This window comes from Varroa jacobsoni, unplaced genomic scaffold, assembly GCF_002532875.2.
Source record: "Varroa jacobsoni isolate VJ856 unplaced genomic scaffold, vjacob_1.0 scaffold_881, whole genome shotgun sequence".
Taxonomy (NCBI): Eukaryota; Metazoa; Arthropoda; class Arachnida; order Mesostigmata; family Varroidae; genus Varroa; species Varroa jacobsoni.
In genome coordinates, this window is record NW_019213783.1 from 411644 (window position 1) to 555822 (window position 144179).

Here is a 144179-nt window from a genome sequence, read left to right on the forward strand (position 1 = left end):
ACATATTGTTGTACTATAATGGTAAAAATTCTCTTCCTGTCGCATAAACACTTCGAAAACTACTTGGATAACGCTATTGTCTTTGTGTTACGATTGATGCATATCAAAGTAATAACCGTGTATACTGAGTATTTTTTTCTCTCATCTGCTCTCTATAGATAGGAATTAATGTGGCAAACTGTTACCAATCGATTGAAGCTCGATTGAAGGCTGACAATGCGCCTTCCGTGTCGTAATTAGATGTCGTAGAGGTCACTGATATCAGATACAAAAAGTAACACCACTTTCTTTGTCCGACACGCTCGATATAGTGATTATTTAGACCATTCCTTACTTAGACGCCACTTAACGCTATCCCTTCAGAGCTACTATGGAAGACCTTTACCAACACTATACAGCGTATCGTTTTTACCAGTGCTTTAAAGAGGCTGACCAACACAATGGTAAGCGCAAAAACAGGTTGAAAAAAAGAAAACAGCAATATATGTACATCGTCTAACCAAAAAGTAATAAATTCGTCCCCTTTCCGTCGTCATTGGCGCTATTCGCTCGTTTGCTTGTCTAGCTGTTCCACTTTTGCCGGGCGTCCGGTCAAGTGAGTGGCCCGCTTTAAAACTATCTCAGCATACTATGGCGGTCTGTTACTAGTCAGGCTTTTCACTCGTCGTATTATGTGCCACACCAAAAGCGCAAATCGTCGAAGCTTCCATCGAGGTATCGCAGTGTCATTGTTGCCTGATAAAGACAACAAAAAGTTGGGATTGAAGCTAGCGGACCCCCGATGTCCTGCTTTCTGTTGGCCTATATTAGGCGAGGGATCAATAGACTAAGCAATGCGCTGCCCTGTGTTAGGTTACATTGTTCACGTGTGCTCATATCATCGAGCCGTTTGTTCACGATTGTTTATGTAATAATGTTAATGAATACGCTTTACATAATGGACGTGAAGGATGATAACGTAGTCGAGACGATAATTTTGATTTGGTGTCCATAACGTCATTACTTATTTACGCAGCCAAGCGTCAATATTGGCTCGCTTTCATGCGCAGATAGCATAGAGCAGGTTCTGGGGAAGACATTTCCCATCGCTTTTTGCATGCATGAGAGACGAATTCTAAAACGTTGCCATCTGTTAACGAGTATAGGTAAAGTAAACAGAATCCGTACGAACTGCTACATCATCGGATAGATACAGCATTTACTGAAAAATGGAGAAAACCACGAAGAAGCCACTGGGTTTGGACATACGAAAGGAAATAGAGCAGGTTGTATCCCATTTTTTGTCAAAAAAATTGGTTAGACGTTTAATTACGTGTATTTATTGAGTTTCCCTGAAGACTGGGGGTTGAACGCATGCTTAATACACCCATGAATTTCGGTCTGGCAGAGTTGTGCTCATGAGGACGTTTTGACACACGTACCGTAGAAAACACAGGAAAAAAGCCACTAAAAAATATTTGAGTTCGAAAAAAATAACACTTGCTGAAAAATCGAGGACAAGTTAGAAAGAGAGATATTATGGAAACTGCCATGTGTTAGCACTTGGCTTAAACGCTGTCTCAAGTCGAAACAATGTCCCAGTGCTCGCATCAAAAGTCAGTATGCCTTCATTCAAACTGTAGCGTGTCAGCGAAGTGTTTTCGTGAGGCCCTCGAGGACTAACTCTGGGGACCCGTCTGGACGCTGGCTTCGGACGTCAATAGCGTCAGCAGTCCCAGACGGTAATATTATTTGGCGACATTAATTGATAAATAAAGGCACATTACTATAGCAAGAGGCCATTTGTGTTCAGTCATAGAAGTGGGTCGTTTCGTCCCTAAGCCGCCTTTGTGCACAACTCATTAGCCTTGAAGTTAAGCAAGGGGCGCCCCTTCGACGTCTGATCGAAAAGATCAACACTTGACCAAACACGAAATGTTGATTCTGATTATACATTTCCTGAACTCAAAAGGAAGATTGTTTTGTTCTATTACCCTAATCCAAGAAATGCACAAAAAAGTACTAACATGAATACTGCTTTTTTTACAGTTGAAGACATTGACTTGATGATTTGTCGCCGTAGTTATTTTCAGGCTATCTATCGAAGAAATTAAGCTCAGCTGATAGTCCTGACTTCTTACATATATGTATATGTATAGGCGTATATATTTAACAGCTAATTTTGACTGGAATTTAATACAAATGGGTGTCGTGTGTAAGAGCCAAGCAGAACATTGGGCCGAGGTTGACTTCTTCAACGAACTTCTTTGTCGATCTGAGTGGGACCCCGAGCTATTTTCCTTCACTCGATGTTATACTAAAAAGCTGGCTCCAGCAAAATATGAAAGCCAGCACAGGAAGGATAACCATAGATTTTTAATCGTTGATTATAAAAAGATTTTTTCCAATCAATTCGTTCCTTCTAGGAAATTATTTGCGCGCTCGTTAAGTAAGGCATTTGTTTCTTGGATTTTATGCTAACTAATTGATGACACTTTAGTTTGAATACCCTCAGCAGCTGTAAATGTCCTCGGAGGTCCTTCAAAACAAATAGCTGATGAAATAATTTGCTATAAACTTTTATTGCCGACACGATCATTAAAACGGGTGCTACAAGGAAATAACTGGCACCTGAACCGTACAATTATTGCCGCTATCGTGTTATTAATAAGCCATTTTTTGTTGCAGATGAAAACTCAGGTTGGTATGCACAGTTTGATTCCACTGCACAAACGTAAAATTAAATGACCAGTAGGAATCGCTAATGGCTGGTACACCGTAAGTTACATAACTTACTAAACCGAAATGAGGTGAAGAATAGAAGCTTGCAGTCGTAAAAGAAGTTGTAATGAGGATTTTTTTTATAATCCTAGACGTGATGAACTATTATTATTATATTAAGTACGTTGTCTGTTCTGCAACCATCGACAATGGTAGGACGACAGTAGTTTGCTATGTTAGTTTTGTACATGCTAAAAATCCCGAATAAAAAACGTGTTCATCTTAATAAGGTGTTTTTTTTTATTTCAGGCCCGGGTCTACTTAGTGTTCCTCTACAATAACATGAAACTTAAAAGAGTCAACGAATGTCAATATGCTGCCATAAGGTCCCAGGCTTGATTTTACAAATGCAACTAAACGATAGCTTCAGCAAACGGCAGTAAACAAAACTATATACAAAACTGAATGGCAGGATAATTTTTGGAAGAAATCGTTGCTCATACCAAATTCGGATAGATAAAATTTTTCTGTTTTTATCTATCCGAATTTTAAATCGACTGCAAAAAGATAAAATTGAATGGGGAGTGATATGCAGTTGCCTATGGGTGAACAAGTTAGGCTTTTCTGAATTTTAATGGTTAATGCGTTTTTCGAACAATAATAAAAAAAAACCATCGACTCTTCGAAGAAATGCGTCGGCGCGCGCCGGAAAGTTTATTAAAGAATTTTTTTCCTAGTCTGCTTGAGGAACTTCAGATACGGTGAACAGCCTTTCTAGCAGCCTTGGAATAATATCGAAAGGTGACTCAGAAGACTTTCCACATCGGATTGTGGCTGGGTGTCAATACGGAATCGGACAGAAAATAATTACCTTTCTTCCCTATATGTATATACACACAAGATGAATAATTATTTTTAACAATTATTATCAGTATTCTTGAAAATCTTGTTTTGAAAGAATACTGATAATGGTTACGGTGCAATTCCCAAGTGTCTTCTAATCTTGTTTTTAAGAACGAAAACGATATCAACGATAGATACAAATGTATACGTTGATTTTTAGTCATATAATAGATGTAGTTTGAAACGTACCCCGATAAAGCACGTCAGAGGAGCATAAAAATAGGTGAAGTGTTTCACTATGAGGGCTGGTCGCACGTATATATTGTCAATTGGGGGGTCTAAAGCCTACTTTTCTCTGCATATTATTATTGACTCCTAAACAACTTCAGCCATACATGGCATTGTTTACACATACGATGTCATCACGTCCGAAGATTTACTATTCCATTGACACCCTTCCTTTCGAACTCAGCCTTCAATTTGCTTTCTCATGATGTCTTTGACCTATGAGCAATTGCGGAAATGATATCGTATATATATATATGTGGGTCTCGAAGAAGCTTCTTCATAGACCTTCCTGCTTCTGCCGCTTTGCAAGCCTGCTATAGTACTTGTTGCCTCTTGTTACTTTCATTAAAGCTGCCGTCATCTTTATCACTGGCAAACCCGGAAATAAGTCTGATATTATTGTTGTTAGTGCTGTTGCTGTTCCCACAGCGTTTGGGCTTGCAGTCGTTATAGGTTCTAGGGAGGAGTAGAAGACAAGCAATAGACTTGACATCATCAGATAGCTGGGAAGGACCAACTGGGCCTCAGAGCAAGATAAATGTCGAGTTTTTTTCCACATATTTACAAGATAGGGCTCAAAGAAAGAGAGAGATAATTTGCGGGGTTGTGTTAGTTGAAATATTAGATTACATATAAATTTAGTGGAGATAGTAGTTGTTTTTGTGTTTTAGCCAATAGGATGTGAAGAGCTTGCATCAGATGTGGACTGCATTTCTAGCGAGTCCGATACTATGCTTTCCAATTCCTGGACTAGCCGCGGGGGTAGATTATTAGTATAATACGAGGCAATTTTTTTCTAATCAAATAGATAGAAAATGTGGCTGCTTATTACAAATTAGAAACTATGATATGGTAGATGAAATAATAGTAAACAGCAAAATTTCTTATAAGCTGGACCTTTTTTTGGTATTTGGATTTTTTTGAAAGTTACCAATGTTCAGCAGTTCCAAGTTAAACTCATTACACTGGTAACAGATGCAATGCAAGTTCGCAATAGCTAATAGTATTCTGCTGTCATTTAATTATGCATAAGTTATCATTCCATCATCAGACCAATTAGTAGTTTTAACTTTCCTATTATTTAACTTATTTAAGATACTTTTATTACTCAACAGTTTTCAGATTAATTGACCTAAATGAACGCCGTTAATTTTCGAACATTACCCATTACCCGCTAGCCTCCGAGTTGATGGCTTAGCACGACTAGTTAGTAACAGGCCAACCGTAAAATTGGACTGTATATAAGTATGGCCTTAATTGCAAAAAACAAGATGCACATACGCCTAGTTTGTGACCTAATATTGTCTTCTCAGCCGACCTAATTCGAGGCGATGAAATGATGTACGAAAACACAGTATGGCCTTTCGGATCACCAGCTGATATTAACAATTTCCTTACGCCAATCCCTGCGAAGGATGTTTATCGCTTTGTATAATTATTTGTCATTGACTGCCACAAACTGAAACATACATGTCTAAATGAGAGCTTGTCAGATCCGCTCGCCTACGTGTATCGTTACGTGCGCGCACTAAAAAATGAATGTAATTCATATAGAGTCAATTTAACAAAAAAAAAAAAACTTTGCATACGTACTGTTGCTATTAATACTGTAGATGTTTATATTATAAATAAAATTTACTCTACGATTTTAAGATTATAGTATATGGTTACCTATTGGTACCAAAAAAACCTATCGGACATAGCTATTCTAGGCTGTACTATCGATACACTTGCCGCATATTATCATTGTATTTCGCTAATTCGTCAACAGCGTGGCCTAGCGGTGTGGTAGGACACCGAGTCATTTCAGACAAATCACCCCCCGCTGATATGCTTCAATACATTCATGAGTATAATTCTCAAGATTATAAACATCCTAGCAATTGCACTGTATCACCATGAGTATGATATCATACCTGAGTGAGCAGGACATAAAAATAATTTGTTCCAAAAATTTGCGTCGCCTTAACGTAAATTACCGTTTCCTAGCACTAATTCATATGGTGTATGTGAAATGCACTGATTGTATACAGATTAATACAATTGACATACAACGGAAAGTTACAATAATCACATCAATTTACGTGAGAACAGTTGCATCAGTGGCGTATTGATCAACTAAAGGAGAAGCCGATTTCTTTCATTCCTAACACGGACGACTGATTCTGATCTCACAGTTCTGATCGATGCCTCATACATACATACATGTGTGACGTCCTTCACCATCAAATATACCCGTATCGGATTTTACTTCCGATATCTATCAGATCAGAACAGAGCCAGAAGCGTAATAACGTGGTCCAGCGCGTCACGGCGCCGATACCTGACATATTACACACTGTCCCCGCATGATCAACTTTACCAGCCATCGTATACACAAAAATGTAGAAAGAGACAGGGCGATAGAAAGATGCAGATAAACAGACAAAAAAAAACTGGAACCGCGTGAGACACGGGAACCAATATCGAGGATGTACTGACCCACCTTCGGGGCAACATATTGTGTGTAGAGCTTTGATACCACTTTTCGTTTATTCTACCTACTATATATATATATATATATATATATATATTTGACATTATCACGGTCACAATGATAGGAACAATAAAGCACCAAACCTTATAAGAAACATAGCTCGAACAAATAATACTAATAGTAGCAAGTAAATCGACGGTATCTACTATTTTACTAGCATTTGAGACCGAAACTCGCTGGGGAAACTTCTATTTCTACCGAATTTCTGCTGAAGTGAAACATTGCTTCGGTATAAAGGATTAGAGCCAACGGACAAACAAGACATAAACTGATGTCTCGATTGTGTTTCGGGTTGCAGAAGGCCACTGCCCTCCATCACTTTAAAACCTGACGGATGTTTTTAGCCATATTCTTTACCAATCCATCTCTCCACACAGACTCACATGCATGCACGCTTTCACTCAAGCGGGAGACGACTATGAGAAGTGTAAACACGTCATGAGTATAACCGTACGTACGAGAAATCCTCAGTCCCAAGGCGTATGGATACGTACCATAAACACACTGGTGTAATGGAGGACGGCTGTAACACAGCAGTGTTTTCTTATGGTTGAAACGTGCACCATTTGGGCATATGGCTAACTACAAGGCGTGTAAATATATGTGCTTATGAAAATACATAGAAAAAATAGTAAAGCTCAGTAAAATATTCTTTGTGAATTAGTTTAGTCTCGCGTTGGATATATGTGCATTATATAGGCATAGCCACAAATAAACCTAAAATTAGATGCTCCGATTCTTAGGTCGATAATTAGGCTAGCGTTACACTAGATGGCTAGTGAACTCCACGACCTCACCTAATCTTTTGGGTTACTGTAACCTTTTAGTTTACGCAAAGCAGAGCTGGGCAAATTACATTGTTCGTAAGTTCACCTTAAATTGCACTTACTTGCTCAATCAATTTCTACCTAATTTGAACTGGAATAGGTATCACTGTCTTGAAAATCGCAGGTTATCGCAAAGGCTTGTAACCGTTGACACGGTCTCGCAGAGGTTCGGGGCTTGTTTCGAAACCGCGGCCGGTGGGTTAAATTAAATTCAAATATAGGAAGGGAACTTGCTCCGACTCAATAGGAGGCCAAGTGTAAATCTCTTTTTATCACATAATGCTTCAGAATACAATAATGTCATCCGCCTTTGCGACAGATGACGGTTCATAGCAGCTTCTTATCGTTAGTTTGCTATCTTGACTGTCGTGTGCATATGTGCCCTGAGGCACCTCATGTTCCGACACCTCGGGCTTCGCTCGTTCCGAATATCGTGTATATCTTCGTTCGCAAAGGAAATACACTAAACAAACTACATAATTTCTTCGGCAACCTCAACCTTTGTAGCCTGAGGTGCATTCGGAGCTTCGACTTGACACGAGTTTCGCCCTTAGACCTATTTTTTCAATCAGCTTTAACAACATAATGAACGAATCAAATAAAGTCATATTCTGTAAAGGAATATCAAAATAAAAACTTAACGAACCGCATTTAATATCCTTACTTTCTATTGATCAAAGTTTTTTTCGAAACAGTCGTCATAGCTGTTCTTTTTGTTGTTGTCGTCGTTGCTGTGATGTGGTCACCGTGTCCGTAGGCTTCCTGATTGGCCTGATGAAGATGAATGGTGGGCCAAGCAGCAACTAGGACGGCGAGAGCGGCCACAGCAACAACGAGCGATAAAGGGTATGAGATCCGCGTGTTTACAGCGAGAAATCACCTCACCACAGGACGGCTGTGGCGCCTGTCTAACCGCGTCAACGTGGCACAAGCCATGAGACCGATAGTTGATGTTGCCACAGTTAATTCCCTTGTTCGTCCGCGCATCGTCGGTGGGGCCAAGGGCGGCGAAGGAGGGGGCTTCCGATACCAATGGCAGCGTTTATCCGTTAGATGGTTAGCCTATGTAATGTTAACGATGATGTACGCTGGTGGAGGCGGCGTGTCTTGTTCTCCTGTCAGTATCGTCACACAACGAGCCCAATGCGTAAATGACGACTTAATTGACGTGTCAGGATCGTTCCTGAACAGCTGCGAGCACTACTTAACGGGGTTGATCTAACAGATATATCATAATGAGCGAATATGTCACGGGACAATGGGACGGATAGACGCTTACAAGGAATGAACCTTAAATCTTACTTAGAGAGGGCCAGCCAGTTCAATTTCACACATGAGATTGGCTTCTATAGAATCTTTCACTTCAGTTTCTGTAAGTAACTATGAGTTGCTCGATTACTACTAGAACAGTATGAATCTATAGTACTGCCAAAGAGTGTCAATTAAAGCCCGATGAAAGATATAAATCACGAACGTGTAGAGGACGTTGCGACTGAATCGAACGATATTCAATATAAAAATTTAACCATGTTAATGCATCGAAAACTGTCTTCACTATATGCCTATGGCAGTAATGAAGACTCGTAGCCAGTCATATGTTTGGCTTGGAACCCTCCAGTTCAAATCAGCGTATATCATTGGTAGCCGAGGAGCTTTACCTAACAACATTGGTTAGATGTATTTTGAGTTTCGTTTTTATTTCTTCGTCGACATTTGCTTGATATATATATATATATATATATATATATATATATATATATATGTTCATTTCTAGATAACGGATACTCTTAAGAGTTTTCCTAAAGATACCCTAAAGTAGGAAGGCAGTCAGAATGAGAGTAAAAGAAAAAAGTAGAATGAAGATTCTTAACCTGTCAAGTAGCTACTTTCCAAACTGCCATCCACCTAAAACTTTTGTCCCATTGTGCGTATTTAATGAGTTGGCAAAGCCACTTTCCCCTTACGGTTATCGTCTTTGTATATGAGTCAATTTACGTATATATATAGAGAGAGAGAGCGCTAAACTCTACGTGTGAGTCAGGTATATGTATAATTGGAAACTTCCTGTTCTACCGTGACGAACCTATTTATTGTTTGCCTAGCTGCTCGTCAGCGCGTCAGTCGCGTATCGCGCAATTCGGTAAATCATAGAGGAGCTTCCGCCAGCGACAACCCTTCTTGGGATTCTACTCATAGATGAGTTATGCCACCCAGGTGATTCTCCCCGTAAAAACAGAAACGGAGTTCAAGAAGGACTTATTAACATGATAAAAAAACACTTGTTACATTTTTTAATTCGAGGTTGGAAACGGATTTAAAGATATCGAACCATATGTATAATAAAAGTACAAGATAGCCGAGGAGTGCTAGAATATTTCCAGGAAACTGCCAATCAGCACGAAGTGCTGTTAAAATAGTCGTTAATTTTTATCTTATAAGCGTATGTATATCGTAACGATAAAAACGTACATTCTTTGATTGTGAGTCGATGCACGGCGGTGTTTTAGAAAGCCTTACTAGTTGGCTTCGGACACGTAACGAAACCGAAATAAGACAAACGTTTTTTTTTGTTAAGATTACAGAAATTGTAAATAATCTATATTTTGTGGAGGCTAAACCGAACAGCGCGATTTGTTCTTCTGTGAAAGACCCACGGCACTTGTTTTACCTATTATCCATCTGAATGCAACTAGGGATGCAAGACTTGTGTGTTTATAATATAAAGTTAACCTTTATTTTACCTCAGTTAGTGGATGACAACGAGCCTAATAGTTATAACATAGCAGGGGCGTCTTTGATTAGGTAAGATGGTCAGCGAAAGCAGAGGAAATAATTTCAACACGTAGGAAAGCGATGTCAAAAAATATCATCACAAATAATTATAAGGCAACCAATTATACTTCTAATGAATACTATGCTATGCTAAGTAACGTTACGGCGCTGTCAACGGTACCCCGTAAGACAGCCAGAGTAGAACATACATGATACATATAGGCAGGTATAACAGCCATGAAATAATTATTACAACTACATAATTATTGCTACAGGAGTCAAAGTAATGCGTTTCGGTAGTAGCGTGCTTTGGTGCGCGTGCGGTAATCGGCCTCATTTTTAACGAACACTACGCAGTAAATATAGAACTCATTCGTCTGTGCATGTGTGTGCACGCACAAACGGTCATATAAATCCCACACTTAAAAAAACAATACCATAAAATGAAAATCAGCTAATGCTTTTTTGTCTTGCTTGTCCATCGTAAATCACAATGAAATCGCCTCGCTGGAAGTTGGCTTTGGCCTGCGCTGGCCGACAGAATTCAGCCCGGGGCGGGTAAAATGATGCTCTTCAAAGTGGCGCTCGTCTCATGCAAATTGGCTATATACTACGTACAAATACGACTACATCTCCTTGTCTCTTACTATTTGTAGCGATGGATGCGAGGCTTTATACTTTGTTTATGTCTAAGTGACGCACAGCGGGACGCGAACGCCTAAAATAACGTTAATGGCAAATCGTAAATTGGAATTAAGTTTGTCGAGGTGAACCAGTCTATCATTTAGGGCGACGAGAGCAACACATTTGAATAGAATTTATACAATAGACAGAACAAAATTAGCAACAGTACCGCAAAGTAACTTAGATCCGACAATCCTGCACGGTTAGTCTATGGGATATCAAGACGGCCATATATAGAGTTGATTCGCCCACCTCTGTGCGTATTCTTCTTGACAACTGATATTGAATTCTTTCAGACACGGCATCTGTATTCTGTTTACCCTGATACCCCAATAAGATTCAGAGCAAACGGTGATGGGCAGACATAAATGATAAACTGGGAACCTAGGACGGTCAAAGTATTCATTTTACCTCGTATGGTACTAAATCGAGCATCGATTGTTGGTTAAATCAGATGTTTGACGACGTTGTTTTGATCGAGTTAAGTTAATCGTATGTAATGATGTACTATACTGCTTTGAACCATTACAAATTCACACAAACTCTACGCTTACACAGTCATCGTTCGGACGCTTCCACTTTACGGTGCGTCACTCTTATTCATTCACCATTGATGTACAGTAGAAGAAATTCTCATATTAAATCTCATAATAGGTATCTTTAAATTAAATTTATAGACTCGACGCGTGCAGGCTCCGCTGAGTCAATCCAAGCCCACGGTATGATAAAATGAATCTAATCAGAAAAAGGTCATCGACAGTGAGCCATAAATAAACCTGTCGTGTTCATTTGAAAGCCATAGGGAACTCTTATAGCTCATCCACAGCACTCGTTTAAATCTATCCGATTTCCGGCAACAAACGTTTAACAAAGAAAAATTTATTTCGGCGCCAGATGGCACCTTAGAGAGATTGGGCACCAATTAGAGAATCATGAGCCCACTGTTGACGCAGGAAACAAGCTATCTATATATTACAAGGAAAAAAAAGTACGTAACATCTGCTTGAACACTAGTTTGCCATTGGATGCACGAGTTAAGTGAGAGAATTGGAAACTAGAATAATTTGGATCCTTTTGGAAAGGACATTGGTCCAATTCTTTAACTTTTTCATAATTCAGCATCACATGTTTTAAATTGTCTGTTTAATTAAGAGAGTTGGCACACGTTATCTATTTAATACATAAAATCCATACGTAATTTAATCAAAATAGCATATAATGTTGTGTTGGCACTTAGTAATTAGTTGATCGCTATGTTGAGCTATTCTGGGTAATCGCCGATTAGAGGCTGTTTCGTTAAAGTTGTTGGATACCGTTCTAAACAGCTGCCAGCTCTACGAAATCTTAGATCTAAAAAAATGCCGCAGTTATAAAGGGTTAAAAATACTAAAATAATTAACGGACGACTAGCGTTTACCTTGCGCGCTAACTTGGACGACCAAGCCTCTGCTTTAAAGGAACCATCGGCTAAACACACTATAAAACTCGTGTGATTGAAGACAATTATTTTTTCATTGTTAATTTTGGCCTTTGTTACACACTATAAATAGTTTGTAAATTGTCGAAGTTTGGGGTATTTTTCAATCAGTGAGATAGCCCGCGATGAACAGACTTTGGAGGCGATAAGCAAAGCTTTTTCTAGTATCTGGAAAAAAATATTTTTCGGTTGCACCTATCATAAATAATTGCGTATTTTTCTATGGTACATCGTCGATGAGAGTTCTTTTAAATTTGCTTTATGCCTAGATGTATCTGTCTGCTAGATGCTGACGTTTGTCTACAATACATAGAAGCCATTTCGAGAGCATTCCATGCTAGGCTGATGGTTCCATTGTACTCAACACCCACGAGGGTCTCCCACATAGTCCATTTACTCGACAGTTCTAATAGCTGGTCAGCACTCGTTTGTTTCGATTAAAATAACAATGGTTAACCGCTAAATGTTCAAGGGAATACATGCTATTTTCCATCGTGGTAGTTGTTGGCCGTGGTGAGCGTCCATGATAATTACTATTTATTATTACTTATGTAATGCACACATCATAAAAACATAGTAGTATGTTTTTTCTAAAAAAAAAAAAGACAGCCAAGTTCTGTAAAAAGTACGCGATAAAATTTGGCGCCCGTTGCTACGCTTCGGCGGTAAGTCGATGGGTTGATTTGATAATTTGACCCACAAAATTCTTAACCCATTGCTAGTTTCTATTTACTTTGTGTGTGTGGTGACAAGTCGGCTAATCACGAATAAGGCGAAATGAACAAAATATAGAGTTTTTTTTGTAAAGAAGCTATCCTACCACTGCGATATCTTAAGCTAGTTTAGAATATACCAGAGTAATGTCGCAACTATGTACGCCTTTAGCAATATAAGATGGTCTCGTACTTGCTTTAAAATATCTTTTAAGTTTCGTTCGTATAAAAGATATTTTATCTATTTAATTAAATACATGATAAAAGGCGAGGGTGATGAGAGCATAAAAAGAATATTGGAATGTCAAGGTTTTCGAAATTATTCTTTGATAGTGCTTGAAAAGTTTCGGCAAATGTCTTTAAGCCCGGGCCACTCACAGCCCAGGAAATTGAATTATCTAGATATTCATGAGAGTAAGCACTCGAACGATAGCTTGTGCAAGACCAGCAGTCATTACTAGAGTTACTGTTAGTCCTCAAAAACAATATTCCATATGATCAGAGAACAATTAAACGAAATTTTCTAATGGTTGCTATCTCTTACATCTGCAGATTTATCAGAGCATCTGTATCCGTATTGAATAATGTCAACCGCAGCTCAGAATAGCGACGAAAAAAATCTATATTACTTCCAGTTGGCCCTCAATCTCTCTAGCTTTTATAAGATTAAATAGTTGGTCGAACGGGATCGAATCATTTGGGGCTACTAGTTATACCGGTGATTTAACCGTCAGCGTACTGATGATATACAAGAGGGCAGGATGCCACAGCGAAGTTGAATTTGTGTCAGGGACTTAGATCAGCTTTCCTTACTTTATCCAGCTTGCCTTTGCTAGTCAGGTAATCGGTAGTGGTCAGATACGTGACGGATGGGTGGGAAAGACAACACTGTTCGTATTGGTTTCAGAAACGTATGGTTGCATTCAAACAAAGAATACCATTTTAAGGACAAATCGAATATCCATCACCGATAATAGTCCCGCGACGCTTCTACCGTAAAACCGTAAAATAGTTCACATGATCAATACGCCCGAATGGCTAAAGCTTTCCCATTTGTGCCCGTTTTGAACCAATGCTTTGCCCAGTAAGACGAATATGGCGATGTTACATTGTGTTATAGGAACCATCACACCAAAATATCTTTCTCTTAATAAACATCTCAGTTGATCAGTGTTGAAATCGTACAGGAACTTGTGATGAACCTGTGAACTGCGTAGCTAGAAGCAGTTTTTACGATGAAAACAGGAGCTGATGCGGGAAAACTTCAGCCAACCCTTACACTTTTTGCCCTCTATAATACCCTATACCTCTATAATAACAGTAATATATAATAAGATAATTTCCCCCCCCCCCCCCCCCCCCGCGCAATAATCCATCCTGTCTCTCACCTAAAGCAACCATTAGAGTTCATATGGTAATCTTTAATTTCCAGTACTTCTCGACATATAAACGCCAAATAAAAGTATGAAATTCTCAAAATCGGTTGAAACTTAGACAGCGTTTACCTGTAACGGCTCTACTAGTTTGTCAATGATTATTACTGGTCAGCGTTGCAGTCTTTCATAGCCTGCTCCTAGACATTGGAAGTTCAATATAGTCGCTCTATGTACACAAATGACGTTCGGTTTTTCCCACTTTTGTACTTCAAAGAGAATAGATGTTCCCTCTATTGCAAATGGTACAAAATCAACGACCACATGGGCTCCTTAGTTTCTCAGATCAAACTGAGTGTATTGTTGATTTGTCACGTCGCTGAATTTCCACTATTCTACCAGCTAGCGAAGTTGTGTGTCGAACAAGCTAACTAGCTCTACTGCAGTACCAACGCACGTCCGCAGTAGGATCCATGACTAAATTTGGCCATTTTTCATTGACACCGCCTGTCGCTGTCACCAGGAAGGCTGTCCAATCCGTCCTGGTCCGTCCTGAGCCGGTTTAAAGCAGCAGGTTTAAGCGTAACTCGACCACTAACTCAGACTGTAGCCACCGCTTAGAAGAGTCTTGCTGCTGCTAACTCGAACCAACCGTTTGCAGGTCTACCGTTATCTTGTATGTCGTTCGACGCTTGGAGGGGGCACCCTATTGAACATGTTACTGACACCCAACCAGCAGATCGCAGATAATATACGCCTCCAACTGAAGATAGGTCTGTGCCGTCACAGCATGGTTCTATATGAAAAGCCGTTGAGAGTCGTCATCTTTTACCGACGATAGCGTACAAAAAAAAAAAATAGGCTTCTGTTTCTTCTATGTTGATCACATGTTAGAGCTCGATTTTGGGTCTCCGATAAGGCGCACGACAACAGATAAAATGCAAATGCGTTAGCGAATGTAAAAGCGTAAGTGTAGCGTGTTCGAAGTTTAATTCGTATTAGCATCAGCTCACTGCACAGCCCCGTTTGAGCAGCGCGTTATGTCAAAATGGCCACTTCAAATCAATCGATTAACAAGTTTCCATCTCTCCCGCTAATTTAGCTGATACTTAAACATCGATAGAACATACATTACATACTAAGCAAACAAAGTGGTGGCTTTTTCAAATTCATACCGTATACATAAACTCTATAACAGTCTTTTACGGCTTGCTATAGAGTTTATGTGTAACAGCTTATGTATAATTATGTGTCTTCCTTTTCGTTATTAAACCAAGTGCGCAAACAACGCTTTTAAACGTTAACCTTTCATACGAGACTCTACAGAGCCCATCTTCAATATCAAAACCACCTGTTTACTATGACAAAAATTATAGTGAAATACAATGTGCTACCTCTTTCAGTAACGCATTCACATATACATACTATATTATTAATTATCGATTTAATGAACACGTAAATGAGAGACGCCTGTGATGAGTCGATTCCGAAGTATACCCGATCGGGCATAGGGGAGCTCTCAATTTCGTCGTATTTCATATACATCAATTCCCGATTTACTTGTTATTCTAACTATTTTTGTTCTCAGACCAAAAACAAAGGGCACCTAATACGCCAACTTGCTCGGAAATAGTAATGGCCTGCTGGCTGGCTGGCCGGCCGGCTATTCATTGCATGCTGTGCTCAATGTAATCCTGTTAGGTCATACTATTTTGCGCTATAGGCGCGGAACTTCCTGCTGTGGAACCAGTTCTGATAAGAAGGCTACGTGCAATCAGTTACGCCATAGGCGTACATAAGCAACTCTCGATTATATATCAATATCTCGCCATTATGCTATATTTAGATAATATTCTAAATAAATAATTAATGAAAGATGCTAACGTAAATACTAGAATCGACTTAATGAAAGTATGACACGGTAGTCAAAACCGTCAAAAGCTCGAGAATATAGCACGTGTAGTAGAAGGATCGTTCTATACGTGACTATATTTGACACGAATGCGCATGTTTCTTCCTAAGACAAACGACTTTTTTGCTTTACTTAGAGAAAGTCGTGGTTTGTGCTCTTCGTCGATTACGATGATGTCCATGGAATATATTTGCTTATCCTGTATCAGTTTCCAATTGTTTTATTCATTTGATCTCTAAAACACAGTCAAGGTTTTGGCTTCTGTAATCATAGGTTATTGTATCGTCACACAGCTGGTTGCGTAGGGCACGCAGCAAAACCGCACATATGACATACAACATGCGCCCATAATTTTGTTCGATTCATCTGTTTTTCGTATAAACACATGGCAAAGAAACAGATAACGGCAACGCTGTCTAGATGCCGTTGGAACCGTTGTTTAGATATGTTTTTCTTACAATGATGAGTCCTACCGTCCCGATGTTACCGGGTCGCCCGGGCGTCTGTGAACAGGCCTATAAACATGCCTTGATCCCCATTAGTCATCAACGACCTTTCGTACGCGCAGAACAGAGGCAATCGTGTACTATAGGTTGTCCCGCACGACATGTTGTTGTATCTATGTTATTTAAGTGTATACGTTCGTTAGTTGTGCCGGTTGTACTTACGTATAGAGAATTGTGGCTTTTTCTTATCTCATTTAAGTGTAAGTTTCACTTAGGCAGAGTGATTTGTTGACGTTGATTCAATGTAAACGGTGGTGAATTATAATCATGCGAAATAGCAAAGATTTTACTGTCTTCTCACTTATCTCTATTGAACTATAACTGCCGAATTTATATAGAATAACTACCTTTAAGTTGAAGGAAATACGTGTGATGTAAGCTTCTCTTTACTCAATGTCTTACAAGGAGATTCGCTCGACAAAAACCGTTACGTACAATATCGATAATGGGTATTTTATCTGCCATATCTACACTGATAATAAACCTCGTCTGTAAATGGAACAAACAGGCACTAATTGAATAGTAGCTGACCGCTAATCTAAGCATTTCGATATTACTATACGGAACAGAAATCAACTTCAAGTTGTGAATCGATGTAATAGACAACGGGAAAAACAGCAGTCATTCATTTTCCGTAGCAAATAATGAGTAACGATGCCGTTTTTATTGTGAGAATAAGCTAGGACGTTGGTGGCGTTGTGATGACTTTTTTCACAGACATCGCGTTATCAGTGTTTCTAGATATCGAGCGATCTATTGGAACACGCTGTGGAAAGTTCATGAAATTGGTTTATGTTTACAAATGATGCTAGTTTCCAAAAGGAAACGTAAATCGCCCGCAGTACCGCCCCTCGTAAGCATCTTTATCAGCCGCCCGATGAGCTTGCCCACTGTAAACGTGAGCTGGCAATAACTGTTAAGTCTCAAGGGGAGCGGAGCGAATTTTACTGCGCCCCAGGGATTTCGGAATCTCCGGCATCGGTCCGATCTACCTGTTTGCCGGATTACTAACATGTATAGGTCTGCTTCAACTTCATTCATTTAAAAAGAAGTAGATATAGATATTATGTTGTGTTCTGCAATACGCCCAACAAGGAGACCTATCATTATTCATTTCAGTGTAGCCTTCATTAAAAATAAAGGTGCTCAGTAAAAATTTCTGCCCTAAACACACGAAGCAGAACCAGCGTTTTGTAATCAGAAAAGCTACAGGATCATCATATCAGCGAAGAATATTCTTATTCTCTGTTTGCAATGAGAAGCATAGTATCCGCTATTTATTATTACTGTAAAAAGGCTAAACGCGGATTGCCGCGAAGTTCGAGCTGAACCGTTCCGTAACCAGTTTTGTATGCGAAACTGATGCCAATTGTTTTACGTTCGATCTTTGAAAGTGGTCTATTTGAAGTGAATATACAAACCTTTGATGTAAAGCCGGCGAACGCATGGGACATTTCAATGAGAGTTTGTATAACGAATTATGTTTGGGTTGTTCTAAGCACATAAACCAGCAATGCACAAATCTGTTATTTTGAAGATACACAAAATAAATTTAAACCGAAGTCGGAGGAAAAGTAATAATAACCACTTCCTTTGAATATGTACACCGGCCTGATCCACATTTAGCAATAAATAAAGGAACGTTGAGATAGGGTATGGCCATTATTTCGGTCGCTTGCTATGAGGAAATGTTTAGCATTTTACCAAAAACAAAAAAAAATAATAGAGTTCCATTATTAGCAAGCTTTTTTTTCAATAGGCTTAGTGTCAGTGCCACATCATTAGTCCAGTTAAAACACTTATCGTATTCGGCATTAGTCTTTTGCACTTTCTCAATGAAGCGATCAAGCGAGACGTCACTCGCCACAGCCCCTGTCCAAATAAACGATGAAGCCATAATCTTCAGCTCCATCGTCAGCTTTCGCTGGATTACCGCCAGGCGTCGTAGCTTCTTTGTAGTACCTGTCTCTGAAGTACACTCGCGCAGTCATCGGGACATCGTACGTGCACTGCCTTTACCACGGATTGTTCTCTGGTAATTGGAAGCGGTTTACAGAATACGACGCTCAGAATTTTCCACTCCCGTTCATTGCTACCCGCCTAACGGACGCCACAATGCCAAATTTGGACAATCGGCTGGAGTCGCCATTAAGTAATCTAATGCAAAAAATCTGTAACGGATGCCAATGCGGTGGCCGATCAACCGTTCAACGGCAATCGTCGGTGGTAACTGCCGCTGCTGCCTCCCGACTATCCGCTACATAATGATCACCAACTCTCGTAGGATTGTCATATTCGCACCGAACAGCAAAGAAAGAAAACTTATACTGCTTTGCCAGATAGGGGCATGTACGTAATTTATTGTTGTTTAGAAGAGGGGTACGTAGTCGGAACAGATGTGGGCCAGTTTCAAAATTCGATTAGTGGGCATCAAACTTTATTAAAACGATTAAATCTAATGGTGACAACGACTAATGACTGTGATAATCGCACTCGAAGCTATTCGCTACCATGGTATTATATAGCCGTACAAACAGTGAAATCATCAATTCCCCTATGCCCAGCAGGTAGTAATTTACCTGGCAGAAGTTATAGTCTCTCCTATTTCCCTTTCCCCTTTCCCTTTTTTTTTTCTATATGCAGCTTAACCCGTATCTCTCTAAATAGCAAACAGAATAATGAACTTTATTGAATTTATGAATATCATTGCAAACATTGACTTAAAGGTTAGCTTGGGCGTGACAAGAACTTCTCGATTTTTATATACATTAAGTGTCTTGACCAGCAATACAAGTAGATGCATTTGAGATATGATGGATGCACCTCATTGTAATGGGCAGATCAAATACAACCGTTCAGCTTCAAAACAGAAATATGGTCAGTCAGGTCGAACCGATCCGTTATTCTAGGGACACACTGTCCTCTATAGATAGTGATTTCGGAGGGATTTCTCGCACGGCTCCGGGCGGACGTAGTGTTAGTTTACGAAAAACTCGTAACTCTGTCTACCGACACAAAGTACCGTGGTATGGTGCAATTTTATCTTTGTTCTGTTTCTTATTCAGCAGCTTCTCTTCGCCGTCCGTACTTACCCTTTGCCCTGACGTTATGTTATTTCATACCTTGTCCTTTGAGATATCGTTCGAAACAGTCGTTTTCGCTGCTTGTCAGAAATTGTCTCCGTTTTCCCACACTCAGATCTATCTAGCAAGAGCGGACTATCCCCTGCTGGAACTATCATCTGTCAATCTGCATTCGTAAGTCAGTGCTTACTAGCCGGCAAAATTCGAATTGTTTCCGTCAACCATATACTTTTCGCGTTTCCTTCTCTCTCAAGTGCCTATTTCGGACGTTTCATGCTGATGGAACCACCCTGCAGTTACCAGTGTACAATAAAATAAACATTCAACGAATATCAACGTTGCCTTTACATATGCTTGGCCTTTCCATGACCAGTTTGACATGATAGTTTGACTTCTGCAAGCCGATAGGCGAGGGTTTGCGGTTATTGATTGCCTGCAACATGAAATACGAACCTAACTATATGAGTATCTAGTAAGAATAATTTCAAATGAAACACCGACACGAGCGCTATCATTAAAGGTTCAATAGGAAGATGGTGATGTTCTAGGTAGGCGACCTACTTCTTGATTTTCACATTTTAGAATTTGTTCAAAATCTGAAGACTAAGTTATCCTCCCTACTTGGTGCATTTTGAATACCAAATGAGGGTTAAGTAAGTTTCGAGCACTGTTTGAAAAAAAAAACAGAAGAATCACAACTGACATGTAGAAAATGACTGCCGTTTTCGTAGCATGTCGGTCGCTTTTATATATAAAATATTATTTCACAAATTAAAGTAGAGTTTCAGTAATTTTAGGAATCGCATTTATAACAAAGAATAGCGGAGTTCGGCATTTTCTGAAAATGTTGTGAATCACCAGTGAGTTTAACGGGGTGTAAATCCGTATTAGACGGTAAATTAACCCATCAACATCCGATATTCTATTTAGCCATGGTCCACGTATGGCTCTTGGCAATCAAGCGTGCTTTGCGAAGCCTTGTTGCGGTTCCACATGGGCAAAACTGAGCAACCTTATAGCGCGTAAGTTCAAGTTACCTCAAAACCATGGTCTCACGCTAGATGCGGCTGCAAGGGACAGCAACCGAACGGTTGGTCAGTGACAATGATAAATGACTTTAACTTTTAACCCCCCTCCTTCTCCCCATGGCTACATGTCTTCAGCACAGTCTAGCGCTCTCCTGTTGCCATTTCCTAGATCAGCCAATACAGATTCCTAACGCAAATTGGGCCAAAAAACATCCACTGGACCATACTACCACCATGAGTCCCGAAACAACGCCCGTTGTCCCATTTCCTTACAATTAATAGTCACATACTGCCATTCAGAGGAGCTGTACGAAAAACAATTATTGCTAAACGATAGCAGAATCAAAATATAGAATTATGTTTATTTATAGAAACTGTGAGCTACAGGTGATTTTTATAAAACGAAGTGTTTCAACTATTAAATAGATCGAAACTATCACAATGGCTTGGCTTTGGAAAAATATTAAATCCCTAATACTAACTAGTAGGCTAGGTTTTCGTTGAGATGTTCAGCGCGCATGAATATTATGAACTAACTGGTTAGACGCGCGAATTTCATCTGCATCGAGAACTGAGATACGCTTGCAATAACTTACATCAGCATACAGGCTTGTATGAGTATTAGAGTTTAATAGATTGTCCAGGAATGATCATAATCTTGCCCTATGCTACTTTTTGTGGTGCTGTTTATATTCATTTCGTTCAAAAACATCCTTCGGAATTGTCGTAGGTAGACTTATTAAAGGTTTAAACGGTCATGTTTGTCATGATTCAGGCGATCATTCAAAGATTTTGAAGCATGGTGGTTTAGCGGATTCAGGGGATGTTGTATCCTGGACACAATAATAATGGACGATTGTTCAGATTTGAGTGCTTTTATTAATTCGTAAAATTCTCTTCGAGTTTAGTTTAAAATTGAATAGGTTACTCAGTCGCTCATCTTCTGCGCTTATTGCACGCTCACGAATTCAGTTCAAAATATCTATGGCCACGATGATATCGACTTATATCTGAAGAGCAAAACAAGAAACCGAAAAAGTCTCTTGCAATGCATTTAATTAGCGGCAAACGAAAGAAGCATCACTGCTTGGGCACGGGCTGTATAATAAGGGCGAAAGGCATCTCCTCACTCGTCTAAAGGTGTCTAAAGAAGGCCGCAGACTGAAGTCTCCGGGGTAAGCAATGAGCGGTTGGGGCGTGTAATTCGTCTGTTCAAATCATATTCAACGATCAATGGCGGCCAATAGCTTGTTTCCAGCTTTGAACCAAGCAGGCCTCACTGAACGTTTCAGGTCGGCAGGTCTTTCAAGACCGGGACTTCCTATAAGGGAGCAGACATTATATAGCATCATGATGTCGCCACCCACCATGATGCTGTAACACTGAAATGAACCCCTCTATAAGGGCGAAACCAACATCGCCAAGCTCGCCACAATCAGCCTGTTCGTGGTATACCCCCGCTTCCTCTCTCCTAACCGATAGTTGGGCATTCAGGACAACGCTATTCTTGAGCTTGGCTGAGTGCGTAAGACACAGTATACCCGTGCAGCCAAGTGAATAGAACCGGAGAGGAACGGGGTATACACAGCGGTTGGGCCCCCATTCTCTCCTGCACCAAGGGCAAAGAACGAGCGGTGTGCTGTGGGAGAAAGGGCACATATATGCGTGTGAAATAAGTACACGGCATCATAGACAGGACTAGAGAGAGAGAAAACGGGGGGAGACAATGAGTCATCTAATCATAGAAGAGCGGAGTTGGTCGCGTCTTCGTCGCCATGTCGGCGCATTCTATCCATTCGCAGCCAATTCGTGTACAGGACACGAATTCTGTAGCGGCTTGCGGCACTCACTACATGACTGTACAGTCCGCCGCCCCTCGGTAGTCTTCTCTTCTGCCACTTGAGTGCTCTCTGAAGCGCGACGAGTGGAAACTAAAACTGAACATACCCTCCCCCCCTACCCTACCCTACCCTCCCCTCCCGGCGAGAGATGAAAAAGAGGCAAACAGAAAGAGAGAAAGAAAAGTCGAGATGGGGGTACGAAAAAGGGAAAGGAGATGGGAGAAAGTGGTATATTAGGAGCGATTTGGTGTGGGGCAACTCTAAATTTTTTCCTGTTCCTTCATGTGGTGCCTGACCCCTGGAGTGCAGGCTCATCGTTCGCTTTACCGTTTTGTTTAACAAGATGCCTCACAGCCATCCTTTGGGCTGTCATTGACCGAATTGCACTAGTGACGGAAGAATGAACAACCAAATTAAAGTGGTTAGCATCATGGTAGTCGAAACAAGAACCGTAGCAAAAAATAATAGTGAGAGACAGCTGTCGCTTCTTAGACAGCTATCGTTGGTCTCGTCAACCTTTACGTGGACTTAAAAGTTATCAATTACGTTATGCTTACACGTGTGCTCCTTAAGCATATAGGTAGTGTAGCAATTAGACAATATCATTGTTGTGTCTTCGAAAGACTGTCCTGGATCGAAATAGCGATCTAACACGCTGGCTGACATGTTAAATGCGATGGCGCATATTCCGCCTCCGATGTAGTTGTCTGATTCGTAGGAGTGAATAAGTAAGCAAACAACTCAAAGCGTTCTCACTTTCGCTGCAGCAGAAAGAACCAAAGCGACTGCTGAGCCTTGTCTATGGACTCCCTGTACAACGGATGCGGTATATGTACTGCAGTCAACTAGAACAGCGACAATCTAGGATTTACGCTAAGAATTGCAAGTCGATGTCGCAACAAATATAAAAAGCCTGTTTGTCGTCTCTGTCGAAGCAGCGAATACTCCTACCATGGATAACTTGCTTCTGACTTGCGGTGACTCACCGCGAGAATCAATTCAATTCTGCCCTGACAGACCTACGCTCATAGAGCGAGAAAGATTTAGGATAAGTGCCAAGGTAGGACACTTCGAGTCCCGAAGGCACCAAAGTCGAATGAGTATCTTGGGCTAACTCGAGGAGAGAAGTAAAAGCAAGAAACTAAAATTTCTCTGTAATTCCTCACGAGGCATCATGATGGTTAGATAGCCGACCCTATTCAATGAACTGGCTGCAAACTACGGGAAGAGGCGCTAAATGGACTATAACACAAGAGGCAATCTAAAGAATAAGTAGGACAAAACGCCGAAACCAACTGCTTGTGAGCTTCCTATATTCCACTTGAGACGTGAACCTTCTTGTCGTATCGCGGTACGTGAATAGGCGGCTTCTAACGCATTTAGCCTAAGATCGAGCTATCCAGTGCTCTAGCTAGATTGATACACCAGGTTTTCAAGATCTTCATAGTATGTATTTTATAGAGTTTGCTGGCCGCCTATGTCAGCATAAGGTAGCAGTGTCGCCGTCCAGTTTGACTGCCAAAAGCATGTCAGTACTGCGGAGGCTGTTTTCTCCAATGGCCTATAAACCCGCCTAACTCTCTATTGAAAGATTCGTCAACACTTTCTCATTTTAAATTAAAGGAATGCAAATAACTCTTTTACGTCCATAGATATTTTGTATCTGGTGCGCTTATACCATGATTTGACCTAATTGACCCTAGCCAATCAGCTTTTATAAAGAAGCGCGCTGTCTATAAAAAGTCCCGTTATCGTAATAAGACAGATCCACGCAATAAAGACGGTGCTTACGCCTGCTAGTCGTAGCACTAATATGGACTCGTGTGCACTTTTTCGTTCTTAATGACACTCGGAAAAAGCCGACCTAAGTAATTTTGAGCCATGGAACTAAGAACACCTCTGTCTAGATCGCTGCTGCGCTTGGGAAAAAGGTTTGAGGAAATAGCTAGGCTGGTGCGAATCAATCTCTGCTAGCAGCCTGCTGTCATGAGAGTTTCTTCCGAAAGAGTTATGATACGGATAGCTGATCGCAGGACGATCTCTTCAACGGAAACCTGGCCTGAGCGTCGGTGAAGACAAAATGATCGTGAATAGGAAGACAACTAATGTTAGTGCTACACTGTGGCAAAGCCACCCAAAAATTGAAAACAAAACAAAGCAAAGACTGGCAACAGCGGCCAGGCAACCGTCGTTCGTTCAAGCAAACTTAACAGATCATCATCTATGTATAAATGTTTTGAGGCGATACTAACGGGTTGTGTGCGCCATTCTGTCGTGGGCGACCCTCGTTCTCGCCATTAGAGATAAATGTCTAGACGGCGCACATAGGGCATTTTTATAAAAGCATAAGACTGACGAAAGAATGGTGCATTCAAATCACTAGACGTCTATTTAATCTACCTGGAACGTCTATTTCTGGACCGTCGAATTTCGCCTGCTACGACCACTATTGGCCACGCTCATTTTCTGTATTCTAAAAAAAAAAAAGCATAGCTCACGAGGGACTCCTTGGAAATATTCAACTTAACATAAGAAGCTTAATTACTAGTCAAAAGCAAAAATATCCGTTTTTTGTTTTTTTTTTTTTTTTATCTAAGATAACAAAAAAAATTGCAGGCTGAAATACCGTTAACAGAGATATGTGCCTATGACTTATTCGCTGCCACGTTATACATATTGGCGCTTTTAAAAGTGTCTAATTTTAGATTCGATTCATTCTGTAAATCGAAGAACTGTTCTCTTGATCAAGTGGACAAAAAAATTTACTAACGGACAGCATCGATTCTTCGAAAAATTTGAGGCCGAGACCTTATGGCCGCATGTTCTATTTCGGGGTCGCCAGCCAGCTGGGCACGATGAAACTAGTAGATTACGTTTTCGCCTTCTGTTAAAAATGCATTTAGGATTACTGGATTAACATTTGATCTCTAGAAGTCTTTTGTCAACAAACCAAATTATTAGTATCCTTCTCACAATTTGTGTCATTGTGGGTCACAAGCGTATTAGTATACGCTTGTGACCCACAATTTATAAGAAAGACACCAAGACCGCTCTAACATTCGTCGCACATTGTATCATTAATAACAAGGTCCTTTCGTCATCCTTCTGCTCACCGAATGGCAAGGTCTCATAAATTGAACAAATTAGTTCTATATTATTTTCTTTAGTTTAGTTATGATAGTTCCATAGCGCCGACATGTTAATTTATATTCCACCATTTCATTAATCTAATGAAGACTGAACGATCCCGTTCATGGAAGCTAAAAGGCAAATTCATGAAGAGTGCACATTCATCTTTACGCGTCTTACGTCAACGAAATAAGCAGAGCATCGGGTCAGCTATCATGACGTACTTCGTCTAGAATAAAAGAATAGCGTTGCCACGCCGTTTCATATGTCGGTTGGGAAGACCCAGATAGATCCGCCAAGAGCCACTCCGGCTAGACGCCCAGTGGGAACACGTGCTTGGTGCCATATCAAAAGTGCAGGACTCCAAGGACTTTTTTCACATGGGATAAATAACTCGAAATGCTAAAACAACAAAGATGACGAGGCAAGGAGGACAAGATAATTGTTTGCGTGCGTGCAAAGCTCCTTTGCGTCAATTGCTCGCTAAATTTTCGCACCGTCTATCCTGTACAGAAAACTGCTGATACTTACCCCATTAGAACTTGGTCTCAACAGAAGACCATACCACTATTAATGGTTATTCTCGTAAGTATAATCAGCTGCTATAAAAACGGATATTTTGATCCGATTATGTGTTATAACTGAAGACCGCGTGACGGCATGGTATGCTTGTCTGTTTTTTCTGTTAGACCGTTCGTGGCCCGAAATCATCTTTCTAGATTCAGATAACCACTTATTGCTGACGAAATACCCTAATATTTTTATACGGTCAACTTTGACGTCTCTTATAATGAAAGGTGTAGCATTTTTCATTGTGACATATAATTCTGTATTGTGTTGCTTGGAAACACTCAGTTAGTGAAGTTGTTATCTCGCAATAAACGACGCTAATAAATCGGTATGTTATAGAGACTATTGAGTGTTACTGTGTGAATATGAGGTGTTCAATCAAATCCTATAGTTATTCTAATACTAAATGGTCGATCATGTCTCCGATAAGCGTGTTTCTTGTTCTCTGCTTGACTAAATGTTATATCCCATTAGGAAGGACCTTATTCGCTGAAGAAGTCTATTGTCGTCCAAACAATAGATCTACTGAGTTTTTCAAAAACGAATAGAAGGGTTACGGGTAAAAAGCTATTAATACTAAAGTTACATATCGCATACAGATGAAACATAAAATTAGGAATCGTATTCCTTATAATTCAGTCGCTTCTTATATTTTATATATAGTTAAAAATTGGTTAGTGGCTGCTTTTTTTCTTTATTCAGTAATCCGCCCTTGCATATTCTATCTACTTTTTAATAATGTTTCTTTAATGTGTTTTTTATTTTGCGAAGGTCCCAAATTGTCGATGTTGAAGTTTAGTGGATGCACTTTGCAAAGGAGTCAAACTGTAGCTCGCTATACGGACGAAGCGATGACAACGGATCAAAAGGGTTCTTGGTCGATGTAAAACAATGCGGTAAACAATGAAGAATTACATATAAATGAACAATTAATTCATAAGTGATCAATTTCAACCATTATATACATAGTGTCAGTGAGACCTTATAGCCTAAAACGTTGAGTGACCGTTTTTGAGAACTGACCTGTCCTTTTGTACAACTTTTGTTGAACTGACCTGTACATTTTTTTTCTTGTACAGCTTCGAATGGATGAAATAGAACATTGATATCACCACACTTTAATGGAAGTGAGGATAAGTCTCTCTTTAATACTATTCACACATTGTAAAACACACATAAAACATATATGCTCGAAAGCTACGAATACGTATAGATGTAAAAATCGTATATTATCCATGTATTTATCGATTACAAGCGAGTCGTGAATTTTTACTGTATACTGAGAGAACGATTTACTCCGTCTGTGTAGAAAAGAAGACTCGTTGCGTAGCACCAACGAAAGAATAGACAAAGAAACAACAACACAGAACGGATGGGCGGAGATGAAATAGATTCTGGGAACCTTTGGCGAGTGTCATGAACTACAAAAATACGTTACACTCGCTATGAACAGCATTCAACATCCAGCTCTTGCCTGAAACTTTTCTTCAGGCGTGCGCCTTTTCTGCCTCTTTTTCCTTTTTTTTTTTTCTTCCCCTTTTAAGGTTCGCATTTATTTGGTATTGCCACCACGGTCGGTAACTGTTGCTGTCAATATTGAATGAGTAATGGCCACCAGAGCGACCACCATAGCTGCTGTTTCACTACGGACGATACTTGTTGCCCTTTGCCTTTCGCAGTGCTACTCCAGTTGACTAGACTCCCCATAAGCAGAGCAGGACGAGTCTGTGTGGATAGCGAAATCGTGCCAAAAATATATGAAAGGCATCCCAAAAATAGAAGTAACTTAAAAAAAAACAAAGAATTGCTCCTGATAACATACATCATTTGGTCATTGGGTAGAACGTATTTGAGGAAGGAGTTTGAAGGTAGGATAACATGAGTTTGTTACGTATGAGCATGACTGGCACGTTACTTGAAAAAACTACCAAATAGTTAGATAAAACATAGGTTCACGAAATTAGATCCATGCTGATTACTTATTCGATGTAATGGGGCGTAATCTTTAAGCCTCGATAAAAAAAAAAACATGCAAGTGCTCCTAGCTATAAGTTGATTTTTTACTATAATTTCTCCTTTTTTTTCCAATGCTAGAAGTCAATTTGTGTTATAGAATAGGATAAATTTATCGTACGAATTGCTAGACCAGCACAGACAGCCTGTCGGTTATCATACAGAAACATACTTGAAAACCGCAGAATGGAACCAATCGTAGGTGGCATTAATTAATTAATCTGCTTTGACAATTCTCAATACAGTCGGCCGTTTGTTTTTTTACTGTTTACTGTTGAGTGTTAGTTAATCGTTTCTTTAAAAGGGCCATTCAACTTTAAAAAGCTGTAACGTAGAAGAAATCCGAAACTTTGGGCCAGAACTATCATGGTCAGGAGGATACAGAGAATATACATCCCTAACTTACTTAAACCGTCTCTGCATTACATTATTACGACACTACTTTGTGACGAATGTATCAATCATAAGTATCGTTTTGTACTTTTTATTCATTCAATTGCCGATAACCGAGGTCGTGCGTAAGTTTGTGAGAACAGAGCAGCAACAACAACAACAACAACAACAACAACGTTCACGTTGAAGACAACATCGTGTCGGAACCGGGAACCAGAAGTCACTCCGACAAAACTAGCTAAGACTTTGTCTTGAGGAAGGAATAGAAAGACAGCGATAGATAAACGGACGGACTTGACGTCTGAGCTTCTTTGTCTGGTGGCAAGAGCGGCCGGAAAGGGACTAAACAGCACAAATATCCTGTGATTCGCGATCGACACTCCGAATAACGTTGCATCTGGCGCACAACAGGACGTCTGGTCCCGCCATCGCTGCCGTTACTTGCACAATTGGCATGACTGCAATAATTTATGTGAGACTTGTATTGACGTCTCAAATAACTGCCGCCACAGAATGCGTCAGTCACATCGCTAGAAGAAGAAGAAGAAGAACTTCATTTATTTCTAGCATGTACATACATTGAAACGTTACATTATAGCGATAGAGTGATGGAACAGAATCTAATGTTAACTGCCATAGCATAAAACAACAACTGGATTACAGCTGTTATCTGAGGCTGTGCTTGATAGCCTGAACCAAAAGCACCGACATTGTATTTCTATATGCTTGTAGACGTCTATTTCGCTAAATTCAGTGACGTAACTGATTCACCAGCCACTCTAATTTGCCTCAAATAAAAACCTCATTCAAGGTTTTATAAAAGTAAAATAAATTTGATTGAAATGAAGGTACTCCAATGATCTATTTTCAAGTAGAATATATTTGTATCTTTTTAATAATTAGTATTTGTATCAAATACATTTGATGTATAACAAAATTACTTTAAAATCGAGAAAAGGATTTCGCTGTCTAATAAAAACACAATATATGTATTCTTCTAAGGTTAGTGCTGTTTTTCTGTCATAGCTTGTTGTTTTCCTGAGATGTTTTTCACCCGCATACAGTCGATCTTGTCATTTACGATGGCTCAGATCAACTGCCTGCACTTGGGCTGCGGAGTCGGCGATCTTGATAGCTATTGATTAGTACCCCTAACGAGAATAAAAACATTCCGAAAATTCTGAATTTCATATATTTTATTGGTTTATCTTTGTTCATTATGTACATCTAGATATAATTCACATTTTTACATATACTTAGTAACTGTACACGGCTTGCTATATTATACACATGTTCAAGCTAAATCTTACTTCGGGTAGTAACTAGTTTGTGCTGTTGTATTGTAAATGGAAATACTTAACCAAAACAGGGCTTCGATACTATCCAGAACAGACAGGGTTACGATCTTAATATTCAGGAGCGAATATAAACACAGGTTGTTTTACTGTACATATTGCAGCTCTCAGTTCAATCTGAGAACGTGATAGCACCTACTCGTAAGAGCACCTCAACGAGTCACTTCACCAAAAAGTCTCAATCATTGTGTGGTTTAGACGTTCGGACGAAACGATACTTCCCCTAGTGTTTTTTTTTTTTAACTCGCACTCTTTTAGTCCTCAATGTTATTTGTGAGCTATTTGATCTCACTAATTGAAATAGCCGGCCGGCACTTTCGACTTATTGCTACAAGTCCAAAATCCTCTGTATATATAACAATGTCACACAGCGGAAAGAATTTTGCCAATGGAAGGTATGAACAGAAGTGCTAATTAGATAGATGCATATATCAGACATTCATTTTATGATAATATCATTTGAAGATTTTGCTTAAAGACGGCTTCGTTTGCTTGGCGCATATAGATAGACAGATAGCTGATACATATTATAACATCAGTAATGATATCAGCATTTCTCCTCAGTAACAAACTTAGATCGAAAGACCATGGCATTGTCTCGGTTTAAGGCTCATTTGGCCAATAAGTTTAGGTATTGTTTACTGTTACGATGTTTTCTTTTTTTTTTTTTCGGGATAAAATAGAAAGTTAAATAAAAACAATGGCATTCACCTGTTCAAGCATTTCTCATTCTACTATGTCTTGATAATTTTCCCTTATTACTAGAAGTCATCAGGCGCATATTTAAAAAGCTATCTCGGGAAGAACTGAAATTTATACCCAAGCACCAAATAGTTTCTCCAATGTCCCTGCAACATCAGGTCTTCCAATGTTTTTAAGGACTGCTAGAAGCCCCGTTGGAGCCCCAGCTTCACGGTGCCGTGCCTCCCATAGATCCAGTAGACAGGCAGTTGGACTGACCTTCAACGTGAAGTAACTAAGATTCCTGCAATTGATTCAACATCGTATTATGATAATGTTTTGTCTCATGGCCGTCTGTCGTTTTTTAAACAAATAGGAGGTCTTACCTGGGCAATGAAACCGTTTGTGAGAAATACATAGTTTCAATTACCCATTAAATTAACCTATGTTCAGTCTAAGCAGCTACGCTGTACACAATCAGCTTTCAAGGTGACGCGTGTTGAGCAGCAGTCACTCACATTAACCTATTCTAAAATCAGTTTCAGTATTTTAAATACTCTCTTACTTCGTTGACAACGGTAAGATCAACGATCTTCACACGTGTACCTCTTTATTTAGAGCTACGCAGACGGTAGACAATACATAGCAATATAATGCCTCATGTCTAACTTACCCGTCTAGCGCGAGATGCTGAGCCAACCGCCGCCAATCGTTGCCCTCGGGATGTGAGGGATCTAATAGAGCACAGATCCTCTGCCGAACCTCCGGGCTGAGGCGAAAGCCTTCAGCAGGAACGACTGTATTTCCGCAAGTGCGGCTTATCAAGGTATTGCTGATATGAGCAGGCATAGGCGTAGGAATTTCGGCTGTGTTACGATATATAGCTGCGGAATTCAAAGTTAGAACCTGTCGGTGCGATTGATTACCTCGCTGGAAAACCGTAATTCGACCAAGGAGCTTCGCCGAGTCGTTGGGTGAAATCGACGTTAGCACAAACGAACAATGCAGCAGAGGAAGACGCGAAGTCCACACATGACTAAATGGTATTTCCTGTTGATTAGCGCCAGGCTTGAATTCCCAGTCGCCGGGTAATGAATTTTCCTCCAACGTCAGGCAAAGATTTGCTCCGCCATCATGGAGAACCATGCTTTTCGGCTCATCTAATGGTATGCTGCGACCATTTTCGTCGTTGTAGACGTTCTGGAGGGCCGCCTTAGTGTCCTCAACACAGTAGACCCTGACCGAGTAGTCTTTTTGTGATAGGCTTGAGATCTTCGACAGGAACGCTACGAGCACGAGAGATTTTGCCGCGAAGCACTTGTTGCGCGACTCCCCAGCCACAACGAACCGGCAGAGTTTGTCGGTCTGTAAATGACACAGTCGGTTATCCATCTGCATATAAGCTCTCTTGGATATCACATTCTCCCCGGAAGAAACTAGAGAGAGCTCTTCCTTCCAATGCGGATGCTGTTCACTGTTCGTAGGCGCACTAAGTAGGTGAATGTTCCACTTTTCAGACGGGGGGTGTGCACAATGATCAAAAGAGAGAATCACTGGCCTTGCAAGGGGCACTCCGACGGGTCCGCATTGCACGACTGGACTAAGCACACTTTGTTCGTCTCGCAAGTTTACGAGTCGTTCACGTTCACCGTCTCCAAGAACCGCTATGTACATCTCTCTCCGGCCATGCCGAATGGCTCCGGGCGGTATAGTCAGCCAAACGCCCAGAAGGTCCAATCCTACACGGCCCCCTTCTGGGCCAACAGTAATCCACGCAATTTGATGATTTGGGACGCACACCACGACACTGGACTTGCTGGTTACAGAACTCTTAAGCTCATCAGGTATTGTGTCATAAATGAGGTCATACTCTGATGCCGACCCTGGGGCTCCGTAGTCTGAATAGCTCTGGGTTTCGGAGTCTGTTCGATGAGTCTTGTCTGTGGAACTCGGCGTTCGAGAGCGATTCATATTGAGATGGGATCGAGTCTGAGACGGCGTCATTGATACTGAACATAAAGTCGGTTGAGTGTATAGCTTCTGAAGGAGAGGTATTGTTACAGCTGCTTCTACTTTTCCTTCGGTCGCAAAATCCTTCAATCTCGGGTCACGGTTTATACTTTCAGTAATGTCAGGAGGCAGCGTGGCGATACCTGAAATTTAGCTCATAGTAATATACAGCCATAATAACAATAATTTTACTTGACCTATGTTACATTTTAAGCACAGATATATTAACAACTAACCGTTTACAGAAACCTGTGTGTTGAAGGAATCTGTGTGATGCGACGCTGAAGGAAGCTGCCGTTTGTCTCCCTGGCAACCGTCTCTCGGCCAGAATCGGAGAGCGATGAGGAACGTGAACGCCAAAATGATTGCTGCTAGCGCCATCCCTATAACCATCGCTATGGCTTCGAGACTACCGACATGTGATAACAAAAATCCTGAAAGATTAATGAAGGAGACTGTAGGATTATGCCCATTGACAACTGTAGAGCTTCTAGCAGTTCAATAAGTGTTAACACATATTCAATAGCTAACTTTCAGCCGTTCTTTCCTCGCCAGACTTCGCAATCGAAGTATAGCATTGTTTTAAGGATCTAACGCAGTAGGATATTCGATAGAAGTAATCTGAAAACACCGAACAGAATCAAGAATTATAATATATATTGTCTTTCCTATCACTAGTATTTTTATTAGTAGTACCAGTATGTTCGATTTCAATGCGAAACCATTTTACACGTTCCTAAAATTTGTAGCAAACAAATTACCATTGCCAGTTTACAGGTGCAACAGGCATAATTTGTACGAAAATGTACCTTGCTCTTGAGATGAAATTGAACCCTGCTCTTGTAGGTAGTTATTTGATAATCCATTGTAACCGCCTTCGGGTCCCAACTGCTGATGGATGTTTTGAACGTTGGGACGACACATCCCGCCGGTACAATTAACGGATACATGATCCCTTCCTGTACAGGACGTAGCAGCATAACGTTGGGAATGGCCAACATCTTCCCTACTTCCCTGCAGACGATGAGTGTGATGGGCTTGCGAAGAAACAGTACTGCTGGTGCACCATCTCTGTCGATGCTTCCGACAGTCTATTCCACACTCCGACCAGACGCTCCAAGGACTCCACGTCCCTGATAATGGCGCAGTCTCATCCTTATCTTTCTCTCTCGAATGGCTACCGGGGCAATCTCTTCGAGAATTACACTCACTACGGACAACGTAGTCTCCAGGACAGTCCCTCCCGCCCAATCGAGGCGGTGGGTTGGTACATGACCGACTCCTCATTCGATGGCCTCGTCCACAGCGTGAAGAACATTCACTCCATGCCCCCCAAGAAGACCACGAACCGTCAGCTAAAGTAGATTGAACACCAATGAGTATATTCGCTGTATGATCTTTCTCAACCAGATATTCCTTCATTAGGTTTAAATATCTTTTATTAGATATTTTTTCATTCGGCTGAGAACCCAACCTGGAATTGTTATGTTATTAATCCACTCGAATCTTTTTTGTATCTGATGGCCACTCTAAAGTCACGGGCATTGCTGTTGGTACTGGAGTCTACATATTCAAATTTCAGACGCTTCAGACCAAAACATCCTCGCCTGGGAAGTTACGTTTCGTTTCAGGTAGCTTCATAACGGCTAAGTTGCTAGCTAGACGGTTACAGGTCCGCTTCTATAATTCACTTTATGTAAAATAGTCGTCTTTAATCATCTAACAGTGTACTTACCGCGTACGTTAATAGCAATTGCATCGCCTAATCGTACGGCAGAGTGGTCCTTGCTACCTCCGCTTGCCCTAATACCACAAGCATAACTACCTTCGTTGGATACATCTGCTCGTAGGATCAAAAGACTGCCATCTTCGGAATTGATTTCCACGTTATCATCTAGCATAACTTCCGCATTGTTTCTCAACCAGAAGATGCGATAATCTTCGTCATTATTCTGTGCACCCCTATACTTGGACGAGTGGGGCCGTTTCAGTGAACATTCAAGCAGCACTTTTTCTCCCAAAGATACTACTCGGGTTCCCGGCATACTCACTTTGGGGCCCTTTGAATTTTTTTTCTCCATCGGGACACCTAAAAGGAGCATATTGCTGGTAGATTCATCTTGCTGATAATTTATTTTTTTCAAACATGACCGCCGTTTATCACCCTAGTGCCTTTTTAACCCAAATATCCTGGAAAACGTAATCTACTGCTTAGTGGGGCATAGTTATCCAATAGTGTATTTTTTGCCAGTATAATTATTGCAGCCAATTAATAAATAACGTGTTAAGACTAAGCCAAAGGTCTGCCCGATAACTATATAATGGTGCGAAAAATCTAACAATTTTTTACTCTATGTGTTAACATAGATGGGGCCGCAGTTTACCTATGCTCTTCATAACATTAACACCCGTTGTTTCTCACCTTCAGTCAACTTCACTGTTGCAACTCTGGAAATCACTTGTCCTTTCGAACTCCATGCATAACACGTACAGAACAGGGTTCTCATAGGACGTCCATCTTCAGCGTTTGGAAACTTCCCAAAGATCCTGTCATCTATAATGGCCTGTATCTCAATGTGCCTCACCCCTGTCATTGGGTCGACGAGATCAACCAACGCTGAAGATGGAACAACCAAGGAACCCCCAGAGTTATTCGCTTCTGATTGTTTCTGACCAGAAGCGTTTTCACCCGTAGTGTGAACGCCTTGTCCAGTTGTTTCAGTAACGGTTGTTGGTGTGACTGTAGATAAAGGCTGGGGTTCCGAAAGGTTTTTCGGTGAACACCGTACCTGAATAGAGAGGGCGTTTCGCGCAGCGCAAGTAAATGCATTGTTTGTACGATTTGTGTATTCGCCACGAGAAATCTCCTTGTCAACAGGCTCACGTTCGATAATTGGCCCTTCGTTCAACTCATGTAATAACAGCGAAGACCTATCTGCTCCGTCATCGCGGTCAGCACCGTCGTCTTCATCAAATTCGGTGTCCGAGTCATCTGGAAATAAATACAGAGTATTTGAATTTAGTTTAACTATTCTGCTATTGAGCAATTGCCGTTTCACGCACTCTATAGGAGTGCGTGAAACTATAACTCCTATAAGTACATAGTAAGTATTCTTATATATATATGAAAAAAATAAGGTATCTATCTTTAGTGCTTATAAAATTGCTAAGTCTTTGTATTTGCACACACGAGAGATCTTCCCCTTACTTACTTATTTTCATAAAGATGCCAATTGCAATACTCTGTATTTTGTATTTTTTTTCTTCAGATATAGAATAATTATTGTTTGCACAGTTTATTATTATTATATTATTGCTTGTATCTGATTGTATGAAACATCAATGATGAGTATTGCATTTTCTAGATCTTACTATGTACCATTTAAAAATGTTTTTAACTCTACGATAAATATATCTTGCTAGCACCGCGTATTGAGGTTCTGGTCAGAGAGGAAATACAATGTGCTTAATTGGGAGTGCCCAAACATAGACTCTTTGAGAGAATGGTATCTTGTATAAACATAAGAAAAGTCTAAGTCTGCGTCATAATACTAGCTAGCCCTTAGAAACAAAACAAAAGTTGTTTAATATCAATCCTTATTTTCACTAGAGTATTACCTTAAACGAATCCTCATCATACTCCAGCAAGAGCAAAGCTTATACAACAGAAATTAAAGCACTGCAATTTTATTTAAATTAATTCGTCGTCTTCTCTCTACCCATCTTGTCATGCCGTCACCAAGTGGCTTGTATACTCCAATACTTTGAGTATTTTGAAAGCAGCTTAGGGGTTTTCCGCTGGGACTTTAAAGTTAAGGAACACCAAAACCTTTTGCGACTCCATCACCATACCTTTAGCCCGCCATTTGCACATGCCCCCGGGCGTGTTTGATCAGGCGTGACCGAAACAACTCTGCATATACGTTTTATTAGATTTGTCGGTAGTAGCAGTTTCAGCCACATCTGCGCAGATTCACCCTTCTAACAAAAATAAATTCTAACAAAACCTTGGTTTCAGCTCTTATTATGCCTGGGTAACATTGACGCCTAATCTAAATAGATGGTAAAAGCTGAACCAAAAGTCAGGATAGGGCCTCTACCGAAAAAGCCTGAAATAGCTATGAAGTGCATCATGAGCGTGACACATAAGCTCCTAGATTTCAACACATGGCTAAGTCCGATATGCACTCAACAAAACCAGGTTGTGCAGCAGGATCGTAAAAACATGTTCTAAACATGAATGTCTTAACTGCTTTTCTTGTTCGGATATTATAGCAGATATTATAGTATATCTTGATTTGAGACGTTCATCAAAAGCCTTACTACTTTTCGCTTAGATACATTTGTTAAGTTTTGAACCAAAGCGTTGCCAGACGCGACATAGAATGCCGGAACTCTTTTCCAAATGTTTATCTTTAAATTGTGTTGAAAAGTCGAAATATAAAACCTACACACCACGACAGAAAGGGCTTCAACGACTTCGCAAAGAGCACTCATCGGGTGCTTCGAAACGGACAGATAACCAGACGTTAGGTCTCGGGCTGTTGTACTAGTAAACGCATTCACTGAAAAGTTTTCTATTTTCCTTTCAGAATCTAAATGGATATTTCAATGGCTCACAGAAGCAATTAATTTTTTAAAGCGACTATAGAGCGCTGTTTTTATCTCGAATAACACCGCAGTTGGAGTTCCTCAAGCTTTTTATTTTGACAAATTCGCTTCTCTTTTGATACTTCTATAGAAACTATCTCATAAAACGAAACCTTAAGTTGTACGCAATGTCAGAATGACGACGAGAGTATGCTCCAGAACATCAATCACACCGAAACGCGCAAACTCTTTCAAATTCTCGACCTTTAATGGAATAAGATGTTTCAGAGCAGTCGCTGCTACTGCTCGCCCGCTAAATCAGCTCACTTTCGGAACAGAGACGACGCTTTTCGGTCAAGTTCAAGCGCTCTTCCATCCGGAGGCTACGAGAAAAATTTACCCTAGCGAACTACTCCGTTTGGCATTGAAACACAACGGGCTCTACAACCGTTTGACGCTCTGACGCGCACAATCATATGACGGGCGACGAGTACTTTCCACTGCCGGAAAGAAAAAGGCATTTGAGACAGCGTCGCAACTCTGGAGCCTCTTAACTGGTAACTGCTGCCGTCACCTTGAGTTGGTCATTTGCAGCCCACTAACGTCCCTGGTCAGTAGAGTCAGGGCGGCGTCCAAAAGTCAGACACGTGTAGATACGAGCACTGCATGCATTCAGCCAATTGGACCGTCTTCGCCGTGTCGAATCCCCTCATAGCATGTATTAAATTATAGCTGCCTATTTTAAGCAGTTGCTCATACACAAGGGTGCACAATTAGGACTATCAGACGCCACGCAGATGCTGCGATATGCAACAAGAGCAGAAAGTTCAGTTTACGATAATAATAATAATTTCTCAGCTTGTCAATGTACATTGACGTCACAATCCACTTTACTGGAGAAAAGGAATCCTTTCAGCCCTCAGACTTAAGAAGGCTGCGTGTCGTTCATATGTCGTTATAAATACACACACGGGCATCGAAGTTCATGCAATCCAATGCGGACCGCTCTAATGGAAAAAGCCTTAGGGTTTAGCTATTTTTTTTTTCAATTAATCACTGTCACTAAACGATGAGTGAGAAAAGACGAAGTGGACCGGAGACTAAATTATTTTTTTTATTGAGCGAGCTATTCTTGACCAAATAGTTAGAAATTATACGACTTTATTGATAAACCATTCAGACAAAAATAGTCCAATCTACGACCAAGGGCAATTCATCGGAATTATCTACCTGTATAGGTGCATCCGTTGGAAAAAGATAAATATGGCGAATAAGCAAATATTAAACATAATTAGTACTGTATAATGGAGGTACTATATACGGATAAACACACGATCAATTTTGATTCATAATAGACTTACGGTCATAAACATGCCATGCGACATATACGCCCATGAACTATATGATCGATTAGGAAACAGCAAGAAGGCGTCGCAATTCTAATGAGGCATGCATGAAGATTTATTAGTTCTGATTTGTGTATTCATCTAACATTATTTTTTACGCTAGAAGTAAATACTTTAAAAACCGGTCTATTACGGTATGGTTGAACAAGGCATACCTAACTGATCCTTATCGATTGGAAGAACCACGCAGAGCTACGTATTGGGGGTGGCCATATTAGGCAGCACTCTTTGAAATAGGGAAAAAAAACATTGGAAACAGTGGTAAAGCCATTCTCTTTCATTTAGGCTGAAAGAAAAACAGCTCAGTAACAGCCTGCGTGCTCGGGATATTCATCGATAACGTTTATCCATATTCAGCGAGAAAAGTAAGGATATTCTATACTGTACCACATTTCCAGTCATACGCACTATTCGTAGGGTCATCGTCACTGGGGCGTGCCCGTCAATGACGATAAACTTCGGGAATCCTCCATCTTTTCCAGCCATCGCTGTGGCATGTACTAGCATTACTCTAATAAATTTAGGTGGTCTTAGTGAGGTAGATGAAATTGCCTTCTAAAGCTTGTCGTTGCATAAGCACAGTATGACAGTTATTTGTCATTACATTATACTAATCCCGTACAAAGTGCGTGACAAACTTCTAAAAAAAAAAATGCATTAACCATCACTCAACACGAAGGAGTAAACGAATGAAAGCAACACATTGATATTCGAAGTGCGTTTTGGATCTATCTTATTTTGTTTATTCATTCAGCCGAAAAAAAAAACAGCCAGTCGTGCCACACCGGGACGAATAGTAGAAATTATCGTGCGTAAAAACATATCGATCTCGTACGCTGCTCTGTGCGATCTCGAATTTCGACCAAATTGTGTATGTACAGACAGACTTATGATTCCTCTATCGATCCTGTCAATCAACTCGCCGGTTGCTGAACGCAGTTCGTATCGTGCAATTTGATAACTTGAAGTGCATGACGCATACATACAATTGAAGCTGCGCTCCGTTTACAGTCAAATGCATTGCGTTGTAGATAATTGAACTTGAGAGCTTGAGGAAAACAAGGTCAAAAAGCTTTCTGGAATCGATCGACGGAAAATGGCTTGTATCGTTGAGTTGTTAGTTCCATAGGTTAGATGGTGTATATACATATGTGTAATCTAAGTACTATTATCAATATAATGTTTTGATAGCAAGCTACTTCGGTAGGATAGACAAGGTGTTGGGAGTCGGATGGCCACATACAACGAAATCTATTGTCAATTTTTTAGGTCAATAAACTCGCTATGCAAAAAACATATAATACGCTATATATTAATAGACTTCTCGATACACGAAAGGTACTTGCTATTGCTTCGGGAACTTTTCATATGGTGATAGCACGGTCACTTCTATTTGAAACGCTTCGATAGTATTTGGATTGTTTCGAACTTTTAGTGATCTTTAACAACATTGCTCGCATCTTGATAGACCCATTAGCAAAAAAAAAACAATTGTAAATGTTACTTTCTTGGCACCAATCGCCACTTGCACCATGCTTCAGATATTTCCGCTACATATTTCCTAATGTTTTTGACGTTAAATATCAATCATATTCATTATAGTAAGGTCTTCAGTATTTTAGGTATTACTAGGGCCTATACACTTATACTATTCATGTTCGACGCTGCAATAAATCAAACCGCAGAAACTAAACGGTACCACTGGCTGCCATCTTCCATTTTGTTTTTCTTTCATCAATTTAGCCTTTCTCTCTAGCGTTTGTTAGAAAAGTTAATCAGAGGGTCTATAACTATCTCTGCGTACATGAACATGCAGATGTGTCATCACGATACTGCGCAAAACTGGGAGGTCATCATCACGCATCCTGCTTGAAACATTTAAGGACCGATAACACGTATTAGCGCTAATCTGAGCTGTTATGATCAGTCAAACAATTAAAAAAAAATGAAAAGGGAAAACCTAGTCAGGTTCAACTTGTGACCTTTCCGAGCGGTAACTTTGGAGTCGAATTATCGTTACTCGCGTATTATGTTTGTTAAATTCCAATCGCATAAGATGTGCCAGTATTACATATGGATAACTTTGCATAATATCAATATCTGAACTCGAAAGTGCATATCCGCAGATCACTGTTTTTTAAAACTTAAGACGTGGCCTCGATGTGATAAAGATCCTCTTGACACTGAATGCTATCGCCATCGCTGAGCTTTTACCAGTATTCGGCAGAATTCGGTAAAATTCAAATGAGAGTCGTCAGTAGCATTCAATAAATTTTTAGCTGTACGTTAACACGTTTTTTCCGTAGCTACATATATATATAAAAAAAAATAAAAAGTTAAGCAGAATGCGATTCACAACTGAAAGGATGACTGTACAAGGCTGCTGTCAGCAGCTTCTGGCCTCTGTACGTTGTCGTATCCTAGTTCTTTCAACGTCAAAGCTTTATGGCGTCTTCGGTTTGTCTCCACTAATAGCACATGCTCACCTGGGATTTGGGGTAGAACCTTTTGACGGGGGCAAGTAAACTTCGGTGTGAGGGCCGACCAGCAACAGCAATGACAGGGACAACAACGAAGTTGCGTTACTGCTCTAGATTTCAAAGCTCTCAAAGCAAAAGCAAGCTTATACGGAAGGGAGAACAGGACGGTAAATCAAGGCTATGATTTTGTCGCCACTGCTGCTGCCATTACGTGAGAAAAAAATGTTGGCGGGTGACAGCAGTTTTGGCGACCGTCATTACTGTGAGAAAACGCTCCAAGGGGATAAAGCGTAACGCTGCAACGGTTATTGTCGTCGTCATCATATCATAAACCGGATGATCGGAGACCGCTTTCGAACAAGGACAAAACTCAACCCAAAAGCTCAAAAGAAAACATCCGGAGTGACTACAAAATCACCGAAGGTTTCACTATTGGATTGTAATAGTATTAATACAGAGTTTAATACAGAGTACAAACTCCGAAAACTTCCTGCCTCTAATTCATTTATAGCTATTTGCACAGTACCGGGTAGATATGACAAATGCTTACGCGCGTGATGTGTGAGCAAAAAACAAACTGATGAAAAATAAAAAAGTGAGTATAACTACTCCTTAATAAAAGAAAATAATTACGTAAGATAATAATTGCATTTAAAAAAACGTGCCAAAATGACGCCAATTATATCATGTCACCTCTAATAGATTAGAACCTCTTGAGTAATTTTCTGATTATAAGGAAGATAGTAGCATCTTTCTCCGATCAACTATTTTCTTCCCCATAAGCCAAAGATCAATAAAAAAAATAAACCGAATCCATGCAAAGTTAAAAATAATTACTTATGTATGTATGACCAAGACGAGCTTACTACCATTACCAAGTCAAACGTATTTCGACTACTTGTATTCGGACTACACAGGAGTTAGAACCTATTAAACGGCATTAAAGTCATAAATGTTGCTAGTTAGCTTCGCTTAATTTCTTCGTTTTAACGCAATAGATATTGTTCGAAAAGCTTCTAATCAACGCTACCGACAACAGGTACGAGCTCATCTGCGTATCACAATTGAAAAACCAGGGCAACACTTCGAAAAAATGCGTAAGAGGTCAAAATATTTTATGATTATAAATAGTATAACAAGCTTCTTGAAACCTTAGCGAGATCAGCATTTCCAAATTTCAAATAATTCCGATATTATAGAAATTAATGTTTAATATTTATGTGCCATCGCTATTGTCAATTTGAATATTAAAATTATAAAATGCAGGGTCTTCACTCGTACGTGTTGATCAGGCTGTTTCGAGTTCCTTGCCGATAGCTCATTCCACCGTACGCCTACCCTGAATCGAGCTGACTGAACGTTAACCAAATGTGAACGCAGCATAAACGACTGCTCGATTCGATCTTTGCATCGTATATTTTTCCCCTTCAAATAACAAAAAACAAATGATGATCAACGCAGTATTGAACACCGACCTTTTTCGACTGGTTTGATAACGCGAACTTCACAGGTTACCACAAGCGCATAGAGTACAAGCGACAAGCTTATCACGAGTACAATTCTATTATTGCTGCTAGCGTGAATCATATTTTTTCCAAGGAACGGTGGAATCCTTTTCGGCATGTTGGCATGTCCACTTCGGATCAAATAAATCCGTTTAACTGTACCACAGAGATAAATCCCGTACACGCTTTTGCTTGTTATTTGCACGTCACGTTTGTTGTAGCTTGCTTGACCAGTATCTATTATTATTATTATTATTATTATTATTATTTTTATCCTCTTCGCATAGTTTCGCTAACCACTCATTAGAAACTCGACGACATTGTCGTCACCATCAAACACGCGCATGTACACACGTACACAGATACAACTTTGTACGCCTAGCGTTCAGTTGCACGTTGTTTAGAAGCCGCAATGCAAAACATTCACAGTTACGGCCCAGCTATTTTCATCAGGTCATGTTGAATGAATCTACAGTCGCCTGATGTTGCCTTCGAAGATCGTGATCCTTCACTATGTTTTGCACGCTCTGCTACCACCAGCGACCGAGAAGCGCCGCACGCCCGTCGAACAACCCTAGACGCTAGACGCAGGATGAACTGGCCGCCTCATCATCGGCCGGCGCTCACCGGTGAACGCCAGTGGGTGAATACACAAAACAGTGACCCTTTCCTAAATTGCCCTCTCCTGCTTTGACACGACGCCGGCGCCATCTATCAAATGGTTCTGGCAGGAAATATTCTTTTGAGCACAGTCAGCTGCATGATTTGAATATTAACGTAAAAACAATAGAACTCTGTTTGTCAGGAGACTTTGATTTGCGGTATGTGTCTCTGTGCGTGAATCTTTAATCTTGTTGAGTTTCATGGCACTTCTGGCACTCTGTAATGAGCATGAACTATCTAGCTTGCTTTTGATTATATATTAAGATGGGCTATAGCCAAAACTGTGGGTGATTCAATCTAAATGCTATATGTGAACGATATCATTTATACTTCAATCAGGTTATCGTTGACTTTTGGCTGCTTTCGAAAGCTAGCGGCCAAGCTTTTCTTAAGGTCAAGAAAGCCACGTCTTTTATATTGCAATGCTAACTGATGGGCTTACGACTGCCCAGTCGAATATTAAATAACAATAATAAAAGCGAAATAGGTAATGAGCTTTTGACAGATGTGTCTCCACGCATCGAAAGCATCATGATGAAACCGTGATCTATTGAACATCGAACCGAAAGGTTCCGGTTATTGAAAACTTTTGGGAAGTTAAGGAACTGGATAGCACAGGATAGCTGGTAGCTCCTTAGAAACGGCTAAGAAGCGCATATTAAAGTGAAAAGCGAAAATGCAATCAAGCAACTAATAAAATGCTTAAATCAAAATTGGCATAGTGGGAACGAGTATGCAGTTTTAACAAATTGTAACCACGACGTAAACTTCAACAGCACAAACAGGAGCGCCCGTTTGTACTTTAAGGCCTACTTTCGGACCAGGCGATGGGATCTTCATCTATGCTCTATATTGAAATATGTTTAACATTTCTACAGTTTGGCTTATTTTTGTTGAGCACGGAAGGTCCTACGAAACACACACATGAAATATTCAGCTTCCCTCTTTAGCTGGCGTATGGGCATGCAATAATCGGTTCATATACGAATTACCCTAGTGTGAAATTGCTTCAATAATACCCGTCGCTGAGTCAGTGAGAAAGCGCTACCAACTGAACGAATCTTTTCAACCAGAAATAAAGATGCCATGATTCACATATAACGCATATTATATATGTAAATGGTTAATTACTTTTCCGAACCCTTTCGATCTTGAGTTTCCCATTCACTTATATTTGGTCTGAGTACCACTCGTTGGTGGGCCGCGATCCGCTTCAACTATATCAGTGGACAACCGTCTTCAGTTACGGAATTGCAGTTCAGTTCCCTTACTCTCTCACTTCTCAGAGTGACCTACTTTGAAGTCCAATATATGTCGCCTTTTCGGTTGAAGAGGTGCTGATCACATTGCACGTCCAAATCAAATTCAATAAGGGGTTTAGTGAGTCTTCGAGGTTCCTAAAGGATCTTCTGCATTGTTATGTTCATCGATCATCAGCACTACCGTTGACGGGCAAACTTTGTGGATTAGATGTTTTACGTAGTAACATCCACAGGCATGACATAAAAACAATCAAGATGAGTAGAGAGATCAAACCTACCGATGTGTAGATATAAATCGTTTTTACCTCCATCATTTTAGCGGGAAAGATCAACGCTCAAGCATAAATTTAGAAATGAAGTCTTTCGAATAGCAGTCGGAGACAATAGGTTCGTTGCATAGAACCACAGGCCTTTGAAACCAAGATGTCGCTTATTAATTCTTTGTCTGATCAATTTTGCGATTTTCCTGCTTCAAGCAATCTTTGCCCGAAGGTCGAAATAGCTGTGAAGATCTTCGATTTAGTAAAGTGAAGGCATTACTGCATACTTTCATCAGTGTTGAAAAGTATCGAATCTTTGTTGTTGTCAACATATAATTGCAATTTAGAGATAAACATAACCAAAAAGATCAATTTTTACTGCTTGCTCTATAGCGGCCACGAAATAGATGCAGCCTGCATCTACCGATAACTCATGTTGGATTCTGTTAATTAGATCACAGTCGCCTGGCATAGAGTTCGAAACAGACTATTCACGCCTCATTGACCCTTGCACGCGTGGGAGTTTCTTGTAATGGCGTAGTTTAACATCGTCGATTATTCAGTTACTTATGTCAATGACACAATTCCGTGCGAAAAAGGTTTCATACCTATTGTATAACTTCCTATTGCACTCACCGTGCAGCTAGTTGGAACACCTTGAGCAGATGCCGATATCAAAAAGAATATTAGCGAATTCAGTAGATCTATTACATCGTAAATAATTCGACACACGCAATGGAACTATTATTTCAGTAGGTCTCATTAGAGGCGCAAAGGAATCAAGTCCTTGCGTTCGTCCATTTGACTTCACGATGAAGATTTTTGCAGATTATTCATATCGATGATTATTACAAAATAAAATGAGAGATGTTTTTTATCGTTAACTTTTTTTTTACCACACAAGTTTAAATGATTCATACTAAAACATAAAGAGCTTCTAAAGTTATTACGGAAAAACGTGCCTCTAAGTTCGGCTGTGAGTCTTTGAAACTCTCCTGCTATCGATGATTGTTATCCTTTATTATATCATTTTCTAGGGTTCAAATCTAATGGCGTACCGTATTGCAATTAATAACCGATCTTGTCCCATTGAAATGCAGGCGACTTAATAATTCCAAAAAAAATGCCTTCCTAAGATATGTTGTGAGTAACTGCATCACGCACTACGCAAAAAGGAAATAATCATCAGTACAGGTTCCGAGCTCTAAACATTTGACCAATTGATTTAGCGAGGATCGTATTTTGGCTTGTTGTGGAAAGCCAAGCCTTTCAGGCACCCACTACACAAAAGTCCTACAATCACGTCAGTTTTCTAGCGGTTACGCCCTGAATCCGTTTAACTTGCAATAAAGCAGAATCATTCTTCAGAATCAAATCAGTGATGAAAAAGGGGGGGGGCCGGGGCTAAGAAAACGCATATTTCGTCGCGCATTAATTCTAAAGCCGGTGTAAATCCATTCACCGGCCTGTCCTCTCCTGCCCTCGGGGTCTTATGGCTGATCCTCTCTGCTCTATAGATGTCTTTAGCTCTCTATGCGATTTTGTGTTACGACCCAGTTGCCATTAATCGATTTAGTGTTTTCCACGCATGATGGTCTGCTTACTGAATGACAACAAACTCTGAAACTGTTTAAGTGTAGTGCAGTGCACCGCCGTCGAGCCGGGGGCGCCTAAAGATACGAGCCGAAGCGATGCAGGGTCAGTCGAAAGCAGACTCGAAGATAACCGCCGAGTGTGGTCATAATGATCATTCAGCTACGGCTATACAGATGCATGTACTATGTTTCTAATACGGAATCAATGAACATCTAAAATGGGTCATATAGCAAGCGGACAAACTTTGACACACGTAAGGACCAACTGCCTGAATTACGTACGCTTAGATAATGGTTGACCAGCAACTCTCTATTAGTGTAATCTAAGGAATGACCTAAATTTTATTAATCATTGCCGCTTTGTAAAGCTAAATAGACGTTATGTCTCCGTAGCTAGCTGGAACAAATAGCTTTAATAAGAACAGTAGAGATGTGTGCAATGGCACATTCAACGCTGGCGTTGAGAAAAGCACATTTTGCAGAAAAGTGAGCACAGTTTATCCCGAGCTAAACAAGTTCATTTTATTTAATATAATGACCTGATCATTATACTAATTAGCATGTCATGTTGTTCCACCATTTCATCACCAAAACCAAAGATTTCATCAAGTTGGTAGTGATATATAGAGATATGACGTTGGACGTGTCAATTTAAAAGGCATCTGTGGTAACCATTATACTGTTGGCTTTGTGACACTACTGCTACAGCATACGTATGTACCAGTGTACGAGATCACCTTCAACAAACTTCTACTTGCTATATAACTCGACGTTTTTTATACTTCCACCATAACTTTTGTCAAACAAATTGATAATATTAAAAAAAAAAAATATGAAAAGCGAGTGAACATTAAACTCCTACAGCTGTACTACGGCACCCGTATTATATGCAATTATATAATTAATAGCACGCGTATATAAATGCATAATTGTAGTTAGTGTGCTGTAAACCTTACTACCATTAGAGAGGAGACAGATCAGGACTGCCAAAAGACTCCTCCCTCGTTCAAAATAAAACCACTGTATAGCAGCTTCTTATTGTACCAAATCCGTTCTCTCCTGGAAAATCCGTTCGTTTCCTCTTGTATTCTCGGCGGAATTCACTTTCTCTCTTCCTTATGGATTCCGTAGGTCTGTGACGTTCAATTATCGACAACACGAACGATATATCAGACAGGGTGGCCTGATCGGATCTCCTTTTTCGTCTTCGCTATCTACACTAACTCAATCTACTCTTTCCGCTCTGAATTCCTTCCATCCTATCTAATCCCTTCGGCCGTACTGAAAGCACCTGGGACCAGGTTGCATAAGCGTGGTTTGCCATGCAGTCCGTAGACCTGTCTTTCGTAGGTCCTCGGGGCCTTTCTTGAAACAGCCAACTTACAAATAGCTGAACCTCCGATTCTCCTGGAACAGCGGTGTCAAAGCTTAGCAGCTCGCCGATGGGCCCCGCAAAGTCAGAGCGCAATACCTGCGTGCAGTATGCGGGAAGCATTAGATATCAGTCCTGCGTTGTCTGATGCTCCCGAAGGCTAGAAAGGACTTCGGAGATCGGCACGAGTAAGGGATTATTCTATTTCACTTCGTCGTAATGCTGTGCATAATATATAGGAGAGAAGGACTCGTTACGGGCGCTTTTCGCGTGCATAGAGCTAATGTGGTCGATGAACGTTAACATGGTTGTAGGGAAGTGACCGACACTGCTGGTACGAATGACTTATCGAGGTGACTGTGTAAAATATATTTGAACATGATTGATTTATTAGGACTAAAATTCTCAAAACCTAATCGTCAATTCTTTACATTTTTACTGGGTCTACGGAACGGATGTCCTTATCCGATTAGTACACAGCTAGCTTGAACTTTGATCTAGATCTTGATGAAAAGAAGCCCAGTTCTCTCGTTACAAATTATTAAGCGGTTCCTTTTTATAAATGTAAGAAGATAGACACAAACTGGCTCTTCACCGAAGGCGATTATAAAGTATACCGACTACTGTTTAAGTCACCAAAGAAAAATTCGTTGCTCTGCTACTAATACTACCTAGTAAGTACACAGACGACTAATTTCAATTTAGTTTACGTGTGCACATGGGAGGAACTGAAAAGAAGACATCAATAGCCAAAGGAACTTGGAAGCACCTAAAAAAATCGAGCTAGTAAAAGGGGAGACACTCGTTTCGATGCTTTTGGATCGTGGGAAATAGTACCGTATGTTGCTTTTGTCGTCAAATTCGTACCCTCTGAGTAGATGCGCCCCTAACAAAATGGAACAACTCTGAGAATAGTATCGAATCGATTTGGTTTTCATAAGAACGGCATTTGTTTCGACCGCGACAGTCAAAAAGCAGACGAAAACAGTGTACATTCTGACTCATCGGCTTATCCAGCTTTCATAGCGACAGATCAACTAGCACGGATTTTAATCCAGGAATACTGAAGTACGAAATGTAGCACTATATTCTGTTGCTTCGGAGTTAAGCCCATTCGAAACAAAAGGGTCTATATCTCCTCTGAACCAAATATGCTATAATAAACAAGGATATTGTATGCCTGTTTTAATATACATATCGTTTTTATCCGCTATATTAGCTGATATTCAGTTTGCACGCATTTTTAAAACGAAAACTATATATCTGTAATGTACGGTTTGGATGGGTGTACAATAACTTATTTAACAAGCAAAATTTGTCGTTTAGTACTTTTTGAAATTTTATTACATTTATTTTTAATTATTTCGATTTCTGATAGTACGTTAAGCTAAGGAGGTGGCTGCTCATTTATCTCGTTTGCCTGCTTCTCTTGTATGGCCGAGGCACAATAGTCGAAAACGAATTTTCTAGAAGTTGCAGTTGCTTTCCACCAGATCGACGAGATCCATTGGTTTTTATTTATAAAATATTCTCAAATCGTTGGTAATTACAAAAAGCAATGGCCCATTGATTATTTTTTATTGACGTTCGTGCTCTGCATGATCTCAGGCCTCTTCAGTACTGCTGTCGGTGTACTTACGTTTAGAGCGACTCGATGGAATCGAAAAGGGCGACAAGACGGCACAATTCACTTAAGTCAAAGTTTGTTCATCTTTCTCGAGATATGCCATTTTTATCAACTATGTAGAGAAACGCTTTACCTTCCAGTGAGACCAGAGTATATGGAGGCACAAGTAACCGAAATCGATACGGATCTGTTCATCACTAGCGGAACAACGAGCGAGTCCCGGAAAGCTGTTAGGAGCAGGAATCGTTATATTATAATAAATCATTTACAATGCATGGTTTCCACAGCGTATGGTGCTATACATAGAACTTTGATAACCTGGCTGTATCTGAAACTTGTCCGTTGATCATTTTGTTTAGAAGTATAGAACGACGGCAACAAAAAATGTCACTGACCTTTTGTTCACCGGTGCAAATATAAGAAAAAAATTGATAAATATCAGCGTATTTTTAGAGGTCAATAAAAGTAGAGAATTACTATTTTTGCTAAACGGAAGACTCATCAGGTCCAATCCTGTGACAATATAGCTAAAAAAAAAAATGCTATTAGAGTGATCTAGATCTGAAGCAGAGAATGTGACATTATTTACTATTCACAGCAAAAACGAACATTTCGAAACGTCTGTGGGCAAGACTTTTGCCAGCGTTCGTCTTTGCCCTACAACAAGACGGAAACCGAACACAGAGCAGCTAATAACTGATGTGGTGAAGAACCATAAAAGAAGACAGCTGATGTAGATTCAGTGCTGCAGGCAATTTTTTTTTATTAAGGATTAGACTCCAGTCACTATGGGTCCAACACTAGAAATCCGGGCTTTTTTTTGCAGCCTTTCACAGAGCTTTGGTCAAGGAGATGAATGGTTTGTATTCTTCCAATATTTTACCAGCATTACCTGCAGTTAATTTCTGTTTAGCGTTCATCACCAATGTACTCAGAGCTATCAATGTACCACTATAAGCGGGCTAGCTATGGATGATATGAAGTTCCAGGCTGCAGCAGAACGGTGATGATGGAACACATGGCAAACTATACAAACGTACTATAGTTAGATAATCGTAGCACTTAAGATAACCGTTTCAGGCCTTCTATATTGTCTGTGACTCCAAGTAATTGGTGGAAGGCGTATTATATGATTGGTCGTTTGAATATAGTGTTATGTGAATCTTCACGGTATTTAGATGCATATCCTGGTTTAATTTACTAATTATGTTGTTGGCAGGATAATGAAACATTTTTGATCGCCAATTCAGTCTATAGGCTGCTGCAAATAAAAATTACATTGATTTTTCATAAGGTCATACTAAGTTAAGATGACAGTATAGAGGTGACAGGTACAGACGCATATCTCGAAATTGTCCTCAACCTATTTGCGAAACAACGGCCTTGCTATCTAATTCTAACGAATTCTATATAAAACGCAAATCATGCACCCCGACAACATGCACGAAGTAATATCGTATACCAAAACAATACATCTGACACCCTTAGAAATCTAATGAAGTCTTCAGATCTATTAATAAGCAGGAACTTCAGCGATATTATTTTCTTCAAGTTCACAATATACGTATTTTGAAATAATGTGTGCATACGGTACGTTGCAATTCGCTGCCATCCACACTTGAGGCCGCCACGTTTTCGATCGATTGTGTGCCTTCAAAACGTGTGTTCCAAGTGTCCAAAAGTCAAATCGCGCGCCAGGCCTATTATAGAAACGGAACGGAAGGTACGGCATACATAATAATTCAATGGTGTCTGTAATTGTCATTGTAAGGACTCGTTTCGAATGCTACTTTAGTCTGCTTCTCGTATGTATGCACTCCGTAGTATTGGCCGCTAATCGCAGTCGTAGATAACATCTCCTTCATTGCCCTACTCGGCATTAACATAACACTGTGAAGGACCAGGCATTAGAATTTGTCTCGTTTCTTTGATGACATTTGGCCTGGACAATACGACTTGTGTATAAATTGTTTACCTTCAGGTAATTGAGCTGAGGTAATTACCCTTCGAAGCAGGATATAATAAACAATTAAAGAAACAACTAGGTAAATTGTATGTACTTATATGAAACTAGGTTTGATTGGCGAGTATGACAAGTGGTACTGAGGGGCTCCGTAAAGCCTGCTGCATTCACATTAATTATCTCCAATAATAATTCGGCTTAAATAATTGAGAAAGGACTTGCTGAACGACGCATTGAGTGACAGCTCTAATTGCTCGCTGCGTCAGTAGTCTTCCGGGCGTTAATTATTCAACCAAAGTCTTATAATTTGTGACCGCATACCTCCTAAAGTTTTTGCTGTTGTTCTTTCGATCGAGCCGTTAAGCTCAAATGTTATGAGACCAAGGCAGTACCTTAAAAAAGGCTTAGGACACCAATCAAATATGGAGTGGCAATGACATGGTCCGAGACATCAGATTAGACTGCGTTGAACGTCGGCGTAACAGGGCAAGTAGAAGGTGAGAATCTATTTATGGAACCTGCTACGCAATGACCACCTGACAATACGCGAACTAGGAGGCATTTTATGATGGCACGATTAATAAAGGTAACAGATATGCCACGTGAATATGTTATGTGGTAGCATGCGGACGATAGGTAACCCCGACCGAAGCCTGTTTATTTGTGCGCGAGAATGTAATCTAGCTGAAAATTCGCGATGAGTCTTTGGATTAACTGGACGGTGAGTTAAACCGTATTGAACAAACAAATGAATTACTTGAAACCTCTGGCGCGCGAATTCGAACGTAACAGTCGATTTAATTTTGGTAAAAAGATATCCACACGTGGATATGAGTGGGCGTTACATTTTCGCGATACGTTCCCAGCTAAACGAGCCACGTAAACCATTTTTCTTAATCTTTCTATTACCATGTAAATAGAGCTAATCAAAGTTAGATGTAAGTTGAAATTTTAAATAAATATCGTTGATTAAAAAAACACTTATTAACAACAAGGATGGAATAATAACCGTACCTGGAACGTTTGTTTTTATCTACCCCTTTCGGCTAACTGAAATCTCAGCAACAAACCAATATAACACACTAATGAGAAAGTCTTGACACCGCAGAATTTATCGCTGGTAAAGGCTCTGCAAGTTGTTGCGTACGAAATTATGCATTTCTATAAATAATAGAATAATACATTTTCATAAATAAGCACTGGCGCTTAAAATGCTTTTATTGAGTTTCCCGAAAGGCCATTTTTCTGAAGGCTTACATTATACATACTGATACGGATTTCAGGTTTATGCCTTTATTTTTAACAGAGCAAAGCTTTGCTTTCTGAAGGTCGGGATCAAGCGCTACGTACTTAAGGGAAAATTCCATTTGTGACTTTATTGTTAACGCGCATTTTAAAAGTGATACAGCAGTAACTTAGACAGTTAGTTCTAACATTTATGGGATATTTATTTGATATCTGCTAGCTCCAGCTCGCCAAAGTAGCTTTCTTATATCGTATGAAATTAGCTCCACCCATCATATGCCTACTTGATAAAACGTTTCTAAAATATTTCGACTTCGTTAAGTACGTCACACAGGTGTATTATCATCATACATATATTTGATAAACGAAGATATCTTAAAAATACGCAATATGTCTTCGCATTAGTTTAGGCAAAGTGGTTCTACTCAAAAGATTTAAATGAAAAATTAAAAAAAAAAGAAGGAACGCCTTTTGAGAGAAGTTAGCTATAGTTATCGGTATGTGTGAAATCAGAACTCGGACGACTGACACGGGCAGCGGGAGGATCGCGCTGCGCAATTAATTTTTGAACTAATTTTGATTTCGGGTCAATTAAACAACCCAGGTTAACAACTCACTAAACCAAGTTGCCGCACTTTGGGACATGCGCTAGTGCGCATTTAGTATACTCAAGAAGCCATTATGTAAGTTCAATTATTATGGGCGATGGAATGAATATAACTGTTATAAAAAAAAAAAAACATAGCATTCGGATTAACAAGGTTTTTTGTGTAGGACACACCATTCGCTGTAGCATAGCTTCGGATTAAGCAGTTGAACACGTTCAACACAAAAAGCTAGGCAACAGAAAAACAGTAATCTAATAAAGAGCAGTTTAATGACTTTTAAAAAACTATTTTCTTTGTTAATCGGATTCGGGTTTATATTCAAGGTAAGAAAAAGCTATAATGGGTGTGATCATATTCCTTCTTTCTACAGCATCCTTTACTATGCTCTTGTTGTAGTACCTCTTTGTTAAAAACTTTGAGGCCACAAGAGACACGTGCGCAGGGCTTGCTCCAACACACGTTACTGCGGTATCAGGGCGCTGATCTGGGACTCCAAATTTACCTAATTTTCTCCGAAAACTTTAGGAACGCGCTTTAGAATCGCCAATCGAAACAACCTACCGTTCATTTCATAGCCTCCTTGCCTGAGCTCAGTAAAATCCTGATGTCATAAGGCATGACGACCTTGAGCAACTTTCTCCTTGAAGCGCGTAGCGGATGCCGGAGACAAGAGCAACATTAACTGTCAGAGATTTGCTAATACTAGTCACCCCGAACACTAGTTGACCGAAATAACGTGTATCGATTAAAATTTCGGATCCAGGAGTTTTCGTTGAACCTTTAAAGAACAGCGCCGTTGTATGCGAAGAATGAACAGATCGTCATAATAGTGAGAAATGAAACCAGGGATATCCTGGTTATCGAACTAAAAAAAAAAACACTGTGTGTAATCGTGGTAGATCTGTTTCCGAAGAGATTTTCGAGGAGATTTACTAGGTTTTTCTACAGGGAAAATAAGGTGAAAAGAATCATGAGGAGTATCGTTATACGTTTCTAGTCAACTGATATGAAAACAACGTGCGAAGTAACCACTTCATAAATGGATAATTTAAATACGGTTGTAGCGAACGAGTTTTCCTCATTTCACTTCGAATGAAATTCAATTTACAGAACTGATCGGATTAGTATTGAATATGCAGCCATTTGCAATCGTATGTCACAAACAGTTCAAACATAGCAGTTGAATTTCGAATCTACTTGGGGTTTTAGGAAATGCCAGAATCGATAAGCTGCTTGTATATTCGATATATTTAGAAAATATAGAAAATAAAAGATTTCCCACTTGAGTTTAACAACATAACATAGGACAAATCCTCTACTTCTAAAGTGTACATATAGCGAGTGTACATGATGGTATGTAGAGATGACGATAGGTTTTCGAACTGAAAATGTTAAATATTATGAAAGATATATGTGGTCATTCAAGTTCATTTGAAACACTTTGTAAGCAGCCAATGTTCCGAGTTGTGACAATTCGGTGAGTCCTTAACTATATACAACTTTTTCGTTTGATAGCCTACTTATTCCTATCGTTTACAGTATCCACAATTTACAAAGCTGGCCACATATTCCGCAGTTAGTCAGCAATAGTTATGCACTTTATTTCTGTCACTGATCATAACTGTTGAACTAACATTGGCTTTTACTGTTTTTTTTTTCAGCTTGTAAAAATACTAACTCATTTTGTGCTGTGCATAACTGAGCTGATACTGAGAAAGCCTTTTAAACTAAGCAATTTTATGAAATCAAAAGTCGTGGGGCGCACATGGTAAATGACTACTAATGCTACCGCCGCTACTCTCGGGTACTGTAGGGCTTTACAACGACAAGCTCGAATACATAATTCCCAAAGGTTATATATAACCTTCCCCCCTAGGTCGCACTTACTGGTGAAGCTGATCGGTGTACCGGTTGTGCGGTTTGCTTGCCATTATGTTCTACATCAGTCAGAAAGCTTCAAAGGTCGAATCAGAAGCTGAATATAATTGCAGGTCGTCGTCATTTTTGAGATGTGCTAGTGTTAGTTAGGTCTTGTATTACTGATCCTATATCATACCGTAGCTATTTAGGCTCGAAATAGGATAACAGATACGCGAACTTTTAACTGTTTGTACTTTCAGTTGCTGAATAAGAGCATTTCTTCTCGATACACGTTCTATTTTTCGGGCCTGTTTGTCTTCAAATGTCTTCAAAAGCTAAAAGCCACGCTTATGAAGCTAAATTTACTATGAATCTTCGAGTACAATTGATTGCTACGGTATTCCTGAAAATACAAAACGGAAGAACTAAGCCAATTAACTAATGTCATTTTGGTTGGGACTGTTTTTCTTTTTCACTTCAACGGGATAGTTATAGCACACTAATTTGCCGTCTTCAAAAAATGGAACTCCAGATTTCTAGGCTAGTAATGTATGTCTGTGGGGTAGTAATTTACGACTTGATTCCCAAGTTTATTTGTTCTTGTATCTGTCTGCATGTATTTGTCTCCTCCTTTTCTGCAACAAATTCCAGCTAGTAGGCAACACATGCCTTTTCTTCACATATATCGGGCAGCACAATGATACCAAGTAATTGCTTGTAACCAAGCAACATTTTGTCGAGCACAACTTCGATAGTACATGAATATTTACGTAACTGAAATAGCTACATTTCTAAGCAGGTTTTTGTTCCTTCAATGTCAAACGTCAAATCGCCGCACGTCTGATCCACTAAAGACCTCCCAGTGGACCGCCGAACGAATGATGGTGCTGCATAGGCAAGAGACGTCAACACACCCAATGGGGAGGAAAGAAGGCCGTCGCCGGCCAACACCCCAGTGGAATCGAGCGAGTATTGCATAGCCTGACAGCTTTAATAGAAGCTGCAGCCTTAGCTAATGCTACCATTCATTAGTAAAACTAGCCACCGCATTGCATACTGCTGGTGGCTATGCGTGCGCTGGGTACAGTGTGGTAGGACATGGTGAGGTAGCGGTACTTCTTATCAACGCCAGTCCGGTTAGCGAATAGAAGCTGCGCTATGACAGCGGGGTTTTTTGTGCTGTTCTATTGCAATGACGCGCCGTTGCTATTGTCGCCAGATATGCTCACGCTGATCATTGTAGCATATCCGACAGCACCGTAGTAAAAGTAGGCAGGCAAACTTCAACAGACTCAACAGCAAGCCGACGTTGTTACGCGATGTAATATGAACTAATGTAATAATAATTGCGGGTCACGCGGAACAGACACAGGTCGTTATTAGTCGCTATAGTAGTCCAGCTGGTTGCAAACTCGGTAACAACAGTAACATTACCAGTAGCGGGTCGGCAGAAAAGCAGTTGTGTTCTTTCGTTGCGAACTGTACTTTATCGTGTATCGAAATGGTCTACGTTTCTACTTTTTTCGCTGTTATCGCCAAGAGGACGCGCGACAGAAAGGAAGCGCTCACCAGCGGAGACGACACTCACTCGTCTTAATCACTTACCGCTATTCCCTGTCAAGACCCGCTAGCTATCGACCGCATAACAATTAGCAGTGTTGATGCCTCATGACGCGCCACGAGTGGAAAACGTACGTTACCACTATAAAACTACAGCTAACCCACGTCCACGATTCTGTGAACGTGTGCGCGTACAGGGCGCTACTCAAGCCGACTGGCTGAAGAGTTACGCTTTAATCGATCGCTGTGTGCAACGTGTGTGTAATGCGGATAGCGAGTTTACAATCTTCGTTGCGTTGATGGCGTAATCAAACTTGTCTATTATTTCGACGTGCAGTAAGTGGCTATAAGACAAACGGTGCTTCCGTGCTTGTTATTTGTGGTTCTCCTTTTCGTCAATGAACAAATGCAAAGTAGCTGGTGTTGTCTATTATGAGGCCAAGCGAACGAGCCAGCTAACAATGTCCCAGCGGAGATAGATCAGTTCGGCAGCCTGTGACCACGATTTACTAGTCTACTGGCCCTCCTGTGTGGGTGGAGATCGCTGCTAACGCTACCGCTGTCAGAGCCGATTCGCGATCAGAAGTGGGAGCGAAGCACTATTATAAATAACCTAGCGATCGAGGAACGGCGGTGAAGCCAGCCCTTTCGGAATTAAGTTTGATTTTGTTCAATTATAGATCCTTACGCGGTCCGAAAGAGTGTTTTTCAGCTGGACGTGATAAAGAGGCAGTAATACTACTACTTGCAATAGTAGTTGTAATCGCCGTTTTCGGTCAAGGAGAGTGTCGCAGCTGAACGTTTTCTATTCGCTTTGACCTGTGGGCATCAAGCCGGATCTGTTTAGCGATAGAGTCATTGAGATTGAGAGAGAAATCTTTGATCGGATTTGGCTAGCCATCGCCTCCAGCAGACGGACGGGACACTGTAACACCAACAGCAGCAGAAGATATAAGCAATCAACAACTACAGCAAGTGAAAAACAAGCGAACGGACGTAATAGCGTTGGCCACAGCGGCCGGCTAAAGGCATTCAGACAGCGGCAGAAGTCAAAGCACGCCGGGATGTCGAGCGACGTGGGCCCGATGGCTACGGCGGGCTCGAACGAGCCCACGCACACAACAAGAGAGTCGTCGTCCAACAACAGGTAAGCTTCCTTTACCAAATACACACATACACGGATATATGTACACGCACCAAAACTTTGTCTGAATAAAATGAATGATCAAGCCAACCCGAGCCGATAGGCGGATAGATCTATATACGCTGCTACTATTACAGGTGCCGTTGTTGCTACACTGTCACAACAGACAACCCAGTACAAAATGGCTATTACCGATGCTAGCATAGTTCTATGCATCGCTTTAGCATTGGATAGATTACTGAAACGAACACCGGACAAACAACCGAAGGCTGTTTATGTGCATATGTATGCCTGTGCCTGTGAGTCGCTGTTGTTAACGACGGGAGCACATTACGGCGAAAGGATCACACAGTGTTATGGAGGCAACAATCTTTTCGTACATATAGAACGTTTAACGTCAGCCGTATATTCGATTGTCCTGGTGGGAAAGTGCCGCACTCGCCACGAAAATTTGAATAATTGAGCGTGTGAGGCGAATTCTTCGCCGATAGATTTTCCGATGGCACCCGCACAGGACATCGCTGCTGATCAGGCATAGTTTTGATTACTTTTTTTTTTATCTAAGTCAGATACATATGTCGTGTCTGAGCGGACGGTCGTGCTTTAATGCGGACGACGACGACAATGAACACGTGAAAGGATTTCAGAAGTTCACTCTCAAGTAGCAGCCTCTATGAAAATATAGTGTACTAGTCTGGGACACTCCAGTGAGCCATCGGATGCATTATAAGGTTTTGCGAACTATGTTCAAAGCCGACTGCAGCTGAACCGCACCCCCTACTTCATTAACTGTTCGGAGCCGCCGTTGTTCATCTATAGTAAGTCTAAATTATGGGCTTACAGTTACCACTTGGGCTGAATACTCAATTTTGTTTAGTGATTTTGGCGACGCCTTTGATGGTTTTTGGCCAGTAAAGAAACAAACAGTGCTTTATCAATGATTATATCATTTTAGCTGAGCTGCCATCATCTAAACTTCTACCCTAGCGAAAAGAAAGAACGGTTATTTATATTGGTTTGATGATCTGCGTTATGTTAACACAAAAAATTACATTCTATGCGTATAATGCCCCCCTATTACTTACGTGTACCCAAAAATACGATTGCTCTCGAAAACAGTCTGTTGGTAATAATAACAACTAACTTCCACGACAAGTTAGCAGACGAAGTTCCGCTCAGAACTTGGACAGTCAGATAGCGAAGCTTCTGATTAATTTTTAGCGTATGTTATTACATTTGCTAAAAACATTGACATAAGTTGGAGCTAGCATCAATGGCGTTGGAAACATTAACGCAGAACGTGATATATATGTGGGTCGCACGTTGAGTTTTACCTTCTATCGTTGTGCAGTGCATCATAAGTTATCTTCTTTTGTTATGGCACATATTCAAATGTGAACTGAGGAACGATATTTTCTATTTTAAAGTGGTAGTTTATTTCCCGTGGTGCAACAGTAGCAAAAATATTTTCTATTGTAAATGTCCATCGGCATTTGTCCACCGCGAGGTACATGAAAAGAGACTGAGTACTCCCGAATGGTGTTGAAGTCGAAATGATGATCAGCGTGAAGAAGGTGCTTCCGATACGACTTGGTCTATCTGTCTGCCCGTCTGTTATTGTAGCTGCAAAAGGAAGTACCTAATATGGGCGTGTGCGTTCGAATCTTTCGAAAGTAAGAAACGACACGAGTGCCGAATGGCTAAGTTAAGCTTTGATGACCTGGAAAGATATTCGTATGCGTTCTCTGAAAAATGACAGCGAGTACCGGTGAAGATGGCTGCAATTACTAACCTTTTGTTGCCCGTTTCAAATACTACCGTTTCAAACACTGGCGTTACTAAGGGGTAAATATCGTCTGCGTTCGTTCATTTTTATTTCAACAATATGCAAAAATACAGAGCCAGAAACCATTCAATTCTGGGCGTAACCTTGATTATAACCCAACAGAAAACGTACATGACAGGGCTTGATAGTCGAGAACAAGATTTCAACGGATTTTTTCTACAATACAATCTGTAAGAGAGACAACAGAAAGTTAGACTTTGTTCTTTTCCCACATTTTGATGTCGCTTCGACAAACACACATTTATTATCTTCGATGTTGCTTACCCTTGTTTGTTAAGCACACTTACTGCAAATATCGAACTGTCCAGTTAACGGGTGAGAGTTTATTTCAGCTTTGTTAAGAAACTAATATATCTGCAACAAAACACGTCATTCGTAAGGTACCTATTTACGAGAAAGACCATTGGTCGGTGGCAATAAACAGGAAAACGCATATATAGAAGTTAAATCTACAATTATAAGAATACTTTTTGAACAAATTATCTAAGGCCGCACTTTCATGCTTTATTGAAAAAGCATCTATTGAAAAGTCTATTGAAAGACTATGGTAAATTTCGTGGTATCAGCCAATCTAGCTGAAGCCGAACTCTATTTTAGACTATTTTGACCTATTTAACACACGCGAAAAGATTCAATGTTGCTGAATTGAATCCTGAATAACAGCAGCATAAACGAAACAATTAACCAAGAACAACATGCAACAGATACAGAGACACAAAGTTTCTTCGCATCTTAACTTGTGCAGGCTGGCTGGATATTCTTTTAATTCATAGAATCTATACGGACACGATATAGATAAATGTCGTTGAGGCGATGGAACGTGCGTGAGTATTAGGCAACATGTCCAGCGTCCGTTTGGTGCCCCTTTATGGTCACTAGGTCATGTAATCCAGTGATGCTGATGGCGATTGTTGTGGGTCAGTTGCACCGTGAAGCTGTTTATTATTCAAACGAAACATCTACACTTTTTACCTCTTTCTCTTTCATTACTAACAACTGGACTTGTTGGTTTTGCCGCTAACGTAAATATATACTTGATTCATTTTAGAGTACTTGGCGAAATATCGCGCTGTTGATCTGCCCGCGAAACTCTAATAGAGAGGAAGGGTATAGAACTAACGAGCAAGCAACCAAAGCGAAGAATGATTAGGATACTGGGAAGAATGATTTAGCGATGGGTTTTTTTTTGACTTAAACATTTAGTTTTGTTTTGTGGGCGCTTTAGGCTCACATGTATCACAACGAGAGCTTACTAAAGAGATGTATTTTCGCTGAGATAAAATAGCTCCCGCCTTCACTCATTTTTTTTATTCTCATTTCACGCAATAGATGCTAAAGCCGATTAGCTTTGTCTACTAACGCTCAGTGTATAGTAATGAAATGAATATACAGAACTGGCTAGCGTATTATTGAAAGGAATTCCATTTTTACTCTGTGATCCCTTCATTAAAATTCTATTTGCCAGCTTTTGTTTATCTAGTATTTGACGTTCGATCAACAAAGACAGAGTAGAAATGCTGTCTGTTTAATCACGCTTAGTTTGATGGGTACGCTGTTCGCCGTCCCTAATCACTACATCTTGCAATTCATCATAACAAACAAATATCAGTTTTCCGTTCTTACCTTTACGTGCAGTTAAAAATAATCCTTCGGCCATCCAGCAAAGCTGACAGAGCCGAAAAAGTCTCACTTATAGAGCCGAGTTGGTAGTTTAAGACGAAGTCCAAAAGGGCACATTTGACTACTTTACCGTAGGGCGGCGTATCGCAGTTGTGTAATGTTGCGGAAGTTGGACTTTGTCAGCGTCATGTATTTTTTCACCTCTTGTTTTGACTACGGTGAAATCGTCCAACTGCTGTTTACATTCTTCGCGGTGATGCTAACAGTCGCGTTATGCTGATCATTATAATTTGGCTTTTTTTTTCTTTATTTCCTTAATCAGTACTGTTTTTTTCTGTTTGTACAGGTGAGAAATGCATAAGCGACGACTAGACAAGACGAAAATATTAACGTTGTTAATTATTTTAAATGTTCGTTATTATTGCTACGATAAAAATACTGCTGAAATATAAATGAACTACATAAACGGTTTCACCGACGCGAAGCTTCTCGACTTTCCTGCTCTGACATATACTTTCTATTAAATGAATTGTACTTATTTGTATGTATATATATATATATGCACGTTTTAATGCGACATAGTGATAGCTCAAACAGATATATTGCTAAATACTTTCTGTAGGACAAACGTACTAGTCTCAATATAACTATTAGTATAATAGCACGTACATTATTCTCATACTGAGTTAAAAATATACTCTTCGAAAAGACTTGATTTTCTAATATTCTTCACTTACCTATAAATAATGAGACAATTTATATTTAAATAAAGCATACTACCGATGCATTAAGATTGTTTTATCAAATTTATGCAGGTATAGTGTGTGTAGATTGTGTATACCGCGCAAACAGGCAATTCTGTAAAGGTCTGCGATACGGCGATACCGCTAATAAGAAATATATATCGTAAAACGATCCTATTCAAGCACTGTACGTTAGTGTACAAGTAAGAAAACTTCTAAATCATTTACCTGTTGTCAGAGGCTAATGGAGGAATAGAACAATTAAGGCCGTATATGTCGCAGAAACGAAATGGTTATACAAATAAAGTGGTTGATGTGACGATTGCATAATAGTCTGGCAGTTCTATACGTAAATCCGTAAGATTACCACATATTTCTTGATATCATCATCATCTGTTTACCATAGGAAAGGTATGGCAAGAATAATGAGGTAGGTGCTTGCGCCTTCTGTGCACTAAAGTGTGAACTTCCTGTATAAACAACTGTAACGCAAATCTGCTTTTTTCCTTCTATTAAAATACGCTAGTGTCTACTTTGCCCCTCTCAGCACTGTTGATCCACTAATCTACTTGCCTTTATTAATATTTATGTTGTTCCTACCGCAATCTGCATTCAATTAGTTTCAATTGGCCAGCGCTCTCCACGCACGTCAAGTAGAACATGTATAATTCGTGTCTATATAAGGCCGATAAATCATTGTTTATGTCTACGCAGACAAGGCTGCATAATTCGACTTGGAACTGTTCTTACTATATGAGCTATATGCTATATCTGAACCTTCCTTCGCCCTTTAGTGTAAGCAATTCAGTCACGCTATGGGACCACGTCCCTTTCTTTAAATACGTTATATCCATCATTGCTGTAGCACTTGTTGACAAAAGCGCAATAACTGATAACCTCCACCCCCTATTCGCGAAGGTCATTTGATCATTTCTTACTACACTTGTAGCACACCGCAGAAAATATCATGTTGTAGAAAAAAAATACTAGCAGTTATTACATGAAAATTGAAATGATTATTCCTATATCTTGAAATATCATTACTCAACTGCGTATACGCCATTGTTGTCGATGACCGTTTACCGTTTTCCTGGCAACACCGTAACTTCATCTCTGTGGAACCTTTGTGTTTTTGGGAATAAAGATTATAATATCTCTGATACCTCCTGCAGCCTCCCACTGAAATTAAAATAACACCATCAAGGGCATTTTGTAGTGACCAAAATAGACGGTAATCTGATGCTTGAAGATCTGACGCTATATTGCGGATGCAATTGAAGTTCCCATTTAAGTTCTCTTAGTTTCTTGCGGGTAGATAAATATGTGTGGTTCGACACTGTCATAATTTTTTCAGTTCATCTTTTTGTTCACTAGCTTTGGTCGAATTTTTTAAACGGCTCGTTCTAGTTTTATTAGTAATTGCCAGGCGGCAACGACTCATAATGCACGGTTCATGGCACTGCGTATTTTCCCTGGGGTCGGTCTGGGCCTTGCCACAGTTTGTAGAACAATTTTTCTTTGCACAGTTTCGTGTACTAGCTACTTTTCATCAACCAAGATCAACCGTTTTAGAAGTGGCTCGATCTCTTACGCAACCGTAGAATTCGCGTATGGAAATACGGTAGAGTCAATACCGACGCGTCGGTTCTTGTAGCACCCAAACGTCAAGCTCTTTGAAGCCAGTTATTTATCTTCAAATTGTTTAAAACTATCTGGTGATGAGTATTTAGTCCCTTGGCGATATCATTTGCACAGCTTCCACGATAATTTAATCAATGTTTTTCTTAATTCGTCGACGATAAAATTTCCAGCCGTTTCTTTTGACAATCTCTACCACAGACTGCACACGTCTTATTGGCCTGAGCAGTATTTACGCTTTTGTCTCAATATGATTGTAAGATAGAAGATCTCCGCAAAAATTTCACTTATTTCTAATTCACTTCGTTTTCATCCTGAATAAAAGCGTTCCAGCGGTTTAATAAAGCAGCTCCTAAACGATCCCAACGCAACGATTTATGTAACTTGAAAACCATCTAGCTTTAAAAATAATCAGCACTTTTACGATGACTCAATATGTTGAATACGGTGTTGCTTCCTGACCAGTACGTGTGCACAACACGCGATGAGTCAACGATGAAAACAAACTCACCATTGCTAATGTACGATAAAAGAACACACGACAGGTGTTTCGCCATGGTCAAGGGGAGGTGATTCCTCTATTTGTTATGCCGGAATGATAAACAGCCACAAAAATTAATGAAGTCAGCAGCAATAATCATTATTATTGGCATACAAATCAGGAAGAAACATAACAAACATCAATCTCGCGTTTTAAGAATGATGTTATTTTCGATTTCGATATTTTAATGACGATATTCGAAACACTTTCTTTTGTAACCGATATATACTCATAGTCTTTTAAATCGGAAAACTTTTACTCAGATATCATTGCTCGAACTTCTAATAAACGTGTTGTGGCGAGCCATGAAAAGTCGTAAAGTTCGAGTGGTTTGGAGTTCAATGCTGGGCATAGAGCGGTGGAGGTAGCCTGCCGCATTCGGTGAAGGTTCTTTTGCCAGAAACATCGTGAGCCGTTACTTAAAGAATTGCGGAAAGAAAAATTTGAACGCGGAAATTAACTTCGTTCAAGACCCCTGTGCAGTTGAATAACGAGGAGTTTAAAGGTGTAGTTGAAGTTAGTCAACCTATTTCAGGCTTTAAAGTGTTAGCACTCAGGTTTGGTGTATGTAAAAGTGCTTCATTCAAGCACATGTTCACCTCAGTCAAACTAACTTATGAAAAAGTTGGATAAATGGGTACCGCATCGTTTGGGCAAGGATAAAAAAGACTTTAAGACGCTTGCTTTTCTTTGTTTAAACTTCAACACGTTGTCGAATTACCTTTCGAATCTTTGTAGACTCTTCACTTCAAGAACACAGACTTCTTCAAGGTAATTAGGTTACCATTCAAATAGCAGAAGGCTCTAAATAATAATGATGCACATTTTGATCCTGTTTTACACTAAACGCTTTAATAATATGTTAAGCCAAAACATGTTCTTGCAACCAATCCAACTGCTGCGTAGATATACAGTATCTCTGAACATCCTTTAATTAAGGGTCGTCTCGTCGTTAGGGGTTTACTTAGTATAGATATACTCTCGTCAACTGTAGTACTTAGGCTACTTAAATGTCTGCGTTAGGCCAGGGGCACATGTAAGCCACCGATTATGGGCTTAAATTTGCATTCATACCGTTGTCATGGTTTTGTATACGTTTTTACTGTATACCCCGAGTGAACATGCCAATGCTCTTCGCTTGTCCATTACCGATTCGATCATCAAGCTATTAACCTCGGCGAAATATTAGTATTAAAGCCTGATTTTCTTTGTCTAGACGTATAAAGTTATGAGATTAGTATAAATATAACGTCTTTTCACAGTCGATGCCCGTTCACACCTTTGTTCACATACAAGTCTTTACAGCAGATGAACTTGAAATCATGTAGCGGTGCTTTACAACAGAAATATATATATAATTAGAACAAAAAATATATTTAAAGAAAGTTCTTAAAACTAACGCGTAAAAATAACCTTGAAATAGCAAATTCTGATCGGTATTAGGTCACGATTTTCTGATATATTAATCACTAAAACAAGCTGTACTTTAGCGGTACGGCGATGCTACGTATCAGAGTGTCTTATAATAGTGTGTATCGTCTGACGTCTTGTTTTGGAATAACAGCTACATGGCGTAGCGGTGTGGCGATAAGAGAAACTTGTTCCTGCAATATTTCATAAAAAAAAATAGAGCTTTTTCAAGCAAAAACAGCAGCTAATATCTTTCGTTTTATATTCGTTTTTGTAGTATACTTATCTTTCAAAGAATAATCCGTGTTGCGTAATGCCGAGAGTTGCAATGCTTTGTCAGCCCACATTGGTACGGTGAGAGACAAAAGTCGTGAAGGAAAAGATTTCACGAAGCATTTGCTGGCATTGAAATATTATCACGGGGCAACAACAGTCCGCTCTAGCGCTAATAACCTATGCAAATTTAAGGTAAGGCGCCTCACGAAGGCGGAATAAAGGACAATAGTCTTCTGCCAAGTCAAGTAGTTTGCTGGTCGACCGGCTGGTCGTCTCAGAGCTAACACCCCGCTCAATTGTTCCGAAGCTTTTCGAGGTAAAGACTATTGCCAAACGGACCTCTTCACAATAACGTACGTATGTGTCCTCGTGGTTTCTATTACTGACGTTTTTGTTCTTCACTGGAATCAGACAATAGCAGAAGCATTACCTCGGAGTCGAATTTCAACACATTGGAAATCATAGAACTGTGCCTGAATTGTTATTCAAGCCGTGCGATTTAAGGCTAGTATAGTAGCTCTGCAATCCGACTACTGCTGTATTAAGCCTCTAGTTACCTGAGAGGTTCCTGAAAGAAACTGCATTTAACATTGATGAGACATGCGCGTATTTTTTTTACCAACATGTACCCTTAGGCAAGTGTGGCAGAAGAAAACAAACGAATAGTCGGCCAAAATACACTAGTAATACACTTTTAAGCTACTTATCTATCCACGTAAATCTTAGATACATCCTGTAATGATCTGATATTGACATATGGATAACTGTGCCCTATGGTGTCGAAAGATTAGAACCGCGTATTTTATGGTTTTGCCATAATAACGCTCTTTTCCTCATAATGCATGCGGTGACGACTTAAACTAAATGAGCACAGTATCTCTAATAATAAACAACGTAAAGTCAGATTCGAAATTGGGAATAAGAACTAATTGTCGAGACGAGACGGAGTTTCTCGTAAAAGAAGGCAATAGCGAACGTTCAAGTGCACGTTACAAGTGTAGTTGATTCGTTTGTTAAATCAAAACGTACATGGGAAAATATCGTGCACGTGTTTAGAGAATGAGAAACTTTGATAGCATGCACGTCTGTTTACATTGATGCGAGCAGGCAAAAAGGTTGTGAATAAGGCGGGCATTATTGCTGTTTGATTGTGTTTGGCGATTCATTAGCTTACTATTGAAGTTAAGTATCTAGGAATATATCGGTAAGTGTAACATTCTTTTTTTGTCGCGTTCTTGACCTACTGTGGCAACCGAATATACTAGTCTCAGTGGGATAAGCATGTTCTTATTTTGGTGACTGTTTTTGTTTGAGGCTAAACAGAAGGGCCTAAGAATAGTTTCTTAAAAATGAAAAATTTTCCCTTGAAGGGCTCTGCATTTTTATTAAAGAAGATAGTTTTGTGCGCATGCGAATCCTTCGAAATTCCTAAGGATTATACTGTCGTGGTGAAACGTTGTACATATACGACCATGTATTATTACACGTTAGATGTGATTCACGAATAAATGTGTCGGCTGCTGGCGATAGTCGGGTTGATTTACTGAGACGACGAGGACGTTTGCCCCATTTCATCATACATGATACACAATATCTGGCAGGTTTCTATGTTTTTATTTATGGATTTATGTTTTTATTTATGTTCTATGGATTTAATTAAGTGTTTTATAATATTAAGCAATAACAATCTATAACTTGTCGTTGTCGTAGAGCTTATCTAAAAATCATATTTAAAATAATGGTGCTTTTACTCCGTAGATGAATTCGAAGGTCGAAACGTTGTGCCAGCTAGATGTACTGACAATACATCTGTATGGTTGGTTCAGCCACTTAACCTGCCATAGAGTAGCTTTAGTAATAATTAATCCATTACCCTTAGTACATGTCTTGTCCAGACCTACTCCTTAATGGCTCGAGTTTATGTTCACCCCATTTGATTGTTGTCATTGCAGTCGATTCGTTTCCATTAAGAAAGCGGCACATGGCTATCTCGTTGGACCAATCGTGCCAGGATGCTTTGTTGTATGAGTATATTAGTCGACGAACAAGCAAGCAAGCCGACGGGCTAGATCGAAAGCATCACACATTTCATATTGGTTACTGGTTGCCATGCTTCCATCTGTGTGCCGATCGTTCGCAGACCGATTGAGTACAGCTTGTCCATCGGAAATGAGCGACTTAATGGTAGCAGAGACTACGCTTACTGCTCGAAGTCTGTCAATGCGCGAAATAGTTCCTACAGGGGTTGTTAACTCCTGCTTAACCTTTGTAGATGAGCCTCGACGCTCCTACGCGTGTGACAGTCCACGCCAAACCATAACAAAGTGACGTTGTTTAAATTGCAGCGCTTTGGAAAGATACGATTTTCTCCAAACCGGGTAGCAGCTCTTCGCGTTGCGGTTGGGTTTTTCCCACGGGTTTAGTAGTATTCTGCTGTATGAAGTCCCCGGATGATGAAAAAGAAGTAAACATCTACCAAGTAATACACGGTTTTTGACCTATGCTGACACGGATGACGAAACAACTTCAATTGGATGGAGACTTTGCTGAAACAAAGGCTATGTCCATTTGACCAGATCATTGACATAAGCATAGCGAAGCATGTGACCGTATACGATTGAATAAACACTGCACAAAAGAGTATCGTAGCTCAAACTCATTTGAATCCTCAAACCGATCTGTTGAAAGGGTACACATTATTTTAGGCTATGCACTAATACAGTTAAAATTGTCCATAGGCTAGAAATAAATTTAAACTATATTAGGATTGATTGTACCTATAATTGGTATAATATACTAGTACATATCATCCTTTAACCTTTAAAGCTATAACGTGAAAATCTCAAAAAAGCTGCATTTAGTATCTACCTTCTCTAAGTATAGTTCTTGTCAGTTTTATAACGTGAAAATGCGTTTAGGAAGAAGACGTTTTCCTCAGCTGAGAAGACAGCTTCCGAAACATCATAGTACGATAAGCATTAGACGTATTATTAGGCAGCCTTATACCGTTGCGGGCTTTGAAGAGTCAGAGCTTCTTATATCGGTCGCTTTATCCAAATATCTGTTCCCCTTGATAGGACAATCGTTGTGTGGTCACAGCGAGTGAATTCCTGTTTGCTTGCGTAGCTGCTAGTATGTGCCGGACTGCCGCGTTAAATAATAATAATAAATAAAATGATCGGCTTCATTTTATTGCAATCTTTCTTACTTTTCATTCATTGCAAAAGCCCTAGAGATGTGATGGCGGACCATCGTCATTGATGCTTCCGTGTCCCCTAAAATGGCACTTTTATCCGATGAACGTTATACCATCATGAACGATAATGTGTAGTGGTCTTTTAAAAGATTAACGGCTAGCTGCAATGAAAATTAGAGTAATTGTAAGGGCAAGAGCCCTGTTTTGCCGGAAGGCTTGGGTGTGGCTGACGTTTCCATAGACAGTTAGATTGCGATTTTTAGCGAGCTACCTAATTGTTTTACATCGAGTTTCGACCTGTCTTCAGTCGAATAAAATTCTCTTGCCTAAAGTTTACTCGTATTCTGTTTCGTCTTATTCAGCTGTAGTTCTGACATAAAGGTCCTATACAATGTAATAGCATCGAAACGAAATCTCCATGCTAGTAACAACTCTGTTGACAATTAGGCTCATTCTAACAGGCCATCATGATAACCCAACTATTAAAATCTAAACACTCTGTTTAGTGAGAAATAGGTGTGATTTATTTCCGACTATAGGCGTTTTAGACTAGATGTTGGTAAGCAAACTTACTTTAAAACTACAAAATATAGGATCCTTACGAAAAAGCTGTCCTAATAGATGTTTTGCTAGATAATATGCAAGAAAAATTATACTTTTGGTAATAATGATGAAATCATAAAATTCTCCTTGTAAGAGTAACATACCGTTTGCTAATAGGACCGATCAAAAGCCAGTGAAGTTCGAACGCTACTCAACTTCACACTAACGTCAAGCTGCAGATGCAGCAATTTTTATGCATCTCGACTTCAAAAAGAGGGCAATTTTTTAATTATATAAACCTGCTTTCGATCCAAACTGTCGCATTATAACCTCTTGTAATTTGTAAAAATCTCGTTTCCCATACATCGTCGGTATCTGTAACCACTTCCTACACAACTTGTTTTTTAACCGCATACGAATCCGTCACCGTTGAGCCTGTCATTAGCTGCTTATGTAGTTGAAGTTGTCCGGCCGGTAATGGTAGTATTTTGGTAGACTTTATATTTTTAGCCCATAAGAACAAATGGAGATCTCAAACGGATTACGGTGCAGACGTCCGCAGTGGGCTTAGGTCTTGTAACAGTGAAGGCTACCGCCATGGGACTTGGTCGTCGGAGATCATGGACGAGCTGCGGCTCAACTTGCATATGTACTGAAAGACACAATTAGTGATAATTTATGTGAATTGATTGACACCTTTTTAAAAACCGTTGTATTTATTACTCCGTCACCTCATGCGCTTACTTTCCTTTCAGGCGAGACCCCTCGTACGTAGGAATCAGTTGCACAAATTATGGCTATGCAGACTACTCACGTCTAAGTCGAAACTTTACTCCCGTCAGCCGAGTAGCTTTGGATCCTCCACCTGAAGGAGCGCCGTTTGCAACTGCCCTTACGAATAACGCCTTCCACAACCTTGTATGTACTTGATATTATCGCCCATATATACATGAATGTTTTCCTATATAGAAGTACATTTGCATACTTCTGATGACATTCCGAACATATGTGGGTGAAATATTTAGTTTAGGTATATTTCAGCGGGATTCTGACTTGAAAGTCAGTCGATAACAAATTTTTGTTACACCATTACGCCTATTTCCCTAATCACATTAAATAATTTAAAAATTCAAAAACTTCCTCTACAAGAAACTCTGTTAGTTACCACGTTATTTTTCGAAATATATTGTTTGGAAGAGTTTGCATAAAAAATTTGCGAAAAGCTTAACACATGTACTTCCAACATCTGCTGTAAAGATGCTGTCATCAATGCAACGGAAATCTACTAGAATCGAATTCTTGTTGTAACCATATCCAAATTACCTTGATTCATCAAAAATGAAGCCTCTTCACAAACAGCTAACGTGCTACGTAAGCCAGTACAAAAGATCCAAGTCTATTTTTTAAAATCATAGTGAATCATGTTTATACAATATATATCTTCTACGAAAACACTATTAAGTCTGCATGCTCCGTTACGCCGTCCCATGATAGAATATGAGCATCGATGATCGTCTGTTGCCATAACTAGTCTACTGATATTATGCTGAGAGTGATACTATTGCATGGTTAGCTGCTCGGTCTAGACAGAAGTTATAATTTTTTAGCAACTTCATCCGCATATATCACACGACTATTACACTAATATATATATCTAAATAGTGAAACGTGAAATCTGTCTGAAAGCATCTGGAAACGTAAACGTTTGCAAAAGTGTTGATAGTTTTCGCTATGATTCTGTATGTATAGTACAAGTAGAAAAAAACAATTACTTTCTAACACCGGTGAACTAGTTTTTATCCATCGCATTTATATAGTGTAGCTCTGGCGGTACTGCCGCATTTTAAATAAATTTATGACCTCAATAATTGAATATTTGATTGGCTTTTTATTTTAATCCGATTGCAGAGTGCGGTTTGTTCACCTGTGAACGAGATTCGAATTGAGACTGCGTTCGAGGTAGCAGCTCCTCAACAAAACGGAGGTAACTCGATAAAACGGTTTTCCCAAACATTGGCTCCAATCAGTGCATGAAAAACTAACCCAAATGAACTTTGCGGGTATTTGCGGATGCTGAAACCGATTATGGCAAAGCGAGAAATATATTCGTAGAAGAAAGATATTTTGTAGTTGAGCGGCTTCATTTCGCAAATGCCAGCCCTTGTCTCATATTTTCAAGCAAAATCTGTGACACGTGATCGAAAATTAAACAACCGTTATGCTGCAAACGGAGATAATCAAATACGCACATTTGCTAAATGGCCATCTTTTATATACCCAAGTTATCATCCTGGTGTTTCTAGTCAAACATACAATATACGTCATATTTCTTTCATCTTTTGTTTCCAGGTAAAAACGAAAGACCATCGATAATAGCTCAGCGTATACAGTCATTATATGGTGAAAAGACCAAAGAGGAGTTTAAGAAACGTTCGAAGAGCGCAGGGCCTTTTCAAAGAAGTCCCTACGAAATACCCAGGTACAGTATATAATGATCAGTACTACAAACAACACACACGTTTTATGCATTTTTATTGAATACTAGTTAGAATATTTAAACGAATTATTTATTCGACGAATCCAACAGTCTGATTAAATAACAACTTGATTCCTAATTGCATTTTAGCTAGGGCTATCGGTTTTAAGGAACAATGGTTTTGCTAATATATTCTCTTGACTGATCACTGGCTTTGCCTAGATTCCATGTCGATTTCTTTAACGAAAAGGTACTTTGTCAATTACAGTTATAAGGCTGGTGTTCTAGACTCAGGCAGCAAATTTGATATAGAGAAAGAAGAACTACGGCCGTCCAATTTTCCAAAAAGCGTCAAGGAAAAAACAGCATTTGTAGAGAAGCTGATTAAGAAGGATGTTAAGGAAGGAGTGAAGCCGCTTGAAGAGCTCAAAAAGCCGCCAAGGTTCGAGATCCCGTCAAGGCAAAAATCCGAAGAATATTACAGACAGCAGCGCGAGATTGAAAAACAAAAAGCCCTGCTTTTCAGTCAAAGGTAATTTAAAGCCGTGTTACTCTCGAACCATATCTGCTAGCATACAGAAGACTGCAATGAACTGGCTGCAGGTTACGTCTGTAAGGTAGACTTCTATCACTATCGTGGATTTTCCTACAAACATCTTTCAAAACAATTCAATAGCATTTTTTTATTTTACTAAGATATGTAATATCACGAAATTAAAGTAATAATTTTTGCCTTTACTTAAAAACTTATAGATATGATATCTGAAAGAAGTCTGCGATTAAAATCCACATGAGTTTTCAGGAATCGATTTTTTAAATATTTAAAACATAAAATGTTTCCATCCTTAAAGCTACAGTCAAGTCCTAATAGGTACTTTTTGCACAAGATAGGATTTTTTGTTACGAGTCTTAGATTGGAAGTTTTTTTATTGAAGGATTAAGAAGAGTATCCTGTTCCTTTATGCATCATTCCAATGCGTCCTTGATCAAGGGGTACTACAGCTGCCGAAAAAAGGCTCTTTCGTTGTTAGGCTCTACCTTAATGTCCGGTATCACCGTTAGGCATTGAGCCGGTTTGTTAAGCTCGCCAGCCTTGCCGCAAATAATCTTCTTTTTGCCGGCTGAAGTTTATTCGTAAGGCTGTAATCTTTATTTCAGTACTTTTTGGACATGCACTTATCGGAACATAATATATATGTTCCGATGTTTAATATATAAACATTTTGACAAGTCCGCAACTGTTTATGTAAGTTAAAGATCTAATGATAATTTTTTAGTGCTGCAAAGAGGTCCGACGTATTGTTTTCAAAAATAGTTTTTTTTTTGTAATGTAACGTCTGTTCCTCAGAATGCTTTAACTGTTCATCGTATGCGAGTATTACAATAGCACATATTGTAAACATATCTTTACAGGTTAAAGGAAGCTGAAGAACGCCGCAAGGCTCAGGAAGCCGTCGAAGCAGAACAGCGAAGGGTCGCTGAAGAACGGAGGGTGGCTGAAGAGCAACTTCAGGCAGAGTCAGAGAAACAGAAGCATTCAAGGAGCACAGTTGAAACGATACCTCAATACAGCAAGGTAACCGTGACGTAATAATCATAACAACCACCAAAAACGGTTGCTTGAACAGCGACAGTCTTGATATTAATTAAGTATGAACTGATTGATAACTAAATTAAGACTATGTAGTGAATGTATTTATTACCAGATTATAGAGACGCGTCACTTGTTAAAGACAACCTTTAAACGTTACGGTATCGTGATCGGGTTGCTCACTGAAGATATTTGATGTCTACCGGTGGCCAACCATGGCTACTTCTTTTCGGTAACAGGTTGAGCGCGAACAGGTCCAAGTGGTAGAGCTTATAAACACAAGTTTGGGAAGTAGCGATTCCCTAATCGAAGGCGACGGGGACGCTGATACGGTGGCAACCGACGGAAGCAGTGCTCACACCAGTCGTAGTGCCAATATAAGTGAAGATCAAGGCGTAGATGAGATCGACCTTGAACAACTACAACGAGAGGTTACGATCAGAACGGAGGAAATCACAGAAACCCGGGTCGAGGAACTGGAAGATGGAAGTTTTATCAGCGGTTCGACGATTACGAAGACAACCACAGTGGTGAACAGTTCGGGCTGTCAATCCGCCGGGGTCGAAGAGGTATTTGGTGAGTAATTAAATATCGCCTTTGCATTTGTTCAGCATTAAACGAATTATCAGTTAGTATGTCATTTATTACCATTAAATATACTTGGCAATCTTCTGTTTCTACGTATAGTTCTAATCGGCATCGTAGATTTCATCCAGTAAAATTTATTCACCTTTGTTAGATACCAGCAGATGAGACCATTAACGACAACAAAAACAGCATTTGTGATCTAACTGTAATAAGTGGCTTTATATTTTAAGTCGCTGGAAGTCAGACAATAACGTAGTTAACAATTCTGTTTCGTGACGTGCGTCGGGTTGCAAATTCACTACGATACAGGTGAGGATACCACGGGCGAGCTAAGCTCTCTGAATAAGGACAGTTATATCTACGCAAAGGAGAAGGAGAAGAACGTCACAAGAGAGATTGGCGAACAGGGCAAGCAGGTGAGTGTCAATAGAATGAAGGACGCCTGTTTACTTCTGCAAGGATATTATCGGAGATTGCTGATCGTTGGGTTCAAGGAGTGACTTGCTTTATTGCAGGCAAGTCCGCATCCTGATACTTGGGAAGGATCATCGGGAATAACAGAAATTGAAGGAAGTGACGAAGCAATGGCGGGGAGAGAGTTTCTCACAAAACTTGACGATGCTGAAGATCGTATCCGCAAGAGGGTGCAAATTACAGAGGAATATCTAAAGGAGACTCACTCAGAAGAAGTTCGTTTCTATTTGTCAAATTTATTAGTGAACAATTGTTTCCTTGTAGGTTAAACTAGTAAGTTGGAATAGTGTTAGTTTGAGAACACCAGGCTTGTTCATATATCTGATGAACAGAATCTAGTTCGCAGCTTTCTGCTAGCGCAACATACTTATTGCGACAATCTCTGCTATTTCAGGTCCATGGTCGTCTACGGGCTGCGATTGGCAAAGGCAATCTGTTGATCGCACAAAAATGCAAACAATTCCGTGGTCTATGTGAGAAAAACTTAGGGGAGCCGGTTGAAGGCGAGTTTCCTACTACTCGAGGTGATCTCGAAGGATTTTGGGATATGATCCTTATTCAAATTGATCAGGTAACTGCCTATTATAGAAATGTTCTTGGATCTGAATTGATTTCCAGCATGACAGATACCACTAGTACGTAAAATGTTTTAGTGGCTAAAGTTCAAAATGATGGTGCGCAAAACAGAATGGAGTATACCTGGGTAGCCACAAAGGTTTCGCACATATTTACTAGCTTATAAAAATCGTTTCTCTACTTTAGGTGTTGGGTACGTTCACTGAAATCGAAGCTATGCGCGCCAATGGCTGGAAGGAAGTTCCTAGGGAAAGTTCTCATGCCAAAAGTACGATTTCGGACTCGCCTGTCAAAAAGAAACTTCCTAATCCGCTCAGACCCCGAAACGGGTCAGCTAGTGCAGACAAACAACGCGAGGAGGCAAGGAAGAGACTAATGGTAGGTCTAATATAAGAAAAATTGATCTTTCTATACGCCGTTACCCGCTTAGTATTCCGAATTAGACCTCCGTCATATGACTTGATGTTTTTGTTCTTTTAGGAGGCGAAACGTGCCGCCAAAGAGCGTGCCGACCAGCCAGGCGGCGACACAGACGTAATTTTGTGAAGGCACCCTAAGGATCCGTTGGCGTTTATCACTAAAAAGACGTGACGATGAAATTAATAACCACTATAAGTAAAATTAAGTTTTGTCAGTTTTACTCACGATTGATTCAATTTATGCTACTGCTTGCAGCAAGCAGTTCACGCCAGCTTTAGCCTGAGCCGGCCAGGAAGCTTACTTCAGGACTAGTACAAACGACAATGCTTCAGATCATTGTCGTTATGTATCACGACCAGCAACCATTACGACGAAGAGTTATCATCAAATTTTGTGAAAAATGAAAACTGTTAGGACCCTACGCCATGTGTGGAGATATTCGACGATTTAGGAAGTATCTGCAACAACGTTACAACTATTGCAACTCGTTGATGTATATTTGCGCGTATGTCGTTTTTATTTTAGATATACGCAAATTATAGTTTATAATCGTATTAATATTATTATATTAGCAGTAATATAGTAAACAGTAGTTTAAATGTTCTAACTCGGTTACCAGGGGGTGAAGGTGTTGATAAAAAAAACATGAAACAAATTCAGGGAGAAGCTGTGACGGTGATGAGAAGCTGGTGACCAAAATGAAGAAGAATCTGGCACAAAAAAAAAATAACGAGAACGGCGACAACAACATAAAACTAAAAAAGAAAACTATTAGGTATGTAGTGGTGTGAGCCATAATACAAGGCAAGAACACTTCGAACTGTCCATTCCAGTACGCTTTGTTCGTCGTCTATCAAACATTTGTGTTTATTTATGTACAGGTTGTATAATTAAACGTAATTTTATGTCGAAAAGTTGCATTTCTCTTGCGAAGTCAAATTGGATCTATTTGCTTTATTCGAAAATTGCATAATAATGTATTATTTGCGATGTATGTATTTCACTCATCTTGCTCGGGCACTGTATAACACGTTCCCAGGTAACAATGCGGTCCACTGTCTGATTCCACGAATTTTATTCTGTCCATTATCATTGGCTGGCTAAGTTTCAGATTGATTCTGTAGAATCGTGGAGGGTTTGTTTCGATGCGGTTCTCAATAATTTTTTTTTGTGCGATGTCATTTCTTTTCTAACGTTTTGTTGAAACTGAGCACTTCGGCATGAGCACGTACCTGTTGAATATTATTCTACACGTTGCAATGAGTTTCTGGTCGCCTAACTGTTGTCTTATACGAAAGGAGTGTGGTTCTTATACCATCAATTTTCTAGCTTTCCTTTGCAAAGGTATTAGTGCGCATGAATCGACAGACAGATGCGATAGATATGTGGGTTGTATAGCGGCGATAAGAAACTGTTTTAAGCTTCGTGTATAGTATTTGGCTTTCTATCTACCAATGTAGTACGGCCAAGCGAGAGGATTCGGCAAATTTAACATTACCATAACTATTATTCGAAATTACATGCAAGTCGTGGTCACTGACAGCCGAACAAACATCGACTTATAAACGAACGCGCCATAAAACAGAACGAGTAGATAATGGCCAGTGTTTGTAGAATCTATTATTTATCAATAAAAACACTGAAATGATACTAAATAGTTATATAATATATATATATATATATATATATATATATAATATAAATGAAATGGCCAGAGGTGGTCACGAGTGATTTGTTGAGTAGTGTGCAGAGTACGCTAAACTATATATATATATATATATATATATATATAAATATAACATTTTAAGGTATAAAAAAATTAGTATCTTACCCAAGAACACTAGTAATTGGATATGGATAATGATTGTAATACGGGAAGGACTAAAGAAGACACCTGTGCGTGTTCTACGTTGGAAAAATACCAGTCCCAGTGTGAACCAATTCCATATACATTTTTATATTCAATAATGAATCTATATATACAAATCAATAAAGATATGCGCTCTATCATGCTAACTCCGACTCCTCTCTTAACATTTTTGGCTTATGTTATGAATTTATTATAATATCTCAGCGCTCGATCGTCTCTAGTGGAAGTTGCAGCTATGAGAAGGGGTCTGCAGTATTGTCAGGGGCCTTTTGAAGTGCGTGAATCCTGACGAATGAAAGGTTCTCCCAAGGGCTATCGGTAACAACAGCCTGAGAGCGCTTGAACAGCAAGTCCATCCAGCTAAACTGGGCTTTTAGAACCGAAGGTTGAGCAGCCGGATCAACTTAGAAAAACAAATTGCTGTCAATCGAAGTCATCGTTAGCTGGCCACCGATGAGGAAGACAGCACCACGCCGAACAGATGAACCGTGGCCAACAGGTTTTACATGCCCCGACGATCGAGGATTGCTTGGTTGTGATAGCATTGATGGCCGGAGGGCCGGCCCCAATGCGCAACAGGGAGAGGCAAGTGTGGCTCTCTTTTCTCTCCAGAACCTAAATGCAGACACAGCCTTGTACAAATAGAGACTTGAACAACCGGCATTTTTAATGTAGCGCCTTTCTACTGTGTGCACCTGTTCGTTGCACATGGAACGCGCCCACCAAGTTCTTCTTTTGCCTGACGTGGTAAATACCGAAACCTATGCGTAACGTTTGATAAAAATTTTTCTATCTACATTGAGACCCTCTATTGATTCGCAAGCACAAGCCGTGGTTTAATTATAAGATATTATGCGCAGTGCTCTCTTTAGTCGCAGCGAAGGAGGAGGAAATTTCAATACATCTCGATATTCTTCAACAAAACTTCTCAGTCCGAAAATCTGTGCAAAGGTCTTCGCAGTCTACGCAACAAGACAGCCCCCGGTCCCGATAGGGTTTGCAATAAGTATCGCAAATGCGCCATCGTTCTGACACGGTGCTGGAAATCACTGCTTAATTAATGTTCGATACTGGTAAAGTACTAACCCTGCAGAGAGATGCTAACCTGGTAATGATCCTCAAGGAAAAGGGCGACCCAACTCTACGTTCTTCATGGGAGAGAAAGTTTTTGTAATAAGTTGCTCTCCGGCTTGCCAATGAAAAAACATAGATGAGCCGGTTACAAACCGTATCCGCCATCCTAAAGCAACGTGGGTTCCGGCGAAAATGTTGTACAGAAATAGCGTACAGGATCTTGATGACCGGCGCCAAAAGGGCACTGGTCACGCCCGCAATCCATTGTATGTGATATTCATAGACAGTTTTCTGCTTGGCGAATGGGGACAGAATTATTCTTACCCTAACGGACGTGAATATCTTCAGCCTTTTCGTTGCGTTTCTACAGTAAAACAGACGAACCATCGATCACGAAGTAGCTGAATTCCTACCTTTCATACAGACAACTGACCTGGCCGAGGCGGACACCCTAAGTCCATTCTCATTCCCCGTTTTGCTAAAGGCCCTCCATGATCAAGTAAGCGCCCCCAAAAAATTACGCAAAGTCATTTTGTAGGCAGACGACTCATTGATACACGGGTCGAACAGGTTCCAAATGCAGCAAGCTTTAGCTCGACTTCACGGGTCAATCATGAATTGGGAACTGACTGTAAACATGAGCGAGACGGGATCAGTTGAGTTTAGAAGAGGAAGAAGGACAGCGGTCACTGATGCCGGTTCGCCTGTGTTCTGTATTTGAACTTAGTGGTCTTTGCGGACGGAAGATGTTTCGCCCGTTATGTTACCGAAAAATGCATTAAGATAGCGTCTGTCCCACGGGTGACGAGTTGCGTCGTCGCTTGTCTCTTTTCAGCTTGCTCGACCTCAAGGCAACTCCGATCTTATGTAGTACGTGCTGTTTGGGAAGATCTTAAAGGGAAAAATGTCAAACAATTAAATCGCGTCAAAGCCTTCCTTTCCGTAAAACCACTCAAATAACACATGGCCACCCGAAATCGTCCGCCGTATCCCTTAGCCAAACCGTCAGTGCGATTTAAGGGCCTACATTGTCTTTTGAGCTCCAATCAACAGAAATCTTTAAACCTCTAAAGCAGAGATCGATGAGGACTTTTTGTGTAATGAGGAACGACGAGTGGGAAGGATGGACCAGCTAAACATAGATATTGTCACTCGCTTTGCCGTGCATGGATTCCATGGTAGACTCTGCAGAGAACCGGGTTCCCATAAATCTGACGATACATACATATCCTTGAAATGTACTGGAAATTGTGATACGTACCATAACGCTCGTTGTCCTCTAGTGCCATTTTTAGGACATCTGGCAAATCTCTCAAATTAGTTTGTAAGATTAATTTAACTGAGTCCCCTATAAGTATGTTAATGGTCCTGTATATTTACTATAATTTTGGGATATCCTGTTAATTGTCTGTATATATGAGGTACTTTGCTTCCACCAGCAAGCGTGTATGAATTGAATTTGATAATTTTATTATAAGCTATAAAAACAAACTTCAAAATAAGTATTGATTAACAAATTTCTTTGCATTTTAACTCCTAACCTTGTAGAAACTATTATTTAGCTGCAAGATAACTAAATTTTCAAATTTTGCGTTCGTTTTGGTTGATTAAGCATTAAAAAATGTTTATCCAATACATATTGCGGGGCTTAAATCGGCGCTGTTTTTAGGCTGTATCTTGATACACGATGAATGTATTTTTTTTAGCATTTAAATAAAAAATAAGTGTTTCGACACTAACCAGAGTAGCTAAGAAAAACATTATTGCTTTTTTGTCGATGCGATTTGTTGGAACACTTTTACGGGTATTGCAAAACAAGCTCCTCAAGCAAAAACGTAGTCGGCTTTTTCGAATCAAATGAAAACTGTGATTTGCTTCTGGATTGTCATGTCAGAGCTGATATTTGTCTTGTGGCTTCAGATGCTCATAAATATTAATAATTGCAACTTACAACTATGTTAGACATAACATTCCCACTATTGGTGCCTTGGAACATTACAAGAATTTTGGTACAACTTTTTAATTTATATAAAACGAAGGTCCCCTCGATCAGAACTTAGGTAAACGTTTCGCGTGTATGCAGTCGGCTTAAATCAAAATGATGGTATAAATAATGTGTTATGATTTTTTTAGACTTCATTTATATTTGCTAAACAAAAAAGTCACTTTTAATCTCTTTGTATACAAACCGAGTTAGCTTGCTTTAATTAAATATTGCAAGAAAATAACAAAATCTTAATTTAGAGTATTCCTTTGCGCGGCTGCGTAAAATTTCAAAATTACAAGAGTACGGGCAGGGAAAATATTGGCGCCTTCGGTAACCGCGCCTTTTCGCACGCGCTTATATTTCGCCACAGTCCAACTTGTCTGCGCCTTCCGAGATTTAGTGCGCGCCATTTACATGTTGCTTCGTCTGTTCTTCTCACGGTAAATTTCAAGTGGAAGTTTTGAGTGATTTTTGTAACCAAATCTGTGGACTGTTATCATATACGAAATTCAGGAGCTAGTGTTAAGGTAAGCACCGCTTAACAATGGCATATCTCGGTTATAGTCGTGCGTTGGGATGTTGGGGTGCGTACAGGAGATTTGCAAACCTCCAAGATGGCCGCTTACAGATCGGTGTCTATCCTTCAAAAAAAAATTGGCTAAGTTTCGGCGGTATATTTTTTAACTCTTACAAAAAGTAACTATTATGGATAATTGCACCTAGCAAAAGCGCTGAGGTTTGGACATACGTCGTATGGTAAATCGAATAATACTGGGTAGATGATCTTTTAAGTCTCTGAAGTGAAAAATCAAACAGCATACATAAGCTCATTGTACATACAGATGAACTACAATCAGCTGAGCCGAGGGTAGTTGCTAGTTATCTGTCATAATATTGACTATGGTCATTTGGGATATTGTCAAAATACAATATATTTAAAAGAAAATTGTTGCGGGAATTACGGAGCTGGATAATTTATTGACTTGACTTCAATCCCGCGGGAATATGGTTTAGTTTCGCCGCGCAGAAAATTAGCTGCACTCATTATGTGGCGCACATTATGCTGTAATGAGGTGAATAAAATTTAATATATACCGAAAGATATCGCTGAAATGCGTGCAAATTGTTCGACGTGTATACGGTATCGAAATATATACACTATATTACGGGTGCAGCGTGCTAATACCAAAAAGCTCACCAATACTACTGGCAGATATTAATCGATTTTTTTAACTAAATCCAAATTTATTTATAACTACCTCGGTTTTACTAAATTATACTGTTTGGCAAAATACAGAGTATAGGGAAATAGAAAATACAAAATAGGATATAGAAACAACAATATACGATTTTCTCTGCAAGAGGAAATTCTATCACTAAATAAGTGGCCCGGAAATTCAGGGTGTACCAGTTTAGAAATTGTTCTCTCCAGCATTTTTGTTAAAATATTGTATATAATAGTCCTTTATTAAACACTAGTTGTTTGTGAGCGTCAGACATAAAGAAACTTCAACATAGCGACTGTGAGCTAGAATGTATTCATTTATTCATTTCTTCCCTCTGGAACACTTTTCAGATGTTACCGGCAAGTGGCATCAGCGCTGGTGCTATAGCAGGTACTAGCAATTCCACCATCACACTTCCGGGAGCTAATTCTATTGAAAATGGTCAAACAGTTTATATCGTCGAAAGTACTTCACCCCCCCAAGCCATAGTACCGCCACAGGTTAGTAAAGGGTAACGAATGAATTATTAAAAACTTTTTCATAAGAGATAAAGTCTTTGACCAGTTATATCCCACTTAAATCCTGTTGAGCGTGGCGTAGAAGAAAATGTTTGAAATATTGCGTAAGGAAAAAATCCGCTGCGGTAACCTCATGTACGTGCGGTAACCTTATGGCAAGAAGTCAATTCATTCATTTTCATATACTAGGGATAGAGGCTGAATGGTAATTGTCCGACGTTTTGTCCATCCACTATGAGAGTCATTGCTATTCTTGACAGTAAATCCCTAAAGTTATTGGTCCGGGGATATTTGTTTGAATAACATCTTGCATAAGTCATATATTATATAATAATATATAAATTTGTTTTACGTTTGTAGTAGGTTATATTTTGCATTGGTAGGTTATAATTACGCAAAGAAAGATAATTATGACAGAGGAATGCTGCTTAATTGTACATCCTAGTTTTGATAGCTAAAATATCATTATTTTAGCGTTTCTAGAAAGTTATACGAACACGTTATTATTTTTAAGTTACCTTGTCTTCTTCGATTTCGTCTTGTCGAGGAAGAAAGAAAGAGCTATTTAGACTCAAATGTTTAATTAATTAGAGAGTTCAGTAAATCATATAAGTAAGAGTTATAGTTTTTTTATGTTGCAAGGGTCATTGTGGCATTGCTGTAACACAGTGTTAGAATATTATTAACTCAATATGTATTGTACAGAAAGAGCTTCATACTAAAAACAAACGCATTTATATATTCAAACTGAAAAAACTGTTTTGAGGATTACACAAGCTTTCAGCGGCCATGGCCAACGCTAATGCATCTGGTCTAGGTACATAATTACAATTTGTACAATAATAAGTCGTAGAAGTGTTTACCTTAAGAAGTAATTCAAATTGAAGGGGGGGGGGGTGAATGTACTATTCTGTTCATTTTTGGGCATCATTTTCTTGGTGCTATGTTTCGGCATCTTGCTGGGCATTGAAGTAGCAAGCAAAGCCAATTTCTTATTACGTAATTGAGGAGTCTACTACGACGTGGGGATAAGCTTTTTACAATTTCGTATTCTTTGTGCTATTGCAGTTTTTGATGCACGGAAATATTTTGAGAACCCTTTAATAAAGGCTTCACCTTGAGTAAAAGAACTAAGTAGGTAATGGCAATAATAAATCATTGAAGTGGAGCTTAAAGATTAAATTAAATCATAAAAGCCTTAAAAAGCTTACCCTAAAAATATGCTGCTTATCAAACTGATGAAACTTATTTATCAATGTGAAGACGCGCTTCAGTTACATCTTCAATCTTGATAATAAGTTCCAAGTTATTGTGGCACATGTAAGCACATTAAACAATCATAATAGACATGACACAACAAGACGGTTTCCTTAACTAGTTTGGAACACTTCAACAATACACATAAATCTCTGTACATCCGTGTCTACTTGAAGTTGAAGTTTCTCGGAGTAGATTCAGAGACATCACCGGGTTATCAGAAGACAACCATTAATAGCATTAACTACTACAGTGGACTGAAAAATATCTAAAAAATAAAAATAAACAGATCTACCTCAAAATATCTGTACAGTGACCCTAAACTGACGCAAGAAAATTGCGGAACAACAAAAGAAGATTGTTGCCTGCAAACGTACGCCATATCTTTATAGCACCTTTGTACGACTTACGTATGTATATTAATAAACGTCATTCTGACAACAGCTAGCGAAGCAAAACCATTTTGTGATAGCCATTACGGTATTTTTGGCTAGTCGCGAATGCTACTACAAGTTTGGCCAACTCTTACTTCGAAGATACATTTATGTGTAATACATTATTATCAGACATTAAAGATTTGCCGCCGTAACCCTCTCAGTACGAATTCAACAAACAATATTTTGGAATGTGTTCCGCGAAAAGGCCTTCTCTGCAGAGTCTACGTTCCGCGGATTAGCCACAGTGTGAGGTTTGTTCTGTTGGCTAGGCTGAGAAATTTGTTTTGTGTTGGAACGAAGTACAGAAACTGCTGTGCTACAGCGATCGGCGTTCGACAGGAAAGCCGGTGCCTCAAGACAACGATTTTTTGTCTTCCATGTAATTTGTTTTCGAGAGTGTGACTCAAGGATATCATCAGTGAGACAACGTGAAGTGTCACGCGTTGGTAAGTATCTTACTGTTACTTAAGAAAGTCAGCATGGTGACGTGGAGATGTCATTTGCTATTATTGGTACTTAAAGTTACTACAAATAACGGGCCTCTTTTGTGATAATACCATTAGTTATCGTGGCCTAGAAATTTATTACGCTAAGCGACTGGTATTCATGGTCAGATTTTTTTTTGCCATAAGTAATAAGAGGCAGGTGGAAGTTTTGTTCTTACTTTCGAGGTTATATGTTACTAACAATGCGAGTGATTAAAATTGTTGCGCATAAGTAAATAGAATTGATATATATATATACACTTTTTTTTATTGTGTTTAACAAATGGTTGATATTCTTGTGCAATAATTACCGCAAAAATTTTCTATTTTTTCGTTTGTGAAAACCGTCAGATAATTACTCTTTATATAGCTCGCAACAATCTTTTTGCGGTAACGCCAGTTTTACCAAGTAGCGATTAATATGTGGCGTGATTACTACGTAGGCGTAAACTCCTGTTACTCTTATTGAAGTCTGCACGGACGCAGTTTATTGGCCCTGTGTAGGTTATTTTTGTGAAATGTCTATTAGTGCGTAGACGAAATTACATTTACAAATTACGTTGATATATGCGGTAGTGAATCTAGTGGAGCGGGACTGTGGCAAACTCTTCCAGCTGCTGGATATGGTAATCAAGGTTTATTTGTGCGTATTTTTGTGTGTATTGTTTGGCAAAGCACAATCTGTTGGGATGATCGCGTTAACTAGATGTGGACTCATACAGGCTGTCACTGACCTAATTTTTTTATTTTAAGCCCAGTAGGGCTGCGTGTTTGCACTAATAAAGAAATAAGAAGCTCGCGTTTTGTATTGCGTGAAGGAGATGGAGTTGGCTATGTAGTACCCTAATTTATTCTGTTTGCTTTATGCCAAATATTTATAAGATTCTATTAAAACGTTTGAAGTGTCCCTGTTCATATATTGCCAGTTGACAATGCGCTATCCTTGAAGTGTTTTCTCGTAATCAGTTAACCACGATGTAACGACCAATTGTTTAGCTTACCCTACTTCTTTGCTCTTATCCGCTACGTATAATTCATGCACGTATGCTATTATATAAATCAGTGTTTTCTGACGACTAGATAATAACACCAGTATTTGTGGGAATGATTCTGACTTTTTTTTTACTAACAAGTATATAATGTTAAAATTTTATAGCTCATAATATTGTTAGTCTTTAAACCTTTCATAACAATAGTAAATCAGGATTCATGACTGTCTCCATTTATAAACTAATCTACATTTTAGAATTCCAATACTTTTAGTGTTTCAGGCATGATCTTGTTATCCAGTGCATATAATATGTTCAAATCTGCTCAATGGTTTTATTGGATTAATAATTTCATTGTCACCAAGTATCATTCGACATGAGAGTGAAATTATATAGGAAATAGTCATCGTCTACTTTTTGCATGACAGATACTGAACAAATATTTTGAGTATCAACGTTTTTCCTTAAAAGTAATTTGTTCATACACTGCTGTTGTCGTAGTGAAGGCCCTGCACTTAATAAATCTAACGCGCCTATTTGTAGAACAAATGCATTTGTAACACAATTCCCTGCGAGACTTTTTATTCGAAGTGTTTGTAAGCTTCTCGCCATATAGCTGCGATATTGATTGTAACATACTCGCGCTTCTTTCTCACTCTTGTTCATATTGAGTCCAAGATAGCATTGTAAATTGTATCATGGGTTAATGAAATTCTGAAACGTTTTTTGAATTGACGAAATGGATAGTACCTGACAATATCTACAGCGAGCAGTACACCTTAGGCCCAAAATGAATATTCTCTAGTTGATTCCTTGGATACGTGTATCACCAATTATTGTATTTGAATGAACTCTAGAACCGAAGACAATCTGTTTGATATTAACTACGGTTTTCTGTTCCAATTTCAGACAGTTGCAGCCCACTGGGTTCGGGCGCTACTGAGTGAACATCGTAACCAGCCGTACACAATTATATGAAAATGTTTGAAATAAGCGATATGCAAAAAATAGGAGTGGGATTATCGGGTCTAGGCGTGACCTTTATCGTACTCGGTATGTTGCTGTTGTTCGACAAGGGTCTGCTTGCCTTGGGTAATATTATGTTTGTTACCGGACTCACTCTCGTTGTTGGTGTTCAGCGAACTCTATCATTTTTCTTCCAACGGCACAAGGTCCGCGCAACTGGATGTTTCCTAGGTGGAATCTTCATTGTCCTCTTTGGCTGGCCCCTGATCGGGATGTGTCTTGAATTGTATGGATTTGTTTTACTATTTTCTGGCTTCTTTCCCGTTGTTGTCAATTTCCTTCGGCGGATACCGCTACTTGGCAACATATTGAACCTGCCGGTAATTAGCACAATCGTCGACAAACTCGGCGGAAATCAAGGCAAATCAATTGTATAGTAATTAAGTAAGAATGAGAAGGAGAGAAAGAAAGAATCGAATTTTAGCAATGCGCAAATCTCGTCATATAACAACAATCCAATCTGTCTGTTCTCGCCGCGTTAGCTTCTCCACTCATCGGTAAACTTATCTCTAATTTCGTGACCTGACAAGTTGTCGAGAATTGAAGATAACGCGGCTTGAGTATTGCACCGATAAAGTCATCCATCCCGACCGCCGATTAAAATCGAAGAGGCATCAAGGGTGTCTTCCTCGTCACAACCTATCATATATGCTGCACAATGGTGTTTACTGATAGACGTTACGAGAACGCTATGATATTACAGGAGGCGTAAATATAGCCCTTGTTGTTACTTCGTTGAATAAGCAAGATAAAAGGAAAAAGAGAGACACGTAATAGTGCTGTCCGTTTCTATCCGGAAGCTATCGGAAGCAACATGCGCGCACATCGACGATGATCTGTTATTAATTCGATTCATAGTTGCTGTATATATTCATTTTCATATATATATATATATATATATATATATATATATATATATATATAAATCCCATATGGGCATGAGAGTACAGTTGACGGGATTTCGGTATTTCGGAACGGGAATTCCAACACAGAAAAACGGATGATACATTTGACAACATAAATACATGAGAAACGAAGAACAGTTTCATGCGCGTGTTAGACCGTTTGTAATGTCTGTTATGTATATGTGAAAGTCGATAAACGAATGTAGATAATAAATACAAGCGATAAATGACAAAAATGGGAGTCGCCAAAAACAACCCAGCGGGACTTGATGGAAACCCCCGAGAATATTAAGAACAAGGATATTTTGGAATAAAGAAGAATCTGATTAGAAGTTTTGCCGGCAATTTCGACGGACATTGGCTTGTAAATGTCGGTGTTGTTTTGTAAATCTATGTGCTTATTAAACATTAAAAATGAATAAAGTAGTTGGTTGAGGGTTCCTGATTTTTCCGCAGTTGAAACAAACCTGATAGTTAGGAAAGAATCAGCAACACAAATGAAGGAAGTCGTCAGGCTCCTGAAAACAATGTTATGATTCAATGAATGAACAATGCTCCACAGGTTTACGGGCCATTTGTGTATGGATGAAGATCTCTGCGCCACTTTGTGTTCATATGCTGCAAGAAAAATAATAGGTGGAGTGAAAATCGTGGGACGGCTTGGATATGTACAATCGTAGCCCACAACGAAAACCGAAATCAGCTGAAAGTGAAACGAAAACAATCACTACAACGAGAGGGAAACTGACACAGAAGCTATTATTATTTTTAATGTTTTAATTATGTATGAATAATAGTAAAATATAAGTATTGTACAATGATCAATAAATTTCTTATATAATGAAAGTAGATAAGGTAGGCTTTCTGCTGAGTGTCTGAAGTTACGTGCGAGTATACGACTATGATATTATAATCCTGTTATCAGAACAATACTAGAGGCCTCTTCGCGCAAAGCTTGTTAATACTTTGATTTCTATGTAGCATTGTTTAAGGACTAATCGAAGCGATTTTTTCTAATAAATCTTTAACATAAATTTGAGCTATATATTATTTTTTTTTAGAGCTATATATTATTTTATATTAAAATTAGAGCTATATAATCTCTTCTAATACGTTTCGTGATTCTCGAACATTTGATTATGATAATAAGACGTGCGGATAAATTTTTGACGACCCACGTAGATTATACACAATGGGACTGCTCCCGCGCTCTCCCACTCCGTTTACAAGAAAGTTGATGTTTGCTACACTTATAGCATTCGCAAATTAAAACTACCAGGTGTTTAAGTTATATTGGCCAATACCAATTGTAAGAATGTCTTTGAGTTTAATGCACACTTACGCACGTATAAAGAAAGGTGCATACGAAAAATGATAATTTTATAAACTACACATTTCGTTACTTGTTTTCACATAATAAACATTTTTGTTTTAGCTAGTATGTTGCGATTTGTGTACTTCTTAATTTGTAGGCATTAGCTAAGCTGGAATTAAAATAATCGTAAGTCTCAAAATAGGTTCCTTCATAGTGGGTATCTGTCAACGTGACGACTGGTGTGAGTTGGTGCGACTTTGGTGCAGTTTGGTAATGCCACCACATAAGGTAGGCTAGAATACAAGAGTAACTAGTGGTTGTAATAATCCGAACTTAAATTCCGATTTACTTGTGGATGGCGTTTCTAAACTAGGTTTCGATGATTGTTTCAACATTGAGCTAGCCAGGCCTACGAGTCGTGATTTCCAAAGATGGGCAATGAAGTACATGCAGCATCATTTCACATTTAAAAATCTCTAGTTAGAAGCCCTAAGAAATTTGAATATAATTTATATTATCCATTTGAGTAATAAGCTTTAAATATAAACTACATGTTTGAGCTAGCGCGAATTATGAGAGTTTGTTATTATAATTCTTCGTTTTTATTATACATACACGACGCAGCGTTTCTATTAAATGTATTTATTAATGTATATATATATATATACAACAGTTCTATATATATAAACAGGTCCTCAGGTGTAATTAACACTAGCTAGAAATAATAATTATTATTTGGACGGGCAGAAGATGCTCCAGGTTTTGTAAATATACGTTACAGTATTTCTAACCTCACTAAGAAAAGACTGTCTGTATAGATCTTAGTTATTTGCGGGCTATATGAATTACTCAGGTTATTTGAAATGAACTACACTAAATGCTGAACTAATATAGTTGTATATATTATGTGTGGTGAGTTCAGATCTCTATTTGGAAGAAAACGGTTGGTTTTATTAAAGATAATGTCTATGTTTCAGAATGCATCGAAACTTTTACTCAGCAGCGTTGTGGTAAGTGCTAGTTGGTGTCTAGTCGAAGACGCATACATTCGATGTAGAGCACCCCTTTTTGCTAAACAAAAGTTGATGCTTGGTTCTGAATTTAGGTGGGCTATTATTTTTTTGAATTCTTTTAGTCAAACGTGACTGGTTTCGCCACACAACAGGGTAAAGTTAATAATATGTTTCATGATTTTTGAGGTAGTTTTTCGTCGAAAGCCATACCTTCTTCTATATATATTTATAAAGCTTACATCAAGCTTACCACTACAACGTGGTCCAACCACACGCATAAATATTGAAATTTCAGAGCATGGCTGCTAATTCTCGGATTAAAGCGGAACCTCATCGCGAAACGGATTGTCCTTCTTGTGAGGCTTGCAGATCACGGCTGCAAAAACTAGACGAACTTGTACGTATTATTTTGTTACATCCTTATGACGTCCGCGTCTATGTGGTAGTAATATTACGATATAAAAGACAACTGCAACTCCGAAAAGTTGCTATATATGCTCGAAAATTACTGTTAGCTGTATACTGGCAAACAAATACCATTGGCATTTCGTATCTTCGGCTGATTCGTAATTCATATGGATGGCCTTGATTTAACATTTCTGTAATAGGAGATTAAACAGGCGGAGCTGGAAATGATGCTGCAGATCTACCAAAAAAAGCTCGACTTATCGAAGCGGCTCTTGGACGAATACCACACAAAAGAGAAGACATTTCTTGACAACATAGGAAAAATTTTCAACGGGGACCAAATTGTCCGTATTCTGACGGGACATTGCCAGAAGCGACGCGGCGTAAGTTCTATGCACAATTTCATTTTGATACGCAACCGTTATTGTGCTTTATTAACTGATTTTGACAACGTTTTAAATTAGCCTATGTTTTCGTAAAAAGTCTATATTATAAATACATTTAGATTCTAGTTGGGCATTTGATTGAGTGAATGGACTAATTGATACTATTAATGATATTTCCATTCGCCGCTGGTTCACAGAGGAACTCGCAGAAATTTTTTACAGTTAAGCTAATAAAGGAAGTACTTATTACTACCAATTGTTTTGTTTAATTGTTCTTATTTCGCGGCCCACGTAGGGTTCAAGCTGGGATGATGGAACATTGAAGAAGGCCGCAAAGCTTTACTTTCTTTGTTCACCACAGGGCTACCAAGAGATTCTTCACTTAAAGATGCCTCTACCCAGTAGTCACACGTTGCAAAAGTAAGCTGTTCATTGACTGCCATGTACGTGACTACGCTCAAGACAGCATGCAATATTATTGACATAGTAATCCTATAATGTATTATCGATAACAAAGGTTAGTAGTATATACGCAAAATATGTTCTGTGTAATCAGTCTAGTATTTTAGACTTGTTTTTGAATTAATCTCTAATCGAATCTATTTTTTTTTAACCTGAAGTGTTATCCAGAAAGGCCGCCCCCAACCACTGAGCCCCAAAACGTCAGTGTTTGATCCTTTTGCTAGTACCAGCGACTTGAGTTCGTCTATCGCGCTTGTTCGTCGTGGAATTGTTCAACAAAACCGGCAAAAGGAGACTAGCCTACTTTGTGGCAGCAGTAATCGGCCACAACAGTTACAAGTAACGCAGCAGTTAGCACAACAACAACCACAGGTTCAGGAACAACAGCTACTAGTTCAACAACAGACACAACAACAACTACAGATTCAACATCAAATACAACAACAGCTACAAGTTCAACAAGAAACGCAACAACAACTACAGGTTCCACAAGAAACGCAACAACAACTACAGGTTCAACAACAAACGCAACATAACATGCAACTACATCAGCAACCAGAACAACCGCCAGCAGTGATCACGTTAAGTAGCAGCCCATCGATGCAAATGCCCCTAACTGGAACGACTTCTACCTCTGCAGTCACAGCGCAGATTCCACTCGGATCTTCTGGATCCATCGGAACTACCGTTCCTGCGGCTATTGTCTACTCTGCATGTTCTCAAATTCCGTAAGCTGTATAATTAATGTACCCTGTTTGCCTTGAATGAATACAACGTTTATTTCACTTAACAAAATGTACGTAGTTTCAGTATTGTCTAATCTGTCTAATTTTAAGCCATTGTTCAGTGGAGTGAATCTGCGACCTGAACTAAATATATATATATTACAAGTAGAGAAATTGACCCGTGTTATGATTCAAGTTCATTAGTGTTTCTATATGATATATATCCTATATGATATGTATTTCGGCTCTCATCTATGCTTTTTAGGAGGCTGGTTCCTCGCAACGTTTTCACCACAAGGATCCCCAAAGTAAATATGCCAGATGAATTTGCGAATGTGGTTACTGAAACTGTAACCTCAAACGAAATTTGCGAAACATCATCTGTCATGGAAGTTACTAAGACGCATGATCAGGAAACCCTGGAGGAAGGCCCCAGCGCCAAGTCTAATCTCATATGCCCAGAGGGCGATATCGAATTGTTATCCTTCGAACCAGAGGTACTTTTTTAGTAAATAAATTCACCTAACCCGAACTTTTAGAAGTGAGATGAATAGAAAAGTAACTGAGGTTTACTTGAGAATATGTTATCCCTTCTGCAGGGCATGATTAGCTATTTCTTTAAATACTTCATTTGTATCATAGGTCTACTGATCGTTAATGTACGGGACATACATGTGCTGATTAATTTAGCCGGTATATGAATAAAATCCTGTATAATGTATCCATCCGCATTGACTCGATTCCAGGCTAATAACAGTGATCCTCCTGAAAAAGATATGTCTGTCGAGCGCGCTGTAGGAGCTTGTGTACGTGCTTTAGTTGATCAGGTAGCACGACCTCCACAAAGTTCGGCCGTTAGGCCTCGTGCACCGTATGTCTCGATCTTGAGAAACCCAAATGTAGGTTGCGCCTCTCTATACGAGGATGGAATGAACTCAATATGAGCTTAGTTCAGATTATATAAAAATAGTTATGCAGTTAGTGTATGGCCAGTCAACTACAATGTGCAATCTATCTAGCATTTTCGGTTTACTAGTAAACGTAACGAAATTACTCTCATGAAATTTCAACATAATAGATTTAACATTTATTTATTTTACTCTGTGTGTTTGATAGCTATTGAAAAGGTTTATAGTTAGCATTTACATCATTTAATTTTATCTGTAGGACCCAAATGCCCCAGCCAAATACAACCTTGTGGTACCTCGTCACCTATTGCGCCCTGGACAACGCATTGTGTTAAAGGCTGCTACGTGTGGTCCAAAATCGTCAGCGCCGACTGTGCAGATTATTGAACCATTTAGAACTGTGGATGCTAGAATACCATCGCCAACATCCCCAGGAACGATAGGGGTATCTCGGCAATTTTCCATTACGAATCCCATAACGACCCTGGGAGGACAAGTTATCAACATTAACAAAAGGTAGGTTGTTAATTTTTCTCGTCGTAGCGGAACCAACCTTAATTATGTAAAGTACCAACTTTCCTTTTGTCGTCGTCTCTTATTAGATGCAAATTTTAATTTCTTTAAATCTTACAGGATACGCACTACCATATGGCGCATTAAACCAGTTGCACTAGACCACCAAGATACTAATAATACTATAATAGCCAAATGGTTGGCTTCTATTAATTTTATCTCAAGTGAAATTTGGTGCGAACGACTTCTTCTTTCTTATAAAATATATGTCCGTCTTGGTTTGTCATATAGAGGTGAATTATGGTTCCTACTACTACGTCGATGTATAATGTTAGTTTTCTGCCTATTCCGTACCATTTTATCGGATATAATTCTTGGATGCATCGAGTTCTCTTTCGATCTAATTCCTGCAAACGCCTAACTGAAATTGAATCGGCATCTTAAATGTTGTTTTATTTGTAATAGGCCTGTGGTATCTAGTGCGCCAACGATCTCCGTAAGGCCACAAATCTCCATGTTACCTAATCAAGGACACATAATTCAAGGACAGCCCCAAATTATTGAAATAGCTGGAAGCAACATTGGAGACATTGTCCAGTTTTCATCCACGGCCAAAAAAACACGTTCTAGTGATTAGGAATTAAGCAAGGATAACATTGCCTGTTAATTCAGGACTGAATATAGCGCGTGTTGTGTAAAGAAAAGAAAAATACGTTGTGATTTGTGCATATATGTATTTATAGTTCCTTTGTTACAGTTTGCAGTTTCCCTGCGATTAATATTAGCTAAATCGACACACCGTATGTAAACCTAATTTTATAATCATATTGCAAAAGGAATGATAGAAGGTCAGTATTGGTAAGTAAAATATGTACAATTATGATTATCTCGATGCAAGCATAGGTCAGCTTCAATAGTGAGCACGAACACTGAACATAATAGTTATCTACTGCTGAATTGGGATGCTAGCCTTAAATGTAAATAGTCCGAAACTCATTATTTATGTTGGACAAATTCCAGTAACAGTTATATCATCTCTGATCTACCTAAGATGAGCTATATATAACCTTATGATAAAATGTAGGGTGTACGTATGCGATAGCTAGTGCGATAACTAATAAAATCAATTTGCTGTATCGTAATGTGAAATGATTCGAATGGTGTATCGTAGCAATATGACATCGTTTTCTCGTATAACTGAACAATTCGCTGTGTATATCGTCAGCTCGTTCGACATATAAGCTGATATACGTTGTTTCTTATATGCTTAGTACACTGTAACTATATACATACACAATCGTACACATACTATCCTTATGAATTATGTATCGGTTTTGAAACAATGATATACCGAAATAAACAATACAGTAATCGTTGAACTAAAGCTAAAGGTCGCTTCATTCAATTGAGAAGTTGATTACGTGTGCGCTTATCTGACTGTGGAATCTTTACGTTCGTCATTTGAACTGTAACATCCAGCAACAGCCCGATCCTCGTAGAGTTCAGCTTACACAAATATGAGTGATACGTATCTGTTAATAACTTAATTTAGATAGAGTGATTAAAGTTGATTCTAGCAAAGCAAGGGTTATACCTTGATCACCGACATGGAACTTGGGGATTAGTTGACAAAATGTATAGATCTAAGCCGATGCTTAGGATTACAATTAGTTGCGATAGAGTTATTTCTGTAAAAAATACCTTGCAGAGTTGTAACGACAGAATTTCATTAGGAACCTAGCACCATACTTTGTTTTTCAAAGCAAGATCGTTCTAGGCGTTTAAATTACTATTCATTTTTTGAGATAGCTAAATACTGTTTTTGCACATTAAGTTTTGTGTAAAGGCTAATTGTAGTAAATTGCTGATAGCAAATTTGCAGCCTGGGCCGCTTTCATATAATTGTATCATGTAATCTGTGGTGGAGTTTGGCATAAACGACGGACAGACCTAATTAACTATATCTAAATTAGCTTCAAAAAAACGAAGACACAAAACAAGCGCGTCGTTTATACTCTTTTATCCAAAACTTTTACGTTTTATTAATATGTATAGTAGCAAATCAGGTTCATGTGGTCACTGAGTAATTTCTGCTACAAGTAACTGAAGTATGTGAAACGCACGCAGATTTAGATATGTCCATTTCTAATGACAAATACATACTTAACTTTTAAACTAGATCTATTCAGCAAAAGCAGATTTTGGGCTTCTTAAATATGTAGCAAATTAGTTTTCTGAAAAAGCTTCTATAATAGTCTCACAAGAAAAAATTAGTGTAATTTGACAGTCACCATTAACTAGTTAGTTGAAAGATACTAGTACATCAGAGTAAGCTGGTTGATATAGGCACCCTTCGGAATTACTCGAAATCGTCACGTGAAAAATATGACGGTAACCTTTTCCGATTTACGTGGTACGCCCGACAACATCCACGCGAAGTTGTTAATATACGAAGTGTAGGTTTGATTCTTAGATGAAATGTATGGTGAATATTAGGTTTTTGTCATACTTCTCAAAAATGAACGCTTTCAACGGCATTACTTTGCCTCTGATATTTTCGGTCACCTTTCCTTCGTTTGATGTAGTTTGAGTAGAAACAATATAGTAGCCGGTGATGGAGATATGCCCTATTGACTATGTATAACTTGCTATTCTTTGGAAAAGGGTAGGAAATTTTTCATTTTCTTGTTTTATCGAAAAAAAATTTCATTTCGTATTTTTCAACCGTTCTTATGAACCTCGAAAGTATTTAGTTTCTAATTTTCAAATTGTTCGATAGACAAAATATTTTCAATACGACAAAGTGCATTAAGTAAAACAGACGGGTGTTCAGATAAAACAGTTGCTTCTGTTTTAGTCTCAACTAATAATACCATAACATATCTGCTTGTGTAGGGTGTGTGGATTCTACGATTCATTCTATGTGTATTTCCGGTTCATGTGTGCTCGATTTCGCTATGTAATCATTAGTATAGACGAATCGCTGTTGCCTAGATATCTCGTGCTGCGGTAATCTGAATACAATCTAGGGTACGATATTTTTTCAATCCCGTAAGTTAGAGCAACAATGCGGTCCACGTACAACTTACGTAGGACGACACTATTTGTCTTTCCTTCTTTTTGGATAGCCTGTTCCTCCTAGACTGTTATACTATAAGTTACGATGTAATAAGGTCGTTGAACATTTGTCAATTGAACCTTCAACATACATCACCGTACTTTTTTACCACCTATAATAACATATACATATATATGTATTCCTATATTAGGATGTTTGTAGCTTAGTATTGTACATACTGTATGGTCAAGCGGTGCCAAGTGTTCATTCCTTCGATTGGGACAAAATCCTCGACAAGTTTGTAAGTAAGAAGCCACAGTAATTTGCGATTGCTCGTACAGCGTACGTACATAGGAAATAACAAAAAGTACAGAAACGTATATATAGCATAGTTATAATATTAAATTTTATGGAATTTACCCCATGATATTAACTCTACGAAGGGAACATTAGTATTATCGTTGCTGTTTATGTGTTGAATGTAAATCATATTTTCATTTAGTGAAGGACAAATTCATAGGTGACGCACGTTTTGCAGCTTGGCTAATTCAGAAGATCTAAGCCCAATCTAAGCTAAATCAGAAGATCAAGCTTGATAGTCTTGTTGATACTGAGTGTTGCAACGACTTTACTTGTAAGTTGCGATACATCGTGAAGAAGTCAATTTATATTTTCTTAAGGGAAGATAACGCTTTTAACTAAATAGTTGTTTCTTTTATTAGCCGTAGATAGATTCACGTATCTTGGGTAATACTTACAAGCTGTATAAACATTTGCTAGTGAAATAAATGTCGATTAGTACTTATGTCGGGTTGGCGTTTGTTTATGTCTCAGTATTAACATACAACTATCTTATATCAAACCTCAAGTGTTGAACGGATTCGCGGTCTGTGTCTCGTTAATAAGCAGTGAAGACCTGTGCAAATAGAGAATCGACTGGCATATCGGTTCATTTTGAGTTCGTGTTGTAAGTAGATAACGGGGCCCTAACGTGAGGCATTGCTAACGGTGCCCACGTTAGATAAAACGGCTGGATCAAGTGCACACGAAGACATATATATGGTTTGGTTTCTCGATGTATGAAGGAAACTGGTCTTCGTCCTCCTCGGCCCACAAGCCCTTGTGCAGCCATTGGCATGTACCTTAAATAATGTTTACGGAGCTTACTAGTTTTATAGATTGTTCTGAGTCGAAGTAAAGAGGAAGTGTGAATAACCAATCGATAGGACCTATATGCCTGCCCTTCTCGCGTACGCCATGTAGCTGTTGCGCGCGAGCAGTTGCTGAAGATGATTCTGTAAACAAAGTATGATACCAGAGATCAAAGTAGCATTGAACTACAAAACTCTACGAAACAGTAGGTAATAGTGAAATTGAAATTTTACTTATCATTTATTTCTGGTTTTCAGCCTCAACCATCCGTCGGACGTAGTAAAGTAAGGCTATGCATCATCCATTGAATACAATTATAAACAATTACTTCAACGTAATTGCCTAAATACAGAGTAACGCTTCAATTATGTACCATATAAAGTGCACCTGTACTGGATAAAACTTACCAATATATGTCATAATATCCGGATTGATTGAATTCTAAAATTAATGGCCACGCGAAATAATACCAAATTATCTGTCGACGCTGAAAAACTATCAGAATGAAGGCATTGAATTCTGTCACTGTAAATAGATTGTATTGGTCTCGACAGATAACTTACTAAATATTAATTAGGAATTAATAGGAATTAGTAAGCACAAAGTTAACTTTGGCATTCGAAAATGTATTCAGAATGCTAAAATGTTACTTCGGAGGTAAATTTGTTCGACTTGTGTGCTTTCAACGGATAATTTTTTCAACGGCAAACCCCTCTTCACATGTGTACTTCCTTAATTCTGCAAATTGGTAAGCTGGTTTCATACATATGGTCTATTATTATTGACGCAAGCCAGTATTATTAACGATCTCTATTTCACTCTGTTCATGCGCATTTTTAATGCTGAATAGAGATCACATACTAGTTTGGAGGCCAAAGTTTTACGCGGGAACCAACTAGACATACTCGATCCATCTAAGTTTATCTTGGCGAAGCAACTCAGTGACTCAGGCCAGGGCAATTCAGTGATACCGTAGAAAGAAAAAAGATAGCGCGATCCTAAACCAGGCAACACGAACATCGCACAGGCTTGTGCAACTTGTACCAGCGTGTATTATGCGCTTTGGTAGGTCTTTATCGAGCAAAGAGACGGCTTCATTTTGCAATACGTGAACCAAGAACAAAAACAGACAAACGTTAATGGCGCGTTACGCTGAAACAAAGCTGGTGCCGCTCAAGGTCGTCCTACTTAAATAGACCCAAATTTCATAGCTTTTGTCGATAGGCTTGAAATTTGTATATTCAGAAAATTTTTAATTTATTTGGATGTTTTTTTTTGGCTTTAGCGATATAATCTGCTCAGTTGATTCGTAAGAGGTGAATCGGACCGATCCTGGCGGGGACGCAGATGATGCGCTAGTATGAGTGGTAGTGATTCGGAGGCGTAAGCGATTTATTTGGCCCAATGAAAGCCTCGTAGAATTAAGCCGCTTACTATGTGCGAATCAAGAGACGTGCTTTAATTAGCCATTATTCTGTGCTATACATTCACTACCATTACTGTTGGGTGGAGTACACAAAAATTGACCAGCAGTGATGGCGTAGCAAACTGCTATCAGCTAATAGAAATCGAATCGCGTAATATCTATGAAAGTTCTTAAGCTCTTTTCTGCTCCGCCTAAGATCAGGCTACAGTATAGGACCACTTTCAAAAAGTTGCCATCTGGAACTTACGTTCTTCGAAGCAAGTGAAAACTTTTCAACTTCAGACGTGTCCTTTATAACAGAAATGGCCTTATTGATGCCGTCGCTGATTAGAATCAGTGCACTGTATTTATCTGTTATCACAACGGATCAGATGTGAACATTTTCAAAGGAAGTAATGTGTGTACTGACACGTAATGTATGACCGTGACTTTTGAATATCGGAATAATAAACTAATACAAAAGGTGTTCACAGGACGTATGGGCCTACAGAAAAGACATTGAGAAACATTGCTTTACAGGTATACATGGAAAAAAAATAGGCGAACGCCTTTTTAGTTATGGTTCATAAGTTTATCAAAGAACTGAATATATCTGTGTCTATCACACACAAAATAATCAAAATAACATGATCATTTTCTTACTTCAATTTAAGTTGTCATAATGTAAGCGCATTCGTTTCACAATAAGTTCTTTAAAATCTGTTCCTTTGTAAACTTTTTTTTTCGCAGCCAGCGTGTATACCAACAAATAATACAATATCATCAAAGAGACTAGTGAATTTTTTCTAAGAAAATTACCTAGATAAATTCAATTTATCATTATGCTGGTATAGCTCAACGTTTTTCTTGGTATCGAAAGCAGCCAGAGCTTATTTTTCCTTTACTATTTGAAGTAGGCGAAGTCAGTTGTCGTGGCGTAAATATTGCAGATGTACTTTCAGTCAGTTATGTATAACTGACTGAAATATTCAAGGTTCAAGCTTCGGAAAGTATCATATATGATGCTACCCGAGGGTTGAACCTCGAAGCCTCGGTCGTACAGAGCTATAATCCTAATGTGCATTCGCACATTTGTTCCAATAGCCGATAATGTTGCTTTCAAAACATTACAGTGTTTAACAAGAGTTTTCTTAATCAAATATGGCGTAGGACAAAAATAAACTTTTTTTCGAAATGGCCAAAAACCCTAGTCTCAACAACCAGCCTCAAATAGTTTTAGAAGGAGCCATCGTAGCTACATTTGCCTTTTCGTCTTGTTTGATATATCTTTCAATTTATATGGAAGGGGCTATTGGACGGAGCTGAAAACACAACATGAAATAAATAGATTTTTCTTATAAATAAAGAAATGCGTGTTTTCTAAGAAAAGTAGGAAAGTGGTTGTCGATCTATTTGTTTGATAATATCCGTAAGTTTGCCAAATATGAACGCAGTTTGTTGTGGCGTGATAAATACAGTTGTATATTTAGGCGTTAAACTTACGACTAATAATGATAGCATAACTTGCGTTAGTGACAATTGCGTTAGTACGAATAAGTGATTCACCGTTTTTGTCCAAAATTCAATTGATCCAGCAGACGTCATGATGGTCTACCTCACAAAACTTTCTGTTGAAGTGAAGCAGTAACAACTCAGCTTTTTGGCTGACATTAGAGTGGTAAATTCGACTTCGCTGAACGTTACCGTCTAATACCTTACAGCCTAACAGCTGCTAAGGAGTTCTATTATCTGCTCACATCTTCGTAACGTACTTTCAGTATCATTTATTTTACCAATCGGTACATGATATAATGAGCGAATAATAGGGCTTAGTAAATGGAATTGCGTGACGAAACTATTACCTCCATAACAGAACGGTCTTCCCATTCCTCCTCGTCCCCTTTCGTAGCTGCCACAGAGGCTAATAATAGAGGAATTATTTTTACTAATGTGAACGTGCTGGAGGTAGCACTGTCAACAGCAGACGAAGCTGACGTGTGACTTTTCCAACATATGCATGGTGGATCACGTTTCGCAATAATATCACCATTTGACACCAGCGCTTTTGCCTAGGACGTATGACAACTGAAGTAACTTGTAGTGACTATAAAATCTGACTCACTATGCAATCGGCCTCTAAATATTTGGGTTAATGGAGAACGTGAGTATTTAGAATCGTGTCCCTCTATGTTGTGGGAATTTGCAAAGACAGCCTGTAAAAAATTCGATCTTATGCTTTGTACCGAAAGATTTGATCGGCTTTTAAACCGTTTGCGGCCTAACACACTGCTTAACGTGAACGCAGTACCGATTATAAAAGGAAATTTGGCTTCTGCACATGGGGTGCCTCCTTGCACTGAAGTAGGCTACCCACAGCCAACAACTTGCTGTCGACTAGTCATATAGACATTGATATATATTTAGAAAGGCCAATGGTGTGGGCGTGCGCCTGTGCGCGTTTTGTGTATATGCGATTCAATGGCACGTGTGTGTGAACCGGATGAAAATCCCCTATGGAGCATGTAATCGTCCGATTGCAAGATATGGGCTAAAGGTATATATTCGCAAATAATAAATTTCGCATTGTTTTGAGAGCATATGTGAATTTCTACATATAAGGTGTCATTGCATTTCAGATCAATGCAGCAAGTTCGTTGACGTGACCTTTATAATGTTTAACATGAAATTTGTACTTTCTGATTACAAAATATTGATTGATATGCCCAAAATGTGAAGTGCTTATCTAATTAATAATATTTATGAAACATAAAACGAGGTCGAAGCCCGTCTGAAACATAATCCTGTTGCTAAGGGCACGCGACATGGTACAGCGGTGATCGCTATTTATATACCGCTAAAGCAAGCAATGCTACTTCGATCGTCATCATTGTCAGAGAGACCATTGGTTAAGTCATTAGCATAGAACTTAAACTGAGTCCCAGCTGGAAAAGCATCACTTATATTGAAAATGCTAATGAGTGGCATAGAGAAGGAAACTGGTACAATATGACAGAAGTCCATTCGAAAAGAAAACTTCTTCGAAAGGTGAAGGCATTACGAATTTGATATAGAGCTTTCGATTGGATCAATAAATAGTTCACTATCCTTTTTTAATCAACAGATTTCAATTTTAAGAAAAACTGAAATAAATGCAGTGCAGCGCTTAGGAGTGACTGCAGAATATTGTCTAAGACATGTTGCCGTTGATCTACATTTTGCGAACCTATATTGGTCCGTATCAAAATATGCTTTTTCGAACAAAGAAGCTATAGACCGCAGATCGTAGCCACCAAATTATCAAGGCTTGGCCTCATTTTTGTGAAGTAAAGTGGTGTGGCCTATGTAGCTAAAGAAAGTTTCAGAACTCTGAATATAATAAGTCAATTAGGTTCTTTAAATATATGAATAAATGCAACGTTTACAGCTGTATAAGCGCCAGCCGTCGACAACTTTTGTGTCAAAGTAAACATAACAAAGAAAGTGACGTAATTTCGCTTGTGCTTAACCAGTGTGGTTAACACTTGGTTTTGGTAACGTGCGACGTGGCAAGGGTGTTTAAGGTTTAACCGTTAGGTCAATAAATCGGGAACTCCTCAGGAAAACTCACTGTAGATTGTTTAATGGTTTGGTGTATACAGTTGACGAATAAATGGTGACAAAGTAGTAGCTTCAAATGTGCGACGCCGACCCCAGTTTTAAATTATTAAACTAATACCAAACCGCCAACTACTGCCTAAGTTGAATTTGGAATTGAATTAAAGTCATTGACGTTGAAGACAAGCCATCAGCCCTCCCTACTTCATCAAGGGCAGTAGTTTCTGGATAATAGAGAGAATTGGTTAGGGAAAATTATGATGTCAACATATCCGGTCACAAGTTGCTTTAGACTACTAATAGGATTGAGAGCACGACACTGAACGGTCATCAACTGAACGGTTGAATCAAGGTCTTTACACTTGTGAACATATCTCCGTCTTCTGAGCCGACAGACGAACCTCGCTATTAGAGTAAATCGATTCGTTTTCTGTAAAAGTATTTTTTCATTCGGATTCATTCATACAACTTGTCTCCATCGAGGGAATCGAATAGCTCAATATGAGGTCTCCCGAGAACAAACGCCAAGACTTATATTTTGGCCGAAATTGTTTTTCATAAAACAAGCTTATTTTTTTTAGTCCAAGAACTCGATGCGTTAATCACGAGTGTAAATTGATTGTGAGATACACGTTTCGTAAAGAACACGTCGTAGCCATCGATTACAGAGTCCATCCAGTGTCAGGTCGCTGCACTGTTCGTTCCCGTCCATGTTTGGAACGCTTCAACCTTAAGTTGCCGCAGGATAGTTAAGGTATGACGGGCCGTTCTCACCAGGTGGCTGTCAGTAAAAGCGCGGCATTCATACACATCGCTGTAGTTATAAAGCGTTCGTTGAAAGTACGCTCGACCGTATATCGAGAATCAAGAAATCCATTTGATTAACAAATAACCAACTGATTTGGGTCACTTGGTCTTCTTCCCCTTTTAGCACACAAATTTCATCTGTAGGGCGCGCGGTCACTTTAGCAGTCCTTATATACAAGTATGTTTGTCGGGGAACCACTGTGATAAACCAACTTATAGCTGAAACTATGGCTTCGACTGGCCCCTGCATCTTTCTGCTTGCTTTGGCTGTGTGTGAAGCTCAGTGAAGGTTGTGCTCTGCGGATGAAGTAATTTAGTCGTCACAAGTAGCCATTCTACTAACTTTTTTTTCCCTCTGATCACCTCTGGCGGTTCTGAAAAATGTCCTTTCCAGTGTAGCATCGTGTCAGGAGTCGACTGGTTTTAGTCTTTTTGAATCACTGGATTTTGGATAAATAGATCACAACCTCGAAACAAAAGAAATTTCGTTAATACATGGCCAATCGATGTTTGTTGTACGGACGTGTGCCGTTTTCACGACTTTTGTAGAACGCACGGCGGATCCATGTCATAACGTCCCAAGAGAAATCGAGACTCCACCTACTATACCTGCCTCCCCTGTGCGGGGTGATGCGCACCACACTCGCTTAATCCACTGTAGACAAAACCTAACGAGAATATAGGACGTAAAACTCAAAGTAAAAAATATATATGAATAACATTAGAATAGAAATGGAAAGTGTATTCTATAGGTTGTAGAAAACTCGCTATTTGTGTGGCGGAAACCGTCAATACATATGTACTTTATACAGTTTATAAGTAGATTCCTTTTTGCATTCATAAATAAAATGTAATGCCTTCAAGTTGATGTTTAAAGAGGATATGAGGATGTCCCAGACCTGTTAAGACCGCTACGGAGATGTCGTTGATTTCGACGTTGATTTTCTCCAGTGTCTCGTAAATGGCTCCATTAAAAATAAAGAGAACCTCACTCATCTGAAACTAAACATACTTGTTATAGCCGAACAATCCAATTATATCCATTAAAATAGCTGATGTTGATGCACTGAATCGCTAACGAATTTATAGAAAACAGTGATCTTCTTCATGTAAAATCATGATACAACTGGAAAGGCTAATAATGCACAAGCTAGGTCCGCGTTAAACAGAGTGAACTTGGGTTGCCTGCGTAGCAAGCCAGAAGTTTGGGCTCCGTGTAGATTTATTGAAACAAATTCAAGCACCGGATGAATTGGCCGCGGCCATTTTGTTTGTTCACGATTGCTCTCTGTACAGTCGACGTATCATCCATTGACATTCAATGGGAGTGCTCTCTCATTATCCAATTCATTAGAGGTTCAGCCAACCCTGTCATGTGCGATAACTACAGTATAACAAGGATTTGAGAGCTTTCAGTTTTGACATAGCCGATTTAAGGTAGTTGCGAATCTGTAGTTGAATGAATTAAGCTTGCTTGCAGATTCTACACGTCGCTAGATGTGGACACAGTAGATGGATGTCTACTCTCCGGTATTGTTCATAACAGTACCGTATAATGACACGCCATTGCAGCTGGTCGTTGCTAAGCGCTGAACGAAGGCACAAAGTGACCTCGACATTCATTTATTAAGAATTTCTAGAAAACTGTTAAAATATACAAAATGCGATAGACTTCATTGGCGACCGAATCGTGCATTTTTAGAATTTAGAATAGCATACATAGGCAACTCAGCAACGTAATGATGTTCATTTTAAACGTAGTGTTTGCGACGATCTATTGAAAAATACGCTGCTCGTACTGTATTATGGGGGCAAAACGTCTATTTAGGTTACTAAAATGAGATGTCTAGTGAGAGAAATTTTAGGAAGTGTTTACAAGATCGAAGCTTTTAAAAATTAATTGAACAACGTTCTTATCAAAGATAGCAGCTGTACTCCTTTTCCTAGCCAAAACGAAACAGCTTTGCTTAAAGAAAGACAGGATATAACAGCTGTAAAAGAGGCTTACAATTCATTATTAATTATATGAAGGCTGTGAGGGAAATTATATGAAATACTATAGAAACATGATGATACTTCTACTTGATATATTAACATTGACCCCATGAAGTTAAAGCCCGGCCCACATTTACGTGGCCGTACGGCACGACGAAACTACAATTTGAGTTCTGCATCGGCTGTGTCTTTCCTGTGTCTGCTACCTCTGCCATTCGCAATGCTCCTAAAGAGGAAAGTAGAGGTTTCAGAGACAATATGCATAGACATATACGAGGCTTGAATAAAGGTAGTGTTTGAAATAAAATCGGTTCGTGAGATATCGTTGAAAATAGAATAACAGCTACACCGACTAAGAATTTACCCATGGGTAGACGAGACAGTGATCGTGACCTGGAATGAATACCCCCGATTTCGGAATCGTTAGAAGTGACGGGAAAAGTTTTTTTTTTTTTTTTCGAAACTGCCAGTTTCTCGAAGAGAAGGGGGATTAAAAAAAGAAGAAGGAACGAAACCCACCCGAGAGAGGTGAGAACAAAGGGAGCCAACGAGACGGGTAGGAAAAAGAAACGGCCATTAGCCACCAGTCAGCTTTGTAGTCAGCTGAACCAGTTAACTCCGACAGTGGACTCTAGCTGTGCGAAAAAACCTAAAATCAAGAACGCGAGTGGTTGATAAAAAGGCAGCAAAGAAACAGGCTGCCGCGAGGTCTGTCGTAAAGCCGTCAATCGTGCAGGCAGGTTACAGAGACGAGCTCACTGAAGGTTATTACACGAGTATCAGCGAGACAGAAAAATCAAAGTGCAAGAGAAGAACACTGTGGAGGGCAATGTCAGGAAAAAAACGGTATTATACAACCGACTTCTTATTGCTGTTCATTCTCTTGGACAAAAGAGCGAGTACGAAACAAGACACGCGCTTCGTGCCATGATAAGCACCGAGTCAAAGGAATAGTTGGGGCAACGCTCCTGAGGCAAGCTACCGGACACAATCTTACATTGTTTAAGGTATGGTAGTCGCTGCTGCGTAGCTAGCGAGTCAGATTAACAAAGTCTAAATGGACGAGAGAAACGCTCGGTTCCGATTCGAGGGGGACACAAACACATGCAGGGAGGTAGAAAAGATGAAGTATTCGTTTGTATGGTTGGAGACACCGTTGTTGCTGTACGGTTGGGAAGAAGACCAATAGCAGAATGTAAAGAGGAAGAAGAATCATGTGATGAAGCAGACCGGCATTGCTAAGGAACGACGAGAAAATAATAGAGGAATCCATTGGAAAGGTGAAAGATAAAAAAAGAGAGATTACTTTCAATTCATATTTCAGACTCAAGCGAAAGTTGAGATATCCGTGTTTCCGTATAAACGGGAAAGAGGGGGGCTATGCAGGGCGTTCTCTGAAATCATATAAGTAGATGAATACAGAATACCATATCATCGACGCTGTTGCTATCTCGCCCCTCGGTATTTTCATCACCATAATTCCGATAATATATGAATGAAAATGATAAGGACAATTATCCTTAGTTTCTAAAGTCTATTAAACTGTTGAAACGTTCGGAGAAGCAAATGTTCGGTATTTTGGTAATCATAACTGGCTCACCAAAAACTGTTGATGATAGCTTGTTTGTCGCCAGGACGCGTATTTAGGCTCGACCCCATGGTGTCCTATTTTGACATCAGCCGGCTAATTTTATAGAACACGTTATACCTGCTGCTCTGATGGGCTGGGATAATATATACTGAGATCTATATAAAATAAGCTAGCTCAATTTGTCATTCCGATGTTGAAAATTTATATAAAATAATTTACCCGTGCGCTTTCTTCGGTACATGCTCAACCTTCTACCCGCTTTTCGTATCTTCTCTTTTGAATCCTTTCGTCTTGAATAAAGAACTGGTTTTGCTCAGGGAAGCAGGAGTCGCTAGCTCTAACTCCGCTATAAGGCCTATAATATATAATTTAAGTAAAACCAAATTTATTTACTGTTTCTTGGGGCAAATGAATCACGTTTCGGGCACGGGCTTCAAAATGTTAACGCTTTCGAAGTGAATATTCTAAATAATGAGCACTTGATCCTTCAAAGCTGAAATGTCACATGTAACATAGTAGTAGTAGTAGTATAGTTGCAGTGTGTTTTTCTTCGTTTTTCTACGAACTTGCACGGGTTAGGCTGATGGATATATATAGAGTTTATTTTAGTAAATGGAGGAGTCATAGAATGCATATTCATTCCCTAACACAATCTGTACAATGCCGATTATATTATTATTGAAAAGCAGAAACATCTTGCAATAGGCTACTTGCTTTTTAGGGCTGATTTGTTTATGTCTACAAAGGCTGACAAATAAGGAAGGTCTGACTTCTCGGGCTCACCCGAATCAATCAGACCAGTAATATTATGGACATGCTAAAGTGTGATAAATATTACTGCATCCGGATCGCTTTTCCATTGAAAAAAAAAAAACAGTTCTTTGAATTCATATCAATTTTCCCTCACTCAAAGACAGTAGCGTACGATACCGTTAGCCGGCCAATTTCGAAACTGTGAGCTTCTAGGTAATGAAACTTATTATATCCGTAAATACTGGTCAGGCGGTCAGTTTATCTTTATACTGTTTTGCATATCTGCAAAGCGATTCCACAAATCGGTCATGCTCGACGGGCTAAGGGATTGAGAAGATTCACTGATACCATTAGAAAACGTGCAAGGAAAACGGAATTGGCTCGCCAAATCTAAAATTTCTTCTTCAGGAAATATTACTAGTTGTTTCTGAAGTAGGTGCCGGAGGGTATGCTCAACATGAGCAACGCACTACACTGAGTCGAGAGCTCCTGTAATATTTTGTGTTTTTTTTCGTTTGTTACTACCCTGTTAGACATGGACGGGCACGTAAGGCTTAGTAATCCATTCGGAATGGGACATCTGCAGTATAATTCGAATACGCACGACTGTAGATATACTTGCTCAGACGCATGAGAATAAAACACCCATTTGTATCAGCTGTATTGGCATTTAGCGATAGGTCTTTAATAAAAGACTTGCAGTGCTTCAAGCATAATGGATCGTATGCTTTCATAGAAATTAGCATATGTGCTCAATATTTAAGTTATGTCTCTGCCTTTACCATTTACGTAAAACGCGCCAATGTTCAACGACTGATCTCCTGCAACAGAACTTTGATACTAATTATTCTTAGCATTATAGCTGTGGAGGACGCATTCGTATGCTTGTATGGAGCCTAGTCAAAACGAAGTGGCCTTACAAGAAGCATGTCTGAACATATTGAACAAGCCTATTTTTGCGGCGGCTAAAACTGACGTACTTTAGCTCTATTTTACTAAACATTTTGGAACTTCTTCAAAGAAAGGCACTTTGATGACGTATGTGTACGCAGCCCCCTCGTTCATTGTGCGGATGAGGTCACTTCTGTTTACCTTATGTATGTAACCGTTTTCCCTGTTTTCGTGACAACTAGTTCCTATTAAGAATTGTTCTAGTTCCTTGTGTCTGACGTATTACGAGCGAAATATTACAAAACAAAGTAGGCATTTATCACTAATCATTTTGGCTCTTCTATGGGATAATACCGATATAACCAAAGATTAACAAAACCTCAACGTTATGAGGGGATTTCATACAACGTCAAGCGGATCGTTATTTTTCTAACATTGTTAGGCTCTGACATGAACCTTTTAATTCGCATTTTTCCAGGGCAAGCAAGCCAAGGACCTTTTGCTAAGTCAGCTGTATATCTCTTTCTATGATATACCTGACCATGTAAATAGAGAGCTACTTTTCGTCCTTACGCTCTCTTCTGATTTTGTTCTCAATCACGTTGGATGAATAAGACAGACACACGTACGTGCACGTAGATATACAGTACATAAGATCGGTAAGCGCTACGACATGGTGTGACTGGAATAACGGGCAGCATTATGCGTCAATGTTGCGAAAAAGTTGTTAGCTGGTTTCTTAGCTGGCAAGCATGGACGGATTATATTGTATCAGTAAGAGTGTGAAGACGAAAAGCGGAGCCGCGACAAATGGTATGATGGGCTAGGTGGTACGTCTGTACGTGCACCTCTGACTATGCACCTAATGAAGACATGAGTGTTCTAGCAACGAACTTGGGATTGATGAGGCACAGGGGATAATCAATCAATTATCCAGTGGAGCATCAGCAGCAGTTTCGATCAGACAACGTAGCCAGTTGGGCTAAATAGATGGTTAACAAGCATGTAGATTGAGTAAGTAGCATAATAGCATGGTAGACGTATATATATAGTCGTGCTCATGGTTTTAGTGGTGATGAAAGGCCGAAAAATGGACGAAGCTACGAGTTGTGCCCTTCCCGCTGGTCGCTGAGGTGATCTGTTTGCGTTAAATGTAGGCGAGACAGACAAGAGCGGCAATGGCAAGATTGGTCAAGAGATGTTTCTTCGCTAGCCAGTGGCAACAAAACGAGGCCAGAGAGAGTGAAGCAATTTGGTGATCTTTCTTGAAAAAAAATAGGTACCAGGAAGCACTAGATTTCAAAAGTTGAATAACCTCAAAGGGAAAACATGTTTTTATATAAAAAACAGATGTGCGTGCTGCTTTAGCTGGGATATTCTGTGACGTTTTTAAATAACCATGATCTTCAGGAAAAGAGAACCGAACTAAGACTTCCTTTTGTTGCACAATGTCAAAGAAAATGGAATTCCTAATTTTTTTTCAGAAAGTAGCACATTACGCAGTCTTCCTAAGTGATTTCTTCAGTGCGGGCCATATAAGTCTTTTTAGAGGTCATCTATGGGCATCAAGGTTTTATATATACTGTAAGAAGGTGATCTAGTTCGTTGGGCCTAGAAGCCAAAGCATGTGTATGCTCAATATGGTGTGCATCTAAGGTCAACAAAATATAATTGAGCATTTTTTACTTCGTGTTATAAAAATTATCCTAAAAAACGAGTTTTTGAAAGATAATGCACGGCAATTACGACGGTAGTTGCTAAATCGCTATAGTGCCTCGCCAAAAGTGCTTATCATGAGAAGGACCCTCATCCAGAAGAAAAATAGAAAATAGAGCTCGCAGATGGCCATAAAGTTAACTTATTTTTACATTTTAGGATAGTTTCGGAGCCTTCACGTTAGAGAGGCGCAATGGACAAAACAGCATGATAGGAAAAACATGACTTCTCTGGAACACATCGAGGTGCTCTAGAGCGCTTCGTCGCGAAGAACGTTTTCAATTAACACTGCAAGCAGTGTCTACCAACGGGCGTCATCGACAGACGGTTGGTACTCCGGCTTTTGTGGGTATTCTGTTATCGAATTTCGCTTGCTATCACCAATTTCTAGCCCCCGATAATGTCTCTCTCACCCCCTAGCATTTCCATGTAGTATCCCCTGCACCCAATGGCGGACCCCCGTGGTCCTTTTTGGACAATTCTAGTCTACGCTACCCTATAGCATGCTAAACTCTAACTCCGCTAGCAGTTCCAGAACAGTATGTTGTAGAAGGTACGCTTGTAGATTGAGTTGCCACCAACAGGCCCCAGTGGTTTCGTTGGGGCTCTCGAGGACCGTTGGCCTGCTAAACCCCATTTAGAAAGGGATTCCGCACAGAGCCTGAATTCAGGAAGGTACATAGCTAAAAATTTTAGAGTGTGCGTACATTTGGATGGGATCTTATTATATTTTGGCCTAGTTGGCTAACGTCAACGACACTCTGCTTGTTAGTTCCGTTTTTGTGGTGTAGTTCTTTATCTTCCTACCAGTGGAGAGCAAAAAACGGAAAATCTCTTTTTAAAAACAAGCTAGTTAGAAACAATCAAGCAAGAAATAACACATAGGATTTTATAGTCTGTGTTAAGACCCTACAATTCAATGTTTATGAGGTGCCTCGACAAGGCTAAAGGAAAATAATGATATACATAATAAAAAGTAATAGTAAAATTTTGGCATTATACAATAGTTAGCTTTCGTAGTCGTCATGTCGTTTCGCACCGCTTACAGGTCAGCATATTGCGATTTATTGATGCTCACACACAGTTGCCATAAAAAAACTTTGCCGATTTTGGCTTCGCATTGAGCTGGTTCACAATCGACCATAGAATTTGGTTAGTAATACCCAATCAGAAAATATCTGCATTTATACATCGCAACCTTTTATATTATATTAAGTGATTACTATTTTTAAAACATAAACTACGTACCCGTTTATGAATAATTGACCTATGACGTTACAGACGCTCTGGTATCATAGTTATATAGGTATCATAGGTATAGTTAAAAAATCACTGAGTTTGTTTGCTTCGCTACTAGACACTCCCGTTTCCCAGTTTTTGCATTTCGTCGTTTGCGTTAGACATCGTCGCAGCGTGTAATCGTTATTGCTCGGGATCGTTGCGGCTCGGGAGCGATGATGACGATAGCTGCCCATAAAAGGGATTCGCGAAGGTGGTTACAGCAGTTGATGCACAACTACATACAATTCTAGGCCTTTTACACAGGGGCAGGCGCTAGGCGCACGAATCCCCGTGACGTCACTACTCCAGCTCCTGAATCGCGTCTTCCCGCCTAAACAGTTTGTGTCAGTAGGCACCCAGTAACTAACCAACCAACTACTCCTTGGCGTAACGTCATGATGGCCTCTTTTGTCGTAATTGACCTTCCGGACAGGCTTCCCAAGCACTCGACTGTCTTTTCTGAGAGATCTGGAACGAATGAAAACGTGGCCACCCATTCTTTAATGGCCGTCAGGATTGGCGGTCCGGCGTAGGGCGGGTGTCCTGCTTATGACACCGTGTCAGCAGGGGCTCTCGTTTTCACGGATTCAGCGGCCTGCAGGTCTCGAGCTAGATGGCCATCTTTCGACGCAATGGCCTTCGGCATTTCGGCTAACCACAGAAACTTTTGCCGCCTTGCAAGCTGACCAATGGAGGACAACGGCGCTGGCAGCGGCAATTCGCCTTTTGAAGAACTCAGAACAGAGCACGATAGGCGTGCTACCCATACATAGGCTTTTACTTGCATGGCTCATCACCAGTCGTGGTTGCATGTTGACAAATAATCTTCAAGCACACTTTAGCTTCTAAATAGATCATCAGTGACGAGATATTCCTAATGGAGAGCTTCCTTTGAGAGTACGTGACGAGCCATGTGTCTCTGGTTGCTAATCTTTATAGTAATAAAAATTCGATAATATATTTTACTAGCGTATGTGCTGCCGCTGAGTTTTCCACAACTAGTAGTCGCAGGCTGCTGCATGATTTCGCAATAGTGGTGCATCTAGATTACGGGTAAGACGTGTCTGTTCCTGCTGGGTGCTACGACAGTGACATAACATCTAGATCGTCCGGGTAAATGTAAATAAATGACATTCATCAGAGGAGTTAGTCTTTTTTTTTGCTGCCTCTGTCATTCGGCTGCTGTCATTGATGATAACTTCACTCGAGTTTTGTGAAGGTCAGAACGATCCGGCACTTTAGAGGACTGTATATTCTACAAGCTTCATACCGAGCATAAACATCCGTGTGTCTCACAGCCCATGCCAGGTACCCCGTAGGTGATCCGCTGGAATGCTGGGACTTCCTGTATAAACAAAGCTTTACTATATACTGCAATAAGGTTGCCATGTTCTTTATATACTTTTAGCTCGAGGGGTAGAAGCAATTTTTGTCACTCACTACGGGGAAATCGGTAGAAAGGAAGTTGACATTGATAAGGATCAAGTAACATTAGTGTTATTTCAACTATTATATTTGCTATATATAATCGAGGCTTTTTTTTTGTTGTCAGACCAACAATAAAATGCATAATAACCTAATATTAATTGTTTATTATCGTTAATAAAAACTATAATGTTTTTACTATTTTTTGCTACAGTTTTGAACTTACTTATGAATATGAATATATATTATCTTATGGTATGTGTCTAAGCATATACGCTAGACGAATTAACTGTCATCTTTAGTTTACGGTTATTAAACGAGTCTGTTTTTATGAGCGTTTCTTTCTCCTATGTGATTCTTTAATTTTCCTATAGCGTCGTTCCGATAAAAAAAAATCCGCTATATCTCTATCCCTCGAATGTTTCGTGCAGTTAATGAAAGTCTGTATTCAGACCCACGATAAGGTCATCTCAGTAAGGCTAGGATAGGATATATATAGTTTCACCGCAAATTTAGAAAAAGAATTTAAAGACCAACACATACGCCTTGCGAACATGGTTTCTTCCTGCGTGCCTAGCTACCTATGCGACAGCTTGTTTAGCCGGTTCGTACATTGCATACGTTAGACTTTCTAGTGCCTTGAGATAGTGGATTAATCTTCATGCTTATACGACAGAAGTAGTAAAGTGACGCTAGAGTGGGGTACATTTCCAATGTACTTCGACACGGCGATGATGACGACAACGACGACGGAAGAAGTAGGACAGAAAGAAAAAAAAGAGCAAGTAATCCACGCTCGTCGCTTAGCGGTACCTGCGGGTGCGCCTGACGCAACGCGCACAGCGTTCGGATTAATGCAATAATGTCATTTTTCATCAGGATAAGGCAAGCATTCAAGGCAAATCGACGCGAAAAACAAAATCTGCTAATATCGCTGCCGAAAGATATAACGTATGTACTCCTCGAAACTTCGGCTTTCAAGCTCCCAGCTTTGCGTCGTTTAGGATCGCCATTGCTACTTGCAATCCCGCCTGGCAAACAGTCGGATTGTTGCAGAACGCACTAAAAGTATTTGGCGTCACCCACCCGACGTCTTTCGCATCTAACCCTAGCCTGGCAGTCTCCTTAGGACGGGGCCATCGCAGGTTAGTCATATTGTCGCCTGCAGGACAACTGAATGATAAAAGATCGCAATGTATAGTACTACTTCCACACACATCGTATGTATCGTCGGTTTCTAACTCTGACACAAACGAACACTTTAATACGTTCTACAGTGAATCGATTGGAAAATATCTTCTTCTCCCTATTTATATAACTTTGAAAAAATTTGATCTATATGTAATGAATCATTCCGCTCTCATTTTGTAGAAGTCAATAAATAAAGGTAGAGTTGGAAAATGTTCTGAGTTCGTATGGGATATCTACGGAATTTCCAGGAAATGTATGCACTATTAAATGAGCTATTACTTTCTGCTTTTTTTTTTGGAGTGTAATCAATTGTAAATAATGAATGGGCCACGATCAGATTTTAAATAAGCAACATTTATTTTATAATGTTATTTGAAGACTTTAGTGAGGATGGTAACTTTTATTTCCAATGCGAGAGGCCATTTGCACTCAGTCAGTGTGATGTAAGGGTATACCTTAACTAAAATCTTCGAAACAAATGAATCGGACAAGCAGGCCCAATAGAACGCACTGCCCGTTCCCCGAGCCTGACGTCGATGGACTCTTCCTCTAGCGATATCTAAAAAATAATATCTACGCTAAAAAACTGACGACACTGGACGATATAGTAGCTGCAATTAAGTAATAAGGCGCCAATGGTTGTTACAGCTTCTGAATTAGTCCCCCACCGTGTGTTGCAGTGTATTGACCTGAATAGCAATAACATCGAGCACCTGTGGTTGGAAGAAAAAAAAAGTTATACTTTTTATGAAAACCTTTTTCGCGATTTAATCTAATATAAATAAAGACAGAAGTCATAATCGTTCAAGCTACATCCCTGCATCTAAGCTTTTATACGACTTGCCATTTACTTTGTTGTGCTACAGCCTAACTTTAGTTTAGAATAGTTTTTTTTTCTAATAGTTAATATTATGGAATAGGGTCTAAAAAACATATCGCAACAAAAATTATCGCCATATTGCTACGAAGGAAGCAGACAGGATTGATTTGCTACGCTATTAAAGCATAGGCCATGTTCATTTTAGTACCGATTCATAAATAGTCAGTATTGGATATACAATGAAACTAATATCATCAGTTTGCTGCCCCTAGGATGGTAAAAACAGCTTTCATCTTTCGGGTAGCGTCAAAAAAAATACAAGTCTTAGTATTAGAATAAATTTGCTAACACTATTGTTTATATAATATTGCATAAGATCATATGTTTTGATTCAATTAGAGGTTTAATGCCCTTTCCATATGTTCGTGTTAGTTCTCATAGACAAGCTCTCATAACACATGCCATTGACTGAAGGCTGACAAACATCGGGGCTAATGCGTTGTTAGCTAGAAGCTAGGGGGCGCATCTGCGGAGACGATGACTATTGCGTTGTGCGTGATGTGTGTTATAGCATAACACACATTACGGAGATAAGCCATAGATTTCCCAGCTGCCCAAAATCCCTTCTGTTGAGAGTGGACATGGTCGAGCCAATTTATAGTTTGCCTGGTCACTCAATGTCCGTCGTGTGGCTGGTTCCCAGTCCGTCACTGCCCTGTATTATGACGAAACAGCCTGGCAGCGTCTGCTGTCAGAGTGCCGGCGGTTGGGCGCTATTCGTCGACCTCCTCGACAACCCTGGAATAGCCTAGTCCAGAGTGAAACCAGGAACAATTGGAAGTGGACGCCAAGTGGCCAGAATGCGGCGGAGAGAGTAGAGAAAGACACAGTCAAGCAGAGGAGGCAACGACGCTAGCAGGCCCTTAGGGGAAGGCTGAAAAAAAGGATTACGGGGAGCGCAAGCTGCTGGCGCAGACGGATCGGACCGGAGAGAGAGATAGAACGGGAAAGACAGAACTAAATGCGATGCAGTGTTTATCTGCGATAAACGCAGGCCACCTATGTACATTGGGGTCATCCCTAGACGGTGTCCGAATGGCACGCCGCGCAGCGGTGATGCCGTCGTGGTACGTTGGCTGTAGCACTCTTGAAAAGGACGGGGATGCAGATAAATGGCCGAAACATGGACCTCATCGCTCCTGGGAAGCAAGCCGTCTCGAGAGGAATCTCCCATTTATGCTCAATCGCTGCTGGATCACAAACCTTATCCTGGCAGAAGCAACGCAGGAGACCATCTGAAAGCATTTGCTTCACACGCAGAGTTCCAGTCGTAGACATTATTCTGCTGCCATTGTGTCGCTCTTATCGTCGTTGAATAAAGAGTTAGCATTTGCGAAAATGCTCGAATTAAAGCATAAGGCGAGTGTGTAACTGCGTAATTTTCTTTTGACTTAATCGAACAATAGCCTCAAAATAAAAGGATCGCATTTGTAAGTTTTGTTTTTCAGAGACAACCCCCGACTAGCTATAAGCGTATCGATAGAACTAGCTACGGAGTATGACAAAGCTGCTATGACGAAGCACGCTCAATCATGCCAACTATACGTTTTATGATAAAAAGATACCAATCTTAATTACGGGCGTTTTTGAAGTTATTTTTAAGCTTAGAGAGATGCTAAATCATTGTGATACAAGAATAAATAATTCAATGCTAGATTTAGTTACAAATGATAAATATAGGAAGCCCAGTAGTGTGCAAAATTCTACACAATCGACCTGCTGTTGATTTAATTGCATTTGTCTTTTTGGCGTTTTTTAGTATCATAAGTAAAACAACTATATTTCTCTTCATGATAATTCCATATAGGCCTTTGACATACGTCTAACCAGCAACTGAAACTAATTTGATTTAAAATGATGGCTTTATTATGCATTCTTCCCCGATGAGCTCTCTCCGTGACCCTCAATTTGAATATTGTCAAAGAGAGCTTATAGCTATACATTAATGACTATGCAGCCAGCCGTCTTTGTTGAAAAGAACGTTAACAGAGGATGGCATCGTTGACGGCTGATATTATTCGTATGAAACGTACTGACAAAACACACAGACGAAAAGGCTTCAAAAAATAAGCGTAAGGACTAGGCTGGATTGGTTATGCGGTGGTGAAAATGACCCCGATTGATAGCTTCGTGATCCAGTTATTACCACGCGTCGATCAGCAACGTACTACTTATTCTTTGGTAGGTGCCCATTTCTCGGAACTGAGCCACCATCTTTTATGGGGTTAGTAAAACCCAATCCGCGCTCTCACAGAATGATCATTTTAATATAGCGATGTCATTGCCGAGCTGTGTGATCGAGCAACGTCCTATAGAACGCATTGTTGCCAGACTATGGAGTGACATTGTCCAAGTGCGGTATATCGTACAGGAGTTTTCTTTATAAATACTTTACGATAGCGTTCCCGGCCCATATCGTCTCAAGGCAAAAGTAAACTATGACCAGGGCGCTGTTTTATGGCTATTGGGCGTCATTCTACTATTCAAAACAATATCTGACTCGCTGGATTTTGTTCTATTGATCTAAACTTAAATCATAATAGTGTTGCACTTTCCATAGTATAATTAAATAAGCGGGAAAACTTCTTACGTGAAAATGTGATCTGGCTGTCCTAAACGAGAAACAATAATATGATGCGCCAGGTTGAAAGAGGGTCTCTTGAGCTACGAAAAACCCAACAATTTAAGGTGAGACACATTGAAGTGCCATAAATCTAACTAGGTCAACGCATAGTAATGCAAATTCTACAAGCTCCTTATTCAGAACGTTTTCACGATTGGCTAAATTTGTTGTTTTTTTTGGCTGAGATTCTTTAAAGCGGAAAATCACCCATCGAAATCTTGATACTTCGCCGTATTGAAGTCATTGCGCACATGAAAAAGCGAGTACGAAGTATCCTAATATTTTTTGGATGGATCCTTCGAAACGGTTATCACGGTGCGACTCTTAAGAAACCTTCAACTCGTTGAAGTCTATGGTTACGCTATTCAATGGAACAGTGCATCGCACAAAAAGAACCTATCTTTTATGTTTAGTTGGAACGCTACTATTCGTTCGGGTATCGCTAAGCAAATTATACGGTTATTATATCTTTATATATGGCCATGATGTAGCTCACTTTTTGACGGAAGGACGACCGGACGAGTGAATGGAAGTAATTCGAAAACCAACCGCACTGGTGGGTTTTTATTAAGGTCTGGCTAGCAAAGCCGAAAAGCGGGAGTTTAGTTCGTTGTGTTTGTGGCTCGAGTGAAAACCATAGGCCCTAGGGACGGATACAGCTCATCGATAGGATACGAGGAAACGTAGCTTGGCCTAAAAATGCATGTACGATGCTGAGTTCCCGACGTTATATAACCTTAATAGTAAGAACAATGTCGTTCAGTGCCCTGTACGATCGATATCTGCGCTCAACAAAGAGATTGTGTTTTGACATGATCAGTTATGCGACCACACACGCGTCTCAGACAGTAACTTATCTAGAGACTAATACTGAAACACTGGTTAACTGCTTAGTTATACAAATTCGAATTCATTTAATTGTTAAAACTGAAGGCACCTAAAAAAGCGCGCCTCATACTCATTTTAACAAATTTTCTTACCTTTATCTAGATTTAGGTTCGTACGATCTTGTGTCTGCTATTTACTATAAACTGAAAAGCTGTATGCATAAGTGTATATAGGATTCAGCCCGTTCGTTTACAATCTTTGCGGCGGTCTGTAGAACAGATAGTTCAGACGTCACTACATTCCTCCGGAAGAACTTTTTTGCTGCTATATCTGTTCAGAAATTTTCAACATGAGTTAGCTGGCTCTTTTTGATTCTTTTTTCAACAGGAATATATCTACCGCTGACAAAAACGTCGGTCCATGTTTCCCTGCTACATTAAGGATACTTTCATTTTGGCTCAAACCATAGCGGACGGCTGACTTTGTTGAAAGAGAAACTGAACTGGAAGTGGATCGAAGAGATGTACGCTCACGGCGATTTGTGCTATTCAAAATAGGAAGAAGTTTCAAACAATGCATATACTAATAAAAGTTGATTCATCCAGATACCAGTTCAGTTGTAATTTATATATGGCCGTTCGTTTGTCTGTATAACGATATATGAAGAATCATCGGCTTTTAATTGAATTGATAACTAAACTTATTCCACTGCTTGGGGGCTAGGAGAGCTACTACCTCCATATGATACTATTCACCTTGGTAAAAAGTGCAATGTAAACACGAAGAACAAAGATTTGGAGAAGATTAGAAATAACCAAGACTTCTTCTTGGCTAGGTAGAACCGAAGGTCAAAGTGTTGCAAGCTTAAGTGTGCTGAGTCCCCAGGCAACAATGAAATCCAATACAATAGCTGCTTAGCACCTGTAGTCAAAGGTAGCCGTTTAGTGACTCTGCAGAAAGAACAGAGTGGACCAATGTGAGTAAGTTAACTGTTTCCCATTCTTCCTCCATTCTTTCCGTGTCTGAAGTGCTCCCATATCTAGCATAGTGCAGTGATCTGGGATCATAACTATACCGCGTTAACGAAAAGCGCCGATATTTGGTAGGTCAGCGGTCCGTAGCGTCGTATCTAGTGCATAACGTACACTTCAATGGCACAAGTGTGCTGGCAAAACAACTACGCCATGGCATAATCTTGTAATCATTGTCAAATGATAGCATTCATTCACTTGCATTCAACATACATACTTCAAATTCAGATTGACAACCTAATCGATATACACGCTTACAGTTTCAACAAGGAAAACAGATCATTGTACACAATCTAACGGGTTTCAGTGAAAAATAGGCAGCGTACGGGGGCAAAGAACGTCTCGGAAAAAATTCGCGTAACAGCGAAGCTATAAAGAAGTAATCTACGGTACATGAAAACCAACATTAAGAAGGCTTTCGTCTATGCAAACCCTATAGGCTTCTCTGACAGCGGTATACCGCTCAAGCAGGTTGGAAAGACGGCCAGCCATTGATAGTCCTGACCGTGGTTTTTAAAGAAAATCGTGATGGAGTTTCACTGGCGGGGATTGCTGGTGGGCTTTTTTCGAGGGGCGTTTGGCCTACCTGGATGGGTCGGGTGGAAATAGGGATACCATTGGCTGAGAGTGGGGTGTCTGAGGCTTAAAGAAAATCCCTGACGATTCGTCACACCGTGAACGGCTAGTGGTAGGCAAAAAGCAGTGCACGCAACATAATGGAGAGAGAAGATCAGCGACCACAGAAGCAGCTGTGCTGGCAGTCGCAATATATGTCGCCGGTCCGAAGCAGCAGCAGTCGGACCAAGGAGACTAGCAGGCCAACCAGAAGGATACCTAGTCGTGCCTATGGGATAGCGGGATAAGGACCCTACTTAAAAAAGCGATACATTATCTCACACACTCTGTTAGGCCCAGTTGACTCGGCTATTTCGCCCACGCAGACAGTAGAGAAAAAAAAATGACGTTCTCGGCCGACGTTCGGGAGCCGGGAAGAGGTGTAACTCTGCAGGACTCCCATATGAATGGTTAAACGACGTGTGTCCCTTCACAATTTATTTATACGGTCATACATTTTAGTATCTCTTATATTCGCTTTACTGTGTTGTGTTTGTCGACGATTTTTCGAAGTTGACTGTCTAGTAAATAGATGCATAAGATTTCACTCATATCAATGCTGGAACAGTTTTTATATATCATTGCTAAACGTTGTCGCTTTATATTAGTAGCTTTTTTCGCTCATTTGCCTACTAATAAGCTCTATTGAAATATAGGAGTTTCGAAGCAAACAACTTAATTTTAACGTTATCCGATCGCACTCCAATAAGATATATTATATGATTTGTGCAATATGAACGTCAAGATACACTTCAAATATGAGTTTGGTTTACGTAGAAAATTAAGCTGAAACAATTTTAATGCAAACATAAAACCCAAAAACAAGTCAAATAGACGCGCCAGCCACTTTCAGGTTGAGGGTCTTTACAGGCGATTCTTTTAATAGGCCAGGTAAACCGATCCCTACCTATTATAACTAAGGATAGTGCTTCTTGCCCGCACTTTTGGTTTACAGTTTGAGTTCTCATAGATATTGTGGTTGTCCGGGTGCAGCGGTCAGTCTAATAGAGACAGTTCAGAAGTTATTGAATGGTAAATATTCCCATATTTTCCAATGGCGCATTTGTTCAGAAGGCTTACGTTGTGTGATACGGTTTATAGCTCGACTTCTCACCTATCTGACCAGTGTTCTTCCGAAACCTCGTCCCTATATTCATCGTATAACGGTAGTTGTTTGGCGCCCAGGTGTATTACTCCAAACAAGCCTTTCCTGCTTCTTCTCCGCCGCTAGTCATCAGAACGTAGCCTTCGATTGGGCAGATGAAGTAAGAGAGATAGACTGGCTTTTCAGGACTGCAGGTCTGGCCAAGTACCTAGCCTTCCTTTTTGTTTAGTTTGTTTGTTCCTCTCCTTATATTGACAGCGCCCTTTATCCCCTTGCTGCCCTAAGACGTGAGACCTTCAATAACGACAACAACAACAACGACGCCAGCAGCGACGACAGCTGCGGCACTGCTAACAGCCTCAACAAAAACAACATTGACAGCATCAAACAGAAGCAGCTAGAAAGGCCGGCGTCGGCCCCTGTCTGCGGTCGCTGCAGTTTCTGCGCAGACCGGCTCAATTGGAATCAGCTACGCTCAAATGACCAAGTAAGCAACGAACGAACCAACAGCTGCACACAGTCAACTATAGAGGGATCCGCAAGGCAACTCACGAAGTCTTCTTACAGTTGTCGGAGCCACTGCAATAGCCTGTTTATTGCTGCTGCTGTCTAGATGGCGCTGGTCAAGGGCCTACGTGGTAAAAGGCTCACCTATGGGGGAGAGTGAGAGGAAAACGGCGAAAGGAGACCCTCTATAGTGCCGAAAACTAACCAATGGTTTCAATGCGGCCAGCCGGCTGAACTAGCAACGCAATAGCTGTTCCAACGATGAGTAGTTTCCGCTGCTGCCATTTTGGCCGCGGATCTAGCGTTGGGCGACGGTCCGAGAGAGAAAAGTTGCTACTAAGCAAAAAGACCGAAGAGATGGCGATGCTGGTGAATGGCATTCGAATAGAGAGAGGAACGAAGGTGTGGAATGAAGAAGAAGACGCCACTACTACCAGTCGAGGGTTGCCCTTTCTCGCCCCAACCGATGAAAGCAAATCACACAATACTGAACTGGGACACATACACCGTATGTCCTGTGGCTGGCAGGCCCGGAAACAGAAAATAGCTTCTACTATATAATAGATTACGACGAATCATATTACACAGCCTTTGTGACTAATGTAACTTTTTTATATACCTATGGGCTCTCCTTGCGTTCATCCATATCTTGTTAAACGAGTGTAGATTGTGAAATTCAATGAGATTTAGTAATTCAGAGTGTGCCATAGGGGACAACGATTGCAGTCTGTGGGTACGAGAGTGGGAGTCTGGCGGAGCAAGCAGGTTGTATCTGGAAACGTCTCTTATTGGCATCGGTGACGCTGAATTGGTCGGGGCAACCAGATGCCTAGTTATTACGACAGCGTAACAGAGGTCAGAAAATATGGCGTTACGGATTGATTTTGAGAATTAGCGATAACATAAGCATTATTTCTATGATGAAGATAACAATGGAGTGGTATACATCATATAACGGCAGAAGTGAGGTAAGAGAGACATATATCAGTAGTATACGTATGCAAATGCTCTTTTCAAATATAATGCGTAAGACAGTTCTGTTTATTTGAAAGGACCCTAAAGTATAGATATGTTGTAACGTAGCCATTGTCTTTAAATACCATTTCCTTTATTAGAGTAAGCGCTATTTTTGAGGTAAAGTATTACTCGCTGTCATCATTATATTTAGAGTTGGAAAATTAGATGTGAGATATTTATGCCGCATAAATTGCTAAAACGAACTCGCAAAACGTCGAGGTATATGTATTTTTTTATGTTTCATAATAAGCGCAAGCTGAAATGAATTTGTCACCTGTCTGTTTGCCACTTACGTAAAAGGCAATAAATTGGGCGTGGGCATTGCAGCATGGTAAACCCAAGTACCTTTGTCTATTCTTGATTTCAATGCGTTTTCGTTAAAAATGACTAGCTTCAATCTGCTTCCATCGATGTCTTTTAGCACTGAGACTCAATGACCACCGAATAGACTTCAGATAGCATCCAAGAAGTGGTCGTAAGAGACTAATGCGTTTGTACGGCTATAAGTCCGCTTGGCGATTCGGGAACTCACAGTGGTCGGACTCAACGGTGTTTTTCATTTTTGGATACCGTGCACAAGGTTCTCAATTAAGCCTACAGAAAAGCGTATCAGTGAGTAGAAAGGTAAAAATTGGATCTGCCACAGAGCTATGTTGAACAGCATCCATTGTTTGTCGTAAGTTGACGACTGTTCCGTTCAAAAGATACAAACAGCATTTTTTAAAGAGATTAAAGGAGACAGCTCTTAAAGCAGGCCATCTATAGGTTTTTTAGACGTTTGTGAGTGGCGCAAGGAAAGCGGTAGCCAGCGAACTAAATGTCACAGGCGACGTCTGTGATATTAACGCGTTCAACAAATCGGTCGTCTCGAACCAGAGCTACGTATAAGTGAAACGACGTGGCCATTGAAAGGCTGACTGGGTTTAGAAATTTCATTTACTTAACACCGCCTTTCGTTTACTGTGACGAAGGATAACTTAAACTCATTTGTATTTTATTTAACCTCCTTAATGCTTAAACACATGTTCATATACTTAGTTTTCAAACCTCCTTCTAAATAATTGGTTTATCTACGACAATCAACACGTAAATTGCATAGTTTTGAAAAAAAATACGCCTTCGTATAGCTGGCCGCAGCTGTACCTTACGATAGGTCTGGGGCAAGCTTTTGCCGGTGTGCGCATTAATAGCCGTCCATTAGTCTTTATAATAAAGTACAAGTGTAAATAAAGGCAGAAAGAGTAAGACAGAATTCGTTATCTACTTATGTGAGCTATTTTTTTTGTTAGCCATTAAATCAACATGTAAGGGCTGCCGTTGGTAAGAGATCGCCCTTGGTCAAAGATTATATGAAACGGACCATGGAAGGAGATACGGCTTTTGAATGGGTTAGATAAAGAATTACCGTTTATACGTATAAATCTTATTTTCGTATCGAGTGAGCTTTTCTAGTGCTTTTACGGCAGTGACTTTTAACCGTCCCTTTCGTCGTCTGTTTCTCGATAGAAATGTCAGTCTAACCGGTAGAGCAAGCTAGGATTTTCATGGAGCTCGACTGTGCTTTAACATACGCCGCTCGACGATCGTATGCGACTGGCCGGCCAAGCCACACGACATTTTTTCTTTGTGCCTACCATTTGTTTCCCTAGCTCTATGATCGACACTGTCCAAACGCACTCTCGCTCCGTTACGTCCTATAGCTTTTGTCCTGCTGTTTGTTCTCCATCTTTTCTAAATTCGTTGTTTGCGTTCTCTAGCGCTACCAACAACAACTCTTCTGCTTTGTCCTTATCAATCAGCATGTTCACCACGTTGACCTCATCTCAATCAACGACCAATGGCCGATCGAGCACGAAGAGCATCGATAGAAAAAAAGGTAGCGCAGACAACCGAACCCGGTAACGCTGAAATCGTAAGGAACTCACGCGGTACTTCGGAGACACGAAGTAGCAGTACGAAAGAAGAAAATAACAAGGAAGAATCAAGAAAAAAAGCTGGTCGATTGCTCCAACCGCCGCCTTAATGGACATTTGTAAAGATAGTCTCAGTTAAACCTAATTACTGCCTCACGTAGCCCCCCCCCCTCCCCTGAATTTGTAGTTTTATTCGCCGTGGGATCTATACCACGCTATGGTACGTTACAAGCGATAAGTTGTCTTAAGGGATTCAGGGTGCTTGTAACAGCCGTTTGCTTACGGCTGTTGTTTCCGCTCTGCAGGTTGGCATCTGCTGTCGGCGAGGGCTCTAGTCAGTTCGTATGTATATGTGTGTGTGGGGGTGTGTGTGTGTGTGTGTTTAGTGACAGTAGCCTTTAGAAAATTAATGCTGAACATTGTTTCGAGGTAATATTTCTAGGTAAACCTAGGCCAATTTACGTTATACCATCTAGTGGACAGCGCACGCACTGAAAAAGCTTATGGGATATTGTCAACCCACCGAAACGGACTGTTGTGACATTGAATATTATTCTACGTATATAACAAATCACTAAAAGGAACGACATCGATGGGCTTGAACCTCTATGCGGCGTAGTTCTTACAAAAGGTAACCATTTAAAATAAGTTCCCGTGTCTCTCTATCCATGTCAGCTTTGGTCCAACATACCAGCCACGATGAACATAAACCTAAAATGTTATTTGTTCATCTCATACGAGATGGTTCACGTACTTAACATATTGGCACGTTAGCAGTCAGAAAGCTAGGTTAGACATGTATCGTGCTAACGTGTTGCTGTACGTGATGTTGATACGGCTTTCGATAGCAGGCAGGAAATATGACTATGTACCCTATAAACTATGTCGCTTAATAACCCTGGCCTTTAAACGAGGTTAAAACGATTTCTGCTGCTATTGGGGTAAATATACGATACGGTCTTGATGTGATAGCGGCGCTAGTTTATGGTGACACAGCAATGAATTTATGAGCTATGAAAAATAGAGTTAAAAACGTTTAGCCTTTTTGTCCGTACACAAATGTAAACTTTGTTTGTTGCAGACGACCGATCTATGCTTATTAGTTTCCTATGTTGTTACAGAGAGTAATTCGAAAGTATATAATTAGTTTCATGCTATAAATAGAACTTTGAACGATTTGCCATATATTGTTCAAATTTACAGAAATTAATCGACATCTCCACCCGCCGCAGGCCACCCGCCACAGGCCACCCACTACGATGCACTTATATAGTACAGTAGATTTTTTCCAAATCGCGTAGCATATTATATACTATACTGCGCGATTAAATTTTATCTTTTTGCCTTTGTCTCGTTTAATTGGCTACAACTGCAGGGGTAATCACAAGAAATGCCGGTGAGTGTTTGCCCACTGAGTTTTTACTGTATTAGGCTTACAAAAGAAATTCGTCCCTTTTGCTAGACTAATGACCAATTGTTCCTACATATATATATATATATATATATATATACACTATTTCATTTTGGTGGTACATTATTTTGTTTATTATGACTGAAATCACGAGATATAATGTGGGTGTCTATACTACACCGTCCGGTCAGAACATACGATCTTGCCAATTGTCGGCAATGACTTCTTAGCTAGCAATGTTTCAAAATGCCCATAAATGAGTTCAATATATATCTTATTATCTGGCGTCAGCACAGACGCCATACGTTGTGCTTGTGCGGTGTGCACGGGGCTTTTATTTGTCAGTGAATAACATTTCGTTATATAAATCTGATTGTCGAAATCATTTGTACTATAATAATTAGAATCTGTAACAGAATAGAGTATTAAATGGACGAATTTAAAATAGAACAAGCATGGTTAATTGATAATAGTCATCTGCATAGAAAACGAAGTCAACTCGAAGTAGAGAGCGCTTAAGCGGTACGACAAAGCGACGTCCGTGTGTTTTTTTTCCTCCGTTTAGATTCTGCGGTAGTCTAAGAGGTTAAACTCAAACGGGTCGAGCTCTAATACAGTCGCAAAATACAGCTAAGTCTCATAAGATTTTAACAAGCCACCTAAACTGGGAGTCAACTGCATAAAATATCACTGCAAATAATCGTGCCTTGGCCCAGACCTAAACCCAGTGGGTCTCAGATTAAAATGTAACAAGTGAGCTGACAATTTAGTTATACAGTTGAACACAACGGAAAGGGGGATCGTGTTGAAAAAGGCTATTAGATCTGTGAACGATTGCTGCAGCATTAACCAAACATTTGTTCTTCAGTTTATTCTACTAAATAGTATATTGAACGATTCATTTCTAGAAGTATTATGGGATGTGGTAGAATATGTTGTTTTCAAGGTCCTAGTCAACCACTCTGTTCAAACTAAGGACTAGAACAGCATCCTAAATATGTAACCTGATTTTGACGACTTTAATAGAACGAGATGTACGCGCGTGCCTCAGACTCTATGGAAGTGATGCAGTTTCTAAATGGACAGATTTTTCTGCTCTTTCGGTACTCTGACAGCTTGTCCACGATAGATTTGTGAAACGGGTAACACATACATGTAACGCCGGGTTGCGATTGTATAGAAGAGTTTAACTCAACAATCTGAACAGAGTGATTTATAAAAGAACAATAGCTGACTATTTCTGTAATAAGGTACGATACATTTCGGACTAAGTGTTACTTACGAGTCCTGAGAAATTACTTACAACGACTTTGTTATACCACCTTGGCCTGGTGTTCGGCCCCGCGTACCTATGGTTACCCTCACTACAATGTAGTGGTCAGGCCTATTTCTACGTGAAATAGATTTTGAATATGTCGAGTCCTGGTAATATAAGCATCCTGATTTCTTCTGTTACGGCAATTACACTCTCAAAGGAATATGTTTATGCTATGAACTTCATTGTATAGCCCTATACATTTTTCAACACGCTCGCAACTAGAACTTGACAGTCACCATTTTACCATAGCTCCGCGCGGTTTCAATTCCAAACCTTAATGAACTTAGCTATGCCAGATATCTCAGTTTACTTGACCCTTTTTTTTGTTTTTTTTTAGCAATAGGGTGATTTGACTTGCGCCCAGTGTGCCCAATCCCGCGTGGTTACAGTTTTATTATACTGTGATAAGCTTTTTAGTTCCGATTCTTTTAATACGTTGCGATTATAATTCTCTATTCATTCCAAGTAAGCATTAACTTCAATCAAATACCACATTAAATAAACAAAGTATCCTGCAGCGCCATTTTATGACCAATGTTGCCACTGAGCATGGTTGATATATGACATTGTGGGGTTGTAATTGAATGCCATTTTGTTGACCATGACACTCTACCCCGGTTTGTTTTTCCTCACTAGTTGTTGCAAGATGTGGGATACTGACAATCAGCAGCCTCAATTCTGATACAATTGATATCCGCCGGGACAGAAAGCGCGAAGAGATCGAGAAGCGTGAAGAGACTACGCAACGATACAATAGGGACGCCGTCTAGATATGTCGAGTGAGGTTTACGTAAGTGCAGGTAGGTCAATATTATTAAGTAATAGATCAGGGAAAGTCTTATCTTTTAGACTTTTATCATTAGCGCGCCATTTCATTGACTACGACCGTTGGAATAACCGAACTCCGCAAGTGATGGAATCCTTTTTGAGTGCTATAGCTTAGACTCGATAAATGGTTTTAACGCCTACGGTAAATGCTCTAGGCTGGATTGTACTTGTAGCTCGGTTATGGTAATAGGTAGAAACTCCGTGTTTCTACTACGCTGTTTTAGTGCTTCGGAACGAAGCAACAACATCGTTTTACCTGGCATAATTAAAGACGGTTACCCCACTGTGCAGCAAATGATCAGATGTAATTAATGTGGAAACTATTGGAATTTAAAGGGAGTGAACATGATCATATTCTAGAGAAACCAGGCAAAACTATTTAAATATTTACAAAGCTTGACACTGGCAACGGGCATACAGTATAGTTCATACGGGTGAACTTTGCGGACCCAGCTGGGAAACCACCATTCTGCATGTATAATGTTACCGCTCTACTCGTACAAAATGGCGGCTGGAATTACCGGACAGACTAATTACATTTCATGGTTATATAGAATCTTCACAAATCTAATTAACGCTACGAGATTACTTGGGGTATTGTTATATAAATCATACGATTAATATTTCTTCCTTTGCATGTATAATACATTCATTGGCCATTCGACTGCGTCAGATACAAGTCAGCTGTGATCAGTTGAATGATTTACTGGGGTTGGCTATCTGGGTTAATTTTTCACGATTACTTTGAAAAATTTTCTCTTTTCTAAGATTTTCATACTGGAGCAAATTGGTGTTTGATGAGTCAGACGAAAGATGCTACAGAATTGAAGAACGTGCTAAAAATATGTCAGTGAAGAAATACAAGAACAAGACGAGCCCACCATTTACTCTGCTTTCCTATTTAGCTTTTTCCAGAGCTCAAATACTCAAGTAGTAAAGTTTCGTTCTACTTTGCAGATATCGTTAACGAAGCAGAACTCTCCACCCAGAAGCACTTGCTAACTGATGTGTTGTTTATTCCCCAACGGTACTTTCGTAACACATGATCAGGATCTGATCTATGTGAGATCAGATTATCGCAATCGAACCTCTTTGTGCAGTGAGGATCGCTGATGCGCGCTTGCTTAAAGAGCACTGCTCAGACGTTCTTTTGCCTCCCTAAGAAGCATCTAGCTTTCATGTCTGATCGCGAAAAGCCTGATTCTAGAAGTTGTCAGCGCGCCAACACGTGCTGCTTCCAATGGCAACGGCTGGACTCATACGGTATAAAAATGGATCCGACCGATTTAATTTAGTAGACCATAGACAATCTCGGCGTCTTCTAACGTATGCCTTGGACAATCGTCTTTACCAACGCTGTTCCGGTTTAAAATTTACGGCTAGTCCTGCAGCTCGGTTATCTATCACTTTTGAACTGTTGAGTAGCTGGCAAGAACTTATTTACGTTAACTGGTTTAATTTTTAGACGCAAGAAACTTTTGCATTCTTTCCCGGAGACAAGGGATCTGCAGCCTTATTGCAGGTTCAAACTTAACAACAGAGAGCTACGATTCATTATTGATATGTATAAACTAAATCGCCTGAGCGTTTTTTGGGGGACGAGGCGGTGGGGGCGTCTTGTAAATGATACCAAATAGTCACTGTTTTCGGATTAGTCTTCCTAGCTTTACCCCGATTTTCGTAAGAGTGCATAATACCTATCGGAGCTGCTAGGTCTGTTTTCACTTTCCTTGCTTCGTAAATAGTCTCTAAATAGCAAGCGCGCATCGACATATAATTTCATCTAACCACAATCTATTGCTGCGTCTCTTCAGGTTCGCTGTTAGTAGGGAAATACGCCCGGGAACGCACTGATCAATATAGATCATCCACAGTATTACAATCAATCTTATGCATTGAAGGACAAAATATTTTCATAAAATTCTACGAATTTATTGTTTATGCCTAACTAGGCGATAAAACTTTCACACATCCTCTGTGGAATGGAATATTCTATAGACATACAAAACCCAGCTGCGAATAAACTGGGCCAGGATTTGAAAAAGGATGGTATTAATTAAACGTAAATATTTCAATTCAAGCAAATCTTTCTTTACTATGGGGAGCGGATTGAACTTGGACCCGCCAACAGTTATTCCTAACCGAGCCTGATAACATATTGGGTCTGTTCTTTTTGTCTGAAATCTCAGCATGTGCCTAAAAGAAGTAAAACGTTTCGAATCTAGTTATGTTCTGTAGAAACTTGCATAACATAATAATATACTGCAATTGCATCAGTGCTTATTTATCGGCACAGTTCGACATATATTACTGTGTGACCGTTTGCGATTAGTTTCTATAAGCCATCCAGTCGTGTTATATAAATAGGTTCAGGGTTAGAAGCAGGATGAAAGCTATGCTGTTACCAAACAACTTGTTGAGCTGTTTCTGAAAAACTTCGTCTCAATAGCGACACCAAGAAAACCGATAAACAGCGACCTGTTAATTGAGCCTTTCCTTTCCTTTCACCTTTATCTAACCGCGGAGCAAATCTTTGACGCCCTTCTCTTTTCCGGTATAGGAATTCTCGCGCCTAAAAATTTAATTGCAAACAATGTATACGTCTACGTTATGTATTTGTTTGATTTTACAGTTTATTTGTTCATATGTAGAAGACACCCCAATGTACACACTAAAAATATTAACGGCTTCTATAGAAACAATAAAGAAATGCCAAGTCTTAAGTTATAGTAAGCTGTACTTTGGCGCTTTCGGCATCAAACAACGTGTAGCTAAAATATGTTTGATACTATTAAATAAAAGAATGCATTAATAATAACTGTTAGACTTAGGACACTTCGTGAACATCTTGCGATCTGAAAAACGGTGTGGAAAAACTAAGTATATTGATCTGTGAAGAGCTAACTAGGCACATCGCTAGTGGAACTTATCGAATCCCGAAGTTCGCTAGCACGTCCAACTTACAGAAATTTCGTTGAAGCATGCATTATTGTGCTATGGAAAGTTGATCTTCTGAAGCTCAGGCAAAGTGAGCTCAAAGCAGACCGTCTGGGAGCATCGTACTTATAATACTTTGGAGATGCTTTTCTTTAAACCAATTAAGTCTTCAGAATATCAACAGGCGCTTGATCCTTTGATAACCGGAAGTAAATTGGAATTTTATTTATTATTAACCACTGCTCAACGAAAAAATTTTGCATTACTTGTGTTTCCGCAAAGAACACCAAAAACGCATTTTTTTTTTTAAAAATCTCGATAAATTTGCGATGCGATGAAAAAAACTTACTTCAAATGGAGCATAACGTAAAGTAAGTTTAATAGAGGTGCAACTAAGAATAAGTGTCACGGAAATCTCCTAAGAAGCTTGCCTTTGAAGTGTTCCACGATAGAATTACTCAGCACAACTGCATACAAATGATATACACCTATTTTTCAACAAAGAAGTTAAAGAAATTTCACAGAACAGAGCATATAAACGGCACCTAAATAGCAACGATAGCTGGTGGAAATTAGCTGTGGCCCTGGATCGACTGACACATCGCCGCCTTTTGTCGGCTTCAAAGGGTCGTTAACATAAGTGAAACATTTCTGGGCGCTCGGCGTAATACCGGAAATACGGCGTAAATAAAAGTTAAATGCGGTTCGGCTGATAGTTCTCGATTTAGCATTGTACTTAGCTGTTTGCGGTGTCTTTTATTGTCAGTCCAGACAATGGCGCGTTTTCTTTAGAAGTATTTAGATGCCTTAGAAATGTTTTTTTTTTTTTTTAATATACTTCCATTTCTTTTTAGGATCGAATTCTTTTGCATATCATCATGACAAGCTTGTAACGAACGCAATCCAGTGTACAAACGCTTTGTCACTAAAGCGTGACTACACTGCTCCGATAGTATTTAGCCGGTCGGAATTTGCTGTTTTTTTTTTTCTAGGTTTTCTCTAAGTCGAATATGGCTTTCGCTTGACCGGTACGTAGTATTGCCAGTTTTTTGTAGTCAAACCTGTGGAAAGAACATGGTTTTGCGATACTGTTGCACCGATGTATGATCTTCGAATGTGACTGTATTTCCTACACTAAGTTAACTGACAATATTAATAATGCAAAATTTTTCGGATTAATATTCGTGACGGGTTCAGGTTCCAGTTATAAGTTTGTTCATCTTGTCAAACAAGAGATGATTGGGGTGTGGCTTTTGTAGAACACGTTGATGTGTTGAGCGGGAGTTTCTTTCTGTTCTGAACGTCGCAGTCAATGATAGGAGTCGGCTCGTGGTCCAACGCGTCGAAGCCTGGCATGTGAAGTAGGCTTCGTAGGACTTTTGTTCCGTAGGCCAGGAAGGGTGCAAGCAGCCGGAGAGGCAGGACACGAAGTAGGTATTGGCAGCAAAGTGTCGTAAAACATCAAACTAGGCCCAACTAGCGTGCTCACAAAGCTGCAGCAAATCTTCCGCCGATCTGTAACATAAGACATATATACATCTTGTGACGGACGGATGGACTTTGTCAGCTTTTTTTGTCAAGAGAACGTCCATGTTACCCTACTTCGTTATTCAACGTGTTATCCCTTGTTCTTCCACCACAGGCTATCTGCGACGGCAAAAAAGAACAACACTTTAGATGGTTTATTGGTTCGACTAGAAACACTTTTCCTGATGCACTTACGTTAGCAGAGTGTATAAAGACATTGGTTCTACGCTCTGTTCGCGTAAGAACAGCTGTACGGTGACAATGTTGAGTTGGTAAGATGATTTTCAACCTACTACAAGTTATTCAATTAATACGTTAACCTAATGAATTGTGAACGGAAACGAAATTGTTTGATGGTATTAAAAGCATATACTGATATAATAAAGGATATAATGATGATAGTGAAATCATATATCTATCAATCACGAGTAACTCCATCAAGGAATACGAGACCTTTAGAATGCATACCATATAATTTTAATTAAGAAAATCCTCATCTTTTTATAAATGCGCACTTTCAGATCTAAAAAAAACTGGCAAAGATCGAAACTAGGCACTAGATTCCTTTGAGACTTCGTAGCAGTAACTAGACGGTCGCACAACGACAACCGAACAAGCTTGTAGTAAATGCTGTTTGCAGACAAACGTTTTGGTACATATAAACCATCTTCGTATTGTCCGAAGACTGAGATCGGCAAAACTGTTAGCAACAATGGCCCGTAGTCATTTTGCACCTAGCCCACCCTTACAGACTATAATATATTTGGGGCTCCTACGCAAACCAGTTTTCACGTCTTTGTAATGCTTTCTGTGTACAAAAAAAAGTTCTTCGAAAATTACTGCGCCGACAGAAAAACCGAACGCGGTAATCATTTGTCACATGCAGGAGCTATTCTACAGCGTAACAAATCGCTACCGCTTACCGTTCATGAAACTGTACGTTGATTTAGCCCGTCTATGTCCTGACCGAATTATTCAACGAGCCTACTCAGTGCATTGATGTAGAATCTCAGAAGAAATGACAGCAATTGCCGGCCTTTCCCGTCTAACGGAATCCGATCTGATCCTTTTTTGTGAGCTCAAGTCAAATTTTCCTGAGTATAGTGTGACGAGGTTATGGACCTCGTTAGTTGGCTGAACTTTTTGAGAACAGAGGGCCATTTTACCCGAAACAGAAGAGGAGCGAAGACGAATCCACAACACAATCGATCTGAATGGCTCAGGAAAATAACGTTGGAGACGATCAAGCTAGTCGATAGAAAGGTATAATGAACCCCCATTCCGTCAAAGACTTAAGCTAAGATCTGGAAAGTATGTCTCATATATGCAAAGCATAATTTAGAAATATTTTGATCAACAACGCCTTGGATTCCTCACAAAAAATTGCTTTTTTTGCAGCAGCCACCGCAGGAGTAAATATGATTTCCTATATCTGCTATTTCCTATTTTATGCTATTAATATCCTCCTGGTAATTTAACATCGCTTCAGTGGATAGTTGTAGGTACCTTTTACATTGCGATACAGCGTACATAACAGAGCGGTTTTAAGTGATTTTCTTAAAATATGAAAGCGTTTCGTTTTCCTTTAAGACATGAAAAAAAATTTCTGGAAATTGGTCTGCTTGTTGTCTGTGATAGTTGTTTCAACATTACTTTCACCAAAAACGTTTCAAAACTTCATAACGATGGCCAGTAGATGTGTTGCACTCACGAGTTCTCGTAGCATATATAATATCAGAACACTGAAAGCTAGTTAGGGATCGGGACAATATTTGCATGGTTTTTATTTATTGGTTGGTTATTATTTGCAACTTTTTATTAAATAAATAAATGGCAACAATAATTACACACGATAGCTTTTGGAACCATCGAGTAATTCCTTTTCCATTCTTTAATTTTTTTTGCCTATAGCTCCCTCATGCATCGCTTATATTTTCGTGAGGCGCGTTCCTTTAGGCTACGGGCTATGCAAGCGACGCAAGTAGTGACACCTATGATCGAATGCGACTTCTTGCGATAGTAAGTTGGACAATGCGACCTATTGCGATTCCATCTGTAAGGTCAGCATGATCCTTGCTCTACCCGTATCTGACAAATAGCCTAAGACCAAGGTGCAGTGGGTTTAACAGCTGGCTATCACGCAAGTAGAACGATGAACACACAGCATATCCCTATTTTTTGGGATTCCAAATATCCCTCTCATCTAGTTCTAACCGAACCTTCTAGAGATTTCTTGCGCTTTAAGAAAGGAACACTTGATGACCTATTTTCCCCATGTTCTTTTGCTGTTTTGCTTCTGGAAATGGCCTTTAACAGTACGACAACTTTTCACTACAGTTAGAATGGCCTTCGGTCAGGGCCGTGAACTCCTGAGTCGAACGACCATTTCACAGGCGTACGGAAGGAAGAATGGAAGTTGGCAGTTGGTTCGTCGCTGTACGTCTCTTCGATCGAACGAACAGAAGGGAAACGCGATATAAGAATGGGACGAGTGCGTTTTTCCTCGAGCTTCGACCCTTCTGGTCCGACGACTACTGCTTGTGCTAGTACAGCCGATTCCCACATTTTTAGAGGACGGACACCGCTCAGACCAAACATCCAATATAACTGCTCAGAGTGGATGGTAAACGCATAGATTGACAAATGCGGTGCCTTTGATATCCATTCCAGTAAAAGGTTTCGTCTGGTTCATACAGACGTCAGCCGGAGCCGACATCAATCCATACGACATAATACATGCGGCAACAGCATACGTCATTGTTCGCAATCATCGACGTCAACTCGGATATTATGTACCTTTGCGGTATTGGATCTTCGGAGTGGATGCGAATGCACGATTACCCTAGTCTATGGCTTCTTTTTGCACGATTTTCGTACGTGCAACATCCACATACGCCAGTTCGATTGATCTATTCATATGATTCACTACATTTAGTTGTAATAAATATGTGCCAACGAACAGTGCACGTCGACGTGTATCGAGGCTTGTAAAATCCATTGTCAGGTCTGTTACACAATACAGTTTCATGGTTTACCGTGAAATGATTTTATCTATTGGAGCAAACTTTATTTAGCGATTACTTGAAGTTAGGGTTGTTCTTCCCTTTGTAAATGGTCGACCCCATCGTTATATATTAGCCATATATAGTACCCCCTATAGGCAATGGAGATGATGATGAGCCTGTGACTTCTGTTGTCGATCAATATGTTATAGATTTAGATTTCCGAACTGTTACGGTTATCCAGTACCATAGAGAATTCGTGATGCTGTGATACCAAGGAATAAAGAAAGCGTGAGCAAGGTGTAAATTTTACTGGCAATTTTTTTACGTTACTATAGCAACGGTTATACTCAGCACCAGCGAATGGCGCGATTGGTTGTAACCTTTAGGCTATTAAAAACGAATCGGGTAGATTTGGAAGCCGGAAAAGTTTTCAACTATGTGCTACCTACAGATGAAACTTAGCTAGTTAATACTTAGTTTTCTAGAAAACCGGTTGAGTTTTCTCCAACATAAGTAAGTTCACTAGCGAAAACACGTGTCAGACTCGAAAATCAACGTTTAATGGTCTTCCCTCAGTTCATCGAGGACTACAACACTGCGGAAATTTGGCTAAGGCTGTTGAAGGCATTTTCGCCTTTCGCAGGCAAGAATGAATGCAAACGTTTCAAAAACGGAGATTGTAGTTTTGACGACCAGAGAGATGGCCAGGTATCGAGACCTAAAGGACAAGAACGTATGAGCGCAGTCGAGGAGGGTTTTGATGAAAGTAGAAGTCCTAACGCTCTGCCGGCCAAAACGGACATTTCACCTGTAACGTATTGCACAATTATAACCCAAATAGTGAAAATGCAGAAATTGAGTAAATGGGTTTGCCGTCAGTTGACGATAGGGCAGCTATTGCAGCGTTGTACCTAAGCAGACAACATTGCATCACGAGCCTGCTAAGCAGTGGCCAGACGCGTCGCCTACAAGCGTTAAAGACAAATAAATCTCAGTTCTGGTGGTAAACTACGTGCATCGAGTTGGGAGTTAGGTCCCGCGCTCGTTTTGCTGTTGATTTAATTGACCCGATTTTTTTAGGTCACACCGGGTCGAATGTATTCTATGCCAAAAGCGCGTCATTGTGCTCACTTAATCTGTTCAAAGGGTATTTCATCAGCTCGTCCAAAGCGATGAAAAAATTTGAATCACACGTTACCTTAAAACTAATATAATCGACTTGAGTCGACTGCCTAGCTACGTTTTGACGGACCTCCTATTACAATTTCTTAGGATTTTATTACAATGATGTAATTCAATTTTCATTATTCATTCATTTTTTCATATTGTCTCTGTCACCGTGCTGCCCTGAAACGAAGATCCCATCCATTGCTCTTGGGAAATGTCTAGAGTTTTACGGTAGGACATTGTTGTGGACATCTTATTACTCTGGGTCAACAATTGCTGCATTAAGCCCGACGATTAGTTGCGATGATCGTGTTTTCTGTCGGTATGTTCTCGTTGTTAACACGGCGCCTGTATCTCGCTATCTGGAGAAATACGTGATCTCGATCTCACGTTTTCTTATAGAAATCCAAATGCTATTCTACATTCAAATGAAAAGTTAATCCCAAACCTCGAAAACGGTGTGCCAATCCATTGTTTTGATCTTGCCTAACACGAACTTCTGTTTGGGCAGAAGGCTACTGATGTGTTGCCATCATGGTATTATTACCTCGTTAATAATTAAGCTCGTTTATTGCCACTTCGTGCTGTGGTGCCGATATGGTACTTTACGTGTTTTACAATTGTGACTTTCGACCATTTCAGCTTTCGTATCAGTCATATTAAGCGAATTCCCCGGTATTTCGGCCTTAGTCGTTCTACTGCTTTGATTTAGTTTTAATTCGCCCATATAGAGAAATTACCTTTAGTCTGCCGATAAGGCCTTTATGTTTCATTCGCCGTTAGTCATTTGATCAAACGTATTGATAAAGGTTGCCATCACTCGGCTACCCCTTTATAAAAAATTCAATAAAGCATTCAAGAAACGATTTACTTTTGGCGATCGCAGCTGGCTAGTGATTGAGTTTGCCAAGCCAATACGTATGCTATCAATGTAGACCAAAACATTTGAATGAGTACTTTGCTTTTTATATGTTTTGCGCAACGGATACTTTTATAGACTGTGTTAAGAACATGGATGAAGAAAAAAAGAGGAGTTTCGTGTAGGAAATGAGACGCGAATGGAATCGGGGTTAAGGTTTGTTTCTATCACTGGGTTCGAAACCTATTTTGCAGAACAGAAAAACACTGGTGCAACTGCATTTAAATCCTTGGAGGGTTTACGAAGCCAAATTATCGACCTTTCTTTGACGCTATTCAAAAAGATGCCAAGTGACTCTGGTCGTTTGTTGGAACCGTTGATTCAGGTACATTACAACGCATTCTTCATTTTCCCATTTTACCAGTCTTATTTATTTCCTATTAATTTATTATATTATTATTTATTTTCTTATTCTTACATTGATATACTTTACAAACCCTTTACCACTTTTTTTTTCTATGATGCAGTACTTTGTTCTCAAATAGCAAACACAAGAAAGGTCGATTTTTTCCAATTCAATGTTGAACCTATTTCGCAACTCTTCAATAGAAATCTTTACACATTTTTAACTAGTGTCGAACTAGGCGTTAAAAGAGCTACCATCTTGCTTGAATTAGCGTTATGCTCTATAGGAGTAAAGAATACCTTAAAAAAGCTATTCAATCAATTAGAGGAACCCTACGTGCACCCCACTTTAAGATGAAAACTCTATTGATTTACATAAAACTAGCTTAATCACCGACATACAGATACGCAAAAACTATTTCGGTAGTGTATAGCTTGATACAGATAGATAACATAATGACTTGTAACTATCTAAGGTGTTGAAGACAAATCTTCTATTCGTATCAGCTAACTGACGAATATACTATATGTCGTTTAGCCGAACTCACACCCCGATTTAATCGGTCTGGCTACCGCTTGCCGCTGTCATGTTGTCATGTCAATGTTGATCATCGCAGCACATAGAGGAACCTACCTAGGCACGGGGACGACAGAGGCGGCTATTTGGCCTATTTTATGCGGCAGCAGTTTCCGTTTGCCGGCTTCGCTCGTTGTGAGTCGGCTGCTCCTGGCGGGGACGGCCTCGAGATGATGAATGTATTTTCCTTGCCTCTCTCGCCTTGAAACCCCGGCAGATAATCTCCGTCTGTCCGCCTACTATAAGCCGTCATCATTCCTCTCTTTCCAGGCAATTAGCCACCACAGAATACCACCACTATGGCTATGGGCTTCTCAGAAGCACTTGCTTACTCTTCAAAAAACACTTCTCAGAAGCAAGTGCTTTTTCTTTATAGGCCCTGCGTCGAAACAAAGCGTCGTTATTTGAATGCGTATATTTTTATAATATTAATGATGATATCTTTTTTTAATTTGGTAAATTTGCCAGGATACTATGTGTAGTTCTGAAAGCTGTTAGATGAGATCTTTGTGGCTTCAGAATGGAGTTAAAAGAAAAATAGCGGCTTACGCGACCGTAGTTGGACACAGATCGATACAGAGCGGGCCTGGTTGGACGCAGCTTCATGCAAGTTAAAAAAAATTAGCTTACTCCAATTCTCAGTATCTTTATTCCCTTCATCTGCACCACTGCGAATGAAAATAAATCTAGTTCGGAATATTTAACGTCTTCTTTTAGGCTCTATTGACGACTCAAAACAGGGCGCCCATTTTCATGCCTTTCAAGCCTGAAGAGCTTGGACTTGAAGCGCCGCTCTTCTAGGCACCATTTCAGTATACAACTAGTTGAAAACAAGAGTGGTAGTATTCAAAATACAATTGAATAGTTTTTTTTATGTTTTCTCGTTTTCAATTCGTGTTTTTTTGGGGGTATCGAACACGATGCATAGGAAGTGTTGAATGAGAAAATTTTGGCCTGAATTGAAACCCCAACAACAAGTGGCTTGCTAAATTGAGCATTGGCTTCTTTGACCTAACCAACCTGGTTGTCTATATTGGAACGATCAAAGCACGCTGCGACTACACTTCATCTACAACGCATCGAAAAGATGATCGAGAGACTCGATTCCAGTGCAACAGCGTCCTTACGATGCAAGGGCCTTCTTTCATGGCTAGTCTAGAGGAACTCAGTCTCGGTATAAAGACACAAATTGAATTCATGATTATCGTGCTTTGTCGACTCGTTAGAACATATAATTCAACGTTATCCCACAGTATTGACGTTTCTGTCGTCCGCGGAAAAATAGTTTCCGCTCGAATACATGTAAACAAAACTGGTCATGAGGGTATCTATTATCCGAATCACACGCATTTCAGCTGTACAGATAACACACAGACAAAGCCATACGTTTTATAATTTCAGTATATAAGTAAGCCTTTGTAGTCAATAAGGGCGTGCTCGACTCGATCACAGATATAACCTGTAACATGGGCATAAGTTAATAACGCAAAGGTCCAAAAATTATAGAATACAATCATTTACTTCCATATGAACCTGGGATCTAAAACACACAGCGCAACGTACTCTTCTATATATATACATATATATATATATTAGAGATACTATATATATATAATATCTAAATTCGATTAACTGTAATTATATGTATAAGGCAAGCTGTTATCCCTTGATGTGAATAGTGCGTCTTTTTGTTCTCTATTATCTAAGATCCATGCTTGCACCCATTAAGCTGTTTTTTGAAGGTATTTATTGAGACAAAATAAATTACGTTTAATCTGAGCAGCAGAACCCTATCTGAAAGAGCCGGATGTGTCGGCACAAGCTCAGCTGCACGCACGATGCATATTATAATGATCGTACAAATGTGGGAGTTATCGATACTGGAATGAGGTGAGAATAAAATTTCTACGTGCCAATAAATAGACTTACGATCAAATGCAGCGGATGTATACGTGTTGCATCTATTGCTTAATAACATTGATGTTCGGGATTGGGAATTAACGCTTCACATTTTTGCGCAGAGCGTAAATCAGCTCTGTATAAGAAGGAAATATACAAGAGGGTCGTTTGTTTATTATACATATCTCAATATTGTCTTTACTCTCACCTCAACCTTAGAAAAGCGGGTGCGTCCACGTCTGTTTACCTCTGCGTATTCACGCACGCGTGTCCTTTGACTATTAAAATACGAGTTTTGCACCGTTCCTCTTTGGTTTCCCGGCCATCACCGCAACTGTCAACCAGATCTTCTTGGCCCTCTCATTTGCTTTCTCGCCTTTTCCGCAACTGTTTTGTTCGAGGACAAAGAGTCTATTACGTGGATCCTTTTCCACCTACTCATTCATAACAGCTATCCTGCCAGCAGATGTGCTTCTGAAGATTCCTTTTGCTTCCGTCGATCTGCTGTTCTTCGATCTTCCCCTTTTCACTGTCTCGGTTTGGTTGGTTCTTTTTAACGAGATCCCATCTTTACCACTAGTCCCAGTCCAGAGTTTGCAGTTTGCTTCGCCAATCGTATCCCTCAATGGGAGTGTTTGGATAAGAGACCTTCTGCGGGCCAAAAGCAGGCTGTTTTTCATATCGGACTGCTGCTACTGCTGCTGTTATTATGTCCTTTCCTATTTTGCCACCTTTGCTTTTTCTGGGTAGGTCGGCCTGGCTTGTTCGTTAGTTCCTGAAGGGATCGGGTTTGCTTTTCCATTGACAAGAAAAATGTTACCGTCGTCACTGAGCGTCGCTGTTACGGTCCTTTCATACCTTGCCCCGTACCTACCTCTTTTACTTTCATGCGTTTTTGCGAAGTTGCCGTTGCAAAGCAGCGGCATCGCCAGTGACAGTATCGCTTGATGGATGGGCTGCACCACAAGCTAAAGGTAGCCTGTCGCTACTGCGTCATCTCCTTGTCGGTTCAGGTCACCGGCCCCCAATTACCCAACGAGAATCGGAACGACAAATCGAGCCAACGATTTGAGCGAACGGCCATTGGCCATATACTGCCAATGTTGTCCATGTAGAAGAAGCCTTCGTCCGTAGATAAAAGCGCCAGTTCGTCGCTTGGTGCCTAATCCGTTTAACGATGCGACCGATGTGTGCTTTCGGTGAGCATAACGACTATTCGCAGTCACTCCGTCACTAGTCACTACCGTCTCGACAAATAGGCCCGAGTCACCAATATAAAATTAGCAACCTGATCATAATTTAGTTGAAGATTGATACAATGCTACACTAAAATAAGCGTGCGCTGCACAAATACGGTTTCCTGCGTGGCGCTAAATGTAGATCCGGGAAAGGAACCACGAAAAAATTTGATTTGCAATGCTGTGTCCTGTGTGGCAAGCACCTAGGACAAGGAAGTACCGCTGAGATGATGAAGTGAAAACTGACGGTGGGATTGAAGTGTTTGTTTTGCAATTACCTGGTATCTAGATAATTCTATTACAGATAATTTGATAGCATAAATACTTATTGTATCAATCCTCGTATCGCATAAAAGATTTAACAAGGGATTACACTCACGCGTCATGCATGCATGTACGCTGATCAAGAGTTCAGTGCACGCAAGGATAGCTATATAGGCAAATTGAACATGATATGGTTGTGTTCATAGTTTTAAATAATTAAAGCTTAGAGCAAGAAAAATATTCACTAATAGTTTAACTATTTATTACATGTATTGGCTTACAGTTAATAAATAACCAGTAAGCATGATTTTCCTTAGCAAGTATAAAGAAACCCGCACATTTGTTGTTCTGCCTGAACAGGACATTTGTCTTCATCACATAGGACGTCTCCTTGAAAAAGGCAATCTGAAATAGAAAAAATATCCGGAAGAAGATGATCTCACAGTTTTTGCTTCATTTTTCTCTCCTGTCGGCTTTTGGACACGCTTGAATCATCCGTAATTCGGTTGTAAAAGAATCACTTCTTTTGTAATAGTGGTTAGTCCAAAAAAGTATCTGTTACTTCGTTCGACACTCAACACTTGAATCAACTTTTGGCCCTGAATAAGTGCTAGCGATGACCCTATTTTCCTGTATCTATTTAAATGTTAGCATTTGATGCTAACGCTTTCGCCAATCCTCTCGATTCGATTCGTGCCTTGGGGAATCATTTTATAAACCTATTGAGTTATTTTCTACAGAGTTTTGCTTTACCAAAAACCCACCATGCACTCAGATTATTATTATTGTTACTCTGCAAGGTTCGATATATGTAATCAAGACAGAGAGCACTGGATTTTATAAAACAAGATCTGTATAAAAGCCGTTCAACTTGCCATTACTCTGTTGCGGAATGTTATATTCTGTGCATTTACTAGAGTGATGCATGAACAGTATGGACATTTTTGGGAGGAACGTTAACCGTACTTTTCCTTTCTCCTAGCAGAAATAGGAAAAGGAAAAAAACTGAAGTCCTTCTCCCATTCGAGAGGCCTCTCCAGTCCAGCTTTTTCCACTGCAATGCAGAAATCACATAAAAATCGAATACATGTGGCTGTCATTTCTACCTCAACCTGAAATCGCTGGGGATCGCTGTGGCGACTGCTGTTGTGCTAGCACTATCGTAATGGCACCGTTTGCCAACGTTGCCAGGTAAAATCAACCGATAGGACTTTCTTCATCTGTTCCGTCTGCTCCATCATTCTGTTTTTTTCTATTGTTGCATCTATCGCAGTACACCTACACACGCCAGCTGTGCTCAACGAAGGACATGGCCGCGATGACGTGGCGCCATCACGCCGCGAAATACCTTTAGTATCATAAGAACGTTTAGAGAGTGTCCTAAAGAGAGGAAAAAGCTAAGCCCAGATTCACTTTTTCGTCTGTTTGCATGCAACGATCAAAAATGAATTATGAATAGCGTTAGTTGAATTTTACTTTTGAGCTCACAGCGTGTGAATCGAGTGTGAAGTAGACAAGCAAAAAGCCTCGCGAGGTAGTTGGGTTTTAATTGGCTAAAATATAGTTGAAACTGGACGGTTTTGTCGTCGAGGGAACGAACGGTAACGGAGAGTCAGAAAGCCGAACGAATTGGAGAGTCGGAAGGTGGCTGACCTGTACGAGGAAGCCGCTTGATTTTTTCAGTTCCTGTAAAAAAAAAACCTAGCTGCAATATATACAGGACAATTATATCTGTAGATCGATTGAGCATGCTAATTACGCTGTATTATGCAGAATGAATAGAAATCCAGTACCAATTTTAGTACTGAAAAAATTGGTGCGACAGAATAGTTGAATAAAATGTTATGCCAGTGTGGATAATTTACTTAGCGTTGTTGTCCGTCCGTCTGTCTATCTGCTACACTATGAGTACCGATTTTTCTGGGAAATCAACTGATGAGCTGACTCATAGCTAAAAAAAAGGCAATGTAGGTTGAAAAATTGACTAGTCATAATAGTTGTTACCCCATTGACCAGATATGAACAATCGAAAACATCGGATGATGATTTA

General features: G+C 39.7%; 3 protein-coding genes and 4 long non-coding RNA genes across 19 annotated transcripts; 6 read left to right on the forward strand and 1 right to left on the reverse strand.

Moving 5' to 3' along the window:
• Positions 1 to 29866: 29866 nt before the first annotated feature.
• Positions 29867 to 43308, reverse strand: LOC111264626 (netrin receptor UNC5C). The gene is made up of 7 exons (XM_022840686.2): positions 42686 to 43308; positions 35157 to 35726; positions 34470 to 34823; positions 33544 to 34089; positions 32971 to 33168; positions 31398 to 32877; positions 29867 to 31028 (listed from the first exon to the last, which is right to left on the reverse strand). The coding sequence occupies exons 1-7, from the start codon at positions 42831 to 42833 to the stop codon at positions 30857 to 30859; spliced, it is 3468 nt and encodes a 1155-aa protein (XP_022696421.1). The 5' UTR covers positions 42834 to 43308; the 3' UTR covers positions 29867 to 30856.
• An 11374-nt stretch (positions 43309 to 54682) lies between these two features.
• LOC111264636 (uncharacterized) lies at positions 54683 to 77828 on the forward strand. The gene is made up of 12 exons (XM_022840703.1): positions 54683 to 57877; positions 70443 to 70605; positions 71596 to 71671; positions 72037 to 72166; positions 72432 to 72695; positions 73577 to 73739; positions 73994 to 74330; positions 74652 to 74758; positions 74858 to 75031; positions 75211 to 75387; positions 75579 to 75770; positions 75873 to 77828. The coding sequence occupies exons 1-12, from the start codon at positions 57795 to 57797 to the stop codon at positions 75936 to 75938; spliced, it is 1932 nt and encodes a 643-aa protein (XP_022696438.1). The 5' UTR covers positions 54683 to 57794; the 3' UTR covers positions 75939 to 77828.
• LOC111264638 (uncharacterized) lies at positions 57890 to 62776 on the forward strand. The gene is made up of 2 exons (XR_002682956.2): positions 57890 to 58692; positions 61687 to 62776. It is a non-coding gene; the product is annotated as an uncharacterized LOC111264638 (long non-coding RNA).
• LOC111264637 (uncharacterized) lies at positions 67046 to 69135 on the forward strand. The gene is made up of 2 exons (XR_002682955.2): positions 67046 to 67152; positions 68294 to 69135. It is a non-coding gene; the product is annotated as an uncharacterized LOC111264637 (long non-coding RNA).
• Positions 77829 to 81140: 3312 nt separating the features above from the next.
• LOC111264624 (vesicle transport protein GOT1B) lies at positions 81141 to 94706 on the forward strand. Of its 4 annotated transcripts, XM_086970142.1 has the most exons (12): positions 82390 to 82469; positions 84387 to 84627; positions 86565 to 86708; positions 89879 to 89911; positions 90210 to 90311; positions 90523 to 90705; positions 91004 to 91128; positions 91329 to 91898; positions 92161 to 92392; positions 92642 to 92794; positions 93063 to 93319; positions 93782 to 94706. In XM_086970142.1, the coding sequence occupies exons 5-12, from the start codon at positions 90213 to 90215 to the stop codon at positions 93951 to 93953; spliced, it is 1791 nt and encodes a 596-aa protein (XP_086826268.1). In that variant the 5' UTR covers positions 82390 to 82469; positions 84387 to 84627; positions 86565 to 86708; positions 89879 to 89911; positions 90210 to 90212; the 3' UTR covers positions 93954 to 94706. The 4 variants fall into 4 exon arrangements, with proteins under 4 accessions (XP_022696418.1, XP_086826270.1, XP_086826268.1 ...); XM_022840683.2 differs by lacking the exons at positions 84387 to 84627; positions 86565 to 86708 and adding an exon at positions 81141 to 81270 and having other exon boundaries at positions 82320 to 82469; XM_086970144.1 differs by lacking the exons at positions 84387 to 84627; positions 86565 to 86708; positions 89879 to 89911; ... (6 more) ...; positions 93063 to 93319; positions 93782 to 94706 and adding exons at positions 81141 to 81270; positions 88149 to 89027 and having other exon boundaries at positions 82320 to 82469.
• A 1646-nt stretch (positions 94707 to 96352) lies between these two features.
• LOC111264642 (uncharacterized) lies at positions 96353 to 97932 on the forward strand. The gene is made up of 2 exons (XR_002682968.1): positions 96353 to 96675; positions 97784 to 97932. It is a non-coding gene; the product is annotated as an uncharacterized LOC111264642 (long non-coding RNA).
• A 3066-nt stretch (positions 97933 to 100998) lies between these two features.
• LOC111264639 (uncharacterized) lies at positions 100999 to 131911 on the forward strand. 10 transcript variants are annotated; one of them, XR_002682962.2, is made up of 4 exons: positions 100999 to 101092; positions 128060 to 128223; positions 129209 to 129514; positions 130066 to 131911. It is a non-coding gene; the product is annotated as an uncharacterized LOC111264639 (long non-coding RNA). The 10 variants fall into 10 exon arrangements; XR_015312754.1 differs by lacking the exon at positions 100999 to 101092 and adding an exon at positions 101099 to 101485; XR_002682958.2 differs by lacking the exon at positions 100999 to 101092 and adding an exon at positions 122091 to 122619.
• The last annotated feature ends 12268 nt before the right edge of the window (positions 131912 to 144179 follow it).

Coding starts and splice junctions, on each gene's coding strand:
- LOC111264636 (XM_022840703.1), top strand. CDS start 57,795: ATGTCGAGCGACGTGGGCCCGATGGCTACGGCGGGCTCGAACGAGCCC. Junction 72,696..73,576: donor GCCCTGCTTTTCAGTCAAAG/GTAATTTAAAGC, acceptor ATATCTTTACAG/GTTAAAGGAAGCTGAAGAAC. Junction 74,331..74,651: donor CGGGGTCGAAGAGGTATTTG/GTGAGTAATTAA, acceptor ACTACGATACAG/GTGAGGATACCACGGGCGAG.
- LOC111264624 (XM_022840683.2), top strand. CDS start 82,320: ATGTTACCGGCAAGTGGCATCAGCGCTGGTGCTATAGCAGGTACTAGC. Junction 82,470..89,878: donor AAGCCATAGTACCGCCACAG/GTTAGTAAAGGG, acceptor TCTATGTTTCAG/AATGCATCGAAACTTTTACT. Junction 93,320..93,781: donor GTTATCAACATTAACAAAAG/GTAGGTTGTTAA, acceptor TATTTGTAATAG/GCCTGTGGTATCTAGTGCGC.
- LOC111264626 (XM_022840686.2), bottom strand. CDS start 42,833: ATGCCGAAAAGGATTCCACCGTTCCTTGGAAAAAATATGATTCACGCT. Junction 35,727..42,685: donor TATCAAACCAGTCGAAAAAG/GTCGGTGTTCAA, acceptor ATTTATTTCCAG/ATGACTCGGACACCGAATTT. Junction 34,090..34,469: donor AATTGCTATTAACGTACGCG/GTAAGTACACTG, acceptor AATCTACTTTAG/CTGACGGTTCGTGGTCTTCT.